The sequence below is a fragment of the Apteryx rowi genome, unplaced genomic scaffold (genome assembly GCF_003343035.1).
Source record: "Apteryx rowi isolate R43461 unplaced genomic scaffold, aptRow1 scaffold_34, whole genome shotgun sequence".
In the NCBI taxonomy this organism is placed as follows: Eukaryota; Metazoa; Chordata; class Aves; order Apterygiformes; family Apterygidae; genus Apteryx; species Apteryx rowi.
Window position 1 is genome coordinate 343,599 of NW_020449863.1, and position 109,764 is coordinate 453,362.

Sequence of the window (109,764 nt, forward strand, 5' to 3'; positions counted from 1 at the left end):
CGCCGCGGCCGCGCCGCCCGGGCCCCGCAGCCGCCGAGCCAGCGGCCGCGCAACTTGGCGGCGCGAGTAGAGTTGAGGGGAGAGGAGGGGAGGGGCGGAGCGGGGCAGCACCGACCCGCCAGGGGGGCAAGAAGAGCCCGGAGGAGCAGCCGCGGCTTAGATGACTGGCAGCGCCGAACAGCCAATGGGAAAAGGTGCTCGTGGACCCTCCCCCCGGGCCGGGGGGCGGGGAGAACGCGGGAGCGGGGACGAGCTCCGGGGGACGGAGTGATTGACAACACGCTTCCCCAACCGGATGGGGCCGAGAGGGGGTGGGCGGGTTTTTATCTTTGACGAGGTAAAAATGCGAGCGACAGCGGGAGGGAGGAGAAGTGAAGGTGCGGGGTGGGGTGGCCCAGCGGCAGGCGTTCGCGCCGCGGAGAGAGGGAAGCGGCCGAGGGAAGCCGTTGGGCGCGCGAGGCGCCTGCCACGCCACGCCCCGCCGCGCGCGCGTCTCCCCTTGCAGCCGTTACGGCGGCGCCCCGTTCGCGGCGGTGGAAGCCTTTCCCCGAGCCGGGGCCGCCTCGGTGTTGCCGCTGGGCTTCGGCGGCGCGGGGTCCGGCGGCGGCAGGGGGTTGAGGAGGCGCCGCCGCGACCAGCTTCCCCGGGCCGGAGCCCTTTGGGGCGCCTCGCCGGCGCCATGGCGCTGCGCCGGGCTCCTCGCCGCCTCCCGGGCGCTGAGCCCGGCGGTGGTGCGGAGGGTGCGCGGGAGGCGCTGGGGCTGCCGGCCTCAGCGTCCCCCGGGTGTCACGGGCCGGCCGGCAGGGCTGCGCTGCGCTGCAGTTACTAGCGCTGCTGGGAGGAGGGCAGTTAGGCTCGAGCCTGTCAGCAAGCCGTTAGCGGCCGCGTGCGGTAACGAAATGCTCCTCGCCGAGAAAACTTCAAAAGGCGTTTTTAACCCCGGACGGTGTGCGCTCAGAGTTGTACTGGAACGTGGATACGTTTTATGCGTGGGATGTTGCCCTTCGCTGGTCTTAGCTATTTTCTAAGTGCTTCTAATTTTTTTTTCCGCTTGTCCTGACACCTCACGTTTTTGTCTCCGCCGAGTTTGAGTTTTACAAATCTGTGTTACCATGGTGTTTACTCTCCCAGACTGAGTCACAGCCTCCTTTTGGGGGCTGCTGCAGCGCATGCAATTGTCTGAAGCAAGCACGGGCTTAACTTTCAGAGGGTGAATATCTGTTCTTTTTTTGTTGGTGGTTTAGGATAAGAATACTGAATCTTGTAGGCCCGTGGGTAGCAAGAGATGTTGCTTTACACCGGGGTATGAGTAAAATAGATGGAAGGATGGGGGAAAGAAATAGGAGAAATTTTATCTTTCTGCACAAAAGATGAAATACTGACCTGGGGGGCAGAATTTTGGTCTAGGGTCTTAATTACAAATGTGTTTCAAAGAGTAAAATTCCAGTACAACTTATAACTCCAGTTGAAATTCTGTCATGGAAAACAGGAATTGTAACTGCTACACCAAATGAAAAGCATGATGTTTGAGCATTCAGTATATGGCTGCATGAAAATCTGATTTTTACCTGGTCCCATTTCCATATCCAAACAGCCCCACTTTTGAATCATAAACGTATGGGATGCCTTAGCTTGTAGTCATTCAGGTAGAGATCGCAGACTAGTTTCATGCATATCAACACATTTCTTCTTAATGCATAGTTTTAGGTACCAATTCAGAAAATAAGTATTTGTGGTATTTTAAATACATGCTCAAATCTCAGTGTCTTTGGTAGGTTGTAAATACTGTGAGGTAACTATGTGTTTGTTGCATGATTTCATGAGTTGGAGTTTAAACTTCAGATGTATAATCAGTAAACCAAAAGTCAAGTGTGGGTTATGGCTTTATGCGAAGATAGAAAGCTAAGACTGTCAAAGCTTTTTCCTTAGGGACTGTTTCCTTTTATCATTCTTTCCTTTTTTTCTTTCCTATGTCAACACCATCTCTACTTACTTTTTAATGCATGACTACCTGTGTACCTTCATCTTTTTTTGCTTTTAATTAATCTTTAGTATTCAGAAAATGTGGAGAGTAGTCTAAGAATTTTTTTCTAGGTATTCTAGAGTATCCAATGTATCTATAAATTATTTTTCCCTAAGCAGAGGGACAATTGCAGTGTGCTGTTGTCTTTATTGTAGGTAGGTAGACTTTTCATTTCATTTATATTTTTATGAATATATATTTTACAGAATCCATTTTACAAACAAAATGGATACCTTTAGGCACTTGTTCTTTAAACTGCGAACTCATGTACTTGTTCTTGCGTTCCTTACCTGGTTAATTCATATCTCATTTCAAAGGCCATAGCTCCTGTTCTGAGAGGACTAAGGCCCAGTTGCTGTGTTGGCGTGTGCCTTTGTTCCTGCCTGCTTCCAACAGCTGTCATTTTCTGCTGCACCCATTTTTAGAAAGTGAYAGTCTGGTGTGTCCTATACAGTCTTTAATGGCAACTCAACTCTTGCTGCCTCTTTGCAGTGTAAAGGAATTTATCTTAAAGTTCCATCAATTTAATATTTTGAAAGCTGTTAGGGAAAAGCATTATATAAATGCTAAGTAACATAAGAGTATTTTCTGAGCTTTAAAATATTTTCTTCAAGGTTACTAGGCTTTGGAATGGCTGCCATGCTGATAAGACAGTGTTGTAAAAATCCATTGGCAGTTGAAATTCATGATGCAGAAGCCTATGTGAATAATAGCTGTAGTCTTGCAAAGATGGAATTTCCAATTGATTGCACCTGGAAATGTTTTCAGACCTTATCTTTATATATCACACATACAAGAAATATCGGTGAAATCTGAGTCAGCCAACAAAAAGAAACAGTGTTTTTCTTCTCTCAAATCTATTTTTAGCTGTTGAATTTTCTTTTGTTTTTTTAATATAACTCTTCTGTTTTGGAAAAGAATCAGCAGCAGCTCTGTGGACTAGCTATAATTTCACAAACTGAAATTGTAATGTTTGAATTAATGAGCATTTGGAGTCAGTGGAATTACGTGGCTGAATAAAGTCAGTTGAGCATACAGGTCTATGGGATTGGGATGTTAGGAGAAAAAATGAAACTGAGAGCTCTGACTGGCAATTTGAAGCAGCTACATTTGAGAAAGCTGAAGATTGCCCTTCTCTGCCTGCTGCACATGCTGCTTCCTACACAGCTGTCTGAGCTGCTTGTGAGTCAGCTTCTGAACCTCATGGTTTTTAGAGTGTATTTAAAGGCACACGGTGATGATGCCAGGTTATAAGCTGCTGGCTCCAAATCTAATTCATAAAAGTCTGAGATGTCCACAGAGAATTTTGTGAATGGTAATTTTATGCCAAGCTATTCCAACTCTTAAATCAGAGCCTTCAATATACGCTGAAGCATTGATCCTGCAAAACTTTGTGTGTATCTAACTGTACTTGGAAGAAAAGTCAAAGGGTTAGGAAGTAATGATCATTATCATTCAAAATCGAGAAGCAAAAATCTAGAACAGATTTAACTAAAAGTCACATTTGCAGTACTTTTCATTATATCATAGAGACTTATTTCCTGTGTCTTCCTAGCATCTTCTTTCCAGGAGTGAGACCTCTGAAAATACGAATGAGAACGTGATGTGTCATTAACTTTTAGAGTTCTAACAAACTTGTCTTGGAAGCGTGGGGCTTCATGGATCAGGTTGCTACAGAGGTCAGGGAATTGTCTCGTTGCCAGTAGATAAGGAGTTCTGCTAGTTCTGCTTTCCCATTCTTCTGTAAAGATGCTTAGAGGTCGAGCTGCAAGAAATCTAGTTCTCAGAGGCAGTGGGAGGAATATTTTAGTAAAGAGGATGCCATAAGTGGGTGAACCCTCAGCCAGGAAGGTTTGTGGAGAAAGAGGTTATGAAAACTTATTTCTATATCCTTCTCAAAGTGAAAAATTTAAAGGAAAATCCCTGTGGGTCACAACAGTGCTTATATTTACTACTGCACTATTCCATTGGTTTTTCAAGGTGTTTTTTCAACTAACTTAAAATACTTTCTGGGCTGAGGCTCTGCTCTTTCAAGCATGCATTGATTTAAGCACTTGGACTGTGCCACTAAAACCGAGTTAGTTATTCACATATTTCAGGTTAAAGTGTGCAAATGTCTGCATGTTCTCTGGTCTGCACTGGCTAGTCACTGTCTAGCGGAAGTGTTCCTAAATCTTTTGCTTGATAAATCCTTAAATAATATAGAATCAATTATCTCAGAGACCATCTGTTATCTTCCTCCTAGAGCAGGATTTGAAATCATGGGACTGGAAATCGGAGATTAGTTGGCAGGACCTTCTCTTCTGAGGGCTCTGAGTTAGATTTCCTTCAGGATACCTATGAATACATTGTTATGGCCTTTCCAGGCAAAGCTATGTGCTTGTGTATGTGCAGGCAGTGGATTGTTAAAACTAGATCTGATTCTTGTTGGTGTTTTAAAAAGTTTTTGATTAAATCTTCTCTTAGCTAATCCAACTTGATTGTGTTGCAAATATAAAATTTAAGAAGTGTGTACACACATGCACACACACACACAGAGATTATCATAATTGATAATCCAATGAAAATATATCCCAATTTAACTCCTTAATTCTGTTTGTATATTGAACTATCTTTTGGGGTGGAAACAGTGAGGTCTGAGACCTCAACAGGAGTCTATCTGGATCAGTAAGATGCAGAGCATCCCTTTGGGGCATACGTTTRCAACTAAGCTTTCAAAATTGTTTAGCATCTTTGCCAGAATGATATTCCCTTAGCAAAAATCTACAGAACATGAACATGTATATATATTAGTTTGTTCTTTGTGCTGAAGATTTGTTTGCATTTTATATTTGAAATGGGAAAGATTTTCAGCAGGAAGAGTGAATTCATGATATTTTTAAAGGTAACAAATGGCACCTGTATTTACTGAAATACAAAAAAAAAAAAAAAAAAAAAGTGCAGCCTTTCTACCACCACTTTCTAATGTTTCTGTCTGTGGCAAACCAGATCTTGGAAGATGCCAACTAGCACTGTCCTCAGCTTTACAGTCTCCTATAAAGATTGTTCAACACAACATTTAGAATATTAAAAGGAACTATTTCTGTTATGAAATGTTTGCATTTAAAAAGTGAACACCTGGAAGCTAGAGTTCTTTCAGAAATAATTCCTAATGCTCAGTGAAAGGAATTAAACAAACAGCAAGGTTTATTCTGTCAAGTTCTCAGCAGGCTAACAAGAATTACTGCATGCTAAGAATCAGCTGCTCTTGGAAACTTAATGAATGTGGCAGCCAGAAAAGTACAAAACATGGCCAAGAGATATATACGCTGTAACAAAGAGAAATGAAGAGAATGGCTAAATCTCAGTAAATCTAAGGGTGGAAAGAGTTCGCTAGACTGGTGTTTGGGAACGCTTTGACAGTGTAGAACGCTTCCTATAAGGAATTGGTTTTGCATCTCAAATTGTAATTCTCTTCCCATGTCAGAACTAGTAATTGCCTACTTGACAAATAATAACTGAAAATTATTTTTATGTTTTCCTCTGTCTCTACTGTGATTTAGCAACTGGAAACAAAGAGCCAAGTCTTGTGCACAGCCAGTTCTCCGCGGTCTGCGAGCAAGCGGCCTGACAACCATTGTTTGCAAACGGCTGCTCTGTATCCACACTCAGTTCCAAGCTGCAGCTTCTCGGTGACATTTTTTAGAAACTTTTTTTGCAAAAGCAGGATGAGTGCTACTAATCAGGAGGAGTCCTAAATACGGAATAATTATTATCAGTCTTTCCACTCCCCAGTTAATGAATGAAACCCAGTCATGCATACTTGTGGATTCCTTTTCTTTGTCATGTAGGTTACAAAGCTTTAGTGTGCATTTGTTTCATGTTTTCAGGCTTTTCTCAAATAATGTGAGAGCTGCAAAAGAGACTTAAAAGAGACAACAAAACACACAAAAAGAGATTGAAAGAGGGTAAACACACAAAAGAGATTGAAGCAAGCTTTTGAGGGATCTTGGTAATGTTTATAATAATTTAGTCATTTGTCTTTTTGCCTGTAACATCCATAAAAATTTCTTTTTGCCAGCAGATGAAATGAACTTACTCAGTCTTCCTAAGATTTCAGAAGTACATACATTCATGTTAGGACTTGCCTACCTGGGGGAAATTTACTGCCCTTACTACAGCAATACAGCCGTAAGTCATTGAATTATAGCAGCACAGTAATGCCAGTGAATCCTGCTTATGTAGATGTGCCCTTAGTCGTGGCATGGCGGTGAAGGAAGCCGTGCTCGTTTCTGCTGCAGCGCAATCTGACGTTATAGCCAAGCTGTCTCGCAGGTCACTGCCCAGGGCAGGGTCGCAGCATTTCGACCCCGTGGCTGGCGCAGGGAGCACCTTAGGTGACCTGGCGTGCTCTCCTCCCAGTGGATCCGCCACCACAGCCACTAAGCACAGACCGTGCAGCGAGCTTACTTAATCCTACCCACTGAACACATGAGCCGCAGTTTGTGTTTCAGTCTGTAAATTGTTCTTTTGTTTTGCAGGCTTTACTGAACACAGTTTTATTTCATGTGACTGTGCTATTTATGGAGGAGTAAATACTGCCGGGGGTCTATTTAAAAAGGCCAATGACCTGGATTTTTTTCCATTTGAATTATCTCCAAGAGTCAGACATGTTAAACAACTGATTTTTTCCCCTGTTGCTGTAGACTGCAATCGTTCCTAACATCTTAGATCAACACCAGCTAAAAAGATGAAGATTTTGAGAAAAATAAAACTTCATGTAATAAGAGAATAATTAGATGGTATGCAGCATATCCATTTCTGGAAGTGATGAATTCCATCCAGAACTACCAGTTATCATTATAACATGTTTTTACTCCTAAATATTAGCTTTTTAAAGTTTCATACTGCTGTAGTAATTTCAGTTCATAACTCTAGTTTGCTCCTTTAATTTTTATTCTGTTTTACAAAACCTAGTATCTAGTGTGTTTACACATATTATAAATAAATAAACAAACCATGTTTTCAGAAAGGGAAGATTTAAACAGAGTACATATTCTTCCTGCTGTCCTTGCAATCTAAATAGCAGTATTGCTTTATAATTTAAGAATCAGAAAATTAAACATTGCAGGAAAAATATTGCTATATTTTCACTTTCAAGAAAGAGCTTTGTGAAAGCAAACAGGTAGCCAAATGTCAGGAATATTAAACATGTTTGGGTATTCTTAAAAGATAAGCCAATCATATTTGTACAATACATGCCATTTCATTAGCAGTATAAAATTAGTTGATCAAAATCCCATTAAGTATAATGGACTCCAACTTGAAATTTTGCTGAAAATATACTGCTCTTTACCTAGTCATGTAAAAGCATGAAAAAGATATAATTTGTATACTGAACATCATTCAATATATGCTCTAAAGTTTGTAGGTTTTACCATGCAGTTACAAAGTACCCTGGCTTCAGTGCAAAGCCAGATTTGGAAGTTACAACTCTCCTCTCCTTTAGAGAGGTGGGAGTAAGTGGACAGGGATGGGTTTTCTCAAGCCAGCCTTACTGTCAAAACCATCACTGTATGTAACTGCATTTCTTCAAAATTTGGTCTTTACTGGAGAATGAGCATACTGGACAATGTTTAGATGATTCAACGCCTTTATGGAGTAAATGAAGGGCACATCTTTAATATTCTCCTAGCTTGGACCATGCTACAACACAAAGAAGCCTTGTTCAAGTTTCCTGTACATAGTCCCATCAGTCCTTTTCAGTCCTTCAGGAAAAGCCCAAGACACAGTGGCAGAACTTGTCACTCTGTTGATATCTTAGCACAGACAGTTAGTTCAAGGCATTTGGAAAAATATTCCACATTACTAATCAAACTATTAGAAACTTGCATTTACATTTCTTCAACCAGAACAAAACTGAATTCTTGCACATTTTCTAGGATAAAGATTTTTGTTCCTCACAAAGGAGAAAGCTTTTGAAGGTTTTTCCACTCAATCCCAGCACTTATTACTTCAACCTTCTCATTTTTTGTGTCCCTTTTCAAACATCTGAGTTTACCAGTAAGCTATTTCACACTTTTAAAAGATTGTAGTCTGCCTTGAGTCAAAATTGCTGCTGCACTAACATTTAACTGCTGTCAGTGACACCTACAGCCTCCATTAAGATTATTTGAACAAGTGCTGTTTCATTCTCAGCTGAGTAACATATGTTTTCAGTTCTCATTTGTATTACTAAACAAGAGTTTTCAGATTCTAACTTAAAGCATCTTTCAAAATTAAATTAGCTAAAGGCTTAATTAGCCAGCAACTGAGCAGAACAGATTGCAGTGACTACACATGCTACTCCATTCTCTCTCAGAAAGCTGCCAGCTTGTAAGGAAGGAAAAATTTCAGAGACTCTTTCTCTCTGCTTGTCCTAGAATAATAATGATTGAGAGGACTTTCTTAAGAAAAAAAACTGCTGTTATTTTTTCCATGGGATGCGTCATATTGTCACTGTGTGCACTGCCTGCTCATTACCCCACTGCTTGTGGAAGCTTACTGGGGAGTAACAGGGGTCTTCTGGGGAGCCACCACTGGGGTCACATCTTTGAGCTTATAAATACTGCACAGTAAAGCAACCAGGCAGCTTAGAAATTTGTGAAATAGCACAGTATTTCATGGTTGATAAATTCATGCACTCAGGGAAAAAACAGAATTGGTATTGGACACGGGTTACATTGTAGATGAAAGATATTTCACATGGGTGGCTCACAAAATAGCATCAGTGCACCAAAGCTGATACTTGATATGCAGTATCTGAAAAATAAGACAGAAAAAATATTAGGTTTTCTTTCAACATAAGCCTCGATAAAACAGGATCTTCACTGATCCCAAAATACTCTGCTGTTTTCAACAATATGACTTCCAAAAATAGACTTTGTTGCTTCTTTTAAGTCTAAGAAAGATTACTCTGACTTATGGATTTAATCCCTGTTAAGAAGCATCACTAGTAAGTTTACTGACTGAGAGCAGAGTTTTTATAAGTACTGTTGCCTTGCCCTGAATTTCTTGTGTAGTATTTTTTTCATTCTGTCCCGTTGATGGCTGTACTGGGCTGTGTGTCAGGTGTCATGCTGTGAAGTCTATGCCTGTTTTTCCATTGTGCAAGTTGAAAGTGTTCATAAAAAAGGGGGATGTAGTTCAAAGGTATCTTCCTGCTTAATCAAATACATACATACTTGACTACTTTTGTAGATTGCTCTGATGGGTAGAAGACAGGATCATTTCATCTGACAACTTCTGTTAATATTCACTGCGTATCCAAAATAACAAAGACAAATTGCTAAAATAACCTTATATATTTGATTTCTGTGATTGGAAGTAATCCATTCATACCTTTGAATGTATATTCTACATTATAAATTGCTTTCTGTCTTCAGCAATTTTTACCACAGAGGTATTTCAGAAGATGTATAAGTTCCTGACTTTTTAAAAAATGTCTTCATTGTAGTACTGTGTTGACTATACTGCTGTCTACACATATAACTGCTAAATGTTACCAAGCTATATTGTCATTTAAATGTCTTTAATATTTGTGTATCCAACAAGGCAGTGGGGATTTCAAACACTGATATTTGTTTTAGCAGTTTTATTATTACCGTTGACTACCTCTTCCTTAGAAAAAAAGGTGACATTTCAAAATCACTGTAACAAAAGCCTTACTTAAATATCTGAGCTAACTGACTTGGCCGGTTAGCTGTTGTTTAGGAGACTAAAGTGGGTTAAAACATAAGTCCTGCAGTCTGTTTTTGAAAAGGACTAAAACATTTTTTTAAACAACATTTAAACATGATCCCATGCATATAGGGTGGCCAATATGTTCTACATAGAGCTTATGAGTTTTGGACAATGTTGTTATGAATATGTTATATTTGTAATGTGGAACAGACCATTTGCTGCCTGGGTCTGTACCACATACTTGTCAGAGTAATGGACAGTCATTAACTTTAATGACTGTGCCAGATAAAGTGGAAATTTCTCAAACAGGAAAAAGGAACAGAAATCTAAAATATGGGGGTTTCAAAAGGACTCACAGAGGGAACAAAGAAGATTTATGAAATCAAAGAAAAGCTAATTTTAAAGCAGGAAGAAAGGGATCTTGTTTAATCATGAGACCCTGCAGTGTCAAAGAAAGGCACCTCGACTTTGAGGAGAAGTGGAATGCAGGAAGATCACTGTAGGTACACTAGAGGACACTGTGCTGAGAAGCCTGCTAGCCAAGGCTCCCTCCAGACCCAGCAGGGTGAGACAAGCACTCTACGGTGGGATGTCACATCTCAGCTGGGCTGAAGGGCCTCTGGAGCTGCCTGTCTCTCTACACTGCCTGTGGAGATAGCTTCCCAAGGCGGTCCCCCAGCACAGGTGCTGGATGTGATCTGCCCAGGCCTTCAACTTCTCAAGGCCAAAATACCCACAGGGCTGGAGCTAGGGGAAAGGATTGTGAAGATCAGTGTGAACCCGAGGCTATGCCTATACGAGTAAATTCAAAGGTGCAGGGACTGTTCCCAGGCACTGGCACCTCTGTGGTGATTTTGCTGTAGCAGTGCCTGGCCCCGGCCAGCCCTCCCAAACCTTCCTCAGATGCCGCTGGCCCAGGGACCCTTGCCAATGCAGAGCGCACATGTGGCACCCTGGTCATGAGGCTGAGGGAGCTCACTGGCATGAAGACAGCTTCTTCCGTGCTTGTTAGCCTCATTGCCAGGAACTGGTTTCAGAAATGTTTAATTTAACAGTACAGAAGTAACTTTAATGTGTGAAGCACTTGGAAATCAGTTCAGATTCATTTGCATTATATGTATATTACAGCCCACAGTTACCCCTCAGCCAAGCAGTCCCAAACTGCAGGATTTATATGTGTTTTGCTTCCTTTTGTCTGACTGTTACTCCTTTAGGAAGGAAAGCTTCCCAGGCTCTGGCTCTTCATTTGTCACACCTTAGAAATTGGGTACCACAGCTCACCAGCTTTAGGCCTTCAAGGAGTAGTGTTGTGGCTCTTAAGATACTTGGGAGTCTGTGCAGATTACAAGAGGAGACTGTCAGCAGCACTTGGAGGAGTGGGGGCGTTGAGCGTATAACCATAACCTTGTAATGCTCTGTCCACCTGAGTAATAATAAGCACACAGTTTAAAGTGTTGGTTTTTCACTAGATAATTCAAAGGGAAATTAGTTTTAATTTTTTTTCTTTTATTACCATCCTACTTTCTAATAATTGTTTGGGGCCATCTTTTTAGCTCTATTACATTACATAAGCCCCTTATTTTTACTGGAGATATACTAATTCACATATGTTGAAGATCTGGCAATATCTTCAGTCTTTTCTTAAAAAGCTTCTTTCTGTCCGCTCTCTCTCTAACCCATGTTTATTGTATTACATTTGCTGTTTTCACTGGCCACTGATCTCTTTTAACTGCAAACAGCCTGTCACTGTAGGAATTTATTGTTGCCGTTAGCTGTGCAGACTAGATCTGAAGCTCTTTGCCTTGCTTTGTCATATCATGCTGAGTGTCTTTAATCAGATTGCCTGCTGCTATCATTTTGCTGCGTCTAAGCATTAATTAGCCCTTCAGAGGAGTAAGTGTTAATAAGCTGGTAAGTATTTTTTAGAGAAGAAAACTAAGGAAAAATCATAAGCACAGTGTTCTGAGCTGAAAAGAGCATTTAGGAGTTCCTAGTTCTTTGTCCCAAGCTAGGACATTGTTCTCTAACTTGCTATATAGTTAAGTTTCATTGCTGATGTTGTCAGAAACATGAATTGAATGTGATTTTGCTGAGTGTTTATTGGGTTGGATAAAACCATTTTGAAAGTAGTCAGCGAGAAAACAGCTTGTTTATACTTAAGATAGGTGTAAGAACTGGGTTCTTTTCTGGACCACATAACAGGAACAGTAGTAACTTCAAAACACAGGCATACATGGGTAAAGAGGTTTTTTTGGGTGCTGTTTGGTAAAGGTTCATGGCTCTGTGAAGGAAGGGAGGAAAAAAAAGAGAAACCAAGATAGAGCAGTAAAAAAGCAATGGCCACAGCCACAGAAATACCAATAGTCTGGCAATGTGAAAAATAATATAATGAATTAGGACCTTTGGGCAGAATGCTAGCTACAAAGGTAATTGGATTTGTGAGCAAAATCTGTCTCTTCTGTGTTCAAGCAAACAGGTTGTTTTTCTTCTTTATAAATAGAATTGAACAAAGTAATAATTGTCACCAGTTTCCTTCTCAACAGAAAATAAATCATAGGTTCCCAAATTCTAGTTAGCAAATGGTTAAAATAAATCAGAATGCTATTCTTGTGGTTGCTATCCAGATTCTGAAACTTCCCATTTTACCCCTTCCTCAACAAGTCTCACAAGAACTGGTGATTCTGGTTTTTTCCAAGAGTACAGACCACATTTTCCTGTGGCTGGTACCCTAAGGTGTGCTGCTTTCCTCTTGATTAGAGTAGTTTTACACAGAGGAGGCTGGGGGGAGAGGGAGAAGGCAAGGAAATGCACAGTTTTATAATGCTCTCAAAAGTAGAAGGCATTGCTAACTGACTACAAACCATAGTGCTAGTATGTTCACCGTATTGCTCTTACTGTTCCCTTCAGTGCTAAGGATTAATGGCTTCATAAACTGCTTGTTCGTCCCTGTTTGGAGGCAGTAGCTTCCACTGGAGGAGCAGAGAAAACGACTGAAAACTCCTTATGCTCTCCAGTTGTCATTCATTGCCGCCTGTGAGTGAGAGGCGTTTAAGGTCGCGTTCAATGTAAAGCTCCCAGTAATGAGGCAGTGGGAATTTTGTCTGAGTGAGAGTTGCAGAATGCAAAAGCCACAGATTATGTGAACATCAGAAACTATTTTAGGATAGTATCAATATTGCCATACTGTAATGTCACAATGTGATGCATTGGAAACTATCAGACATTAAAATAGTGGCTTCTTGACAACACTTTCTTGCAAACTTGATTTCTGTTGTTGAGACTTTTAAAAAGGATCTTTCTTCTGCAGATTAATTTAAAGAAATGAACAATAAGTTGAGCAGCAGAGTTAATGGATCCTTGTTTCCTATGGCATGTGTCCTATATCCTACAGGACCTTACTTACCACGGACATCCCCTGCATGTCCTTATGACCTTCCCAGCACCATGGGGCCTGGCCCTGGGCGTGCAGGACCTGCCCATGCCTCCCCCTGGGTCAGGAGCGCCATGGGGGCTGGTGCTTCATAACATCCCATCTCTTGGGATGGCCCCAGACCGGCCCTTCTAGAGAACGCAATGACCCTGCACTCCAGAGCATGATCATTGCTATAAATTATTATTTTTTAAAATGAAAGGGAGTTAGCAATGATGGCTCATAATTTGGTCGCTTTGCTGTGTTCCTGGTCTGTGGAGAGAAGAAAGTGAACGTGGAGCTATAAACAATGCATGTTGWATGTGAAAACAAGTGTAATATCATTTGCAAAATAAATGAAGCCTGATGCTTTATTCACACAGTTAATTTAATTTATCAGAACAGATATCTTTTTCAAATTTGCCATTAAAGCTCTTTCACTCTTTATAAATTCCTATGACTCTTATGCATTGGGTAAAGTGTTCGATTTATAATGCAAATATTCTTTTTACCACTGAGATTTCTGCAGAAGATTTATGTAGCAACATTCGTTTTAATAGGGCTTTTTTTTCCCTCATGGTCCAAGAATTGTAAAAATATAATTGTACATACTTTGTGTTGTGATAAAGCTGCCAGCTAAATGGGATTTTACTTTATGCACAAGTCGAGGGACACAACCTCTCTGCAAACAAGACCTGCTTCACTTTCAAGGAATGTGTGCCTTAAACGGGACCTGCTAGTTATCTGAAACAAATCCAGCTAATTTAGTGTGATATATATGCTGGATACCCCAGATAACCCTGATTTATGGAGCTGCTTTATTTTCACCATTCAGCATTGCCAAATAGGTTGTGAGACTAGTAATACTTCGTGAAGTTTTTAGTTCTAAATTATGGAGTTGCATAGCTACATAAGAATCAAAGCTTAAAAATTTCTTTCAGGTTTTATGTTTACAGAGAAAAACATGAAAATGTGAGAAACACTGTTTCTACATTTCTCCATTTCATTTTCCCAACTTGACTCATGGATCTTAGATGTTTGAGTCTGGCTTTATGCATGACAGAAAACCTGAATTCTGTATTGCATGGAGTTGGTCCATGTGCCCCATGGAAGCACTTTCAAGACTAATCAGTCTTGTCTGCATAGTATTACGCAGCTACCTATTCAAAATTAGATTCAGTCACTTATTCATAATTTACAGTTTAGCTCTGAGTGATATTTTTACTAAGTCAGAGTAGATTTCCAGTATGCAATATTAGGACATCTTTTAGCTAAGCTGTAATGTGTAATATGTGGTAATTTTGATGTTAAAATACCCCCTTTATTCTTTTTCCTGATTTATCTCTGTGGCCAGTAAGAAGAAACAGCTTTTGCTATTTACTACTCCCAGTGCCATTCAGGACCAAACACAGCAGTAGTATTCCCACAGCCTTGTGCCAGGATCCAGAAGTTAGACTCTTGGAGAATATTTTTAAAGAGGAAAAACTGCAAGGTAATTAACTTTCCTGTTTCTACCATCACGTCTGGACCACACAGAAGTAAGAACTTTAGATAGCTCAGAGAAACTGTCTGTTTGAACACATATTCATGCCAATCAGTAAGAGCTTGTATCACATCTCTTTTGAAAGGAGAAGGCACTGGTATCTTCACAACTAACCATCACCTGCTATGAACTACTAGGATGGGCAGAAATGGGATTTCAGAAATAGGACTGAACTGTTTTTTCAGCTGTTAGGTCAGTTCATTCAAAGTCCAGAAAATTTAAATACAGATAGAAACTCACTATTTTTCATAGTGTGTGGCCAGCATTAGTTTCTCATGTTCTAACAAGGAACTGCAGTGTTTGATATTAGATCCACGTTCATAACAGAAGAACAAAGCAGCTGGACAATGGTCCTGTTATGTAGCGGGTTCCTTTGAATACTGCTGCCCTTGTCTGAGTACTTTGTGCACTGAAAGAGTGGTGTGAGCTCTCCTTGTATATCTTTTTGCCTGCTTTTTCTGATTGCTTATGTTATTACCTTGCACTATTTTCCTTCTGCTTTTTCCAGTGGCCCATTTTTCTTTGTCATTTACTTAGTTTTATGATATATCTCCTTTTGGAAAGCCGCTGAACTAGTTTTTATTCCCAGAGTGTTCCTTTAGCAGTTGAAAAGGAGTGTGATTTTCAAAAATTCATGGCTGCAAGCATATTTTAAACAAATAAAACAAAATCCTTGGGCTGTGCTCACTGGCTTAGTGTAGAGTAACTATACAGAAGAGAATCAGATGTGATTCCAGGACTCAGAATAAATACAGATAAAAGTACTACTCCTACCCATAGTGGTGAAAAACCCCTAATTTGGGGAATTGATATCTTCCCACTATTGATAACAGTCTGTAGAGAACACTCCTAACTGAGGGCTCACTTGCATGTTAACTCAGATAGGAGAATTCAAGATCTGAATTGGCCCCTTCTAACAACCAGCGAGTTTGTTTTTCATGAAGCCCGGATCCAGCCATGAGGTTCTGGGATGCAGAACGCAGAGGAGTCCGCAAAGGATCCTTTGCTGGGGCAGTTTTTCTGCAAAGGATTGAGAGACTGTGCTTCCACACCATATATACAACTCCTGTACATGCTTCTTTTTTTCTATATTCCAGTGTAGCTCCAGGTCCATTACCCTGGGTACTGAATAAACCTACAGAAATACTGTAATTACTCCAAATGAGATATAATATTTGACCCCCAAACTCATATGAATCAACACATATGATTGCCTGCATTTATGCAAACTAATTTTGGGCACATAACTAAGGTGCCTGATTTTGGGATCTATGCTCCCTCTACAGTCAGCGGAGAGAGACAGTTTACAAATGAGCTGCATTCTTGCAGTGCCTGTCTCTCTGTGAACAGGGGACAACTAGGTACTGATGTTTAAGAGTTTCAGTCAATGTTTGGAGTCAGATGGAGTTAAAGTTTCCACCTCTGAAATAAAGAGGGAGGGAGAAAGGTGAATGTGTCACCTTGGATGAAAGGTTATTGCACTTGCACTGAGCAGGGTGTGTATGCACAGTCATGCTAATGACAACTAGGAATTTCACAGGAATTTCACAGGAAAACCAGGCAAGAAGCAACACAGGTAGGATAAATGGGGACATGATTGTATAAGGGGCCTTCCAGAGTCGTGGCCTGAGCATGCAGGTCAGATGAAGGCAGAGGAAAAGATGATGTGCTAAACAAAAGCATTGTCTAGGTTGTTCAATAGACATTGGTTTTGAGCTAGAAATTTGCTGCTGCTGTTCCCTGAGCTTGACTGGTAATAACTGAAAAATGGGATGGCAGAAGCTGAGTAATAGGGATGGAAATAAAGCCTGTGGCAGGAGAAGAAGGACTTATGGGAGAGCCAGTTTGAGACAGTATAGAAAGACAAAAAATAGGTATTGCCAGAGGTATAGGATGTGAAGGCAGGAAGCYTCTCACTGCTGCCCGTGCTGGGGCTGCTGGGGAGTCTCAAGCTTGCTGTGCAGGCACCGCACCCCAGCCTGCCCGCGAGGCTGAGGGGCACAGGGGCAGCTCTCAAGCACTGGCGAGGCCAGCAGCACCTAGATGCGGCATCGCTTCTACTGCAACAATAGGCAAATACGTATAAGGCCTGTTTTGAATTACTAGAGTATCCACAGTGTTTGCAAAACTGTTGCTAATAACTGAATTAGCTCAAAATAGCACACTCTATAATAGCCAAAATTGTAGGTAGACCATATGTTTTGGTGGTGATTTTGGTATGATTTGTTATACTCAAATTTGAAACAATGCTATATTTAATAAACCCTTGAGAACAAATGAGTAATATATAAATGTAAGAATGAAGCAACTAATTCATAGATTTGGAAATTCTTTTCCTCTGCTCAGGTTTGTTATTGATTATTTATGGTATTAAATATTTCCTCTTTTTATCTGGGTTTCTCTGCCGTAGGTATTGAAGTCCCCTGTCAATGAGTGATATATGGGTTCCAATTGCTTGAGATCAGGGAACATCACTGAGCTTCCAGAAAGCTCAGCCTCTTCGGGCCTTTCACTGGGCCAGCCTTTATGAATAATGTAGACTAGCTCAATTTTTTGTATTCCTTAATTTGAAACTCTGCATAATGTTCCCTGGGTCTCATTTCTGAATGAAGTCRTTTATTCTGGTGATTTGGGACTACCAAGGACATTCTATCGGACATTCAAATTACMTTCAAATGAAGTAGTTTTTATATCTGCCTTAACATTTTATCTTTTACCCTCCTAAATCCAGACTGCAAATTGTCAAGGTGAAGTGAACCATTTCTGTATCATGTATTTACTCTTGTAATGAATTCTGTGGATACATCCAAGATAAAGCTTCCCTCCAGAATGCCAAGTTATTTAAAATATTCTAATAAAAATTCCCCTGTTCAGGGATGAATACAAACCCTGTAGCACTTATGTTCTACTTAGACCCTTGAAATTAGGTTTCTGTGCAACTGAAGGGATACTTAGGACTTGCAAAGGGTGGTGGAATTAGTTTTTGACTCCTTGAATTCCATTTATGAATCAACATGTCAACATGTTTGAAGAGAAAAGCAGGCTGGTGTCAGCAGTGGCTGGTAGAGTTCAGTATATTCTGTAGGAGAAGTTTGTTTCTGAAAAACATGTCTATCCTATACTTTTGAAGATAAATTGAGATTACTAGGGGTTAAGCAAAAATGTAATTTCCGATGAGCAAGCCCTGTCAGGCTTGAAACTACCATAGTGAAGCCTGGCTGCTTTCAGTAAAGTCTGTCTGTTCTAGATAGTCCTGTATCTGAGGAGGCCAGCCAGCACACTCTGATTCCAGCCCCTCTCCTAGTCACGTCAGCAGCCTACCTGGTGACTGAGCCTTGTTATCAATCTTGTCCCTTATTTGTTTGGGATTGGCTCCTGAGGGGTCTCCCAGAAGATGACCAGTGCTGGTTATATTGTCAATGTTCTCTCCAGGTTCCTAGAGTCATGTCTGGAGGATAAAATAATTCTTTCAAAGATTTCAGTTGTTCCATATTGGCTTACAGTTAAGAGAAAATCCCTGTCACTCTTTAACATGCCTGATATCTTCACTGTGAAACCATTTACTCCAGCATCTGAGAGACCTCATGTTATCATGATCCCTATGGGCCACAGATATCTTGGCCTGTTTCTTATGATTAATAAGAATTCTGTGTTTCTGGTTGCTTTTAGTGGCTCACTTCTGGCTGCAAGACAGTTAAATTCATATCTCAGCATGTACCTCCATCAATACATTGGAAGAATACCTGGTTTTGATGGTTACCTTGGAAGACCCCTTAATAACTTTCTCCCATCCCTGCTATGAAATGTCCAGCTCAAGTTCTGGCAACATCCATAGACCAATTTAACAAAAGCTGTATATTTAATATTGTATTACTAAAATCCTCAATGAATCTGATGCAAATAAACATCTGAGCATTTCAGCTAGGCCACCTTCAGACAGTAAGTTCTCTCATGAACATAAGCAGGAACTTCTATGTTTGTGGGTTCTTCTAATTCACACTCTATTTATTCATTAAAGCTTAACCTTCCTTGCAGCAGTGCAATTTTGTTTTAAAATCAATCCTGATCCCACTGACCATTATCAAAAACAACAACCCAAACTACAGGCAACCTGCAGCTGTGAGAGTAAGAAAGGCCCAGAAATACAGAGCCATGTGGTGCCAACAGCTCAGGAAGGTGTATTGCAGATTCCCTAGCCAGGCACTGTCATACCAAGACATAGTATGCCTGTAAATACCACAAAGTGCAGGATAAAAGGCATAAATGGCCTTAGGGAGGCACTGCCACAAGGCCCATTCACTGCAGACTTCTCTCTTCATGTAGAACAAAAAGAAAACGTGAAATTGCTGAAAGATAAAGTCTTTTGCTCTGTGACTTGCTAATTTAGGTTTCCAGACATCTCTGAATTAGGAAATGAGTCAGCTGGTTATTACTTACTCATCTACTCCACAGTTTCTGCTGTCTTAATCGTTTCGGTTATAGCTGAGAGTGTTACCTTCTTCAAAATAAAGACTGGAAAGATGAGAGAGTAATTGCAGTCTTTGCTACTTTGATTGCAAAACACCAATATGTTCAAGGCTGGCAGCCACAGAAATGTCTAGGATGATGTACTTTCCTGCAGTGTTCAGAGGGGATCCCCCAAGTATTAAGTCTGGAAGGAGAGCTGGAAGAGTTGCAGTTAGTAACCACCTTTCTACAGAGATTTTGTATTTGCCTGCAGCCGCTAGTCCTGTAATTTTTCCTTTGATAACGAGTGCTGTTGGTGCTTTGCTTGCTGTCTCTATCACTGTTGTGTAACTTTCCGAGATGTCACTTATCATTGGACTACTGCCATCTCTCTTTGCTTTTTTCAGGTAACCATTAGACTTTCTCTCTGCATATCCTTGTATTGTTGGCTTTTTACCTTCATTACAGCAGCAGCCAGTGGTCCCAGTGAAATATAGGAGCTGTAATTTGAATCCAGTGTGCAAATCCATAAGAAGAAGTTGTCCCTGCTCTAGTCGAACAGCTTACAGTGTAAATAAAAGATGAGTAACAGATAGGAGAAAGCTAAGCCATTTCTGTATAGTAGCATTTAGTGTCCCTCTCAGAATTGTTGACAGGATCAAGACCTTTTGAGAGGATAACTCTAGTTCCAGACAGGCTGGGAAAAAGGAGGAAAAATAAGTTCATTAGTTAGTCAAAGGAATTCTCTTTATTGCAAAATGTACAGAAACTGTAACTGAAGTATCCACCAATCTTAAGTCCTATCCACTCACCTACTTCATTACCTCAAGGATTAGGGTGCTTTTAATCTTTATGAGCTGGGTCATCACAGGGTCCTGGCTAAAGCTTGAATCAACACAACGCTCCTGTTCCCTGCCTCTGCCGCTGTGGGTTTTGCAGTCTGCCTGCTCTAACTCAAGCTGAGTAAAGTGGGAGGAAGACAAATTTTGAAGCTGGGCTTTTTTTCTTTAATAGTCATGTCAGTTTAGTTGGACTCTTTCCTTGGTTTGTTATTAGGTTATTTATATGACCAACACCAAGTAATCATGGATCAAAACCCCACAGTGTACTCAAYACTGCATGACTGTTTGCTTCCCCAGCTGCCAGAGATATAAGTTTGGAGGTGTTTTGAGCGAAAGCGAGTTTTCTTGGCTGGGGTTGTGGGTTGGTTCCCTGAGCCCTGTTGTGAGGCAACTGGGAAGGTACCCTGTCTGCAGGGAGGACACTGCTGAAGTGCTGGTAGTTCCCCCTCACTTCCGGTATGAAAAACAACCTGCTCCTGCAGCTGACACAACTGGCAGAGAAATAATTCTGAAGTTTACCAGTACCAAGAATTGGAGAAGATCTCCCCAGGGAGTGAGGCTGTAGTAACATAAGTAGGCAGTTCTGCCACATACTCATTTTTCATAAATTACGCTTCTTCAAGCTACTGGCGTCAACTGTGCCATGAGACATCCTCAGAGGTAGCCCAGTGGCAGACTTTGCTTTAGATCGATGACTTTGTCCCTTTTTGCCTCCAGCTTGTCTTCGCCTCAGAGAAGGACTTACTTGGTGTGCGTGCATGGGGGTGAGGGAGCGCCCATCTCCTTCAGGCAGCACAGAGGCGTTATACCAACAGTGATCTCCCAGGGTCCGGAGTAATCACGTCACTAATACTAGTAGGGAAGGTAGACGTACACACGTAGGTACCTTACTCAGTTTTGTGGGGTGGCTGTTAATTCCCTATTCAAATATCTGGTAAATCTAAATGTGCAAGAGCCTTAGAGAGGATTTGTGTGGGGAAAAATAGTCTATTCTTAGGGAAACCTCTTTGCAATGGAAAATAAGCTGGTGGGCAGTCTGATGCCAAGAATAAAAATTACACCTCCCTCAATTATATTCATTTTATATCTTTCAATATACAAAAGGCAGGAATAAGCAGGTAATAGTATTGCCTAAGACCCACCTGTCCTGCTGGAATAACTGGGCTTGTGTTGGCCTCCTACTGCAGCTGGTTTGTTAACCCATCTGATAGGAAAGAAGAGGAAGTGGCTGTTGGAAAGAAAACTGAAATTTAAATGGACTGGTTTGATCTGAAAGTGTTGCAAGAAAACTGGGAGGAGTCCAAGCTGGATTCAAACCTGGGAAGAGGTTCGGAAGCTGTGGAAGTGCACATGCAAGTGCAGCAGGGAGGGTAAAGGAGAGCCATGATAAGGAGATCCCCTGGGAGAACTGATAGAGAGTGAAATAATCAGGTTCAAGTAAGCGTGACTTTAGTTGGGATTTATACCTAGTCTACACTGAGACTTTATTGCCAGGGATATGATTCTTCTGTTGATATATATTGCCAGTAAAAACTGCACTCTGCATACAGAGCTATGAAATATTTTATGCCTGTATACCCTGTTTTGCTTTGTGTAACTGGACTAAGCCATACCAGTGTAACTGCAGCTATGCCAGAAAGGCTCGCTGCTCTGTGTTAGCATAATTAAGTAGCAGAACTTATAAGCACAGATGAATCCTTGACAACCTTGGAATCTTGTCTGGAGTCAGGCAGAGCTTCTGGTCTCGTTTGTTTTGTGCCACTTTTTAAAAATATTTTCTCTGTTACAGTTTTTATGCAGAAGTATTTTCCTATTGCAATATAATCCTTCTCATAGTACTGCATGTACTTAACTGTGTGTGCTAGTTTGGTTCTGAAAGGTTTCCTTTTAATGTGCAGGGCCGCTGAAGCTTTGAAGAGAAATCCTGCATCACTTTTTTAATGAGGTGTAGAAAGTGGACTGTGGGAATATATGGGCTTGGCTGGATTGTAACTTCCCTAGGTCTCCTGGGAGTTTTGAATGTCCAAGGGACACAAGAACCTGATGTTAAGAATATCCCAGAAACATGAAATTCCTGAAGGAAATGCTAATCATCATCACATACATCCTAAATCCTAGCAGCTCCTGAGATTCCAAGCATTTACGATGCATCTCTGACTTCAAAGGAAATATGCCTGAAAGTAGTAGTTAGATGATTCACAATAAAGTCCATAAATATCATAAGGCAGTAAAAATATGTTCTAAAACAATTAATAACACTAACATTAATAATGTATCTGAAATACTGTAACTTCAACAGAATGAATGGGGGAAGATTCTGCCCTCCTTCTTCTCTGGAGGAAGGCAGAAGTTACATCCTGCATACCAGGGGTAAGAATAACCAAGAACCGTCGTGCCCCAGCCCTTGGGAAAGATAAGCTAGATCCAAAAGTATGAGAGGCATTTCTACACATGTCAGCGCAGTGAGGGGACATAGTTTTCTCTGAGGCACTCGAAATATTTAATCTGTTTAGGAGGAGTTCTAGCAACAATAATCAATGAGTTATTAGCTAAGAGACTGGTGAAGTAATTGGGAGGATTTTAAACTGAGCAGAAAACCCCTGTAGGGGCTTGTGCTTATATGTACAACCATCTTCCCTTGAAGAGAATGAGAGATGCCTTTGTTCTGTGGTCCAGATCCTGCTAAAAGTGAAAGGACCTTCTCTTTGCTCCAGTGAGGAGGATCCTGCTTCTCTAAGCAAGAATATTCAAGTTCTGCCTGGAGGTGTGGTAAACCTTTGCATGCTCAGGGTGTGCTGAGAGCACAGCTGGATACCTGCGAAATGCTGGGTGACCACAGACTCATTTCAATATATAATACAGCATTCCTCTGGGAGGAGAGGCTCTTAATAGGTCTGTTCATAATGTAAGTGTAAGCAAGCAAGCTTTATTACCTGCCACTGCCAACTCACCAGGAAAGTATGCCATTCCTGCACTGATGGATATGTAGTTAGTGCTGTTTAATTATCATGTGCCTGTGCTGCTGGAAACACTGGTCCCCTCTGTGCTTTGGTTTTTCACTGATAGACATAAGCAGGAGCCCTTTGCTCCTCGAAGTTGGATGTTATTGCAGCCACTGTAGAAAGAGAAGTGAAGAAAAGTAAAGACTTAAGCTCTCTGCTTATAAAGAAAGCTTGGGAAGAACTGATTTTAATGCATATCACAGACATACAAAGTCTATGCCTGAAATCTTGTAGGCGATTTGAGATATCATCATTGTAAAAAAAAAAAAAAAGTCCATTATAATGATTTCAGTGCTCAGATTTAAACATGGAAGGTTTCTCTCAGCCTCTTCCCATGCTTGCAAACTAATGCTGTCGACTCTGGGCAGACCCATGGCATTGCCGTTTAAGTGCTGTGCAGAAGTCTGCTTACACAAACTGCTACAAGCCTGAGAGGTGCAAAAAAAAACAAAACAGCAAAAGAAGGTTGAAGGATTAAGAAGGGAAAAAGAGCACGAAACCCAGCCAAGCCAAAGCCACAGGAAATGGAGTTTGAATGTAAGAGCAGGATCTAGATAGAAAGGGATTTGGCAGGAACAAAACGGTTGCAAGGACTTCAAGGAGAAATATAAGGCCTAGTCCTGTAAAATTCAGGCTCGTGATGAGCCTTTATCCCTGCAAATAAGCCTATTTGCAAGACTCTAGTATGGTTTGTAGGTCCCGGATCTTAGAAAATATTTTCTGTTAAAAAAGGTTTCAAGCCGTCTTTGGCTGGGCAGAGAGCCTCATACACACACCACTAGGTAATGAATGATCTTTTACGAATGGATAGGGTGTTTGTTTGGGAAACAGTGCCTGGCGGTGACAAAAGGGTCCCTTCCACATGCGCCTGCTTGCCAGCTCTTCTGTCTCCATTGGGATTCTCTGTGTGATGACGGATTCTTTCCCAGCCTCCTGCAGGTTTTGGAAAGTCTCCTGTTCAACTGCCATGCAGAAGGCTTTGCACTTAAAATGGGAACAGCTGAAACACGCCCAGCGCTGGGGGGACCCTCGCCAGTCTCTCTCCATTTCTTTCCCCCCTCTTACAGCCACCGGGAAACTGGCTGATGTGATACTCAGCAGTGCTGCTGGTGAGGAAGAGCGAGCTTTATGGCACAAAGAAGGTGGAAACTTTTGAAAATGGAGGTTTGGATGTTAAATTAGAAGCTGGTGCCTGATTAGTATTTAGGATGGAATTTAATCTCTTTGTGGAAAGGAAAAAACTTGCCTATAGGAAGGATTTAGCTGTGGAGGTTGCTATGTAGAGACACCTGTCCCAGTGCCTTGAGGGAGCTTGTGGAAAGGCTGGAGGGAAACTTACCCCAGTACTGTGGAAAAACATCCTGTATGAACAGGTCACATGAAGATTTCTCCGTAAAAGCCATCAAACTGGATTCCCTTCAAGGAGCAGAGACACTGATTAAGAAAATGGCATCTATGCATCATCTCCCCTCTGATCATAAATGAGTCTTAAGACAGAAGAAAAAAATGTCTGCAAACTACTTAGCTAATAAGCATGTGCAATTAATTTAGCTGTGGTATATGGAAGGTAAACCTTACTCTTATCTCCATGTGAGCTGTGCACAGATAAATCTGGTTCATAAAACAAACATAACTTTGGGCAGTCACTTGGCAAGGCCCTATCCTGCTTCATCCCATCTGGGAGCTTAGTCATGGCACTTAGTTATCTGTCAATATGCCTAATGTTTGTATATAGGGGCCGAATTAAAAAGGGCAAAGAGATACCCTGAGATATGATTGGTGTTGCCCATGATATTCTTGATATGCCTAGCGCTGTGTTTACCTAAATACCCTAACAGACGTTTCAGGAGATGCCCTCCTCACTAGCAGCCACAGAAAGTTGTTGGTGAGATAGAGCAAGACAACCCGCTTTCTTCACTTCCTTCCTTCACTGTTGTGTAAAGCTGTGGTCACCAGCAAAAAAGAAAAAATAGCGCCTACATTTTTTTGGTCTTCTTTTTAAAGGCTTTTGCCAAGCTTGTTCCTTGATGCAACAGAGCTGTGCTTCGGTTACACCACTTCCCGGCTCCTGCCACGTGGGATAGTCCAGCAGCCTCGCGGAGGTGGCTGCCAGGCGGCAGCAACAGGKCAAAGCGCTGCGCCTCCCGCCAGGAGATACAGCCAGTCCCTTACCCACCTCTCACTGTTTTCCTCGGGATGGGGATTAGACTGACACATTTCAGTAGTGATGGAGAAAGAATCGCATGCCTGTAGAGGGATTTCCTGCAACTTCAGAAGTGACTGACAGGGTGTCTCACTAATGAGGGACTTGAGCCACATGGGAGATTTACATGTCACAGCGCTGAGCACTGCGTTGTTGATGGGTTTGGAGGATTTAAGACATCCAAGATAAGACATTTGTTCCCCGGATAAGAGAGTGCATGGGGGAGAGAGAGAGAGAGAGGTGTCTGAGTGTGCAGATGGTGTAATTTAAGAATTGTTCTTTTTACAAATTTACAAAAATAGAGCTACCCATCTCTTTTGTTCTCCTATGTATTTGAGAAAAAAAGTCTTTCAGTCTTTTTTAAAAGCCATCTCAGTTCTCCTGGGCAACAAAATGCCCTGTTGTTAAAATGCTAGACCTTGCACAGTGATAATGGGCTGATTTACTGACTGGAGGTACTGGCAGAGTGATAGTGCTTTCCCAAACTGCTGAAAAACATCAAAAATTTGATCTTTTAGAATGTATCATGTTTTCTAAAACAAAGCTAGCTTATGGAARTAGTCACTTATCAGTGTCCTTTCCCTCAGTAGTGTGGAAAAAAGAGTAGATTTTAGTCTAGTGAAATGTCTGTTTGTCCTCCCTGGTAGCACCCGTGCATCTTCTCTGAATATCTCAGTGAGGCAAGGGTACCATCTAGCTTGGCCAGTCCTGATGTTTTGTTCTGTTTGTGTCTCATTCATCCGTGTTCCTGAAAGCAKGTGCACCCGGGTGACATACAGCTGAGCTGACAAACACAAAGCGACCCAGCATCTTTATGGATCCAGCCGTTCCTGTGTTTCTGGAGGAGGCATCTCACTCCATATTCTTCAGAGGAGCCAGAAAATGCGTAGGAAGTTGTTCTACCTCACCCACCTAGAGAAAGTAAGTCTGCCATAGTGCAGAGATGCTAGAACAACTAGGGAACAGAGTATCAAACTCAACAAAGCGAAAAAATTCAGCAGATTATTCTGGGAATTTTTCCCTCTCTTGTGCTGGTCCCTTCTATTTATGTGGGTATACAGCATCCAGGAGAATAAAACTGTCCCCTGAAGAGATTTCTGAAAGGGAGGAGTAGGCAAGATAATTAACTATGAGCAGTCATTGACAGAAGTTGCAATGTAGTACTCTAGCTTACTGGTATTTATGTGTGTGGGCTGAGCCCTGATAATTATAAGGTGATCTTTCTGTTATACCAGACTAGGAACTGTTTGAGTTGGCTGCGTTGATTATGCTTTATATAAAGGTAGTACTATCACCTAATACGTCATGAGGGAGAAGGTGATTTATTGAAGTGAATGATGCAACATGAATATTTTCGTGGTATTATCCAATAAGGAGACCGAATTGTTGCTGCCTCTGGACAGATGTGTTAGAAGCACCCTTTGCTCTTCCAGCACATCTGCCCAGGAGAGAGCCGCTGCATCGTAGGCCTGATAACCTGTTCCCTTCTCAAAAACGGATATTGCTTCACTGAGGCAGAGAAATGTCAGTGGCCATATTCCCTAACTAGAGGAAATATCTGCTCTAAAGGAGAGGGTACTGTGAAAAGTACTCTGGGTGCAAAGTGTATCCCTGCTTTACCATGTGCTTGTCTGCTCCTGCTTTCTCCTGCTCTCTACAGGTGAGCCAGCCAGCATCACGGCAAGCGTCACTGCTGCTCGTTCACAGATGTCTCACACGAGGGGGTCCTGATATGAGGCTTTCTCTTAAAAACATGCATTAGTCATATGAGAGGTTTGAATAGTTGCACTGGAAAAACTGTGTAATTAAGGGTTTTTTAAAGCATGTATTATGTCCGTTTCAAACTATAGGGCTCTGTTTGGTGCTGTCAGAAGCAGCAATGAAAAGATCAGTGGGCAGTGATTTCTGAAATGATTTATTGTGTCAGTGACTACTTAGATACTTCATATCAATAGATTATTTTTTTCGGCCACAGGAAGAACATTTGTTTTTATCCAGGGCCAAAACCTGAAGTCATTATTAATTTTATTACTTAGGCAAAATTCTCATTAAAGACTTCAGAGTCTGGCTAAAGGCTCAGTCTTTTAAATGAGAACATATTTAGAACAGAAAATAGAAGAAGAAATTCTTTGTAAATGTCTGAATATCTCTTTATAAACTCATTATACAAACACATTAAGTCCACAGTGATGCAAACAGAGAAAATTAATTCACCATAATTCCCACCCTTCATCCATGCCAAGAGATGGATGTTTACTCCCCTTGAAGATAACTTTGTTTATGCTATCTGGTGATAACCTTAGCTCCTCTTGTCTTAGCGCTTTCATCAGAGGTGAACACTGCTAGCTTACTTCACAAGCTCTCTGTGATGCTTATCATCTTGGCGTCTAAAAAGATCTTGGAGAGTCTGTAAGTAAATACAACTATACTGATAGAACCTTCAAAGTGCACCATCAATGAACAAATGATGTGGTCACTAAGGGAGCCTGAGATGAAAATAAACAGCAAACAGATTTCAAATTGGCCTGAGGCCCCCCAAAGAGATATTGAAGGAATATAGCGCAAAGCTATCAGCAGGTATCCTTAATGTGCGTTGAACATACATATTCTTGCTCAGAGCAATTAGGTACCTGCTAATTCTGCAGGTATGTTTTAAAGTTTAACTGGATACCATTAAAATATGTAAGTGGCTTACCTAAAACGTATTATGCTTTCATCAGCCTTTACCTAGATTTGACAATTCCTTAGGGCAGGAAATATCTTTCTTTGTGGTGCACATATGGACGACAATTAAAAATTGAGTAGTGTATGTGACGAGAACTGGAAATGGATGTAATTTGCTTAATTTTTCTGAAGGATCTCAAAATTTGCTTCTGCAGGCTGAGACTACAGTAGCTCTAAATTTGCACAGTAGCGAACTATCAGATTTCAGAAGTCAGTTTTCAACGTTAGCGTTTCCTTGTGTAAATTATATCACCTTCCATTCTGAAGACAACTTCTTCCTTTTTATCCATGTATCACAGCAGGAGAATGACATTATTCTCTGAAAGGATTATTAGATAGTGAGTTTGAGAAATTTTGTGTTGTAGATCTCAAAAGCACCCAAATTACTCCAAAGAAAGAAGAAAGCCACCTACTCACTTATCTGCATATCAGCAGCCAAACTTAAGGGGTTTCCAAGTAGCACATGGCCTGGCGTATATAAATTCTACATTATTTTTGGAAAGCATATACGCACACTCTCACCTTTCATCTAAATTAAAGTGATGAACAGAGAATAATTTAGGAAGGAGCAACCTAAGTTTTGCTGAGTCCAGGCTTCTCTATAGCAAAGACAGAGAATGGGTTTTTTGAGGTATCTAAACCAGTATGAAGATGAAGCCACCTAATTCTCTTTCACCCAAACAGCTTTAAGACTTTGAACTCATATTTTCCAATATGATCTGTTGTCCAGCAATGCAGAAAGCTCTTTTATTATTTCAGTGTTCAAATGTTCTCTCTAGTCAAAACCTCATGACCTCAAATGACTCTTTCAGCTGTTGCACCAGAGATAAATGTGTGTGAGTACTAACTTAGCTTCAACTATAGGGCTAATCCTAGCAGATCTCAAACACTGGTGCGCAGAAGTGAGGCAGATTCATTGTTCAAATCAAATGTGTTTTTGTCGGGTAACTTCCTTCTCAGAACTGCATGAAGACTAGCAGCTCTGGGAAAAAGAGGTTTTTGCCTCTCCCTTTCCTTCACACCCATGTTCAGCAATGAGTTGCTATGCATGTGGACAGTTGATTTGCCCATAATTTACTAACGTGAACGACCCTGGCATATTTCAGGTATTCCAAAATAAGTCTTTTCTATATGATCTGGGAAAGATGTAGCAGAGCGAGATTAATGTTTCTTTAATATATGATTGCAGTATTGAACATACACACACGCAGAGAGTATTTAACGTTCTTTCACTCCCTTTTTTAAGTTGCAAAGGCAAGTGCTCAGTGCTGCTGAAATGCCAGATTTAAAAAACTGCCTATGATGCCTTAATTCTGTCTCTTCCACGCATGTATTAGCACAGTCTCTAATTGCTGTTTTTTGGCAAATGCTCAAACCTATTTGCAACTTCCAGATGCTTGAAACTGAATTTTCCTATTTGAGCCAAAGAGAAGCCTTTTGGCAGTTTTCCGCTTTCCGAAAGGGAATGTGCCGTGTGCTGCCAGGGCTGCACAGCTCCTGGGCAGCAGTGCTTACCCGCCGTCTCTGCTTTGGCTGGCGGAGCAGTGGCTGGAGTAAGCAGTAGATCTACGGACGTAGAAAAGTCAGCCAAGGCCAGGGGCTTGACACATTGGTTATATGCGTGCCACCACAAAGGGCAGCCTCCCTGCAGGCCCCAAGCACGCTGCGCCCTGTACTCTGCTTTCACCCACGCTGCTGCCCAAAGACAGGCCATGCACGGTGGCTGCAAGCATGCCTGGCTGGGAGCAAATGTGCCGGGCGTGCGAGGGCACTAGTTGTACTTGAGGTGCTTTTGCAAGCTTGCAAGAGAGATAGCAAGTGAATTTGGTTGCCAGGGCAGCTTCGAGGTCACCCATAATAGGTCACCCTTAGCAAACGGCGATGACATGGAGCTGGAAGGGCCGCGGGTGAATGAAACTTAGCTCGCTCCTATTTGAGCAATGGAATTTATTCCTGGCTCTGACCTTGTGCAAACTCTGTTGCCATATTTATGAAATGAAAAGACTGACTGTGCCGGCTGCCTGCCCGCAGCATGGGCATGGCACCCTGGCCTGCAGCCGCGTCTCCCAGCCCCGCTTGCATGCCCACAAGCCGAAACGCGCTTGGTGGCGCTGGGGGAAGAGGGATGTCCCTCGGTGCAGCCAGGGGGGCGCAAGGAGCAGCGGCCCCCCRCGCTGCTCTCCACCACAGTGCCGCCCAGGCTGAAGATTACGGGCCAGCCAGGCTGAATCTGCCTCTCGCCATCATGCTTCAGAGAAATAGCTGCCGCTTCAGGATGTGTTTTYGTGCAGAGAGAAGCTGTGTCCTCTCTGCCGGTTGCGCAGGAGGCCAGAAGGAGGGGGGACTTCTGCCTGGAGAGAAGCTTCCCTTCGAATCCCCTCCTGCCTTCTGCTCGCTGCAGCTATTTAGCTACTTGTGTGTAAACGGCCTGTTCTTGTGCTCCGGGCCCTCGTCTCTCATCCCCGCTTCTCCTGGGGATGTGCTTTGCTAGAAACAAAAACTGGCCTCCCTTAACGTGCAGCAAACGTCATATTAAGAAAAGAAGACAACCTGTGYGAACAGTGCCTTACTTCCCACAAGGTGTAATTTTCCTCCCTTTGTTACTTTAAAATGCCAATGTCTAGTCATAAAAAATATATAGGAGGTGAAAGAACAGGGGGAAGAGACTTTGAGACCTGTCTGCTTTGCATTTTGATATCCCAGACCTTGAGTGACATCGGTGCTAAAGGTTATTGCCAAGCAGTTCGAAGAAGAGGCTTACTCACATTCAAGGATTTTGTTAACCAGCTGTGACACACCTCGGCTCATTCACCTCTGGGGGCTTTTTTTGAAACAGGTCCAGGCTTTTCCAAGCTGCTGTGCTGCAGGAAGGAAACGTCCTGTTTTGGTCAACGCGTAAGTTCTCGTAATAGTCATAAGAATAAAAGCAAAACGGGAGAAGCTTGTGTAACTCGCAGGCGCCGCAGCCTGGGAAACGCTGTGCTGCAGAGGGGCAGGTGGGGCGCCTGTGGGGGCACGAGACCCACCACGCGGGAGCACCCCCCAAGCGTGGCGCCTAATGCCCCTTTAGCCCTGCGGGCTGGCTGGGCTCCTCGCCGGTGAAAGGCCTGGCGCTGCCGGAGGTGAGAGGACCATCTGAGCGTGATTTTCTTGCCTGCTTTCTCAGGTGACTTGCGGCAGCGCCCCAAGAACTTGCTGAGAGCGAGAGAACTTTTCTAGTGATTTGGCACCTGCTCGTTTGGACCTGATGACTTTTTTTCTGGGTAGCTTCAGCAAACCTGGATCACTGTAATAAAATGCTCACCATGGAGAAATGGTGCTGTAAAACACACTCCTTTTTACTGTCTTAAGATGCTGATGGCATGAAATATTATTTAAAAGCTCTGCCGCAGTGACCCTCGCCTGGGTTTCCCCTCAGCTCTCCCCCAGCAAAGTGGCAGAAAGGGTGAGAGTTACCCAGGAAGCATTTTCCAGCATCCCCAGCTCTGAGACAGGAAGCTTGTGGTTACGTTACCCCTTTGGATTTGGGGGCAATGTACTCTCTCTCTTTCCACCAGGGACCCTGGCCTCGTAATGCACATCTCCAGAGGATGCATGGCTTCTGTGGAGTGATTTTAAAGCATTTTGCAGGTGTCCGATTCCACCAGCATTAGGTTAAATAGAGAGGTATAGCCTCATTCTAAAGGAGGAGAAACAAGCACAAAAATGTCAAATAACCCRCAAAGGACCTTGCTATGTCCGCACTGTTGGCAGGAACGGTGCTCAACGGTGTTCAGGTCCTGTCCTGCAGACATTGGCAGGTGCGTGAGCACCCTGCTGCCCTTGCTCCTTGGGGTGTGCTGGCTGCGAGCTAGTATGCAGAGCATGATCTGGTTTATCTAATGATTCATCTGCAGGCTTGCTAAGCAAAAAACATATCTGTGGTAAGCCTGAACAAGGGCTGTAGCTTCCTGCTGTAACTGACAGAGGAATGTAATAGGCTGCTGAGAAATCACGAACACAGCAGAGGAGAACTTTTTGCATATTACGACCAAGGGAGCGTACCTCTTCTTCTTTGTGTGGGTGTTTCAGCCTTTGTATTTTGAGGTGGGGCTGTGTGCTACTGCACTTCCTGTTTGACTGCTTGCATCGTGATTACGTCAAAGCTGCACAGGGAAAGTAGGACTGCAGCCGACATGAGATACAGTTGAAAAAGATTAAATTGCTCTTCTTGTTTGCACTGTTTATCTCTTCCCTTGCCAGTGCACTTCCCCACCTTCCTCTGGTGCACTTTAGAACAAGTAAGCCTTTTGAAATGATTCTCCTAGCACACAGAGAAACCACCTCAGGCAGTCATCAAACCGCCAGGCTCAATTTAAGTGAGGCATACTGGCAAGAAAGAACACAGGTGAAGCTTTTTGCCTTGCAAAAGTGTGAATCCGGCTGTTGCAGTCATCTGCTGCAAAGGTGATTTTATTTAGAAGCACACACATACGATCATGTAAAGTACCATAGAAGATATTCAAACTCTACCGGCAGCAGATTGCTTTCTTGCTAATAATGTGGTACAAAACATTTGAGACTTAAATTGGACAAGAAAAAAAGAAGAAAATTTATCATCTGCTGCTTTTTCGCCTTTCCACTGGGTTCACACAGCACTGTCTTCATCACGCCTTTTGGCATTAGTCCCCCTCTCTGTGATGTGGGACTTCTACTTCCCCTGTGCTCTGGCTCTTTGCAATGCTTTCATAAGAAGTGCAGAAGGTCTGTCATACTTAAAGATGAATATTGATTGAAGAGGTATAAGAAATACATTGGTACTTACAGTTCAATTGGAAAAAGTGCATCTGAGGTATCATTATTTTGCTGTAATAGGATGCTGCAGAGACTTACACATTAATGTTTGATTTGCCACAGCATGACTTCAGTGATGGAAAATGAGCAAAGTGCAAGTGCATCAACACAGGGCACTGAGAGAACAGTGACTGTTTTCATGCGTTGTTCTCTCTGATGTTTAGATAAATCAGTAAGTTCTGCCTTTAAGATAATAGAGAAGAATATCAGAGGCTTCAATATGAAGATACCAGTCTTTTCTGTCCTGGGGCTGAACTGAATTGCGATTTTTTATTCTCATTAACTCACCCTTCATAGTTTCCTTCAGTGAAAAATTTTTCCAATTTGATGACAATGATGCCTGAGTTGGAGGTCTAGCCAGGAAGACAGATGACAGCAGTGGAAACCCAGCTTCAGTTACACTGGGAACCGCCATCAGGTGGTACTTGGGCTTACAAAACCCTACAGGGAGATGACAGTTCTCTTTGGAAATAAGAGTATGTAAAATAAACAGCTTTGGTCATGCTGGCTTTGGATAGGAATGCTTCCCTTTTCGACAGCTATTCAAATGCCAACCTATTTTTAGCATTCCAAATATTTTTACAGCACAGTTTTGGTATGTATTTTGATACCGCAGTTTGGAAGGACTACATTCAAGTTTTGCTTTTACTTTTTAAAGTGAAACCGGAGACATAACACAACTCTCTCTTCAAGCGACAGCCTGGTGATAGGTGAGATTTGCCTTGTAGGGAAATAGGGAGTAAATAGAAATTAGAATCTAAAACTTGTAACACAGTGGGCAGGACCTTCAGTTAGTGCAGACTCGCAGAGCTCCAGTGTCAGTAGAGATTTGCTGGTGCACGTCTGCTGGAGTCTGGCCTTCATCTGTATAATTCAGACCAACCATGGGTGGCAGCTCCCAAAACTGTCTCATTTTTTGCTCCTGAATAGAAAATTTCCCCTGGCTGCCTTGGGGGATTTGGTGGATGTGTCTCCCAAACCTGGAGCTAACCCACCAGCGAGTGCTTTCCTGTTGTGCGTGACCTTGATGTGAAAAATGCCCATTCATCACTTGTCTCCCCAGGGCTCCACAGGACCAGTTCCAGATTTTGGCCACCTACAATTACCCCCACTCTAGTCCATGGCTTAGGCCTTAACGTGGAAATGTTTGTCAGGGTCAAAGCTCCTTGAAAGACTCCTGCTTCCAAGTGTCATGTCGGCACTTGCCTGGCAGTCCCGGGGTGCAGGCTCCTAAATGACTGAGGCTTTCCTGAAAATGTCCCTCTGCGTAGGTGGGAACCCAGTGAACTGATCTCTGATCCCGTCGCTTCCTGCCCCCGCTGCAGCGGGTGAGGTTCCTCCGCTCTGTGCAGTGGAACCACCACCTTTTTTCTTGCTTTTGTGTCTCTTTCCTCACCAGGATACAGCCTGAAACAGTGCCAGTTTGGGCTGTGAGGCATCAGTTGGCTGCCGATCGGTCTCAAAGGATGTGTGGTGTCTTGGTCACTGGCAGCTAATATCACAGAACCACTTGTGGTGGCTTATTTACACTGTGTTGCAGTGCCTCAACTCCAGAAAGGAGACTGTACCAGTGTCACCAAGTCTGGGAAACCACAGGGATTTGATGCTAGCTCCTACACCTGGTCACTGTGAGACTGAATTATTCGCTCTGCTATAGCAATGGTTTGCAGCACCTGAGTGGTGCTGAGCAATAAAAAAGCTGGGACATATCATAGCAGAAAGGGGTTTTTCTACAAAGCATAAATCATTACCAGTGTTATAGCATATCTGGTAAACAGACTTGAAGCAAAGCTAAAATACCGCTATACAGATGGAGGTGTCACAGAAACCACTGTGTGCTCTAGCTCGGTATAATTAAATAGCTGTCCTGCTCCAGTCCAGAGGTGGTTAATCTTCAGCAGTAGATGAGYCACTTTATTTATGTAATAGGCAAAGGCAGGCTGCAAAGGGCTTTGCTTAGATGCAGATATCATACTGTCAACAAGAATAATATGGGATTACTAAGAGACAGAGTTGTGGCCAGGAACAACACAACTTCAAGTTTACGCCCTTATGATCAGAAGGATAAAATATTGATAATCCAGTTTTTAGGAAGAGCAACTGGAAAAACAGCCTGTGTGCAGCTGAGGCTGCGTTCTGCTGCGTGTGCTTGGTGAGAGGATGCGTTATCACTGTCCTCAGCACTTTGTTGTGGAGAGGAATACACAAAAATAGCCAGGAAAGTGGCAGGCTCTGTGCTGAATGGGTTGAAAAGTTGTGGGAACATGTTCTGGCACAGCCGCGCGCTGCAGGGAGACACACAACCGGGGGAAGGGCAGAGGCCATGTTGGCTGGCCCAGGCAAAAGGGAACATACTTGTGTTCCCATATAAACTGTCTTCTCTCTTTCTCTCTTTCATTTCGCATCATTTTGCTTCCTGAAGCAGAAATAATTTCCATTACTCATTTGGGGTAACACTTTTCTAATGTGGAAATTTCTCAGCTGCAAATCCTTGGTCCTGCTCAAACACTGGCAAAAGCTTTATTGTATTACACAATAAAGTATTTGTAAACACAGATGACTTGAATTTAGCAGGAACTTTGGTCAGGTGAAAAATAAACCAATACAGTATTACAGCATGAGGACAAATCAACCAGGCATTGAACCTGCCTGTGGTTCAAAACTACCACCATGGTGAGACAAACCCAAGCCCCATTGCTGGATCGGAGAGAAGAGTAGATACCCCAAGGAAATGGGGAAAAAGAGCCACTCGGTCGGCTACTTGTGATATATATTAAAACAAGCTCCATAAAACCCAGTCATTGTGCCACAGTTAATATCAAGTTAGCCGCCTTGCTGCCAGAGCAGCCAAGACATGAATACTAATGCTGCCCTCAGCTGCCACCGAAATTGTCTCTTTGCATAAGAGCAATGAAGGACTTTCGTCCTCAGCTCACTTGTGCTGGGACTAAGCAGGGAGTTACAGCTCCATCTGCGATCGAGCAAGCTCTGCTTAGCAGCATTAAGCTCACAATATTATTTTTAAACCTCACTCTTCTCTGCTTCCCAGGCAAAAAACATTATAAGGAGGCTACATACACCTTGTTCGGTAGGGGACACCGGCACCGGCTGAGCGAGCGCCCGGGGCCGGGCAAGTGGGAGCCGAAGGAGATACCCGCCGTGGGCCTGAGTGCGACGGGAAAGTGGAACACGACATCATGCATGCCTGGAAGCGAGCGAGCGAGTCCTGCTCGCTCAGCAGCGAGGCGAGGGCTTCGCCACGAGGCGCCAAGAGGAGGGCCTTAACCTTCCCGTGGCAGCAGCACGTTAACAGCCAAACCAGTGTGCTGCTGCTGCTGCTGCTGCTGTGCACCGCTTGAGCTGCTCGCCTTGCCACTGTTTTCCAGCTGACGCGGCTTGAGATGCCAGAACAAGAAAATTAGGGAATTGTCACACAGAAAAGTTTTCCTGCTGCCTTCTCGCTTGAAAATACGCACTGCTTTTATATAATACTGCTCACCTAACAGTCTTGCATCACTTTCTTTAAGGATCGCCTACGTACGGAGTTACAGAAGAACTGTTACTTCAGAATAACTGTTTCTGAATAACTCTGTGAAAAGACAGGCTTATGCTGAAACAAGGAAGCCTTATTCTGGTTCATCTTAATCCTTTGTCAAAACCGACTGCTTTCCGAAAGCAGATGAGGTTAAACCAGACCAGGCACTCCTTATTCTGGAATATGGGTGCCAGTATGCAAAAGGATCAGGAACTGCCTTTAAACTCATATTCTATCTTAATCTGAAAGAATGGGCAAGCATGGACAAGCACCCCATTTCACGGAGGAAAAAACTACAGGATCTAGACAGGAGGCTGACACAAAGGCAGCATGTGGGCCTCCCAAGTGCTACTCTTTCTTTTAAGCAAGTAACACGCGTGTGAAATTTAGTTTCTCCTGTTAATTGTATCTCTTATGCAATATACTTTGTTCTTTTAGTTTTATCCTTAGGTGGATTATTTTTTTTTCCTTGCCTACTTCTGCAAATGTCAGTTTTCTCTTTGTTACCCCAGTCTCACTTCTTAAAATTGCCTGTGTACAAGCAACCGGTTTCCTACAATGCTACACTTCTAACTTTCACTTACCACCTTGCTATCAGCTACCTACACCGAATCAAAGTCTACTCAAGCAAATCAGGGCTTGTTTGATTTATTTCTGTCACATGCTGCTTTAACGAATCCAATCAACTCTCTAATCTCACTGCATACACTCTCCTTTCCTCCCTCAGTAAATCCAAGAAAATTAGCAGAATAAAAATAATGGTGACACTGAATAATTCAGTAATACATTCTGCCAATATTTGCCAAAACTCTGGTCAACACAGGCCTACTTTGCTATCGCTGCAACATACGGTGTATCTGCCTTTACAGTCCTATGGAGCAGGGAGATCATCTGACTATTATTAGTCTATTTTTTAGATACTTAACACCTCCTGCGGGAACAAGAATAGAACAATAAACTGGGGTTTACCTCGCTCGGGGACACACACACACACACATATATGCACACTATGGATCCATCCAGCAACTGGCCTTGCACACACAGCGCATCCAGTAGCTGGTCCTGGATCCTTGCTCTTCCAGGTGCCTCAGCCCTAGAGATGCATGTGCATGCACATGCACGCGCACACACACACACACACAAGCAGGTCTCCAAGTGACAATTAGAAGGCAGACACTGAGGGCAGAGACATCTGCAGCAGCAGCGTCTGCATGGAAAACCCAGCAAGATGCATAAAGTGGCATCTACATATGCAGAGAGAGAGAGGGCTTGGGAACAATATCTCAAAAGGCTTCATTTGATTATAAAACATGAAGTAGAGTTTTTGGCAATCCTTTAGAAAATAGTTCAGAAATACAGCCTGCTGGCTCAGAACAAGAGGTACTTGAGGGCGTAAGTCCTGATGCTTAGTTCAGCAAGTATCTCAGGTAAAGACAGCACTTGCTATCTTAAACCACTTAATGTAGGATTCCTATCAGTGACTCTTTCTCTACGCTTCTGCGATCATGATTTTGTAAGACCAAGGTGCTTGGCCATAGGATATAAGTTTCAGTTTCTTTTTTAGACTCTCAGACAAGTTGAGTTCAGCTTAAGAGGAAAGAAGTTATGGCTGGTGGTCCATGAAACAGGCTGTTCCACTAAACAAATACCCTTTAAAAGAAGGAAGAGTCTCATAGTCCCATGCAAGATGATTAATCCAAGTGCTCACCCCTTAATGTTTATCACCATAGATGATCATTTACAAGATACAGAAGATAATGGTTTGCGTGTGGGACATATCTGGAGGAGGAAAATATTGCAAAAGATATGGAGGATCATGAAACCCTATTGCTTTCAAAATTGCTGACCAGACTCTCAGGTACTTCAAGAGCGTCCAGATCTCCTTACTCTGCAATCTGCTATTTACAAACTGGAATGGAAGAATCCTGCAGGGAAAACAGGCTGTAAGCAAAGCATTTTGAACCATACACAATTGCTCCGATTAATTACAATTAAGACAGAATTAAGTCCGTCTGAAAGTTGCTCTTGTTCCTATTCATACCTTAGCTCTGGCCAAAAGCTGCAATTTGATGACAACCACTTTTTTTAAAAACACACTATATACTTATTTTTGCTTTACAGCTGTAAGAGAGCTTTCACAAAAGCCAGTTTCTCCCATGTCATTTATTTCCTTGCAAAATACAGTCCACAAAATAAAATAAAATATAAAGCAAAATGTTTTCCTCTGATCCCTTTCAGGTACCATACTACTCAATGGCACTGAAGAATAGGTGTGAAATTTGCAGACAGAAAACATGAATTAGTTGGATTATATTCCCTTCAATTACCTCAATACTTTTGCAGTATGAAGACTTTATAGAGATTCAGAGATTGTTTTTTAAGAAGTTCATAGGAACCGTTATACCAGAAGCAAGACTAAATGCTCCAATCTAAGATGTGGATCTTCTATTAGCTACTCCTATGGAAACCAATGACTTAGGAGTTAGTATCATTAGCCAGCAGGACTGTGATCTCATTTAAGTTAGTGACCTTTTTCTATTAGCATCAATGATGACTTACAGATGGCAAAGCATTTATTATTAATATGTAAACTGGCAAGTGCTTTCTAAAATGTCAAGTGCCCCCCAAACTTACAAACTATTATTTTATAAATGCTGTTTATAAAAGTGTTATGAAATTATTCTATAGGCAGTTATTAGCACCTTTGCTACAGGCTGCATCTGTGAGAGGTCACTGAGCAACCATCTGTTATGGAATGCCCATTTGGGATGGATTAAACCAACCCTTTGTAACACACCTTGCCACTACTTTATTTCAAAGAGATGACAGGTTGACAGCCTTAACAGCTGTAGTGCTGATGGCCCAAAAGTCAGCTAAGCCTGTAAATACAGAAGTTTTCAGACTGAGAGGGAAGGGGATGGCAAGAGGAGTACAGGCATCACATACTTGACTGTACTTTGTCTCCTATAATCACCAGCTGTGCCATCAGATGGAGACAGATACGCAGGGCATTTAGAAGTCTTTTACGTTTACAGGAAGCCACATTTATAACTTTCCTGCCAAAATCAGAGTCATTGCTGTGCTAGAGGAACAGCTGTAGAAATACCACTCAGCACAAAGTGGCTCAGCTCAGGTCTACCCCCGGTAAGAGCTTCTCCACAGCCATTCTGACACATGCTCTTCAAGAGGGTGCACAGGCTTTCCGCAGGATTCTTAAGAGAGCATTTCAATAGCAGATTAGTAACACGAACTGACAAGCTGTACATGCCTGTCAACAATGCACAGCAAATATGCTCCTGCCTTTGGAATTCAGCAGTCGCCACATGAACAATACTCAGCTTTCTTTATAAAAGAGAAACTGTATTGAAAAATCCATCATCTGAACTCACTAAGAGACCATGAGTGTCCATAAGCATTGTGTAAGTGTTCCATGCTCAGCTGATTTCAAGTGTTAACAGGTTTAAAAAACAGGAGAATAAAAATCCATGTTTATAAAGGTCTGACAACAAGCTGAGTAATCCCAATGCATTGCTCTGTCAGTGTTGCTAAATCTGGTCTTGATACCACAGCGTCAACATCCACCAGGTACAACTGCTGCACCCTGCTTTAGTCATTCTGTGGCTTTCTGTGGAAGTATGTGCAGATCTTCCTCATGGAAACTGAAGTGGTTACAGCCTAGAAAAAACAATATGAAGAAACCTTTCAAGATTAACACTTCAAATGCTGCAGGAGTCTTAAAGTCTCCCCTCCATCATTGCTCCAGTTTGTTTAGTCCCTCAGATAAGACTCTAAATGAGAGGTTCTTTGCTATAATCTGTTTGTCTTACAGATAAGAAGCTTAGTAGCTACAGGAAACATTGGCTAAAACCTGGGGCTGCCTTACTGCCCTAGGAGAAGCACTCTTGCTGTGGTTTGAGCTTGTCTACAGCACACAATAGAGCTGCAGGTTTCCAAGATATAATAGATCAATGAGTCTTGGTGGCACTCTAAGCACCTTATCAGGCTTTGCATGCAACACTGGCCACGAGCATCCTGAGATTTGAGCTAAAGCATAGTGGGTGGAGAGAGAATTCTTCCATAGTAATCTCTCTCCAGGGCAAATCTTTTTTGTCTTCTGTTTAAACATGTACAGTATCAAGCACAAGCAGTTCTAGGTTTATTATTACCAAGATTTCTTGGTCCAACCACAATACTAAGAGCTCAAATCCTATGCATGACTTAAAGGTAAGGAGTGGTGGCTTGCCCACTTCACATCTGACAGAAGTGCTGAAAGAGATGAAATCAGGTAAAGCAGGAGATATTTTACCAAAATAACCCTTAGTCATGGCAACAACTTCTAGCATCAGATACTCAATTGCGAGAACAACTAAAATTTGATGATTGAAAATTTACATAAGATTTACTGAAATAAGAATCTAAGTTATAGACACTGTAGGATTTGGAGTCCAGTTTCACAGAACAGATGAGTTTGTTTTGAACACGTAATCATCATATCTCAGTTTGCAGGTTAAACCCTCAATCTCCCATGCCAACTTTTTAACTGCTTTATAAGCTTAACTTTCAGATCCTAGGATGAGCTTCTCATGCATCAAAAGTAGGATTATGTAGGTCACATCCTGCCCTCTGACTCTTCTGCAATGCCTTCATTTTCTATTAGTTTTCAACAGAAGGAATCGAAGGCAGAATTTAGCCCCACAGTTTTAACACGGATAACAAATTCTTTTGCTACGTGGACTAGAATAAAATTTAGCTCTTTCTTCCAATGCTGAAGTGACTTTGCAGGAACATAAATAGGCAGATATGATGGTGAACACATATAAACAGTACATCTGCCAGGAAAGGTGCTGTCATTATTACGCTTCTTGGAGCAAAGTTTTATTTCAGGTGATGGCTACATCCTTAGAACACCCAACTAGGGACTGCAAGGATTATCTTATATCCTATGTGCTTTAAGTCCCTTTCAAATGAGGGACCAAACGGTTCTGAAAATTCTCTTCCTGTATGGGGGGGATTAGTAGATGAAAGCATTAGTGTGTTTGTTAGACCAGTATTGGGGCTTATTTAGGCCAGAAATCATCTCTCTTTTTTTTTTTTTGTCATAATCAAATGGATCAGATAATTCTTGAAATGCCTGAGTAGGAGAGAACTAAACGTGCGCAACAAGGAGAGAGTGGTAACTAGCAATAACCTCTTTCATTACCACCATGACTAACTGTTCTACTTACAGCTTTCGGTGAAGTGGCCACTGCTGCCGCCTCTTGTCGTTTTGCACTGGGATTACAAGATGATGGGGGGCTGTTTGGTGCATTCCGGATGCCAGCTTTGCCAGTCCTTAGCTTCTCTCCCAGAGCAGACAGCCAGTTTTTTCTTTCAGGTGAACTATTTTCTTTATCTACTACGTCAGCCCCTTTCCTGCAAGGAGATCTGAAAAGAGGGGGAGTTTGAACTCCTGATGGATTAATAGGGCTTTCAGGAAAAGAAGGCTCTTTTGGGCTGTGGCTAGAGCCTTCACGGTCTTTATCCAACTCAGCAAGACTTAGAGAACTTTCATCACAAGCTTTTTGGCCTGCAGCCAAATGACATAAATTTAACTTGGATTTCTTAGCCACATGGTCCAGTTCAGTCACGCAGCTACAGGTCTGTAGACACTTCTGCCCCACATCATCTTCCTTGCTGCAATCAAGCCTTCTTTTGGCACGCTTTTCAAACCGCGAGTGCGCTGCTTTAGGAGTGCAAGCTGTCTCCAAGAGACCTTGTGTGACTTCTGCCAGGGCTTTCCTAGGAGAAGGAGCCTTTTTCTCCACGTCTGGAGAAGAAGAGCCCGGAGTCCTAATAACCCAATGTTTAATGGACATTTTGGAGGAAGGTATCAGTTTGGGAGAAGTGCATGGGCTGGCTCTGCTCTGCTTTGCTGGTGTACAGGTTGTGGCCATTTGGGTTTTGAGAGAGCCTGTTGGAGTGTTTGTAGAAAGAGGAAGGTCTCCAGAATAACTGGGAGCACAGGCAGCTGGACGTGGCGAGGAAATACATGGGTTGCCCACTGTGAAGACCTTGGCAGGAGTACTCTGCGGGCTGGTTGGCAGACCTGCGAGAGGAGAAATAGGTAGTCTAACGAGGAACACAGAACAGCAGACTAAAGACAGCCCTTTTATAAATACTCCTTCCAGGTAGGAGATTCTGAATTTAGCACTGACCCCACTTCTCAGACATACCCTTTTGAGTTACAAATTGCATAAATCCTTTTAATTTCAGTTAAACTAACACAAGTCCTATTTAAAATACTGTATCATATTGGTAAGTATAAAACAGAATGCTTACTTGATGTCTGACTTCTATCCCTCCTGTAACTAGCACTRCTTACATGAACTACAGCCAAGGGACTTATGGATAGACAAAATAGGTCTTGAATCTTCTAAGTTTATCTAGCCCTGCTGGAAGCTTTGCAATGGCTTAGTCCAGATAGCTCTTTTGAGAAGCTGCCTGAGGACAAGATTAGGTTCCTAACTGTACTAAAATCTTTTAGTGGTTTCATAACTGAGTTGAGGGACAAAGGTATTGTAAGCAGGTCCCATAGCTAATTGTACACTGAGGAAGCCTTATACGAGAATGCCCTACTATATGAATAATGCTCCTAGTCAGGTGTTAACAGTTGTATATTTTAAGATAAAAAGAACAGGAAAGGACATGCTTTCATCCTATTGCCCTTTTGCTAGAGAATTTTCTGCAATGCTGTATTAGTACAAAGATATTAGCCAGTTATTTACCACACCTAGACAAATGTGAGAAATTCTTCACCTCCTGCACAAGGACTTAAATTCTAAAGAAAATAAAATCTTTCACTGTGCTAAGTTATTTCTCTAAAACAAATGATTCCAAGACAAATATGTCACAATGGCTTTAGAGCTCACTAGCTACTGTGTAAAAGCCCTTGCTTTTAAAACAGGAGCTGAGCCTCTTAAAACATGAAACAAAGTAGTCATAGGTAGGTTTGCAAGTGGGGCAGTAGGACCTCGACAGTAACACTGGGAATCATGGGTAGCAAACATCTTGGTCCTCAGCAATATTAGAGGGGTTTTAATCCCTATCACCCTCCAGCAGAGAATACATTAGTGGGTCTGTTTAATGCCTGCTTTCTATTCACCTAACTTGAGGTGATGCAGTTGAACAGGATAGCACATTAGCTACCTTACACATTTCTACTGCTGAGCACAAGGGCTCTAAACGTTTTCTGTATAGCAGGGGCTTAATCAGAACTCCTAATTCTCAGCATTAGCTGTTATACTGTAAAGTGCCTCATAAGGACAGTGAGAAGCATAGTGGGAATGCCCTGCCATTTCTCTGGAATGCCAGACTCTCTCAAGTAACCTGTTGAGTGACCACCTACACGACCCTGATTACATACCACACTAATCTCCTTTCAGTCCTTCCTTTTACTACAATAATATATACATACATATTAGTACTGGTGCATCACAGCAAACTGAGTAGGATCCCACATTAATGGATCCCACTACAAATCACTTTGAAGCCCAGAGTAGAGTTAAAGGCCCCTTTCCTGAAGAAATGTGCTATTTCATAACAACTTGCTTCAATCTGGTTGCAGAGAACGTCACTGCCAAGATTGGTTCTCCTAATCTTTACTTTAATGAGCACTTACAAGACAATATCTCAGCTGGAGAATTAGTTGCACTTAAAAATTTAAGCTCTTAGAGGCAGAAGAAAGCTAGCAAGCTCAGCAGCTCTCAATCCCTAATGACCATCTGCAAATTCATACAGCAGAAATATGGCATGAGTAGCTGGACGGGAGCATTCTCAATCCTGCCACAGTCTGAAAGTTGCACTGTGGAGTCACCAGATAACGGGCGGGCAGGGGAGGAAAAAAGCTGTCTTGGAGGGTTGGATGGATGCCATGATGAAAAGCAAACCAACTGCACCCTGAAGCCTGGGAAACAGAACATAAAGATCAGACTTTTCTGTAAGATTGCATGCATTGTTCAGGCTTCTGCTAAGCTAGATCCAAGCAGTTTTGACATATGTTGCCATTCCATTTAGGATGCACAAGCATCTTTGCAATGAATACTGTAAATACCTGTAGTCCACCTACATAACACCAAAGCAGGTATTTCAGATGTTTCCTGCCTTCTCTCCCTTCTGCTGTAAGTTTTCTAGAGTGACATTATGAACCTCCAGATTTAAGAGTCATGAATTTTTCTCATACAGGCCAGCTCCAGAAATTTGGTTACACAAAAATATAGAGAAAGTAGTGCAACTTAGTGAAACCACAAAAGCAGTTTCCAAAGAAAAGGAAACTGTGCTTGCCACACTTCATGATATAGGTCAACAGTCAATACACAGCCTCAGTCTCACAATTTGTGCCATATAAATGGGTGGGAAACTACCTAGATCTCATTCCAGCAGGTCTGAAATAGTACTCAGCTTGCCAGCTCTGAATCAGTCTCTGCAGATAACTTGTACATTCTAACAGCACGTGCTTTGTGTTCAAGAGCCAAGGTCAGCAGGAAGCCTGCCGTTGCGTTTGCAAGGTCTGTGTACTTCCTCTTCCCTCCTGTGTTGCTCTAATGCAGCAAGAACAAGGAGAAAAAAGATATTTTTCTAGTATAATTGCTAAGGCTGGCTTGTAAAGTTCAGTGTACAAACTACTTTAGGTTTTGGGCTTCTAGACTAGATTTAGGCTTACTTCTCTTTTGCTGAAAATAGTACACAGTGATTTCTCAGGCTTCTCTGAAGCAGAGCGTATGCACACACACAATTTCCCAGCTATGGAGCAGACCTGGCACTCTCCCTCCTATTGTCCTGCAAGCTTCCTGCAAGAATGTTACTCACCAGCAAAAGGTTAGATGCAATGTTATCCCATTAGTGGGACTGGGAGACCTTCAGCCTGTATTTGTGTTAGCCAAGGTGAAATTCATTTGGAGAGTGGCTTGAAAAGATAGGTGGAACACAGGAAGTCACATCAACAGCTGCTGCAGAGCTATTGTATACTTAGTATACTTAGTTTCAGAGCTACTATACAGAGAAGCTCATCTTATCTCACTTTTGGGGATTCCATTCACCTGCACTAACATAACACAATGCAAGTTTCAGACAAGTTAAAAATAATGCTGTGATGCAAGGCTCCTTTCTTTTGGTTTGCACTACTGTCCAGAGGCTACCTTCTCTTCTGCAGAGGAGCAGCAGTTCAGAACTGAGGCAACACTATATATCCTGAACAGATTTTTCCTGCTGGGAAATCTTTATATGTATATATCAGAATGATCTAGACCAAACTTAGATATTCTTGAGAGTGATAGAGCCCACATCTACTAGTTTTGGAAGTATGCTGCATAGTTCATCTGATCTCCTGGGCTTTCTGGAAGTGTATGGTATTTATTAACTAGTTTTAACAGGTGAATGGATGAATGTTATTGATTACTTTTGGAACATATTATACACATGGTGATTGGCTATGGGCATTTTTTAAGTCTTTTCCCTGAGTGCCATTGGTACAGCACAGTCAGTACCTCTGACCGTATGAAGCTAAGAAAGAAATGTGACACTCAATAGCAGTAGCAAAGAATACTGTGGAGAATTCATCTGCTGGGCAGGAGGAAACAATTCAAAGTTCCAGGGCTGTATATGTGCCTTTACTAGGTAAAACATCAAATTCAAAGAAGCATATGACCTTCCTGCTCTCAGCTACTATGTGATAAAAAATAAAAAAAAAAAGTGTTGCTAATAGTTAATAACCAAATCCTTTTTATTTGGAGTTGCAAGGACTCAGTTCTGAAGCCTGTGATTCTGTGTTCCAGCTCTGCCAGTTAAAGAAGTCCATGCAGGCACGACATCTGCTTTGCCTGATCAATTATCAATTACCCTGCTGGTGCCCAGTGAAGATCTGGCTGCCCAATAAGCTGTGTTAATAAATATTTGCCATGCAGTCTGGTCATGGAGACTTCAGCATAGCTGTAAGATATTTCAGCTAGCTCCTCTAGTTGGTGGTAGAAGTACTTACCAGTAGAAGTATCTGGCTGGTTATACAAATTATTCACTAATATGAAAAAAATTGAAGACTAAGACAGGCAGAAGGCTTCTGCTGGTACAAAGAACACCCAAAATTTAGAGCAAGATACCCCAGGGTCCATACCTACTCCACCTTGTTCTTCTGGTTGCTTCTGAGTGACCCAGCCTACCAAGTTGACTTTGCTGAATGCTGCCTTCTCCTCCTCAGCACAACGTCGTAAGCGCCAAATCCTCACAGTGTTGTCATCAGAGCACGTTGCAATCTACAGTATAAATTAGTTTGTTGAAGCAACCAGGCCACATCCAGTGGTTCACAGGCCAACTGAACTAGAACAGCTACACTTGACACACCGTGCCAATATGAATGCAGGGTGAAACCCTGGATGAGGGGGTACAGGATTTGCCCATAAAACAAACAAAACAACACAACCCTATTTCTTTAGTGTATCAGAGTGTACTGATTTTAAAGGAGCAAGGCTGCCTCACAGGCAAAAAGCCTTTACGTTTTCCTGCTAGAAAAGWTTCAGCCACTAGTAACCATTTGCGTTAGCATAGCTCTGTGACAGATGACAGTCTGCTCAGGGAGGGCCAATGCGTATTTTGAAATTTCAACCATTCAGGCAAAAAAGCCATCCAGTCATGCCCCACTGTACATGTTCCAAGAAACTGAAAACAACTTGGGACATTTCTGCACCTGCATCTAGGGCTGCGTCTGTCATTCAGGACCTTTTCTGCTTGGGGACAAACGTTTGCAACACACTGAAAAGGTGACATTGGAAGGCTGTTGCACTAGCCTTGAGCACTACCTCTACAGACTCTGATGTTAGCAGTATCTGGCAGAGAAAAATCAACTCTGCTAGAAACATTAGTCTAGATTCCAGCCTTGGTTTCTTGCATTCCAAAATGATCTACGCCATCTATTTCAGAGAAGCAACAGAACCTGTCCATCCCACACTTTTATGGCTCTCTTTGGACCAATTGTCTAGTGACTCACTTGGGAATCAGCAGCAACAAAAAAGAAATGCTGTGGCCAAAGTTCATAGTAATCTGGATGGGAAAATGTCTCTACTCTGACCCCATGACACCGATATTGTTCCTACAGAAAGCAACTTTGCCTCTCAAATCACTCCAAGTAGATCCCCATCTTTTCTTAACATTATCATTTTCACTTGTCTCCATGCTTCAGAATTTGTACGATAGCTAACTGTTTCTTACCTGTGTTGACAAAGATTTCAAAGGCTATGTTGGTCTGCATTTCCAAGCCATCATGATCAGGATGCTGGGCTACACATACCACAGATTTAATCTAAAAATGATAGTTCACAGATTCTTGCACACCCTTACAACTAGAACAATTCTTCCTACATTTGTCTGCAAGACTCCTGTCTCCTGCACTGCAAAGCTATTCTGAAGCCCTGGTGCTATAATGAAAGTTAGGGAAAGTGGCTGAATTGCTTAATGCTGTTGGGTGAAAGAAACTCTAGCTATGGTTAGGACACTATGGTTTTTCAGGGTTATTTCTCATTCTGAGCTAGGCTGACCATGTTACCCAGCTCCCTACCACAATTCTCTTCCTTTTAGTGATACTTAGTGGATAATTACTGACACAATTCCACCATGGGTTTTTGGGTGTACACACAAACATTTGTCATAGGAACAGTTCAGCTTTAGTAAAAAAATAACAATTTAAGAACCCACATGTGTTCTTGAAAGGAGATTTGAAACTGCTTACCACTCTGTACAAATCTGACGCATGTATCAATGGTCAGCTAGGTAAGGAAGACATAAACATGGAACCACAAAACAAGCCGTTGGCTTATGAAAGCCCTGAAGAAATAGCTAAACAGTTTTGTCTCCTGGAGTTAGTGTAACACGCTCTCATCAGGAGACATCTTTGTTCATTTACAATTTGCTAGATCTTATCAAATAGTCCAAATTATTTGAAAATAATAAAAAAGTTTTGATATATTGTATTCATATGACGAGTTTGGTTTACTGCCCCCAAAACTGAACATTTTGGGAAGTTATTAACTAAGAACATCCTTCCAAATAAACACCACTTAAATTTTGAAAAGCAGATGTTGTCACGTCACAAATATTGTTTCACAGGAAAGACAATTTTCTAGAAAACAAACCTTAGTGAAGTCTGAAGGACACCAAGCAACAGAGGTAACTTCTTGAGAGTGACCAAGTAGTATCCATGGAAGAAGGCTGGGCTCAGAAACCTTAAAAATTCCATAGGAAAAAAAAGTATAAAATCAGAAGACATGCAGCCTAATACACATTAGTAAAAAAGGACTGCACAGTCCGCCTGTGAAGCATATGAATACTTTCTGTCTTTTCTATATGAGATAGATAAGCCAAATGCTTTCAGCCTGTCATCATATTCCATTACAGCTGAGAGGAGAACTCAGCTGTAAATCCCTGTTCCTTTACTCACAGAACTTCTTTTCAGCACAAGATATCTTGGGAGGTGTCACACTCCCAAAAATCACCACAGCTTCTGTACTCTTTGCAGTTGTGGAAAAACAATGTTCTCTGTAGGATTTAATGTCTTAAAGCAAGGTAGGAATTAATTTCATAGGGATGACATTAGTAAGGGTAGCTACTCCATGACAGGTGTTCAGTAGTCCATATAGTACAAGTCCATGGTTTCATTTCAGTACTTCGTGGACTGTCAGAAGTATCTGAATACTCTTCCTCACCCATAAAGTGTCCTCACAACAAGGACTATGGGCAATCTTTTCTGATTTTCTGAGGTGATGACTGACTGAGCTCTAAGAATCAGTTTGTGTTTCATTTCTAGAGGTGAAGCAGCTGGTCAGCACTGAGATGTACTGACTTGCCTGAAAGCACTTGTTTAATTCCTGCTGCACACAGGACTTCGGCCTCGAGAGTTGTCAACCCAACACACTATGCGAGCATATTATTGCACTAAGTAACCCTGTCTGTTCTAGGTAAGATGCTTAAAAGTTTGGGAAACTCCTACTTTGAATTAGAACAGGCAAATATATTCTGCTGCTATTTTACAAATGTCTCAATGATTTATTAAAAATAAATAAATAAATAAAATCCAATAGATGAATCTTCACTGGCTTTAGAATTGGTATTTGTGTAGCTGCCAAGTGGCAGCACCTCTTCCAGCCAATCTACTGGAGCAGAGAGCCTCTTAAGAGATCATAAAAACCTCCCTAAAGCACACATGTTCATTAAACTGATCTCCATTTCTCTTATACCCTTCATAAAAAGCTTTCTCCTATTCTACAGTATTATTATTAATCTTCAGTTGCAGCTCACATAAGTGAGAGATACAGCTGAAGCTAGCATTAGGTGGCCTGAGGAAGAAACACACACACACACACACACACACACACACACACACACACACACAAATGCACACAAACAGATTACATCCAAGTTTTGCATGCTTTCAGCAGGCAAAGCTTTCTGGAGCTATGAGTCACCATTACTGATGTGACATTATGAGGAGGATTTGCATACATGACTAAGTGAATGAACAGATTCTTTACTGTGTGGGAAAAGGAATATAGATTTCAAAGGAAGATGCAAGACAACAGGGAAGGCTTTGGGTTTCCGCACAAGTTTCTCTTGTGGATCCCCTCCTGTAACAGCCTGCAAAGCTAAAACTGAATACCCAGCTTCCGAATCTTGAAGTTGTTCTGATATAAACAGGTTTATCATAACAGGCCACTTTTTCCTGGCATAGCAGAGGCAATCACTTGACTAAATATCTACTAAATGCCTTGTTCAGAGTATTCCCTTCTCTGCCAAAACATGCAATACCATGGAAACTAAATCCCTATTTAGGGAATAAACTGCAGAAGAGCTTGGTGCAGAGAACACCTTCATTTACATTTAATAGCAGTCTTGCTATACACACATAACATAGACACAATAGCAGTCTAGTGGCCATTGATTGTTGATAGGAAAGCAAAGGAAGAGAATTACACTTGCTGGGCCAGATTCTACACTCATGCTGGTTTTACAGTACACTAGTGTCAATTAAACCAATTACACCTAATTTATACTATTGTGCACAAAAGGAGGATGCAGTCATTGGAATTTGAAGGAGAAAGAGGCCAGACTACATTGTCAATAAAATGCGTCTTTCTCCCTCAGTGCTAGAAAAAACAGAATTACAAGACTTCTAGGTCTGCATTTCCTTATGTCACCGGAATGCTAGAGTCCAGAAACTCTCAGTTTTAGCCTTGCTTCTTAAGAAAGCGAGGCTTTCTACAATGAGGGGACCCATCCACCTACTTCAACTTTTGGCTGAAATTGGCCAGCAGGTCCACACCTGAAAGACGGCAGTGATCTCGAAACAGCTCCATGCTTACAAGAGAGGCTGTGAAGACAATGTTCCCATGGAGTAAGGTGGGCATAATTACAGCAGCATCCATTCTGTTTGGCCAAAGACAGTTGGCCAGTCTGCACACGTCAGGATTAGCCTCAGCTCATGCTCCTTTTTGCCTGATTTGACAGGGTATTGATGGGAGGTTAGGGCTATTAATAAATGAGAAACTGTAGAAAAACCTAGGAAATAAGGCTTTATCAGGTGCCCTACTCATTGAAACAGCTGTTGTATCCATCTTCAAGATTCAGGATGAAATGGTGCACGTAGTTTTATGCATCAGATGATACAGAAGCAAAAAAACTCAACACTGGGACAGACCAAAGGGTTACTTAATACAGTCACCTTGGAGTAGCTCATACCAGAGGATYCAAAGGCCAATGGAACTATGGAAGCACATATCTATAAGGGATATTTTCTACTTTCAGGGAGTCAGAGGATGCCAGCTATGTACCATTTTGGTAGAGAGAAACTTCTCTGCCCACTGGTTTTTATAAACTTAGGGTTGTTCAAGAGTCAGTTCATTAATCAGACTAGTAATAAAAAAAATAATAAAAAAAAAACCAAGGCAAAGTGAATGTTCATTGCCTGAAAGTGATGTTGTATGTGGAACAGACTGAAACAGCACTCCTGTCCATTCAGGATTTTCCTTGGGAAGTATTGACCCAAACGCAACTTAGCACTGCTGCCAAATTTCCTCAAAGAAATAATCAGGTGGACAACATTTTTGCTCTGCCTTCCATTCCTCTCTAAATATGGAGAGCTAGCACTTTTCATTAAGCTCTTTCCGACATTACCTGTTAACTGCTCATGAAATATCTAACCACATATTTTCACAGCATAGTAAGTGCTCATCTCTGGAAGAGATGCACACATTTCAGTCTCAGTAAAAGCTGCCTACATTTAAACAAGTTAAGGAGTCTATGGATAAGACAGATCTGAAATGAGATCGAGTTCCACTGAAAGTCCCACTTTCTAACATGACTATGGGATTAAAATAAAGATGATCATTGGATGATTTATTTAATAAATATGCAACAACATCTGTCACCCACATGCGATAGCAAGTCTGTGTTCCAGGAAAATATCAAAACGTGAATGCAAGATGCACAACCCAAGTTTTCACAGGTATTTTTGCTGAACAAGCTCAGAACATTAGGAAGGCTAAAATTACACCACCTGTTTTAACACAGGACTAGCCATGCTGCTATACTCATACTACTTCTGAGTAAGCAATCTAGCTGCTTACAAGAACAGTGAGCTCAGAATCAAAGAGACTATGTGCTCAAACCACAACCACAGGAGGGTGGCCCTCTGCTCCGAGGTTTGTATTTTACTTTCAAACTCATCATGAAAGGCGTAAGCAAGTCAGCATTCCCTAAAAATTGTAAAACATCTCAGTCACCTATGTTTCTACCTATTTTTCTTCAGATATAAAGTCCACTCTGTTCCCATACGGCTGTAAATTATGGAGAACAGAACTCAAAGCATGTTTCAATCTGAGGTCTCTGCTATTAACTTTGTGACATTTGCATTTCCTACACCCCAGTGCAAGATGCCAAGATGCCAAGTGACTAAGCCTCTCAGCTGTCAGACAGTGCTTTGGAATTTTGCTGAAGGCTCTGACTGAGCCCTTGCTGTAATACAAAGGGTTTAACTACTGTAAATTAAGCATGAGAAAAAGCTATGTCTGAAGCAAGAGCTGGAAAAAAGGGGAGGAAAAAAAAAAAGAGTGCCCTTTAAGACAATTAAACTGTTAGGTTTTTGCTAGTGCGCTCCACTGCTAAATATGAACCAAAAACTGTCTACTTGTCATAGCTGGCTGAATCAACAGGATTGAAAGAGAATTTTAATGCCCGTTAAAACCAGATTAAGATCAGCAACTTGCAATAAGCAGCAGTGATGAGAGACATATTGATGGCAGGAGGTTAGCTCTGTTTTACATTAAATAGTTACATCGAGCTTTGACAGCAACACACTCTGGGCACAACATGCCAGGAGCTAACCCCATGCTGCGATAAGTAGGAGTGGGAGGCAGGGAGTGTCCTGTGCGAACATGAAAAGCAAACGAAATGAAAGAACAGAGCAGTTGTGGGCAGCCAGCCTGGGGCTGCAAACGTGGGTTTCTCCCAAGCATCTCACCTTCCAGATGTACGCGTTGCAGTCACTGGAGCCACTAACCAGGAACTGGTCATCTGGGCTAACACTGGATTTGATGTAAAAGGTAGAATTCTGGTGTCCACTGAAAACTGCCACTGCGAGACAAAAAAAGAAAATAAAAGCACCCCTTAATGTACAGCTGTGGAGTTGGTTACATAAGCAGGGCTGATCTTACAGGCTTTTCCTGCCTGGCCACATATCCTCTAGAAAAAGTGGTTATGCTGCTCCCTTGCTCTAGGGCTTGAAGCTCCAGCCACCAAGAAGTAATATTCAGTAGGAGCCCTTGTAGCTTCTGCTACAAAGCAGGTTTCCCGGAACAGTTCTCTCCATAGCACTAGTAATCAGGGGCCATTTTATTAAAGTTTTCGTTCATTCGTATCAGGACCAGGCCAAGACATCATCTGGGCTACCCCAGCACACTAGTTAAGATTTCTTGTCTCTTCTTCCCATAGCCACAATCCTGCCAAATTAACCACTCCTGCTAAATTAACAGGGATAGCCACGCAGAAGACATAGCTAGGGCCTCCTTCCACTGAAGCAACAAAGGCATTTGCTACTGCTTTTTCCTGCTGCCAGCACCTTTATTTCGTTAACAAAACATATACTATGTCAGCTACGCTTGTCTATTGCCTATTTTTAAAGTCTCAGTGATGCTTCGGCTGATCTGTTAAAGCCTTGAAACCATCACCCTGAATAGCTGCCATTCTTCCTATTGCAAGAACCGGAAGCACCAACAGCCAACACAGGAGCTGAACGTGGATCTAGAGCACTTGGCCGCACTACATCCAGGCTTCTTATCAGGGTAGAAAGGGCAAGTTTCCCAATTTAGCACCACGTGTGACTGACTTTCCCGTCTACCAGCCCTGGCATAAGAAGCTTGGAAGTGTTGACACCACAAACATTGCAGGATCCAAGACACTGCAGCAAGAAAGCAGCAGTTTAGTARATGGTTGGAGGGTTTCCAATCCCTTTTCCGTAGTGTTTTTGGCAAGGAAGGTGACTTTCAGAGCAGAGACCACACGGTTGCCTTTGGCATTTTTTGAAAAGTTGCCAGACTCCAAAAGACCCTTTGATTTTTACCTGCAGCTCTTTCAATGCAGTAGTTACAGAGCAGTGAGTATCCTCCTAAGAGAGGCCTACAGGCAAATCCTATTACAGAATGATTTCCTCACATTCTCCTTCAAACTAAAGCTGTCTCAATATTAGACAAGAGTAGCTGCGATTGAGGAAAGAGGCCCAGCATGTTCCCCAGCCACTCACACCCAACCCAAAGGTTGGTGCTGCCCTCTGTGGGAGGAACAGCACACCGTTCCCACAACCATTCTGAAAATTCACACATTTTTAATCCGGCTGGGTGAATCAGGATTTCTCTCCAGATTTTATCCGTTACATACAAGGCAAAAACTAAGGCAAGAGGGAGATGGCTGAGTGTCCTGTGCTTTGGAGAGAACCCATTCTTCTAGGGGCACAGCCCAGTGAGAATACTTCCACAGCTCAGCAGTGACACCCAGGGTTAAAACCAACAATTGATCTATTAATATTTAACATTTGCACCACTTCTCAGCTTTGGAAGCATTCCCACCGGACTGTCTTCCTGAAGAGCATACAGAAGGGTGCATTGTTCATTTAATTTCAATTAACTGAAAGACTAAGAAAAGGCAGTGGAAACTAAATCATATGTCTGTCTGACTGGAATGCATCTAATAAGATTTGCTGCTTTCTGAGAAGCATCCATTGGCCCATGACAAAGAAGCTTAGTCCATCAAAGTTTGCGACCCATCTTGTCAATGTAAAGGTCACAGATGCAAAACTGAAGGAATCTAAAAAGCTGAAGATGCCACAATATGCTGAAGATGCTTTTTCCCAGAAATCTGCTATAGAAGCTAAATTGAAGAGGRCGATATCTTAAAATATATGAATACAACATACCAGCTGACAACTTTACATGAATTCACACCTAATAGAGCTTGAAAAATCAGAGACTGTCAGTAAGGGGATGATTCAAACTCGGTTCAGATTTAAAACAGCTGGATGCTAACCATTCCTAACAAGATAACTGGAAGCAATACGCAAACTATTGTTAGCCTCAATCTAGGTGAACCAGTATCTGCACTTATATGTGTTCTTATGCTATTACTTTTACTTGTGTGGCTTACTGCTAAATATGAACAGCTCTTGTAACAGATGCCTTTTCTCCCAGATAGTTTTAGACTCATGAGAATGGAATAGGTTTCTTATGTCTTCAAGCTGTCCCTGCAAGCCACTGCAAAGGAGAAAGTTGTCTTGTTACTCTCCATGATGTGTTTGTTAGCACTGCCAATTATCAGTCTATAAGGTGATGACAGTCCTCGTCTTTGGCCTGCCTAAGAGAACTGCTAATCAGGCTTCCAAGAAGTGGCAATTACAATGCTGGTTTGCACGATATGAGCGCTCAAGGCTGAGACTAAGCTCTTTATACCTATACCAACAAATCACCTGCAGTTCATAAAATGTTTTTTTCATTACTGATCAAGATCAGATTTGAAGCAGAGGTCTGTATCCATGCAACACTATTCGAGGCTCCCTGCCGCTAGATTTTATAGATGCCTGGTTTTGTGGATGAGTTTAGTAACCTTGCTGTATGTGGCACTCTTTTTTTGCAGTTATTTCCACAGATATCATTCTTACCTGGAGTGGTCCTTAAACTTGTCATATTGAACATGTAGATACTGTCATCTGTGCAGTTAGCAAACAGATTAGCGCCAGTGGAATCCAAAACCAGACTAGAATATCCTAAAGACAAAGTCAGAAGTTCTTTATAAGAAATAACTCCATAAAAAACATTTTGGGAAACATTCAAAGGAATCCTTAGAGAGGGAAATTTGGAAAGAATTTCTATCACATAAGAGAGATTGTCATTGGGAGCGTTTGTTTGTTTGACAGAGCTGTTGCTGGAGAAGGAAAGTTTCTAGATCAATATCTACATTTTCTTATGGCAATTCAGGCTGAGGTTTGGAGAGAATTTTCACCTTGACAGCAGGCAAGCAGTTATTTGATAGTTACAAATGCATAACAGGAATATCCAATTGTAGAAACAGATTAAAATAAATAGAAACCCTCATACTTCAGTAAAATAAGCCATTCTCTAATTTTTTAGTGATTTAGGATTTAGAAGAATCTTTCCCTGCCAGTAAGTTATTTCATAGCCAGCTCCTAGAGGATTTCCCTCATCTTCCTGAGTGTGATACCAATCATTACATCAAGATAGTTGATTAGACAAGACATCTGGAATTACTGTAGTTGATCACAGCATTGTAAGGAGTTAAGATACAAAGAAGTATAGAGCAGCACAAACAAGAACACTATGGTTTATGGTAACAAACAGCTTTAAGTATTACTCAGCTTTCAAAGACTACACTGATAAAACCCAGCCCATTCTGTTCTCTTTGCAAAGGAGTTCAGTCTGATTTCAACTCATGCACCAAAACCATTAGTTAAATGCTACCTACAGAGCTCTATTATTCCCTCAGCTCCATTTCTGAAAATATACTGTTGAAGCCTATAGAAGTTTTTTTTTTAATCATTGCTACAATGATGCAGAAATGGAACACTTGCAGTATTCAACTTGAAAATTTGGTACTGGCAATGAAAAAATCCTGCTGAATCTGTCAATCTGATATACAATTGGCTATAAATATAAGAGATAGGGTTCTCAGTAATTCTCGGATTCAAGTTGCACTTTGGCAAATGCATCATCCAATAACTTACCAAGTTTGCGAGTACTGGTCCCAGGGTAGCAAAAAGACTTGAATGGCACTGGATCCTGACGATAAGTGGCGTAGTTCCTGCGCAAGTCCCATACTTTGATCACACTGAAATATAAAAGTACAAGTGTCTTCAGCTTCTAAATCTGCTTTGCAATGGTGGTAGAGCCTTCTAAAAAAATACAGAAAGACAGATTGCTCATTGCTGAGAAGTGTCCAGTGATAAGGAGCACAAGTGAGCAAAACTAGACCAGAGACATGCTGAAAGCAAAACAATTGCTCTGCTGGGAATGAATAAGGAGGCAGCATTGTCTTTTGTAACTAACATAAGATACAACATAACCCTGCAAGTCAACTTTTCTCAGGTAAAAAAGGAAATGGCAAAGATGCCTTTGTACTCCTGACAATTGCTTCAATGTTTTTCTTGCCCTCCAGGAGCGAGCCTCCATCATGAGTTGTAGGCAGAGAAGTCATAATCATATTGGCCTCAGAAAGGCTTTGACCACATGGAGCCTGCTGAAGAATCAAGACCTGAGTGGATAATCTCCATGTTAATCAGTGATGCAGTTTGCTTGAGCTCCAAGATGCTACAACAGATCTGGCACCTAAAAGAATGCATCCTTTGTGACTCAAGACAACGTTTTTCCAAGCACACCTACACATATCCAGGCACCAACCATCCACTAATGTCCCAAAACAGCTCACTAACAATAGTTTGTTTACTTGTTGTCCAATAGACCTATAAGAATAGACAGAGATGATAAGAACTGTTCTCCTTCTGCCCCATAGCTAAGACACTCAAATGAACTTCTACCACATAAGCACAATTTGTCCCAGTGCTGCAAGCTCCAGTAAGAAAGAAAAGCAGCATTCAGCTAAGGTAATGCAAGCTGGCAGCATAGCTCTGCTGATTCTACATAGGTACCTCATAGCAACTGTAGCTTTGTGGGTCACTGTGTGATCTTAGAAAAAATCTCCTAACTTCTTTGTGCCATTGCTTCCCCGTACCTTGGGGACCCATCTATTTCTAAGCTGTACAACTTTTTCTGTCTATTCTAGAAAAGAGCTTACCTAGAAGCAATGTTATCATCGGTACTGTTAAAATTCTTTTTAATTGTCAGATAGAGCTGACTTTCCTGCAAAAAAAGTCACAGAGGGCATCTCATGTACCTGTACACCAGAGTATCAGGGCCTAAGTATGGCTTTTAGGGGCTCTGGGATTTGAATTGAGCAGTCAATGTCACCTGCAATGCTTAAAAGCAACGTATTGCAAACCAGAAATACCCAGAAGACTAATTTGAGCCAGAGGACTGTGTTCCCAATTGCTACAAAGAACATGCAGAACAGCACAGAAAAGCATGCATTCTCCCTCCTTACCCATCAACAGCTCCTGCAGAAATAAGAGTGTGTTCATCCTGAAGCAGCACCACAGTTACACTCTGCTGGAAGTCCTTAAAGGAAAAGAAAGAGCTGTTTGTTTTCTTTCAAGGTCAGCAAGATCTTGCTGCTTAGTTCAAGGCCAAGTGAATACTGAGGAAACCTCCTCTCAGCCAGAGACAATCTACACTCCTCTTGGCCATAGGCCAGCTTGAGTTTTGCTTTAGAACCAGCTTAATCCTCTTGGTTTTTCTCTACTGTCAGAATAAGTTTCACGTTCTCCAGCAAGCTGGTCACTACGGGCAGGAGAAGCTGGAATATCAGATGCCATTCATGACACACCAGTCCTTCAAACCTCTCCACCAGTGAAATTGCCACTGAATGGCAAGTGTTTGAATAGAACCTTAGGATTATACCCTTCAGTTGCTGACAATAACCAGAGCTGCCAATTATTATCCAGAGCTGCCTTCATCACAAAGCTTAATAGATTAAATAAACCCAGATCTTACTCCAATGAGGCAGACATTTGTACGGTCAAAATGAAAGAAAAAATTAGAACACTCCCTCCCCCCCAAAAAGGAATGCTGGCCATCCCTCTTCTCTGGAAAAAAGGGTGTATTTTCATATGGCATTCGCACAGTGATGGCTTTCAATTATGGGGGTTGTTAGACAATTAAACAGTGTCTAAAGTTAGCTATAACAGGTGACCATGACACAAAAATATGCCTCTACAAAGATAAATTGAAGCATTTACCATATTTAAGTTAGATGTTTCTTGCAACTTCTTAGGAAGACTAGTATGCATAACATTGTCCTCCAAACAGAGGCCAACATTTTATTTGTCTCCTAGATACCTACCACTAAGGGAGCAAGTCCTCTCAGGTTCTGTCTCTTCTTCTTTGTTTTTGAAGGAGTCTGCTTGTCAATCACATTGTGTGCTCCACCAATTTGATTCACCTGTCTATAAAATCCATCTGAAAGAAATCAATAACTTCCATGCCAACATGATCTTACCATCATTTTATTAAACAGACAGCAGCTTGGAAAACTTCCTAAGAAATGGTTGAGACTGACCTTTAAATATCATTAATGCATTCTGAAAACAAAAATTGTTAGTTACATATGATACTGATGAGATGAACACAATATAAAACAGGAGCATATGCTACAGAAATTTGCAGCAGTCAGTGTAACTTGGCCACTGAAGCTAAAACTGGTACAGCCAAACTGCCTTTGGAAATCACTGCCCTGCAGTCTTCAGCATGCATCCTGATTAGGAGCATTCAGCAGATTTCATCCAGAGCAGAACTGTACTCACAGGAAGGTTTCCAGTGTTTTTCCACTCTATTTCCTCATTTTCTATGAGGAAATTTTTCTTTTTCTTTTGTCCTGTACTCCTCACTTTATAAAACTCTGAATGCTTTACAAGCTTTGTCATAGAAGATAGTGAATTTTCTTTTTTTCCCCTGTACCTTCCACTTCCACCAGGTGCAGCCTCCCTTTTCCCTCACTTGCTGGGTCAAGAGCTAGAGAACCCAAGAGAGATGAAACTGCGAGACATATTCTGGCAGCACATGCCAGGAAACTGCTGGAGACAGACCAGGGAACCAAGAAGAAATTTAAGGGCATGACCTGGGAAGGAAAAGAAAGACCTTCTCCAGGAAACAGAAAGCGGAGCAGAAGGAGCCCTCCAGCTCACCCTGCGCTCAGCAGGTATTCCCACAATACATTCGATTGCTCCCAGGAGTCACAAGCTCCTCTGCTCCTGTGCTTTCTGCCCTCCTTCCTGCTCTGGCTAAAGACTTCCCAACTTCACTTCATCCCTCCAGATGGCTCTGCACTAATCACTATCACCCATCCAATCTATCTCAGTGATGTCCTACCCAAGGATATATTTTGTGCTCCTCACATCTCCTTACTGATATACAGTGTATTCTAAGGACACCATGCATGCGGCAAATCTGAAACTGTTACAAAGTGGCAAAAGCTTCAATCCAACAAGTACATTTGAGTATTACTTCTTACACAAGATACTAAGCCCTTCCAGTACATATCTGAAAGTTCAGTTACCTTTCTTGCTGCATCTGATATCCCAAACCATGATGTTTCCATCTCTGCCTCCAGTACAGAAGACAGCTGAGAGAGAAGGAGAGAGCTATTAGCATCCAAAAGCGTTAATTTAATTAACTGAATCCAATACAATGCCACATATGTGCCTCTGGCTCTTCTGCCCCCAAACTTGGGATGCCAATCCCAGGTATGCAGAATCAAGGTCTGATTTCTGTAACACTTTTTGACTGCTTTCCTTACTCTGCCTAGTCTTTCCTTACTACTACTGCAGAAAGAACTGCCTGTGAAAAGAGTATTTACATGCTAATGTATGTAAATAAGGACTAAATGATTCCAATATCATGTCTTAAACTTGTCCAAGATCAGAAATGTGCAGATATTAGCATCAGATCACCTGCTAGCATCTGACACCTAAGATCCTAATTTTACTGTAACTCTAACTTCCTCAAAGCCAAGACAAATTGTAAAAATACAGTATTATATAAATATATGCAAAAATATAATATCATAATATATTTTCCCCAGAAAACAGCAAAGCTTAACAGTGAACATGCCTTCTATCCCTAAAAGAAGTTCCAGCAAGTTAGTTTCACTTCATTGACTAGGTCACTGCTCAGAGTCTGCCGGTGCTATTTGTGACCATCGCTTTCTAAAGCTCTTTTTTTACTCTCATAAGTATTGATGTGTTAGGGAAAAAGAAGAGGGAAAAACAGAGGAGCAGGAAATATCAACATTTACCTTTCTCAAACTTAGAAAAAGCAACTGACTTGAGGCTACACTGGTGACCTTTGCATATGCCAAGAAGCTCCCCAGCTCTCACATCCCACACCTTGGCTGTTTGGTCTCCTGAAGCAGTGACCTTCRAAGGAAAGAATAAAAAGCTTTAGTCATTCTCTGCAGCAAGTTGCTAAAGTGATAAAAATAAAGTTAGATGGCAAAAGACTTCTTACAATCCTGTGTTCCTCTGGTACCCAGGCAAGGTCAAAGACAGCATTTGAGTGAGCCTGCCATTCTGACAAGAAAAAGAAAAGCCAAGATGAGGTCAGTGCATTGCACTGTGAAGATATTTTGCAGAATGCAAAAGAGCATCAGACACTGAAATCAGAAAATTTGTTACTTGTCAACAGCTTGCCTTAGGCATGAAAAACAGCACAGAACAATTCACTTAGTACTGCTTATCTAAGAACACGTTCACACCGCTGTAAACAACACTCATGAAAGGATATGAAAGGATGTCAGTACGGTCCATATTTATGTTTAAACAACTTAGGAGAAGCTTTCTCTTATTCCAGTACATCATGTACTTGTCATATCAAATGAAGATCATATTTTATATAATATTTACCCTTAAAGATTAGTTTGCTGCTAGATTGAGCTTCAGTATCATACAGTCTAACAAATCCTTCTTCATTTGCAACTGCCAGTACATGCTCCAAATTCGGGGCTGAAAGAAATTGAAATTTATTTGTGTATGAAGTAGATAATTCATGGCCATCCCTCCACCCTTGATCAAGGGCTGCAAACACTTTTAACAGAACAAATAGATTGAGGAGGAAATAAACAATATTTACACATTAGTTCACATTTTCAAAATGCAGAGATATTGTCAAACAACGTTTCTAGACATCCCATTCAGGAATTACTATATATGGGAGATCCAATGGCTCAAAGACTAGATTCTGAGAAAACAGCCTCTTTTGGTAGCTATGATAGTTCCCGTTTTACATCATTACTACCCGACTTCTACAACCCCCAGTGCTTTCTATGGGTCTGAGTTGGAAAAGCAGGAAGCAGCCTCGGAGAAAGGGATAAGCTCACACCAGTACTAGACTAGTTCTGCAAATGAAAGAGTTTTGACCTAAAGGCCAAAGACCTAAGTTTCCATGCTTACTTCATTCATCACATATTTATCATGGGGAAATACTACATGGACATCTATCATGGGGAAGCACTAATGGACATCTAGTGGCATACATCCTGCTCCTGGACTGCCACTCACTATCCTTCATCCTACTCTGGCTTTTATGTATTTTGCACAAAGCCTCGTTTTTCAAATCTTTAGCCTAGTACTGTCATAGCTCTATATCAAGAGGACAAACCTTGACATGGACAAAGAAATAGAAAGCCATTAAAATAAATGCTTTGTAGTTAGTCCTTTAGCTGAATGCTTTCTATTAGGATATATAGGAATTCCATGGCCCGATTTATATCACATCTACATGCAATTGCACTGTTATCAGCTCACTTCAATGGAAAAACACTTCATCTCATGAATTTCTGAAAAAAATTACAAGGTGTTTTGGCCTAGAAGTTTGTCTGTTATAACTGACCGCGTAATTAGTTTTGTCCTGGATGTAAGAAAGCACGTGTGAATGAATGAGGTAACAAGAAACCATGAAACCAAGTCATGAGAACTTTGGAAAAAAATGCTTACAGCACACGTGTGCGCCGTATCCCCAGCCCGGACCCTAAAAGGGCCTTTCGGAAGCAGCTTTACCTGCAGAAAAGGCGCAGCCGAAGGGAGGAACGGGCACCCCCACTTCCCCGTGGGACAGGTGGTCATCTTCCCGCCGGCACTGGTAGCTGTCCAGGAGGTGCTGCAGGGGGTACGGCGCGGCCTGACCTGCAGCGAGACAAAGARGCTGTAACTGTAACGGCACCGGCCTGGCCGCCGCGCAGGACGGGGCGGGTGCGGAGCGGGTGCGGGACTCACGGGGCGGCGCGGCCCAGGCGCGGCGGAGCAGCGAGCGGCACAGCATGGCCAACGCTCGGCGCGCGCCCCGTGGCGCCAACTCCCGCCACCCAACCGACCCGCCAAACGCGCCTCGCCCCCTCATTGGGCAGCCGGCGCCCGCCGCGCCCCGCCCGCCGCTCCTCATTGGGCGACGTGGAGGGGCGGCGCCGCGAGGCCGCTCCCACCCCTCCCCTCCGGCGGCTCACGGGGACGAAGCCGCCCGCCGGAGCCGCGGCTTGCGCAGCGCGGAGGTTGGGGCGCGCACGCGCAGTGGCGCGTCCGCAGCGCCGCGCGCTCCGTGTGGCGCCTGCGCCTGCTCACAAGTCGTGCGGCCATTGCTTTAGGCGCCTCCGGGCTGCGGCGGCGGGAGGGTGAGTGCGCATGCGCGGTGGCAGGGGCGGCTTGGGTACCTCGCGCTCCTGGCGGCCGGCTGGGGAGGCTGCGGGGGGGTCGCTATGGCTGCCAGCGCCAAGTCCTTCCTGGCCGATGCGGGCTACGGGGAGCAGGAGCTGGACGCTAACTCTGCCCTCATGGAGCTGGACAAAGGTACGGCCGGGGGTGGGGGGGGGTCGCCTTCTGGGAGCCGGCCCCGCCCAGCGGCGGGGGGCGGGGCGAGGACTGCGCGCGGGGCGGGGCTGCCTGCCGCGTGACGCCCGGCATGTGCGGCGGCCGTTGGGGCCGTTGGCGCCCGCCGGGCGGTCTCCTTCCTCCCCCCTGCGTTCGCTCCTCATTTCCTCTGGCCCCCCTCGAGGGCGAATCCTGGGAGCTTTCTTTTGTACCGCTTTACCTCCGGCGGGGGTGCGGGAATGACCCAGCGGGGGTGGAGGCGCTTCGGTGTCMGCAGTAATTACTGTTGTCTCACGCAGGCCTCAGATCTGGCAAACTCGGGGAGCAGTGCGAAGCTGTCGTTCGTTTTCCCAGGCTCTTCCAGAAATATCCCTTCCCTATTCTCATTAATTCTGCTTTCCTAAAGCTAGCTGATGTTTTCAGAGTTGGGTAAGTAGTATCAGTCAGTTCGTAATGCTTCAAATCTCTGGCCTGTAGTAATGTATTGTATCCTGGGGTCTTGCTGCATTGGAGTCTGGGCAGCTTTGGCGTTTCCCTGCTTGCTTGATAACAGCACAGTGATAGTTAGTCTCTAGAGGACTGGGCGCTCTTCGTTGAAGCTTACCTGCTCCATCCTTAGTGGCTTAAGTGGCTGTGAGTGATCAGAGACACTTATTTTTTCCTGCCACTTGTCCTGAACTGAGGATTCACCTCTTCACTTGCTAACTCTTAAGTTTAGTGATGCAAATCCTTCCCTATAGGCACCTTCCAAATCAGAAATAATAAATAAATGAACATTCAAGTCTGCAAATTGCTTTGTTATGATGTGAATAGCAAAGACCAATGTGTAGCTTTTTCAGGTGCCTGATGCCTAAATGATGCATGTGGCAAAAAATACATTTTTGCTATTTTAGAAAGTTTATTTTTAAATCATTTAATAAGGATTTATAAGGTGAAACCAAGAGGAAGGAAAAGGAATTCACTCACACCTATCAAAGGTGGTTAGACTTCATGTCTTAATCTTTGATGCACTTTTCTAGCAGAATTACATCTGTAAGCATGTACAACACAGTATCTGCGTCAGTGCATTTTCATTGGTGTCAACAGGTTAATTTCCCTGGAAGAGAGTTGGGCCTAAATTTGATGTTAACTGTACTGTAAAACAGAAGTAGTGTATTAATAGTCTCTTTTTAACTATATCAGCCTGATGAAAAATACTGTCTCTAAAGTTAGAGATATTGCCTTGTTTTAATTAACTCAAATATCTTTACTAATCATTTTGCTTACTTAAAGTGTGTTTTTTTTATTTTTGGGGTGGGTTTTTTTGGAATTTCTATTATAATACAGTCTAATAAAGATAAGCATGTGTTTTTTAATAGAAACAACTTCCTGAGGCTATGTGTGCTCAAAGTTACTCAGCAGAGTGAGAAGCACTTAGAGAAGATCCTAAATGTGGATGAGTTTGTGAAAAGAATTTTCTCAGTAATTCATAGCAATGATCCAGTTGCTCGGGCCATTACACTCCGGTATGTATTTATAACAGAGATTTCAAGTAAGCCAGGTTCATCTAGCTAGTTATCCTAGTCTAGAATAACTTAAATCTGCAATTACCATGAATGAAATGTAGGAGGTGTTTTCCACATTGAGCATAAAGATAAATGCAGCGACAACCATCTTAAAGGGAGTAAAAATAAATAAATAAAATAAGAATCTGTGACCAGAAGAACAAGATTATTAACAATTGATGATGGTGAGAATTGTGTGGATGGCTCCAGGCAAAACTGAATTCGCAACACTGAAGTTTTATATACTCAAAAAACGGAAGTGTTGTATGCATGAGATATCAGCTATATGCAACATACATTTGCATATGATGGAATTAGACAAGGATGAAAAGCAAAGTGCTTCATTATGTGTCAAAATAATTTTTGTTAACTTGTAAACAAAATTTATTTATGTGTACCTTGTTGCACTTGCACCTATTTTTCATGATCATTGTTCTGGATGTTTCCCGTTTGACAATTTCTGATCAAAAACTTCTAAGGAAGTGCCAATGTATTATCCGTTGCTTTGGCCTTCCTAGATTCAAATGAAAAATCTTCTTTTAAGCTCTCTCTAATGTCAATGACCTGTTGCCTTGGTGTCTGTCTTTGTAACACTGACCAACTTTATCATCTTAACTGCCTCTTGCAGCTCCCATGCAAGTGAATTCGAATGTGGAGAAAGCACTCTTCTCTCTCCCTTGCTTATTCTTTTCTTCTATCCATTCAGAACTGTTACTGATTTCAGTATTGAAAGATGGGAGGCACTAACAGAGGAGGGTTTTTTTGTTAGCTTGTACATACATTTCTTTCTTCTTTTGACATAATTATTTGAGTTTATGTTTTGATGTTCTACTGTCTCAGAAATACATGAGTCTAGTATATCTATAGCTTTTCTTAGTTTCCCTTCTGTATTCCAAGATAAAATTGTGCTTGCTGACTGGTGTGAAGGGCCACCTTGACAAACTGCCAGAAGCCTCAGGAATTTGCTCAGTTTGCAAATACGCTTGAATTGTTCATCAATTCACAAGATACATCAAGTGAAACACAGGTTAAAATAGTTGTTGGTTCAGCAGTATGAAAATCTTCAGTTGATCAGTTTTGTCCTCCTTGAGTAGTGTCAGTAAGGAGCATGTGAAAAGAAAAGTTGGCTAAAACAAAACTTTGTGTCTGGGTAGGAATTTTATTTCTAGATAGCTGTATATAAACATATAAGTCTTGGCTAAAATTGCCATCAGTTCAAATCCTGTATTCATTCTGATTTTAATTGGATTATACTTGACTCTACGTGCTTGAAAGATACTTCTGAGATATTCTTAATAAAAGTATAGGTGCTTTGATTTGTTCCTTTTTTTAGCAGTTACACAAAAGGGATTACACCATTACTAATATCTCGGATCAGCAAATTATCTTACAAACAAATGATGAAAGCTTGATATTTGTTTACTTGGTTATGGTAACACTCTGGAAACATTGCTTTCTTATAGTGGTTAACATTTCTGACCTTCTAGATGCTTGTCAGTTATTTACTTCTGCAGTCTTAGTGGGAAGAGGGATAGAAAGGTTGGAAACAGTTCTCTTAATGCTCTTTTATCCCCTAAAACTACCCAATTTATGATCTTAAATCCCATAACGTATACTTCATGTGTTTATGAAAACAGCCATTAATGCATTCTAGCATTAAATCTGTCATGCTGATATCAAAGCTTGAACTTAAAAGCATCTTAAAAATACTCAGTGTTCCCAGCACCATATTGCACTCTTAATTCTATAAGAATGCTTGGTGAGAAAACTTTTTCACTGTGCCCATTCAAGCTACAAAGTTATTGTACTAAAATATAATTGGTTTTATTAGACCACTAACAGAAGCCACATGCCAGTATTTGTTAATTTTAATTACATGCCTATTATTATCATTCACTTGTCTCTGTAATAGACATGAAAGAGCATTTATTTATATATGAACAGAGTCTTTTAACCAGTCCTTTTACATCCTTGGTTTCATCTTGCATTTCTTCATAGTCATTGTGCTTCCTGATTCTGCTGTGATTTATTTCTGTAGGATGTTAGGCAGCATGGCATCTATAATTCCAGAAAGGAAGAATGCACATCACAGTATTCGTCAGAGTTTGGATTCCCATGATAATGTGGAAGTTGAAGCTGCTATATTTGCCGCTGCTAACTTTTCCGCGCAATCAAAGTAAGATGTAAATTCTTCAGTTTTTCATATTACAGAGAATGGAAACTCCATGGATACTATCACTCATGAAACCCAGTATTTTCTTCTGTGGTGTTAGTGATGTCATTTGTAGCAAAGCATTTAATTATGTACAATAATAGTATTGTAGGAAATCTGAATTCAAATTTAATAGATTTTTTTTTTTTTAATCTGAAGTACTATTGAAAAGTTCACAAATACAGGAAGGGCAAGTGGAAGAGCAGACTTTAAGAATATCAAGGATTATTTTACAGAAATTATGTATTAGGCAATTAAATATATTGCTGTTTGTCATGTTGACGCATTTGAAAAAGCTCCCATTGTATCGCTTGATCGTGCCCACGTCCTGCGTTTCTAAAATACTTTAAGTCTTGGCAAATGYTCTTTGTAAAATTTTTTATTATTATTAAAAAGTAACATTTGGTCCATTTGATTTTCATTTCACTTGGTACTTTGTCTTTTCTCTGCAGGGATTTTGCCGCAGGAATATGTAATAAGATCAGTGAGATGATTCAAGGTATATATGTATGTTGAATGATAAAGGGAAAAGCTTTAATTTCTTTGAAAATTCTTCATTATCCATGTGTGGATATTACCAGAATACCTTGCCCTTATCCTCAAATGATTCCAGTTTTGAAATTAAATGAGCTATAACAAATAATCCAATGTCTGGTTCTTATATATGTCCTCTTTAAAATGTAATTTTTCAAAATACCTGGTTGGGAAAGAGTCAAAACATATCTATAGTATGGTGAATGAGCTTCTGTAAGTTCTCAGGTGGCTTCAGATGAGTTAATATGGATATTACCTGCAGTGTAGCAAAGAGCTGCCTTCCCAGGGAACTCTGAAAGCACTTGATACTGCTGTGGTTATGCTGCTAGCCAGCGTTAAGGTGTTATTTGAAACTAATTCAGGAGTCTGCACAATTTGCAGTCAACAATGATAGCAACACATATGTATGGTGTGTCTCAGTAACTGCCGAAAGCCAACACAAAGGGCTAACACTTTGGCTACATCTTCCTTCCATGTTACAGGTTTAGCCACACCTGTGGACTTGAAATTGAAGTTGATCCCTATTCTACAGCACATGCATCATGACGCTAGCCTGGCCTCCAGCTCCCGGCAGCTGCTTCAGCAGCTGGTAACATCATATCCTTCTACCAAGATGGTCATTGTTACTCTGCATACATTTACGCTGCTTGCTGCTTCCTCTTTAGTTGATATTCCTAAACAGGTAATTCTTCTTAAATGCATTCCTTCAACTTAAAGTACAAAACAAGTTTAAAAAAACATATCCTAGCTGATCTTGAAAATAAATCAAGATGGATGCGCTGGGCTGGTCACCCCTATATGTTATAGAGAAAGAGTACTCTAAAAACTGCTGCGTTCATATTTTGCTCTCTCTGATCTCATTTCCAGATAATCCCCTCAAACATCTGAAGGTTCCTTTATACCTTATAACCTGTCTTTCTTGGAAATCGGCTAGCATTTAGGAAAGGAAACACCCCTACTTCTTATGAAGACTTTTCATCTTGCCTGAAAAACCCAGGCTTCTTACTGCTGTGTACTCTCTTGGGCGGTGGGAGTGCCTTTCACCTTCCTTGCATGCAGGCAGATGAATATTTCAACAGTGTAGAGTGCGTTTAAAAATGTATTTCTTAAAGAACTCAGAGAAATTTGAATCTATTGCCTATAATTTAGGACTATAAATCAAGTTTTGAGAAAGTAGCAATGGAAAAATATAATGCTTTTATGTTTTGAATATGTGCTTCGTGGGCATGATTTATACGGTAAATCAGGACACTATTACACTTGTGATTCATCTAACTCATTCTTGTAAAGTAGTCAGGAAAATCTGTTGGCCTTTCTTCAGCCTTCCATAGTTCTACGAGATCGGTGTCTGTTACTGTTAGACTAATAGGATTGATCTGTCTGAAGCTTCTTCTTGGTATGAGCGATTTCTTTATTTCAAAGGGTGCTTTTGTTAGTATTGAACCTAAGCCAACTGAAACAACATTGAAATTCTTGATGTGCCTTTTTTTTTTTTTTTAATGGCAGTAAGCATTGTGCTTTAGGTTGTATTTGTGCAGCAGCCTATGCTGCTTTTAAGTGATGTAGTCAGAGTGGAGATGGAGAACAAAACCAAAGCTAACGTGTTCCTGATCTCTCATGTGTGCTTGCTGTTCCATCTCTGTAAATCTGCAGGAAATGAACACGGTAAAGGAGATGTTGTTAAGTATTATTTTAATCAAGATAAATTGTTCGTGTTGTTTTTGGCAGCTACTGAGGCATATACAATATGTCTGAGTTGCTATCAGTGTTGACTGCAGATTGTGTGAGCACCTAAGTTAGTTTCAAATGCCCTGAATACTTGCTAGTAGCATAATCAGGGCAGTATAAACTGTTTACACAGCTTCTTGGGAATGTTTTGTAGTGTATCTGTTAGTTAAAAGAGCTGAAACAGCTCTCAAGGTCTTTTAGGTACTGAGGGTGATACAGAGAAGAGTGCATGAACAAGAAGGAGAGTAGAATGATGACAATCAGCTGTTGGACTGTTTTCACTTGCCATGGAATAACAGCCTGAGTAGAGGCTTTGCCAGGTAGCAAGCAGTCTGACAGATCAAGCGTGGTAGTTTTGGCTGAGTATGCTCAAAATTCCTTCATGAGTGCTTCTGAAAAGACTTCGTTTTAGTAGCATCTCCTCCTCTTAAACAATGAATTTACCTTGTTATAGGTCCAGCTTTTGTTGCAGTACTTGAAGAATGACCCCAGGAAGGCTGTGAAGAGGCTTGCAATCCAGGACTTAAAGTTATTGGCCAATAAGACACCGCATACATGGAGTAGAGAAAATATTCAGGTTTATACATTTTTAAGCTAAATTTTAATGTAAAAATTTACAATGAGTTGTGGAATTCTTTTCTAAAAGAAGAACAGGTTGGGGAGGTTAAGGAGGGAACAATATGCATCTCCATATCCTTAAGTTACTCTGTCAAGCAGAGTAGCCAGATATTACTGAACATTTGAGAAATATTATAACTGAAAAAAGGCACATCTAATGTAGTAGGCATGTTTACAGTAAGAAAATAATTTTTCTATCTGACAAGCTCATCTAAGATAGTAGGCATCAGAGCTGAATATTCTCATTCATTTTACAATATTGAGCATGTGTTAATGCTCTCTTGCAACACTGAGAGTGTCTGTAAGGGATTTGCAAAGTTATGTCATCTGGAAAGCTGTACTGAAAAGGACAAATGTAATTTTGACTTTGTCTCTGAGAACTATTTTCTCATATTCAGTAGTATCTTTGTGACTCTGTGGGACCACAGAAGATAGGGCAGGATACTCAATAGGCCTTTAGTAGACTGGAGAACTGTCTTAAAAGCTTTTGCAACATTTGATCAATGAGACCTGATCTCTTTTTTTTCTTTTTTTTTTTTTCTTTTTTTGACATTATTTTTAATCAATAAATAACTTACTGGGTATTTGCTAGCGTACAAGACCCACTGTCACTTTTCTGCAAGCCATGTCTTCAGTCTACTAAAACTGATGCTTCAAGTAATGATTTTTAACTTATTCATTCAGTACTGTATAGTATTTTCTGTGGCAAGAATTTGATTCTCAAAACTTCTCATGGGCAAATGCAACTAAACCTTTATATAGAGATAGCTTTTGGGGCCTCCTTCCCTCCATATCTTCTCCCTTCTTCTGATCTTTAGGCACTCTGTGAATCTGCTCTTCACACTCCTTATGACAGCTTGAAACTGGGCATGCTGTCTGTTCTTTCCACATTATCAGGGACCATTGCCATTAAACAGTACTTCAGCAGTGCTCCAGGTAAGAAAACTATATGAAGTTATTACCTTTAGCATTTTTTTCTGATGGTTTGGCTACCTGCTAATAATTTAATTTAAACACTTTATGACTTTTTACTTATGTCATAAAGTATTTTTGAATTCAAGAACACTAGCTGAGAGTTGGACCATGTTCATTGTGAACCAGCTTGAAATGGTATTATGTATACTGAAGAATAGTCATGGTCTCAGATTCTGTTCCTGATTTTTTGGGGAGGGTGGAGGGAGGTAATTTGCTATGTGAAAGTTTTGTTTACCTTTGAGTTTTCAGCTTTTGTTTATGAAATGAGGAAATTTAATGCCTCTCAAATGGCAAACGTGTATTTCTACTTAAGGTGCTTTGAAACCATGGATGTGCATGATTTTTTTTAGTATGAATAAATGGAGCAATGTAGCATGGAGGCTTTACGGTATGAGAGTGGGCTGCTGTGTTACCCTGGCACAGTGAAGCTGTGTGACACTTTTGTGGGAATGACCTGCCTCAGTGCCAGGTGAACCTTCTGCCTTGTGACTGTATTCTGGAGAAGTAAAGTAGACRTTTTGAAATCCTTCTTCTTACGTTCTTAAGATGGTGATAAAACTGTTTTTTGTTTTTGTTTTGGGTTTTTTGTTTGTTTGGAAAGCCAGACTGCCTTAATGAGTATGATGAGCCCAACTATATGGGCTGCAGAAATGAAGAAAACTAGTACATTCTCTTCAGTCATTCTGGCACGTCTTAATAATTAATATGTTCACTAGCTTTATTTAATCAGATATAATCCTTCTTAAGACCTCCAAGTCCCAGAAATATTGGCCTTTAGACTTGAATATGCTTTCTCATGTCTACCTTGTATAGAGTTGGCTGCTCAGGAAAGGAGGGAAAGCCTTCATATATGTAGAAGATAAGCATGCGTGTGTGTGGCTGTGTGTGTGTTAGAGGATAGGATGAAGATATAGGAAATAAAAAAACTAAACCAAGTTGGTGTAGATTTTGTGCAGAATTGTGCTTGAAAAGATTTTGTGCTATTATTGACTGTGCTGTTTCCTGTCCTGTTTGTCTTGTCCTTATTTAGGAACAGCTGCTACAACTGCAAGATCATTTGATTTAGTAAAACTAGCACAAGAGTGCTGTTACCATAATAACCGTGGCATTGCAGCTCATGGAGTGAGAATTTTGACCAATATATCAGCCTCTTGTCAGGAAAAAGGTAACTAAAAGCAAAAACAGTGGAATGTGGTCATTACGGTCAGGCTTATGCACTTACCACATATTAACTAGTCTTACACGCAAACTCATCCTGTGCTAGCATGATCCTTCCATAGAATAGGGGGAATGGGGACTGTAGTCTACTAGAAAATGTTCTCTAGGATTTCATGAATGATTGTGAAGATTCCATCATCTTCTAATTTAGAGAAAATTAATGGGCATAGTAGAACTCTGCTAAATAAATGCTTGTCTTACCTTTGCTGTAGACTAGTGCCTTGCCTTTGAGAACTTTTGGCACAAAATCTGTTGAAGAGTAATGTGTCATTTAGAAGTCTCAGCCCAGGGTTTTATGCACACCCTAAAAATGTCACAGTTGGCATGACGGCAGAATAGTTGTGAGAGATGGAATGTCAGAATTGATTCTAAACAAAATAAGGTAAACTAGAAGTGCTAGGAAGTGTCTGTCATCACTGCAGCACCAGTGCAAGCATTACATCGAGTAAGATTAGAAACTATAAAAATGAGCTTACTTGATCTGTTTCTTTTCATTAGATCTCCTGCCTTTGGAGCAAGATGCAGTTTTTGGATTAGAGTCTCTTCTTGTTCTTTGTAGTCAAGATGACAGTCCAGGAGCTCAAGCAACCTTAAAGGTGACAGTAATGCTGTCTTTCATTGGCACAGCTTGAAGTTAAAGTAACAGCTTATATAGCAGAAAGAACACTACACCAACTCCTCTTTGGTGGAAGCATAGTGTACTGTCACGAGAGAAATCAAGATTAAGATTATTCTGTTCTCTGCTAGTAATATGAGTTCAGAGTGGCAGAGGAACTGAGCACAGCTGTAATACAACTCCGCTCAGGAGTTGTAGAGTAAGTTGATTGTTGTAGGAAGAAAAGAGAGAATGCTTCCAGTTAGAAAAACAGTTGTAGTAAAACATGGACTTGAAAATGAGATGGAGCTGGTTTTGGAAGCCTAAGAGAATCTTGGGAAGAACCTCATTTTTGCAGATGGGGACACAATGTACATGAATACAATGCTTTTAAGAACTGTTATTGTTTCATTTTACTCCATAAGCTGTTAACAGTAATGTTATCTGGTTATTTACATGTAAAGGCTAATATGAGAAAGAAGAGTATTGTCTCCTGAGTTGGTGATATGTTCTTGTGCTGTGAGCTCAGAGACAGGGGCCTGAGCTCTTAGAAGATCTCATCTTTTGTACAGTACATGGTTCTGAAAATACCATCTCCTGTATATTTCTGTAATCGTACTTTCGGTTAGGTGTCTCTGGGTTTTTTGTTTTGTTTTAAGTAGACCTTATGTTTATTGTATCTGTTGGTGTATGTGAATTACAGATTACATTAACTTGTATGGTGAAGTTGGTCAAGTGCCGTCCCCACCTGAGCCAGTCAGTGGTTGAATCCCTGTTGACCCAGTTGCACAGTGCCCAGGATGCTGCTAGGATTCTCATGTGCCACTGTTTAGCAGCTATTGCCATGCAGCTGCCTGTCTTAGCAGATGGGATGCTGGGAGACCTAATGGACCTCTACAAAGTCATTGGACGATCTGCCACAGATAAAAAACAGGAACTCTTGGTAAGACCTCCTTGTTCTGTCGAATTGCCCTTAAAGGATAAAGTCCGTGGAAACTACTGTACATGCCTCTTATTTAAAAAGGCAGTTAAGCTGTTTGTGTGCGTGTTGATGTGTCAGACTATAGCCTTATTTTCAGCCTTGCTTTAACTTTTAATTATGTATGCTAATGTTCAACATCAAAATCTCATAGCTCATATAGATGAACTATGCAATATATTCCATCAGATTTTCCAGCAGATGGCACTGTTTAGACAAACCTAACTATTGAAATTTTTGGGGTATTCTGAAGAAATAATCCTTCTAGAAAACCAAAATGGCAGTTAACTATCTCAATTTATGTATAGTCCCCCATGACTTTTAATATAGTGTAATAAATATGCTCTTATGTCTATTTGAGAATGAATTTGAATTTTAAGAAAGAAATGATAAGTTTATTGTTAATTCAGTTTGGAACGTTCAGAAATACCAGTTAAGGGCAGCAGTAAAGATTCTTTAAATGAAAGTCAGACTTTAATCTACAAGAAATACTTGAGTTGCCATAAATATTTAAAAGATATGATTAAGAAAACTTTTTTCAGTTAAAATATACATTTAGTCTTCTATAAAGTTTTAAGACCAAAATCAAGCAGATTATTTTTGATAGTTTAGGAAACAGGTATTTTTTTTCCTTCTTGAATTACAACCTTCTTCCTTACCCCTCCGCTCTTCATTAGGTCTCTCTTGCCACAGTGATATTTGTTTCCAGTCAGAAAGCTTTATCTTCAGAAATCAAAACTGTTATCAAACAGCAGCTTGAGAATGCTTCTAATGGATGGACAGCCTACAGGATAGCCAGGCAGGCTTCCAGAATGGTAAGTGAAAGTACCTGGTGCACAGCGGTTTGGTGTGGTGAAAGGAAGCCTAGTGATTTCTTTGAACTGAAAGAAGTAAGAAAAATGGCAAGGCTCAGAGGGAGGAAACCAATGGGGAAAGAAATATATCATTTTCTGTCTTAATTCCTTGGAGTGCTGATTTAGATAAATGCCATTCAGGGCAGTCATCCCATTAGGGTGGCTTCTCTAGCCATTTGTCTTTTTGAAATATTTGAGAAGGAAGAAAGTAATGACCCATACTTTTTTTGAACGTGTGCCTAATCTGTTTTGACTGACTGCTCTTTGGGAGGTGATACAGGCCCTCCTGCTATGAGCTTCTCTTTCTTCAATGTGAAGAAAGGAAGTAAAAGATACTGTTCTTCTTTTCCCTCCAGTAAAGTTGCAGCTGGTGTTGGAATTATGTAGGTATTATAGCACAGGATGCTGGGGTAGTTTTAGACAGAGAAAGTACACGTTGCAGAGGGGAGATCAGAGCATAGCACTATGTTGGTAACTCCAACAGAGCTCCTGCTTTTAAGCTCTGGGCTGATTTAATAGTTTCCAACCCAATGTTACTGTGAAGATGCTTTCATCTATGTCCTGTGTTTTCAGCAAAAATAAATGCAGACTTCTAGATTTGTTTTTCACCTTGTTGGCCTGTGTTGTGTACATAATTATACAGGCTGCTATGTCTACRGCATAAGCCTCTGTGCTTTTACTTATTTCTAGGGCTGCTGCTGTCAAATGATTGGAAGAAGTTTTACTGTTTCTATTTTTAAAGTGAAGAGTAGTTCTGGAGGTGTTACTGTTCTCTTATTTGTATGCGTTACTTATAAACCCACAGCCTTCTTTCTTGTCCCATTTCCCAAACCTTCATGTCATTACAGGGCAACCACGACATGGCCAGAGAACTGTATCAAAGCCTGCTGACTCAGGTGGCTTCAGAACACTTTTACTTCTGGCTGAACAGTTTGAAGGAGTTCTCCCATGCAGAGCAGTGTTTGACAGGTTTGCAAGAGGACAACTATAGTTCAGCACTTTCTTGCATTGCTGAAGCTTTAAAATCCTATCACAAGGGAATAGCATCACTGACGGTTAGCATAGATCTTCTACTTTGATTCTGTATACTGTAGCAGAGCTGTTCAGTTTCTGTTCTTAAAACTCTCAAAAACTTTTGAAGTTTGTCTGGCATCTGCTGGACTTCTTGAAAGGATTACAGGGAAAAGCTGGTTGTAACCCACAGCATCTTCAGAAAGAAGATCCTGTAGCTAAGATACTTAAGTGTGACTTGCTAGATCTTTTTGGGGTTTTTTTTGAATTTTCCCCTCACTTCTTTCATTATTCAAATCACGTCTGGTATTTGCCAGAATTTTTTTTTTTTTTAATTACATTACTTAAATTTTTCCACCCATTGTCTTGGCTGGGTAAGTGTTGTTGTAATCACTAGATTTTGTCTAAACAAAATTTTGGAAATTTGTCTAAACTGCCTGCTAGTTTCTTGAGATGTGGAGAAGGATTGACTTGTACTCCCTCCTCCTACTGAATTGGCATTGCCTTATATTTGACAATATGATCCTAAGGAATCCTAACCAATATAAGGCAATGCCAATTCAGTAGGAGGAGGGAGGACAAGTCAGTCTCTTCAAGTCAGCAGATTTCAGATGGTACCTTCTTTAAGCAAATGGTTTCTCCTTATCTAAAGTTGTGAAAATAGCTAGAGGGTTTGGGGAGGGGGGTGTGTCTTTTGAATGAAGCTGCTTACTTTTTTTTGCCATTACCAGCACTGTCATTGTCAAGACAGTTCAGATATTAGTGTTTGTTATTAAACTGCCCTGAATCATCAGGAAGGACATGAACTTCATGCCTTTGTCCTTTGAGAGAAAACTCCATCATTCCTGAAGTATTTGTCTTTAATTTGTTGGCTGAGTGAATAAGGCTTTTAATTCACCATTTCAGGATTTCCCTAACATCTAAAAGACTGGGGGGAGGGGAAACCCGTCTAATTAAGTGTTAATATTTAATACAGGCAGAAAAAATAATTTGCTTAAATAGGTCATTCTGTGATTCAGTAATTTAATTAGCCTTTTCCTAGACTTTTTTTTTTTCTCCTGTTGAAGTATTACTGTCCTCATCTCCTATGCTGACTTCACATCCTGTGCATTGCATAGGTATTGCCCCCAGAAAAGCACTTCCCTATGGGCTGTTATGGTCTAGAGAAGTAAGTACAGATTTCAAGGGCCAGAGAAGACAAAACCGGGTTTTACTGCAGACTGTTGCTGACTCGTTGCATCACTCTGGATAAATTCCTAACGTTGTTTGTCTTGGCTGTAAAAGGAGACACGCTTGCATCTACAGAACTCGACATTTCAAAGAGAAGCAAGGTGTCTTAAGGGGTGCGTGATAACGCTTAAAGGCTTCTGCCTTCTCCCCTTTCACCGTCAGCTTTCCTGGTGCTGTTTCACTGTAGAGCATGACTCAGCACTGTAGGTACTGCAGAGCCCAGCCTGCACTGCAGACTCTTAGCACATGTGACAAAGCCTATGTAGTTACCCACTCTGAAGCTGGAAATACTGCGCAATACTGGTAATCTGCAGCTGTTCATTCAGCCCAGCTTAGCAGTGATGAAATATGCAGACAGTATCTCATCTGGTCAAAGTCACTCAGTTTCTTTTTGGTATACATCCTTCTTGCATTGCTTTATGCAAAGTTCTCTTTTGTGTGAGTTACGCCACTTGAAAAAAGTTGCATTACTTTACAGAAGAGAGGTTGGATGTGGGGGGAGGGGAGGTGTGTTGTAAAGTGTATCAGCCACAGTTTCCATCTGTCTCACTGAGTGCTTCTTTGTGTAGTTATCAAAGGTTTTGAGATAGGGCCTACTCTTTTCTGGCCCAGAACTTGCATCTCACTGGAAGTTTTATGCTTATTTTTCACTATAGGTAATCTAGAGAAGACACAGAACTTGAACAGAGCATTAAGTAGCACTCACTCTAAATATGCTGATAACAGTGGTGTTACTTAAAGAACTTAATTAAGCTGAAGAACTTTTTCTGTGGTTTTCACAAAAAGTACAGTAGTTCATTTATTGTCCATGGCTGTATAGGTAGAAGATAATGTAAACTGCAGTATTAATGAAGCAAACTTGTATTTCTATTTACAAGAATTCATTCCAATTTGTGCTACTAAAAATGTCTGGATTTTCTGATCGAAAGTACTGGTTCTTTATTCTCTATAAAAGCATGCAGTCTCTGCAGAGCAATTACAGTACAATGAGGTCCATTCCACAGAGGATTTTTGAAAGCACCCTTCCAGAATAAACTCTTGAACAATTTCCATTTAAAATGTTGTGGGTATTTTTTTTATTATTATTTTTTTAATGCCCTCGGAGAATGGAAAGCAAAGTGATAAGAGGGGCTGAATGGCTCAAGTGATGAAATAGTCTCATTTCTTAGGTTGAAATCTAGCTCAGTAGTTTAATTAAAATGGTTGTAGTTGGCTGATGTTTCCTCACTTTAGTCAATAGCAGGGTAGTTCTCAGATGACATGTGAAGTTTTGAGATACACTTGTTTGCTTTCCTGCCAGTAAAAAACTGGCTCTTGATAAGGTTTTGGAGAGGGATCATAACTTCTTGCCTCCAGAAGTGGCCTTTCCTGATGAGGAATGAGAATCATGTGCATAAGTATATCGTGCATAAGTATATCATGCATCCATTCTGTGAGTAAGAGAAGGTCCCAGTAGGGTTGGCTTTTCTGGGAGGAGGGAGGGAGGTTTTCAAAATGTGTCAGTATATGAAAAATAAGTAATTAATTTTGGCTTGACTAGTGTTTGCCCCCTCCTGGCTGTCTTAAGCTGTCACAGATGCTTATGCAAGTCAGATAAGCTCTTAGGGAACACAGTTATTTAGAAATTACAGTTCTGTAAAATAGCAGCATGTCTTCCCTCTTGGCATTCCGTTATTTAATATTCTCAGTTGTCACTGACCTGTCTCTGCCATCATTAAACGCAAGGTTCATTGCCTTTGTAATGTTCCTGTCTACTTCACAGTTCCAGGAAAATCAAAGGTTTTCATTCCTTATACTTGATGCAGGTTACTTCAGCCAATTCTTTCTCTTCCGGCTGATAGAGAGAATCACTTCTTCAGTCCTTGTATTTCTGTCTGTCCAGCGATTCAGTATGCTCTTTCATGCTAAGGAATGTCTGGACTACTGTCATTTGAAGCCTGATGACTTGGCCTTGGAAAAAGAGGAAATAGGTGCCCTAATTGTATTGTAGCAACTTGAGCGACATTTGTTTTAAGGCTGATGCACTTGAAATACAGTTTAGTAATTACCCAAACTTCTGTGTCCTTTGTATTGAGTATGATTTTAATGGAGCAAATCTGCTAGCTGTTTTTTTGGTTTTTGTTTTTTTGTTTTAAAAAGGCTTTTAGAATTAAAGAATTCTGTTGTTTGATGAGACGGTTCAGTGATGTTGCAAAATTATTTTGCCATGTTTGCTTTTGACCTCTGTTACAGACATTCCTATTACTGTGTTTCAGGCTGCCAGTACACCACTTAATCCTTTGAGCTTTCAGTGTGGGTTTGTGAAACTCAGGATTGACCTCCTGCAAGCTTTTTCTCAACTCATTTGTACCTGCAACAGCCTAAAAACAAGTCCACCACCAGCTATTGCCACAACAATTGCTATGACATCAGGAAATGATCTCCAAAGGTGTGGGCGCATCTCTAACCAGGCATGTATTCATTGTTCCACTTTCTTGTGCAGTTTTGTTTTGACTCTGACATACCTGCTGAGAAGCAAAATTCATCTCTGACAAAAGAAGTGAAAAGTGGCAGTAAAGTGTTTTGCTAAATAGTAGGCCTTGTTTTTTCCATTGTGGCTATAAAAATACCTATCTGCAGCAGACCTTGTTTTGAGGTTGTGTGTATGGGCGTGTTTTTCCACGTATTCATGCACACACAGTTTCTAAGGATATGCATGTAGCAACCTGCTTAGAACACTCAGACTTGTAGCAAAACCTTTCCATCTTGCTTTGGAACACCTCAGGTACTGAAGAAAATGCACTTAAAGATCATGCTGCAATATTTTTTTGGTGAGTGTTGACAGCTGACTTGGTACAGTATGGAATACCAAGGCAGTCTGCTCCTGAAATGCATGTAACCTGCAAGAAGGAATCRCAGGCAGTCTTTGAAAGACAGAGCAGTTAGATTCACTGGGGGCAGGGTGAGGAGGAAGGAGTGAGTTAAACCCCCAAAGGGTGTATTTGTGTTTTGATATAGGAAAAATATCTGTTTAGAGCATGTATAATTCTGTGTCACTCTGCACTTTGTGTGAAGAGGTAGGAATTATAGATATTCTGCCACAATATATTGTCTTACTCCCCCAGTGTGGTATGTTATAGCATAGTTGGGGGCAGGGGGAAAAGGTGGCTTATTTGTTTCTTGACTAGTAACGTTGTCTCTGTAGATGAAACTCTCAATGGAGGAATTCCGAAACTTGGCTACACGTTATGGAGATCTGTATCAGTCATCTTTTGACGCAGACTCAGCAACTCTAAGGAATGTAGAATTGTATCCTTTTAAAAGCTCAGAATTTGCCTACTTCCCTCTTCCTTCTTGTGCAGGCCAAATGAAGCTTAACCATCCTGTTTTCTATGAAGGCAGACACAAAGTAATACTGAAGCAATTAATAACGTAAAAATCAGATACGAACTGCTTAAAACATATTTGAAAATAAGTATTGCTGTGCTATTATTTCAAATTACTTTCTGAACAAGTTAGGACTCAAAACTTCCAATAGCATAAAGTTTGGGATTCTTGTAGTTCTTGTCCTATACTTACTAAAGGAATAGTGATTGTAGGATTACTTCATGAAAACTAGAGAACCAAAGAAAACTATCAGTAATGAAATATGATATCTCCTGTTTTAGGTACCAAGTTTGTAAGTCTTTTAAATCTTTAATATTAATATCAGACAACAGCAGAGCTGCCTGTTGATTTCACATGCGATAGAAGCCCTGATCTTGGATCCAGAATCTGCAAGGTAGGTTTGGTACTTAACTTTCTGCTCCTTTGCTTTTTATTCATTCCCAAATCCTTGGGGCTTCAAGCCTGGGAATTCAGAAAATGTCTCAAGGGACCCTTGCGATTCTACTCTGGGCAGGCTTGAGCACCTGTGCTGAGGCTGGCAGGGTAGGGACTGTCTTTTAGGTTCTGCTCTTTATACTCATTGTGCTCTTGGGAGAGATATAGTGGACTTGTCTTAAATACAGATTTGCATCAAAATAAAAAGCAACTATCTAATCTCCTCTATTAAGAGATTAGAAAATTTTATTTATTACTATTTATTTATCTGTTGCTATTTTAATTTGTGTCATTCTGTGTTAACTGTCATATGCACTGTTTGGCACTCTCGAGTGCACATTGGTTTCCTTCAGAGTCCTGGGAATTTCTCTCTTAGATTAATTTAAACTTCTAATATAAATCCATCCCCTTTAGTTACAATAACTTATGCCCCCTAACAAAAATTGCTTTGAAGCAACTGAGTTGAATCAGTCTCTGAAACTTCCAGGTTGAGATTAAATGGAAGATAATGTGGCTAAACATCTCTTTAAATGTCCAGTTATGTAACTGTGAATAAAAGTGGACATCCCAAGAGACTCTGCCCTACTCGTTATGAATTAAGAATCATCTAGAAGGTGTATTAACCACTGCTGTAAAAAGTATGAAGCTGTGGATCTTCAAAAAGTTGGGTGTCTAGGAGGTGAATTTTTTTCAAAGCACCTGATTGTGAGCCAGGAAATCTGAATTTTATTGCTGCCTCTAACTGGTATTCTCATATTTCCTTGAGTTATGAGACTTTTTAAAGCATTATAAACACTTCAGACTTAAATAAAAGCTAGGGCAATTGAGCATGCTCAATCTCAGTCCTGTAACTGCTTCAAGTGCAAGAGAGCAGGACAGAAAGTGGTGAATAAGCTATAGTAAAGAAGGGTTTAAATGTAAAGAGCAAGTCTTGTAGTGGAAAAATAGAGAAACAGAGTAAACGGTTTAAAAAGCAGAGTTATTTCTTAGTGGAACTAAAGTTGTAATAGAGGATGGTCGTCTTGGGCATGTTTGAGAGTGAACATCTCTGACTAGGTTGAGGGGAGTATGCTGGGCACAATACATTTATTTTATTTTCTAGTTTCCAAGAATATAGTTCAAATGGAACAGCGCATGTTGAGAGTGAATATGAAAGAAGAATGATGTCTGTATTTAACCATGTACTGGAAGAAGTGGAATCCCTCAACAGGAAATATGCTCCTGTGTCTTACTTGGCAAGTAACAGCTTTTAAATGTGTAAATGAAGGTTCCCCATACTGACCACCTCCATATATCCATTGTGGTCAAGAAACCAAAGACCACATTTCAGTTAATTGACATAACCTGTTAATAGCACAAGTGATCTCTAAGGAGACTTTAATAGTTATTAAAAAAAAAAATGCTACAAAATCTGTAACCTTACTGGTCTGATGAAAAGTAATGTTTTAGAAATCCTGACACTAAGAATATAGCAAATGCTGATAGAGGTCAAAATACCTGAAAGTAATATCAAGCCTCTGTCAGATCTCTCACCACACTCGCATTCAATAGCTGTGAAGCATATTCTGTTAGTTTKTGCTGTTGTTACAGAGGAGTTCTACCCCTGCAACATACAGTGCTGGAGAGTCCAGCACTAGACTAGCTTCAGTTTCTGAGCTGTTGACAGTGTGGTGTTCTGTGAGTATAGTATTTCTCTTATCAATACAGGTCATCAGACAACACAATGTAAAGTGTACTGAATGCAAACAGTAAGCTGATAATGTTCTCCTTTTACAATGCTAGTATGATGTCTTCTTTTACTGTCAGTGAACATCATAAAGCTGAAGACCATGCTGATGGAAACAGGGTAGTTCATATGTCATGGGTAGCATCTATTTGCCCTATTTCTAAATTCAGCAGTCCTTACCAATTTCAAATTGTGTAGAAAAATGAGTTAAGTAAAATGTAGCTAAGGTAAACCCTATAAATTTAGCGTCACAGGTTCCGTACCAGTGCAGCTCCTTGACTTCAATAGTGTTGACTTTGTTCACCTGAGCAAGGAGGGTATGCTGCAGTAGGGGAAGGAAGAGTAGACAAAAGGCTAAAAATTAAATTATTGTAAGCTGTGGTAGATGCCAGTCTTGTTCACTGTTTTTTTTGTTTGTTTGTTTGGGGTTTTGGGGGGTTTTTGTTTGTTTGATTTTGGTGTGGGTGTTTTTTGTGGTTTGTGGGGGGAGAATAATGTGGGAGGGCCTAGCAATACTGTGCTGGTGACTTCAACAACATACTAGACTAAAGCAGGAATGATTTGGGCTTTTCTTTTCCATCACCTCCTTGTTCTTTGCAGAGCGGAATACTTTTTTTCTTAAAGGGTAGAAAATAAACAGAGAGGCTTAATGTAGTCTCTCTCATCATAGTGGCTGTTATCCTTTGACTATGTATTTCCAGTCTTTCAGTGGAAATTACTGCAGTTTTAGTACTTTAAGAGCATGTCTTTTCTTTGTGCTATAAAAGATTTCTCATTTGGTTTGGCTCCATTTATTACAGCATACAGCTTGTCTATGCAGTGCTGTCATTGCCTTGTTGAAGGTACCCCTTTCATTTCAAAGGTACTTTTTTCAAAAACTGCAGTCTACAAGCATTAAGGTAAGTACTGCTCAAATGTGGTTTAAAAATTCCATTCATAGAATCTTTACTTCATAAGGAAAGGTTGATATAGCCTTACTAAAGGCACAGAGATTCGGCATTTTTAGTAAAGGCACTTAACTGCAAATAGCACTTGGGTTTGCCTGTTTGGATCAGCTAGAATAATATGTACATAAGATTATTAAGAACTATTAGTCTGTGACTTGGACAAGCAAATAGGATTCAGTTTGACTGCAGAGCTTTAAAGGTAAAAAACTGACTGTGGAACTTCCCTTGATTCTGAGTCTGCAAAGGTAGATAATGTTCTAGTCTTGGGAAAGCAACTTTTCTCAGCTTGTATTGTTTTTCCTTTTCCTTTAAAAAATGGCATTTACTATCTTGGAAGAGAACTGTAATATTTGTCAGTTGGCAGGGTAAGAATGGCTATATGCAACCTTCATCATGAGCAGGGGGGAAAAAAAGAGGGGACTTTTCCTTGAACTCAGGTGCTCCCTTTTTCTGGGAAAAATGAGTCTTAAGTTTTTAAATGTTTACTTACTGCGTTTTACTGCTTTGTTCAGCTTAATATGTTTGGAGCTTACCTGTGCATATTTTGTAGAAGACTGTTCACTCCTTTCAAAAGTGTATAACTAATAAAACAGATGTAAAGACCTTGTCTGGTACTGCTGATGTGCTTATTAATTGTGATAGTAATGAGTCTCAGCTTTAAGTTCTGTGTTTCCATCTGCTATTTTCCATACCAAACCCCTCCTTGAAGTTTAAGAACTGTTTCCTTTCATGTATGAATTGCCTTTGCTTTTCAGAAGGCATAAGATTACATTTTTGTCTGGTTTTCTGTATTACAGCTTGCTCTATCCCCATCGCCAAGGAACCCTGCAGAGCCTATTGCAGTACAGAACAATCAGCAACTGGCCTTAAAGGTGGAAGGAGTGGTTCAGCATGGCTCTAAACCAGGCCTCTTCCGTAAAATCCAGTCCGTCTGTCTAAACGTATCTTCAGTGCTGCAGAGCAAATCTGGACAAGACTATAAGGTATGGGTAATATAGAGCCAGACAGTATCCTAAGCTTTCTTGCTGTATTCTCCTGCTGTTTTGTTTGGCTTTGTAGTTTAGCAGAATTCTCAGGTTGAAATGAAGGGGTTCTTCTGTAATCCTCTCACTCTTGAGAGTTGACATTCAGGCACTGGTGGGAGCTAGGCATAGGCCCTGGAAGCAATCTGGGATTTTGATGCCTGCTGTATGCCGATATCTTTTCAGCAACAACTTTTATTCCAAACAAAAGAGATTTTTATGATAAGAACAAGTCATTAGGAATCTGCTTGAGATCAGAAAAATTTGACCTAGTATGCAGCAAAGAAACTCCCAAGAAAAAAGGTGAGAGTAGGTTATTCTCTACTGCCTAGCCCCCAGAACTTCTTAATCCTCGTGTTGAGTTTTTTTGTTTGTTTATGGAAGTCAGGAGGACAGGCTGTCCAAATTAAATAGCACCTGAGGAAATACATAGTAAATTCAAATGAACAGTTTTATCAAAGATGGCATGTCTGAAGTTCAGGTTTTGCTAACATGATATCTAGTGAAAGGCCCATTTGTTTTTTTTGGTTTTTTTTTTATTGTGTGTGTTTCTTTTGTTTTAAAAACTCAGTTGCTTCTAAAGGAATAACATGACTAGGAAGTGTCTAACGTTAGTCTGACTTAGATTACTCAATAAAAAAAAAAAAAGAACCTTGGGACAAAAAAGACTTGGTGCTAGCTATCTTGCTTCTGTTGGTAGATGCACAAATCACATTCATCAATGAAAAATATGTCAAGATTGGCTCAAACATACATGTGCATTAGTTTAGGAAAATTGAGGATAACAATCTTTCTCTTCTTCGACTGGAGAGCAGATGATCCCTTTTAATGGGTTATATAAAATGACATTTTAACCCTCCATGTGTTCTCAGATTCCTATTGACAACATGACCAATGAAATGGAACAGAGGGTGGAACCACACAACGACTACTTCAGCACTCAGTTTCTGTTAAACTTTGTGATACTTGGCACCCATAACATCACAGTGGAGTCCTCTGTAATAGATTCAAATGGTATTGTTTGGAAGACTGGGCCTAAAACAACTATTTTTGTTAAATCTCTTGAGGATCCATACTCCCAGCAAGTTCGTCTCCAGCAACAACAAGGACAGCCACCATCACAGCAGCAACAGCAAAGAACGGCATACTCACGGTTTTAATTCCTAGAAGTGACTCTATCTCTCAAGAGTCGAGGGGATCGCAGTTTTTCTTGGATGCAAGTTTTTTTCTTCCCCAAGGCTTACACTTTTAATGTTCTCTTAAGAAAGTCTCAGATACCACTTTGTTACTTTTTTAATTGGTTAAGCTGAGGTAAATTTGGGCTTGAATTAGCAGAAGCAACTCTGTTCAAATTTGGAGTTACACTTTTACTATTCAGACCTCTATTTGATCTGTTCACTTCTGTTTACAAACCAGTTGCAGCAGGCTCCACAAACTTAGCTAGCAGGGGAGACCAAAGAACTGTGTGACTAGTACTTTCTGTACTTTGTTTTTCTGAAGCATGTGGGTTCTAATGTTAGGCTCGCAGGACATCTGTTAACGTGCTGGCTAGCTAATGCAGAACTGAGTGTAATACCAAGTCTGTATCTCTTAATGTGAAAGAACTGGCAGGAATATCCAGAGATTTTTCTGACATATTTTAGTAGCAAGTTCTAGTATTTGCCTGGTGTATCTGTATTTTTACAGTTCATCAGCACTGTTTGGTATGTTAATGTGAAAGGAACAAAATGAAAGCATGCTTTTCATATGCAGTTGTAAAGAGAAGACAGGCTGGAGGGGTGTCAGGAGAGTCTTACAAGAAGCAGAATTTTGCTAGTGGGAGCAATAACTTTCTTGGATGGTATAGAAAAGATTACTCTCGTTTTGAATCTTCTTCATTTATCTGTGTTTCAGAAGGTTCTTTTTAAGAGGAAAGTTAATTTGCAAGTTGTCATTCAGTTTTTACTACTTTGTATTTAAAGGAATTTATTAAATGCCAAAGCTTTGTAATCTTGTGTACTCTTTTACCAAATTAGTAATTCTAATTGGCACTTTTACAGGATAACTTTAAGGAGAATTTTGCCATGAATAGCAGTACTAGAAATTGATTCAGAATCAATTTGGAAATATGCTTCTTCATACATAGCTTTCACGCTACTTTGGAAGCGCAAAGGGCTGAACTTTGTCTGGATTCTCATGCAATAGATCACATAACATGTCCCTCACCTGGTCCTAATAAATAATCTCACTTCATCACTCTGCATGCAAGTAAGAGCTACTTGAATGGAGAGGAGGAAAGATGGCACTTCTTACAGACTTAACAGTTTGTAAATGGTTTAATCCCTATCATTGGAGCAGAAATTTTCATTGTCATTTTATCAGTAAATTTCTAATTAGCTGCTGTTTATTCAAGTGGATTCACTGCAGTAGCTGACTAGAGTTTGCAAACCCTGCTTTTTTTATATGTAGAAAATATGATAATGAATTGTTATAAGCCTAAGTTTCTTCAGCATAGCTGGCTGAAGAATTGGTTTCATTGTGTTTTCCCCCAATGGTTGCTTAAGAAGTCAACTTTCTTCTTCTTGGCTTGACACTCTGACAGAAAAAAATTGGAAGTGATCATAATAGATTTCATAATCTCTTGGTCAGATTTTCTCCCTAAACAGAAGAGATGATTGGACTGCAGGAAGGAAGTGAGAAGACTCACAAAATTATTTTTAAAAATTCACCAACATCCTTCTTAAATTGGATCTTTATTTTGTACAGGGGGCAAAAATTACCACTTTCCTTTGATCTAGCTATGGAAAGTGGTGTTTCCTGTCCCCACTTTAATGGTTATAGTTAGTTAGATTTAAATGTATGTGTGTGTGTGTATATATATATAGTGAATCATCTCTTTCTGGACCTTTGTAACATAATGTTGCATATGCAGTCTGTCATATTTGAGAACTTTTTTGGAGTTTTTTTGTTTTTGTTTTTAATTAAGGTCCCAGACCAAAGTCTTAACCACAAAACCATCTTTATTGTAACGCGAAAAAAGAAAGCAAAAAGCTCCAGACTAAAAGGTCAGTTTTTTCTATCTGGCCTAATGAGTGTTTGTTTCTTGCTCTGTTATTGACTAATACGTTGCTGGAAACCTGTGATGGCAGCCTTCCGAAACAGCTCAGAAATGAAATGAAATTCCCACGTTGCAGAGCAGGCTTCTCCTATAAGTCATGAAAAGTTCATGAAAAGTTCACAGTGCATAGCTTAAACTTGTGAGAAGGCTAGTAGAAAAAAACTTATCCAGGGAAAGCCCTGGCCTAAGACTTAGTTGGCTGTAAGGCAGTAAGATTGAACCAGTTTTGCTGTAGGAATCGGTTCAGAAAACTGTTCCTTCCCAAAGGACAGGTTGTTCATCTGATCTGACAGGGCCCTAGAACTCTTGGAACTTGGATCAGGCAAATAATGACTGAAAGTTAAATCCAAATTCTGGGTACAGCTCATCCCCCTGTTGTGTGCCCCCCTTCCTCCCTTCCCCTCTTCTTGCCCCCCAGTTATGTTTTGTAGAAAGCATATATAGGATTATGCTTTCCTCTAGACTATATACTAGACCTAATTCAGTCATATTAGAATTACAGCACTGAGCAAGGTATATAGATCTCCCATATTCCGTCAGCAGTGGTCAAATATTACAGTGAGTGTTACACTATGTCGTCTTTATAAGAGCAATTTGACCATTGGTCAGCCATGCTGCAAGGACTTCAGATTATGGGTTTACCAGTCTATCAAGGAATATACAAGATGCTTCTTATACAAGAAGGCTTCTTAGCTGGATGAAACTTTTATTCCATGGGAACTTTCCAGTCTTGTGGAAAATACAAAGTCATATTTATTGGAAATTAACCTGTATAGGAAGGTGGCTTGCTGTGCAAGTACCTGAATTTCTAACGAATTATGAAGAATTTCTCATGCTGGCTTATTTGCAGGTTATAATTACGTGTTGATCAGGAAAGACTGGACCTTCTACTAAATTGCCCATTTAAATGAGCACAGTGTTATAGGTTATGTGGGTTTTGTGGTGGGGTTATTCTTTGGGGTTGTCATGTATTTTTAATCCTAATACAGGGCAACATGTATTTGGGAAACAAGAACCAAGATTTTTTCATAAAAATCAAAGACTCAAAGTACCCAGAGAGAAGTGAGAAAGGGTGTTATAGATAACTATTTCAACAGAAGCTTTCTGTGCATTGCTGTAGCAAATGGGTGCTAATCTGATCCTTGATGTATTAAAAGCTGACTATTCAACAGAAGTAGGGCAGCCATCTCAAATCCTGCATTTTGTTTCTGGTGCCAACACTTGAAGCTGTGAAACTAAGGATCTAGAAAGTACTTCTATGATGAGGGCCTGAGTTAAATCTCTTAAACATTTCTCAATAAACAAAGCAGTACCTTGATCACTATGCCTATTTACACTCTGATAATGGAAAACAGATATCTTTTTCACATAGTGGCAAAAGATTAAAAAAAAAAAAAAACTCACCCGGACATCAGTCTTGAGCCTGTTGCTAAGAATTCAATCAAACAATGGAAAAGCTTATGCAGGTAGATGGTGGCTACATCATCATTTTGTCTTAATGATTAAGACACACTTTCATCTAGGTTCTTTGATAAATTCTCTGCCTGCAGAAGGGGGGAGCTGATGATCAAATGTAGATGATTTGGGAGACATTCGTAATACTTGCAGTTCTGCATTAAGCCAATGGTAATCAGTGCATAGGCTTTAGAATTTAACCTGACCTCCCCATGCACCATGTAGCTAGGTATTCCTGAAGTGAAGACAGTTTCCTAAAGGTGGGGAGAGCACATTCATGAGAACCTGTACTCGCATCAGAAAGTGTCATGTCTAGATGTCTAGCTGATCTCTTGCTTGAGGCAACATGGATCCTCAATAAAAGGGGTAAGGAAGGAATTTCCCCTGTGAGATTCTGCCTTTCTCTGGACTTTGAAGTGTAATCTCCTGCTAAGATCATCTTAGTGTTTCATAAGTGATTCCGTGCAGTTGCCGTCATCACATATATTGCTGGTATCTTAGATGTTCCTTTTCTGTCTCTTTAGATATGCACTTATTTCACCTGAGGATTGAAATGCCTTAATTTAGCTAGGATTTTCAGATTTGATAGTGGATAAAAGTGTATCCTGGTCTTAAATACTGAGAAACTGTACAGGAGTTGAACAAATCTAGAAACAAGTCCGATCCTTTATATATACACATAAAAACAATTTTTTGTTTTTAATTTCTCTATTGATATCACAGTTCTAATAAAACTCAACTTAAATATTTTGAAGGAATTAGTAGGATTTGAGTGAATTATACTGCATTCCTAAAATCTATTTTACTTTTAACCCAGAAGATATTCATAAATACTAAAAGGACAGTAGCTCTAAAACTATATACTGCGTGCTCCAGTGAGGAGTATTAAAAAGGGAGTGTTCCACAGACAAAAGTCTTATAACTAGATTGTCTTCATTTAAAGACTAAAATGTCATTCTCGACTTGTATTCATATGCCTGGCTGCCATGACTGTTAATCGTCTCTTCACTAGAAATCTGTGGACAGCTAAGGTGTATGTATTAGATCTCTCATTCTGAATTAGGAGTTGGGAGTAGGTATATGTGAAATACAAACAAGAGGATGTAGTAGTAATCTTTAGGCTGGCAAAATTCCCTTTGGCTTTCAAGCTAGAATTGCTTGATTGGGCCTGGAGGATTAGTATAATACCTGGAATGAATAATGGAAAATAACTAATCCTTTTGGGGACCAAAAGGTATCTTTTTTTTCTCCTCTGAATTAGAAGAATTCTCAAGAGGAGAATAACCTAAAGTCTAGGTGACCTTTTTTTATTATTATTTTATTTATTTATTTTTATTTGCTTACCTGTGCTTATTGGGCAAATTTTTCTCCTGCTTGACAAATTTGTTTCAGCAGTAGTCTTGCAATTTAGCAGCTTCTTAAAGGCATGTGATTGTCTTGTATATTTTGAAATGAAAATCCACATGTGCGTGTATGTATATACATATGTATGTGTGTATATATATACATGCACGCATATTGCCCGTTGGAACTGACAGACATAAGTCGTATAGAAGCCTGGGGATCTTGTCTYGTACTCATCATGCAAAAATAACTTTCTATAATACAGACTAACTCTATTGATAGCTGTTCTTTTCTTGTTGGGGAAGGCTAAATTTTTAACGCTTTCTCTGCTACGTGCAGGGTAAACATGGTGAAAAATGCTGTTGTCTAGACTTCACTTTTACTGCAATACAGAAGTGTTTTCTGCTTATTCTTCATTTGGAAATTCTGATCTGGTTATAAGCAGTCTCTCTACAAAACTATCTTCTACCATTTCTTAAGCCTGCTGGAGCAGGGGTTTTGGGTTCTTTTTGTTTGTTTGCTTTTTAAATACGCGGCAGTAAGTGACGTTGTCCATCACAGTAAGCAGTATACAGAGAGTAAAGTTCCTTAAAACTCTTCGTATGCCACTAAGCTAAAGTAGATGTCTGTTTCTTTTCTGAAGTTGTTTTACATGAACTTGAGGACTTTTGGGGAGTGGGTGGAATAAACTGGACTGTTAATGAGCAACCAGCTCTGTTGGTGTCTCAGATTTATTTTGTAGAAATGAGTTGTGGTTTGAGATCTCCTACAACGCAGACAGTATGGAAAATTCTTGCCTTCGAAGTAGCTATATCTTTTTGGCTGTCATCTTTCTGCTGGCCTACAGTGCTTTGTTGTCTCCTTGGTCAGCATATTTACAAATGTGCCCTTTCTAATTCTTCAGCAGCACCTTCTCAAGACACTGTTCCTTTTACAGGAATGCAGGTGTAGTCAGGTATCTGCATTTTGCCCAAAACAAGAGGAAGAAGTATAGAAAAACGTGTTTAAAAAAAAAAAAAAAAGGAGAGGGGGAGGGATGGGAAGGAGCTAGGAGCTCTGCCAACTTGCAGAGCAGTTCTGAGTTCAGTAGGGCCCGAGACCTGGTAGTTCTTTCTGCTTGGCTGCTGTAATCCAGCATCTAGAGCCATTGGGGCTACTCTCACTTCATCCACATAGATGTGTACAAGGACACCAGCTTGGATGCTGTGCCAGAAGAGTCATATCTACAACCTTGGCCTATTAACCTCCAAAGCAGAGAGAGTGACAGAGATCAACGCACTTCTTGAAAGCAAGTGAAGAACAAGTGTTATGTTGCTTTTCTTAAAAGATGTATAATGCCATGTTGCAGTTACCTTTTGCCTGTGTGAATTTTTAAGCCATGTGCTGTGTTCTGTTACCAGGAAATGATTCTTTCTCGGTAGTGACCCTAGATAGCTTATGGTTTCTTTGTACTCCAAGGGACACCTCTCTGACAAACAGCAGCTGTAGGGCTGTGCTTGAGGCGTTTAGTTCAAACTCGCTATTGAAATCACAGATTATATGTATTTCAGTGAACTGTCTCCAGTGAGCCTTGATCTCTGTTTCTGTGCTGTATATTTCTGAAAGGTTGCTCTACTCAGCTGATCATCAGCATAGTGCTGAGAAATGGACATATCTTCCTGGTGTGCCCATTTGCTTTTAGGATAGATTCTTTATCTATGTCTTGCCCAGCTCAAGGTAATACTATCCAAATTAAGGACAGCTTGGCTGTATGTGCATGGAGTTTCCAATTACCCTCCCTGCCTCCTGATCCAAGGATCTTATACAAGGTAGGAAGAAAGTTCACTGAATTTCAGGGCAATAACTTTCTCAGGCTAGAAAGAGCCCATAGCAATGGCTTAAACTTTCCAGTCAACTGGATACTTAGCTGTGGTGAAAAGCTGCTCTTTTCTTTTGTCAGTATTGAACCAGAGAGCCAGTCTAGTCTAGGAGATGCTGCATTGCTTCCATTGCATAGAAATAAGACTGAGACCCTAGCTACTTCAGTCTTAAACGTCATCATATTTTTTTAATGGATAGGGAGTGTTATTTTCACATTCTCTCAGATTTGTGATTGGCTGGAGTTTCAAGAGGTCCTTTAAAAATCTGACTAATGAAAGTAATTGTTGGAGTTATTTATGGATATCAGTGGTGATTACATAGCTCCAAACAAGATAAAATGAAGACTTTTGTGGATTGGATGATTTAAAATTCATTTGCTCGGCAGTTTAGGTATGTGACTTGCTGACAGTTCATCTATATGTCTCTTCCCTGCTTCCTAGAAGTAATTAATTTCAAATGAATCCTATTCCTAAATTAAGAGGTGTCTGTGCTTAACACACAACCTCTAACTACAGGGCAGAAACAATGAATAACAATTGAATTAGAGGAGACTGACTGTGATAAATATAAACAGAATGGCATGTGGATGGCTGGACATTGCCAGAGATGATGGGATAAATCTTCAGGGTACAGTTTCATGCTTTACTTAAGCCACTCTGTGTGTTATGGCTGAAAGGGGCTATCTCTGTGCCTATCCCTGCCTCCATCCTTGCCCTTCACATTAGATCAGGGGTTTGTCCAGTTAAAACTGTTCCATTCTGGTAGGGTGGTTTTTCAGCTGGGTCAGCAGGTTGATCTTGGCTGACTGCACAGTCACTTGATCATCAGAGTCAGCACAAGAAAAGTGCTGTGGAAGAAATAGGATGCATCCTAGAAGTAAACAACTGTTGGACTGACTGACCATGCATACGTGGTATACTTCTGTATTTAACACAAGTCTGCAGGGCATGATCTGTTAGATACATCTGAACTGTGGCATTTTTGTGTGACTAATTTGGGAGGGCAAAGATCCTTTCACTGCCGTAGTTACCATCCAGCTGTCTGGCCTTCCCATCTGCTGTGAGTTAGCACTCATAAGTGAAGCAGTAGAAGGGAAGAAGTGCCCTTGGGAAGCTGTGGGTGAGGCCAAGTCTACAGTGAGTTGTCAGTTTTTGCTCTGGAGTGGGTGACTTATGGAGGTATGTTCTGGTTTGCCAGCAGTGCATATAGGCAGTATCTAACAATTGTGAGCACTGTCTGACTTGCATCATTTAACAAATCCTAAATTGTGCAGATGTTAAGGTTCTGATTTCACATTATTTTTTAGTTATGTTGGTGCTGTTCCTACATGAACACTTCTTAAATTTTGGTTAAAACCAGGTTTTTGTCACTTAATTTTAAATCCACTGGAATTAGTTTCTTGGGTTCCTGTTTGGAGAAAGCAGTCTGTGTGCAAATGGCAATGTTCAAACCAAAACATTGTCTAGTCAGTAAGGAGGAAAAACAACATAGATTGTGACCTATCATGGCTAGTCACCCAACTCAAGAAATAAATAGGAAATTCTAGGGGTTGTAATAATTCACAAAAAATGTTGTCTGACCTCTTCAGAAGGTATCTTGCTTTCAGTTATTTCATGAGGGAGGAACAAATGCTATTTTAATTATACTAATTGTTGTAATTCATTCAGTGAAGCCACCACTCTGGCACATGGTTTTCTTAAGCAGTGTGAATTGATTTTTATATATGATATACAAATTCTGATACAGTTTATTTTCATTGTCCCTATCTTTCTGGATATTGCCAATAAAAGATTGATATGTGTTTCCATCCTTAAAGATGGAGAGATTTAATTGATGGCCTTCTGTCTCCAGTGAGAGAGATGCAGAACCTTTCCTTCTTTACCTCTTGTTAGGGCTTACATGCAGGTGTAGACACAGTCTTTGAGCTGGGTAGAAGTTTCTGAGAGAGAATTAATTCTGAGTGTGTCTAGGTAGTTCAGCTCACATAATGGATCCCTTAGATTTGAGTTTCTGTAAGTATGTGCATGTTAGGTTAATATTCACAGAGTGTATTTTTATTTTTTTTCCCCATAACAGGTGAAATATAAGGCTAGCTTGAAGGCTGTACATTTGGTTGTCTTCCTGATAGTTCTGTCTAACCATAAGTAAAGGAACTAACTATTATGTGTTGGTTTTCTCGCTTACAAAAACTAGAATATTGAACTTATTCTATATGCTTCATTGTTCAGAGTTTTGGAGATTCACAGGTCTTATGGAAGTGCAAAATACTCTACTGTTGTTCTGTGGTAGAGATGTTCTTTCCTTTTTGTATAGCATTATGAGGTCCCAACCCATGACAACTAATTGCATTGCAATTTCCATTTTACTTTGTTATTTCCACACAGACTGGTTTCTGCAAATACATCCCCACAAGTTGGTGAAATAACAAAACCAGTGCAAAACTTAGATGGGAATAATGCTTTTGAGAGAAGGTATTTTTTAAATGCAGTGCTTATGAATCTCTTCTATATTATTTTTATGAAATCATTTCTCAGCTAAAACTAGTGCTGCAGACCAGGGACTCGTGTCCTGAGCTGTATCCTTTCATGTTGTGAATGTACTAAATGGTAGGTGGGAATGTTGGTGATTCACTGAATACATTTATGCATATATGTAAACACTACCTCACCAGAAAGCAGCTTACCAAGGTGAATATGGTAACTTAAAATTTGTTTATAATGAAGCCCATTCTGGAGAATAAACACAGTGAGCATCTTGCTGTAGTAAGACAGATGGGAGAGCTCTCTGTGACGTCTACTTAATCACCTGAAATGTGCCTTTCTGCTTTGCTTGGGCTTTGTGCTTTCTTTGGACAGTCCCCTTATTATTGTTTAAGGGCTAATAATCTACTGTCTTATCACATTACATCACAGGTAAACTGTGGCTGAATCTTTTCTGATGCATGAGTTCTCTCCTATGTCCTACCACTTCTTATTTTCTCCTGGCAGAGATGAGAATGTTCTTTGATCTAAAAAGCTGCTGGAAGCCTGAAGCCCACTTCCTGCTGTAAAATTTAGACTGATTCCAGCACCTTAAAGGTGCTTTCCAAGGCAGCCCAGGGAGAAGCTGACACTGGCAATCTCAAATACTCTGCTATACAATCTGAATAAATAAATAAAAAGCCACTTTTAATCTCTTGGGCTTTTACCTTTAGGTACTTCTCTGCAACCATGAAGGCCAGAAGCTATTTGCATAATCTTTGTCCTCCTTTTTAATTTTAGCACTTCAGGAAATGTGGCTTTTAAAAAACACCAAGTACCAAATGTACAGTAAAATCTCTCTCTCTGACAATGCTGTGTCAATTCAATTAGCTTTGATTTGGCCTTCAATGTGTAGCCTTCCTGGGCTGTGCCTGATATATTTGGCCATTTGAGGAGTAAAGGAACAGCAGAATATCAAAAGAAGCTGTAGAAGTCAAGTTTCTTCCACTCATACCTGTAGAGAAGGAAGTTCATTGGGGAGAAAACTTGTTTGAGACTTGCAAATTGACAAAAGGAATGAGATCAGAAACAAGTTAGCAATTTAGACAGGCATCATTGTAATTATCACCTGTTCTTTCTTATCTCCACCTTTTGGAAAGGTGGAGCATCCTCTGATCCTGAGTTACCTTGCCTCTATCTGCTCTTGGGAACAATTGCAGCTAATAAAGTTACATGCTCACTAAGCTGGAGTTTTCAAATATTGAGATCGCTGGGAATAAAAACAACTCATTTTCCCTTTTTCTTCAGAAAAGACTTTGACCAGTTTTCTAAAGCTGCAGAGCCAGGGTTAGTCATAGCAGTTAAACTAGTTGAGCACTGATTCATTTATACCAGTTTCTAGTACCAGTTGTTGGTAATGAAAAATTGATGGCTGAAGTTACACAAGGACAAAGATGAAAAGGAGCTGGTCCAACTGGAGAGCAGCAGTTCAGATGCGCTGCCTGATACATAACTTGTTGGCTGCTGATTTACAAACTTGGCAGTTGAGACAGTTCAGAGGAAATGGATGGGAGTCAAATTTCAAAGTAGAATATAGATGAAAGTTTCCTTGAATGTAGGACAAATCCTGTTAATGCTGTAGTAGGGTTCACACAGGGCACAAACTCCTTGCTGTATTTCCTTACTGGGCTTCTGTTCCATTGTAATGCTAAAGCAGGGTACGTAATTTATGCTCAGCAGAGGGGGTCAAGACTATGACTCATTTGTGCCACTCTAAAATATTAAAACTTCCAGGCCACTTCAATTACAACCTTGGCAAACATACAAACCTGATACAGTGAAATACCTGTGTTACTGAGGCAATATTTCATTGCAAAGAGTGCTTCTTGTGATTAATGATGTAATTACTTTAACTTTTTATTATTATTATTATTATTATTTTTTTTTTACTACCTAGGAGTAGTCATTTCCTCTTTTAAAATGTGTTGGAGATGCATGAAAACTTTGTGCCTTTTTTTTAAGACCTTAAATCTTAGAAGTGTTTTTGTGTGTACAAGCAACTGCTACTCCGATGGAGGGGGTTATGTGGGGGATAAAAGAGAAGCCGGACAAATTTATATTTCTATAGTATCAAAGATTAAAGATGAATTCCAAAAGAGAATTTGAAAGGATCTCAAGGCTGAGTTACTGGGGGGGATTAGTTATTAACAGTGCATTTAATATATACACTCAAGTAGTGTATTTATTAAGTAATGAAACTCTCATATTGGTTGATCACCAAATAGACTTAAATTAATTTTTAAGTCTAATGCTACAAAAATTAGAACCAGGAATAAAATACAAAATTGTTGATCGAGTTCCCTCCCTTTGCTCTTAGGAACAAAATATGTTCAATAAATACAAAGCAAATGTCAGGCCGACAATGGAATACGTTTAATGTGGCTTGGAAAGACCATTAACTGTATTAGGAAGACACACTGGGTAGAGTATCCAGAATGTCCTTTAATAGTAGAATTTGATTTGGAGAGACAGAGAAATGTGCGTGTTTTTGTTGTTGTTGTTTTTTTAATAGCACTTCTGAACTGCTAAAACTGGAATCATGTTTACAGGCATCCTTTTCAATGCACCTGGTGGTAGCAATAGCTGGAATTTACATGGTCCTGCCCTTTTTTCTTTTTTTTTTTTTAATGACTGATCCAACAGCTTTGTGTTACAAGCTCAAAATCTGATCTTTGCGTTTATGTAGGCAGCTCTGTTGATCTATTTTTGCATGCAACAAATTTGCCTAGGAATGGACTCAGTCCAGACCTGAATGTATGCAAATGTCTGTGTAAGTGAGACTATAGACTGGACTGAAAAAATCTGGCTGTCCCAGCTCTTGTTTCCTTACATAATGAAGTCACTAACTGGTTGGGATCAGATTATATAAAGGTCGTCTTCTGGTTTGTATATACTTAGGTTAGCATGAACTCTTATTTTTAATCAGTAATTCATACTGTTTACCTTGCATGATGAAAACATATAAATGACTGTTGATTTCTATATGTTGTGATGACCTTTGTAAAAACCCTAAAAGATTTTTATAACTATTTAACTGAAATTAAATATGAACCAGATCAAGTGCTACAGGCTTGGTAGGATCACAGCAGCTCAGCTCACAGGATGAAGAGCTCTGTGATAATACTTGAAAAATGCAGGCTTTCTAGTAAAATAGAAAATATATAGGTTTTCCTATGATACTTAACACTTTCCTATCAGAGCAGAATATTAATCCATTGCATTTTGTAAGGATATTTCATTTGTCCTCTGTTTTAAAGACAGTGATCAAAGACTTTATGAGGTTTTGGCAGCTGCTGTTCTCTGGACTGCAGGATTGCAAGACTCAAATTGGAAGTGAATGCTTTTACCTTTTTGTTTTTATCGCAAAGTCAAGTAGTGGTATCTTCTAAAGACTCTGGTAAAAACTGGTGCAAAATGACTGCTTCTGGGAATATGATTAGAACAGTGATTTGCAAATCTTCCTGATTTATGGAATAGTTTGGGCTTCTTCAGGGTATATCATACAGCAATTTGACCAATYTTACATAAACATATCATTAACTTTTTTCCTTAAAACCTATTGCATTCATTCCTTATTACATTTCATAATATCTACTTGGATTTCTACTCACTTTAACCTTTTTATTCATCTCCTCAGGACACAATCCGTAGCTTCTAGCAGATCATTCTGTGCAACACTGCACACAGTCATTCCAAATATACATAGCGATTCTTTCAGTGATTCCCTTAAATTATCTTTGCAAAAGCTGTGGTACTTAAGACTTTGTCAGGGAGAAGGAAGAGCAGAGGGAGCTAGGAAATAGTGGGGGGAGGAAGAGAGGCATAACAGTAGGGATCACCCGTGCTGCTTTACAGTGAACAAGGACCTCTAGCAGTGTTACTGCTGCTCCCTCTCCTATTCACTCTTCAGTGGGGAATCTGAGTGGCCACAAGCAAGTGTTGAGGTGGTTGGGAGCATAATAAACAGCAGAGGAGACGTAACAGTGCCTTCCTCACCTAGAACGTGAGCCTTTGCCATGCGTTGGGACGTGTATACCCTAGGCTTGCTTGCAGCCCTAGCTACTGCCTCTGCTGTCTGTCAGAGTGGAGCCTGGGGATGTTTTTATGGCCTCAGCTAATAGTGTTTGGTTGGTTGTTTTTTCCCCCTCTCACACCCCCTTCCTGTTCCATCCTTAGGGAAGAAATGATCAGTATCTAAGGTATGCAGCAGCTCCTATACTACTTCCACTTGGAGAGGAGTGACTACAGTAAGAGCGTGTGTAATAGGGAGTGGAAAGTGCAGTAGAGTTTGCATATGCCAAATTACTGTCCCCCCCAACCACACCTGGCTTGAGAGAGCAATAGCTGATGTGAGACTACAAACCCTCGAGTCCCATCTTCCACTCCTCCCTGCCTTCAGGAGAAGAAACAATTTATAACCTGGCACAGCCAGATCATCCTGCACATTCCCCTCTCCAAAAGAGGGCTGTAGCTGGGTTTGCTTCTTACTAGTTACACTGTCAACTGTTGATCTCCCACAGCCCAGCAGGCACAGAGTTAGTCTGGGTTTAAAGTGCCACCCTGCAGTGTGTCCTACTTCTTTGCCACTCAAGCTTGCGAACCCTTATTAGCAAGCTGTAACAAATCCAATATAATTTGCTCTTCAACTGTTAAATTTTTTTTTTGTGTTTATCTTCAGTAGCTTTGCTTTAATAAGGGTCTAATCCAGTGATCACAGAGCATTCACATTGGGAAAGGGGATTGCAGGTTGGTGTCTGGAGGCAAGAATCCCCTGGAATACATGAGGGCAGAGAAAGCAATGTTGAATAGTAGATTAAACACCCAAGCCCCCAGTCTGCTCTATCTAGCTATTCCTCCAGCATATTGGTTCTTTCTTTCAGTTTGCCAGTCAAGACACATTTTTAGACAAGATGTCTTTACTTACTTTTTTTCACATTCTTGCTGACTGGAACTTGCTGCTTCTCTCAAGTTCTTGGCCTAAAAGGTTTGATGGGTTAATATGGTCTCTTTAGACAGATGGTGCCATTTAGAAATGTTATCTGAAAGACATGCAATTAAATCTTGACCTCAATTAAGTCAGTACAAAGTTCTCACAGCTTGGCATGATAAGCAGTTACGGTTCTATGATACAGAATTTGCAGTGACGTATCATTTTGCCACTCAGCATTAACACAAGGCACATCTTGCTTGATATTACTTAAGAATCTCAACACATTAGCCTGTTTCCTGTTCCCCTTCCCTGCAAAATCTAATTATAGTGGCTTTCATTGCTGTTTGTCAGTCTTGACAATTATTAGAAGAAGCGAGTGGAAAGACCTGAGTTATACCAATAACCAGACTTTTCATTTATCCGTCTCACAACTTGATTTAATTATTATTTTTTTCCCCTCAAAGATGGGGATGCATCCCCATCTGAGCTACCTTGTGAGTGTCCTGGGGTAAGTATGCTGGAGATACTGTGTCCTGCTCAAATACTTGCTCAGACCAGGTCATGCTCTTCTGCCTCCTCCATCTCTGGGCTCTTTTGGCCCCAGCTTCCACTTGAATTCTTGGGACTATGGAGTGCCAAGAGATGAAAGCTGGAGCCTTAGTGAAACTGGTGCATTTGAGACAGTAGGCATAAAACATTGGTAGGTTAGACTGGCCAGAGCATGGGCAAAGTGGGGTGGACAAGGATATATGTGTGTCCGAAGGAGCTCAGTGAAGCAGGAGGTATGAAGTATGAGAGGGCAGTGTGTTCATATGTGGGAAGAAGGCATAACTGTTTGGTAAATGTTTGAAAGGGTTTTTTATTTTCTCCTTATATTGCTTCTGCATAGTAAAGGAAGTCTTTTATTTTGAATTTTTATTGTTTTTTTTATGTTCTGTAATAATTTTTTCCTAAAGATGTGGGTAGATGAATAAATCTAAGCAAGAGTGGCATTACTGCTATGTCTTGTTCATTCTGAAATCTTGTATTTGTTTCCCTTTCCCTTTTGTTGTGAGGGTTAGGTTGATCAGATCAAGCTATGTAATCTCTCGTGGCCTGGCTGGATTCATCCATGCCATTAGGGTTGCTTTTCTTAGCCACATTTAACAATGGTATAATGGCTTTTATAACATTTTATTAGGTTGAAACACATCAATAGGACTGATGATAAACAATTGTGGTATTTTAGGAAGAACAATTTCCAGCAGTTACTGTACATGCCAACCTGCAGACCTTTTGGGCAGAGTTTGGCTATATAGCATGAAAAGATGAAGTTTCTGGTATTTGTCTGTTATGAACATATGTTTGTTCTGTGGCACAGACTTGGGGAAACCGCTCTTGGATGTCCGTACTAAGAAGTATGTAAAAGCATATATTTTATCACTCTAGACTAAAATTGTTCTTTGACTGATGATGACTGTTGCTTAGGTCTTCTCTGCTGCTGGCTAGTCTAAATTGGGATAAATTGCCCTAGCTTGGATTTAATGTGGGGAAGATGCGAAGGGACCTTCTTGTTGATGCCACTCGTGATGTGACAGTTGTAACAACTTCCTCCCTTTGTCTCCCTCCAGTTCACATTGGGTCTCTCCCTGGCTTAGTACAATAAACTTCCTGTGAAAGTACAGCTAAGATGCATAAGGATTTTCTGGAATTAAACCTTCTTCTACATCTTTTACCCTGAGGAAAAGAGCAGGCTACCTTTTAATGCCTAACTAATAGCATTATCTAACTTAATGATTACTGATTAACCACTGCCAACAGCAGCTTTAACTGAACTTTTCCCAAGGAAATGATTAATTGCTGTTAACAACAGACAACAGTATTCTACCAAATTCAGCAGAGAGCCAGCAATACTGTTTTTCCACCATTGAACAGTCAGGTGGCAAGAATGCAGAGGAGTGAGTGAATGTAGCTTAAATGCAAATTATCATGAGACTTCTCCTTTTATGTTTCCCAGTGTTGGCTTATTTCTTCAGCGAGCTTCAGCTTGTTGTGCAAAAACTGCATTACTAGCTTGCAGCATGGACATGTGGATCATTGCCCTCATTTGGTAATCAGGCTAAACAAAGCTTTGAGGAAGCTGGGCAAAAGGGTTGCACAGTTACTTATGGCATCCAAGGCAAGGGGTTTGCCTGCTGTCTAAATGGTACTAAATCAGGGGAGGGAAGAAAGAGTTTTCTAGAGACCTCAGTCCCAATAATTGCCATCACTGATGGTATTTATTCTAAAATACCTGCTTCCTAGAAATGCTCAGTGGACCTTGGATCAGACCTGATTAGTTTGTCCCCAATTCGCCAGTCAGCTCAACCTGGATGGATCTTTGCACTTTGCACAGAGTTGTTTGAAGTTGCTAGAATTCAGCACAGGGACAAATATATTCCCACTGCGAAAGTGGCTGTCTTTGTTACATTGGACTCTCTACTTTCGTTTTCAACTTGGAAAAAAAAACTTTCTGAAATGCCAATATTAATTTTAGATTGTAATGATACATAATCCAACAAACATAAGAAGGATAAAGTAGGAATATCTGTTTTATAACAACATATTGTTTAGGATGTTAAGTGTGAGAATCATCTTTCTTAATAACAGCAGTAAGTATTTATTTAGTGCTCTTGTATTTGAAGTTTGATCTACAAACATTGACTGGATGATGATAAGTGTTTACCAAAAAAAGTCAGCCAGTTTGGTAAATGTTGACTTGAAATGAACTTGGAATACTTGAACTAGCTTGAAGAAAATAGGAGCTTCATCTGACGCTTGACCTCACGGCATGTGATTTTTATGATCAGAACCATGCTGTGAAATGGATAATTTTCCAGTGGAGATAGAAACATTAGAGATTAATTCAGTGTAAAGTCCCCATTTTTCACTGCACTTATTTTTAAAATGGCTAATCACAAAGTAGTAGGATAATAAGTAGTAAATGTTAGGAGTTCCATAGGCCTAAAGACAGGCTGGCATCATCTTCCTATTTGTACTATGCCTGTATAAGCAAACATTGTGGGCTTATTTAAAAAAAAAAAAAAAATCTTGCAAAGTGCAAGTTTATATATAATCAGCATACCATAATTGCTTGAAGTGATGTGATTATGTAAATATGATTGAACTAAATAAATTTGTCATGGATAAAAGATTTCATAATCAAACTAACACAAGGTTAAAGATTCAACAAATAGCTGGAGTGCAACTTTAGAGCTACTTTCTTCCAAAAACAAACAAACAAAATAGCTCAGACTTACCTTGGTGACAGTAGTGTCAATGGGGGAAAAACGCGTGCTCATGTAACTGAAATGAGAACCTGGCTTTGGTGTGCTCTACTTAAGCCACCCCATTGATTGACAAACGCAGTATGCTATAAACACATTGCATGCAGGAACAAAGTGAAGTGTTGCTCGCTGACCATCTGGTTGCATTGTGGTGTATCCATTTTTAATAAGTAGTCTCTATCAAAGTCTTCAGTTTTAATGAGAAATTAAATACCTCAAAACATCTGAATAATTCAACTCGCGGTTACAAGTGTTGGCCTGTGAAAACTTAGTATTGTATGAAATGACTTTGTGACAGCATGAATAACAGTTTTTTTCCTGGGTGTATATTAGCTACTTCAATGTTAAGAGTTGCATCGAAATGTGTATTTTGTTAAAACAACCCAAAAACCGCATACCTGAGACTCAAGGCATTGTCTCTGTATGGTTAATACTAAGTTCTTGCTCATCTTATGCCATTAAGAAAATTGTAGCTAGAAAAAGAGAATGATAAAGTTGTACATCTTTAAGAAGATTGAAATATCTTTTTAGTGATGAAGGTGTTCGGAACCTAACTTTTTTTTTTTATGAGAGCAAAACTCTCTTTTTGAAGGTTATGTTAGTTTGGACAACTGTGCAACTTGTTACAAGTCATCTTATCAGTATGCACCTGAGTTACAGAACATGCAGTTGCAATAAGAGACTCTATTCCTGATACACCAGACCAAAATCAACCAAAAAGCTTCTGAAGCTGATATGTGTATTTTGTGTAAAGCAGGTTGAGATGGAAGATCGAAGGGAGGCTTTGTTGCAAAGGCTTACAAGCTCTTCCTAAGTGGAAGATTATGAAATTTGTGTGTAGCCGATAGAAGAAAGGTGAAAGAGGAATTACATCTGCTTCACCTTCTACTAGTATTAATTACTTGGCAGACTGTTGAAATGTGGTGTATTGTTTCTTCACCTTTCTTTCAAATGGTGAGGACATGAACAAAGATGGATGTGCTGCTCTGATCCAGCTCTGACCTTCCTTGACAGTGTGTGGGTTTTATCTTGCCATGCTGCAGAAGCAATGAGTACATTCAGATATGAATCTACACAGACTCTTGTGGAAGATCGGGGAGCCTTGGTTCAAATGTTGTATGGCTTGGGCCCTCTCTGTAGCTGATTCTTAGAGTCTCTCTAGATTCTTTCTACTGAAAAAAAGCACAGATACTGCTTATCACACTTTTCTGTGCTACAAAGAGAACAAATGTGTCCAAAAATAATTAAAAATAAAACCTTGACAAAACATAAATAATTGAGTGCTTCTACATTTTAGAACATAATCTCTACCTGAAAAAGTTTACAAACTATCACTTTTTGTGTGTGAGTATCCAACAAATCTATTTTGATACTGGCTTGGCCTCAGGAAACTATTGGAAAACACATGATAAATAAGAATTAACTATCAAGTGAGATAAAAATACATTCTCATAGAGAGTGCCCAGCTGTGGTGTGATTAATAGAATACCATTTGATGTTTCAATACTATGTTGGCTGGTTAAACTGAGCAGCAGCGATCCAACAGATCAGTTCGATCTGAAGTGCAGGGTAGGGAGAGTGCAGCCTCCATGTTCTTGAGATTTTTTCACAGTATAAGAAAGATTCCTTTTACTGTAGGACTTACAAGACAGAATGATGAGACTGTAGCTAGAGCCAGCATTAAATATGAATGGTCTTCCCTTTTCCCTGCTGACACACTTGATAATTTGTACTTGCACTGATTTAGCATAGTTGTCTTCCATGTCATATGGTCCCTAGGCTGTTGCCCTGTTTGTTCTCCCCAGAAGCTGTGTATAGCATTTTATTTTTTACTTAGTCAGAACTTTATGTATTATACTTCAGTGGAATGTGAAAGGACATTTCCTCACTGGATCTAGAAGTTGTTCTTCTATCCATGTCTAACTATTTAAAATTCTGTAAAGCAAAAGTATAGATGCAACACAGTTATAAAATGTTTACTTGGTTTCATATAGGTTTACAAAAACTTTGGAATAAAATATTAACTCCAAGAGTTATGGAAAGATCAGATTTGCATAATTCTTACTGACTCCTAATTAAAAAAAAACAGATTTGGGGTCAACCAACATGACACTGCTACTTCAACACTATTTAATTCATTCAGAAGAAATACCTTCTGTTTGTATAGTCTCTTTTATCCTAGCAATAACTTTTTGGTTTCTTTGGCCAGTTGTATGTTTATACAGATTGTTTAAAAACAGGAAATCTTCTTTGCCACCTTCTCCAAGAAAAGATGCCCCCCAAACAACTCAAAGCTTTAACTTGGCACCCTGCAGTCTTGTTAGAACTTGCACTGTCTGTAAACCTCAAGATCACAGAGGGGGGGGGAAAAAAAAAAAAAGGCATGCATTTAGCATGAGCTTGAAATTTTTGGTTACACTTGTGACGTATTTTCTCTGAGGCCTATAATTTTTTTAATGCAAAAATACTAGGCTCTTATCCAAGAGCTTAAAATACAAGAGAAACAAGCAAAAATGACAACGCCGTATGATAGAACTGTAGTAACTGGCAAGGCTGACTTGCCTATAGTTGGCTGATCTTGGTGAGGGATGATACCACATGTAGGGTCTGGAGGGGTGGGCTCCACGTCAGGTAAGTTAGGACCTCTTTACATAGACATGACGAAGTACCAAGCGTTAAAGTCAATGCAATAATTTACTTCTGTTTCAGTGGCTGCTTTATGATACCCTAAAGTGTCCTTAGGAGAACTGAGAAGATGACCTTTCAGTCAAAGATGCTTTTACTTGCAAATAGACTGATACCATTTACTTCCTGTGGAAAAATCAGACAATGAAAATGCTTGTTTTTTGAGTATTGTGTGTGATAAATGTAGTAGTAGGATGTGAGTCTTTGAAAGGAGTTCATGTGTCTAAAAGATGATTTCAAGTAGAGCTTTTAAAAGGAGTGGTCTACCATTCAATGATAAGAGAAAAGTAGTAAGGACAACTTGCCACTCAAGATCAAGGGAATTTAACAAGCATATTTTCTCCATTCCTTTTGAGGCACAGCTGGTGGAGATGGAGTGACTGATAACATTATCCTTTAAAGTTAAGAATTTACTTGGAGAATAAAGGTGGTTTTACCTCTTGTATAGAAGATAAAATGGAAACCAGTGTTGGAGAAAATTAGTGAGGGATTAACTATTACTGTTGTGAAAATGAATAAAAACCTTGATGTTCTGAGGACAGTAATGCAAAAATCCTTCAAACCCATAGTATTTTACACCCTCAGTTTCATGAATAAGTGGCTCAGAATAGAAGGCAGCAGGTTTTTCTTTCTCTCTTTTTAAGGGCCCACAAATTCCCCCCCCCTTTTTTTTTTAAAACCACTTCCTTTTCCTTCTTTCTTTATTGCAGCCTAAGGAAAATGTAGTTGCAAATTTTTTCTTGGTGTTTCTTTAAACTTTTACTTTTCTAAATCCAACACTAACTGCTTAATTCACTTGAGCTGCTCTCTAGAATTATCCTGCCTTGAGTAATATGCCCTATCTCGTGTTACCTGCCTTCCAGCAGTCTGCACTCTGCATATGCTCCTGTTCTTGTAGTTCCCTGTGTCAGTGTTGTCCACTCTCCTCTTTTCTCTCATGCTGTTTTTTTTACAAAATTCTATGCAATTTTCCAAGTTGTTTGTTCTTAGAGGTTGGATTCTGCTCTGCAGAATCTCTGAAATTTTGGAGGCTGTTTTCTTGTCTTTGCTCTCTGCAAGACAGACCTTTGTGATTTTTAAAGGCAATTTTGATTTTAATGCCATCAGCACACAAGTACATTCTCCTAATTTTTTTCTGTCAGACCATATAGTATTTGTGACTTCAGTTTGCTATAAGAAAAGCAAATAGGGAGAACTGCCTGCATCTGGTCAAGACAAATGACCAGCTTTTTGTTCCACAGTCTTTGACCCAGACAGAGGTTCAAAAGCATTCCCAAACTTACTGTTTCTGAATTTCAGAAACAAGTCTTCTAGCTGGTTTGGTATTTATTGCCTTGAACCTGGATTTCATTATGGTAATCCATGCCTCTGACTTGTGGACTACTTGAATGTCTGCAATGCATTCTCTCCTTGCAGCTAGGCTTGCGGTCAACTCTAATGTTACTGCAAAGTCCAAATGCAAATATGTACTATTGAATGGTGGTGTGTGAGAATTCAGGCCTTCAATGACTAATAACTTCTTGAAATGTACCCAGAAACAAAAAATGTTATCTTCTTCAAAAATCTCCCATGATTTTATCACTAAAAACTGACTTAAATTTTGTAGCCAGATACAATGATCAAATCTAGTCTGTGTGAACTAAGAAACTTCCAGATCATGCAGTTCACTTGCAGTGATTTATATGCTGTTTACAATAACTTTTTAAAGTAATTATCCAAATGTAACAGATGAATTTATTTATTTTTTACTTTAAAATGACCCCCACTTCAGTAAGAACATGTTTTCCCTATTTTTCCCTTAGAGGCATTAATAAGTCTAACCTTCTTTTTATGTGCTTTTGGTTTGTGGGTTTGGGGAGCCAAGATGGAAGAGAACTCCAATATTTAATTATCTGCTCCAGCAATCCTTGACATCAGTTAATCACCTCATAGTCCTGATGTTAGTATCTGTATCTATCTAACAGCTAATAAGGACATTTAAAATGTATTTTTACAATGATCAGTAGTGACATCACTGTCAATACTGTCCGCAAGCATGGAAAAGACATAGTTACAGGGGGAATATTCAGTCAAAAAATGTTAACTTTAGAGAAATAGTTTAAAAGGCCACAAATCGAGAGTTGTTTAATACTTTTTTCTTTTTGCCTTTGTAATAACTAAAATGACAGACTGTATGTTATGAAAGCTCTCAATTTCTCAGAGTTTTCTGCCTCTAGAAATCAGAATAAAATATATATATATAGTGAAACTGCTGAGCTTCAGCATTAACAGTTATTGACCAAATGAAAAAGTCCACTATTACTGTTTATTTGCAGTAATAGCAAGATATGTACATGTATGTGTTACTTTATACTAAAACGGATTCTTCAGAGCTACAGATTGAATGACAGACAGCAGGCTTCCGTAAGAGGTATTTCATTGTGTGTGCTTCCTAGGACGTAGGTTGCCCACATGAGGGCCAGGAAATGAGGAATAGGGGTGGGTCTTTGCTATTAGCTCATTCAGCAAAATGTTTAACCACAGCTTCCTAAGCTTTAAGGCAGTCACTCTGACAAAGAATGCTTTGTCTGTCTGCTTCCCCACGTGCAATTCTTTTCGGCAGTATAAATTACCTAATTCGTTAGATGTCTAACATAATTTCTGCAGAATCCCTCATTTTGATGCATCATGTTTGAGAACATTATTCCAAATTGTGCAGTGTGAGTACAATGATTAATAGCCTCTAAATTAATATAAAAATAAATCACAATCCATGTTTTTCATCTTAAAATAATGTCTTCTTTTGCTGTTGGGATCTAAAAATGAAAATGTAACATTAATTTTTTCCTAATGGTTGTCCTTTTTCTTCCTGAGGATTTCAGAGCAAAATTTTATTGAGAATTAGTTCAAGTGTATGCCCCGAGTTGTTCACACAAGAGGATTAAAAAAAAATAGTTGTACTGAAGCTGGTAACACTTCAGAACAGCTACAGCTGACGCCATAATGATTACTGAATGCAACTGTCAGATTTAACCTAGTAATAAAAATAACAGACAGAAAAACACCCAGACTTGGAAACACTTATGCAAAACTTGTCCTATTTGTCAAGAAGGTCAGCGATTTTTGTTTTGTTTTGCTCAACTAGAACATGATGGCATTATTTGGTTGTTTGTTTTCTGAAACGAAACCTATCTGCAACAACAGCTTTGCTTCCTGGAGTGGAGGTTTGGATTTAATTCTGTTGATCATACAGTCATCCCTGAAGACTCATTATCTAGAAGCAGTGCACTTGCTTTATACATGGCGTGGTTTGTATGTGAAAGCAATATATTTTTCAGTCTAAGTAATATGGTTTGAAAATTTCCTTTTTCAGCACAAAAGACCTTCTGGTTTTGTGCACACCTCATTCTTGAGGCATATTTGGTTTTCCCCATCAGCTGCCACTCCATAAGAACCTAAACCAAATTCAAATCACTTGCACAAGCAGTTCTGCTTAGTTTATGAATAATATGAACAAAGCTGAGGAAATGGGACTTGTTCTAGCAGGAGAAGGCCTAAGGCCTGTACAGGGCTCCTAGGGAAGACAGGACTAGACTTCCGTCGGACGTGTGCAATGAAAGGACTAAAGGCAACRGTCCTGTGTTGCAACAAGGTCTAGTCCAGTTAGAGAGCACGTAAAAAGTCTCCTCCCCCCGGAGCGGCTCTTGCATGGGAGCGGGTTGCACGGAGAGGGCTGTGAAATCTCCAGGTGCGGCAGCTTTGGGGCCCGGACGGGGTAGGGCCGGCGTGGCCTGCCTTGACGGGGAGCAGAGAGGTGGGCCAAGGCACCCCGAGGCCCCTTCCACCCTCAGTTGTCTACGACTTTTCCTTGTTAATGCAACAGCGATCTCAAAGCTCTGCAGAATAYTTCCAGGACTAGAGGAACGCAGTGTTCAAGGCTGGGGGCGGGGAGGAAGGAATGGGTGAAAAAGCTGGAAAAGTTGATATAAAAGAGTGGACAAGAGACCCTATGGCCACAGAGAAGAGAGACCAAGACATGCTGTCACTGTCCCTCGCAGGAGGGCAGGAAGGTCTTTACCATGGCGTTGACCCCTGTGAAACGGCAGAGGGGAGAAGGACCCATGGCCAGCCGCTGCCCCGGGAGCCTGCTCCGTCCCCCGTCCCCGTGCTCCTGATGATCCAGTGGGCTGGGAAGGGGGATCAGAGCGGGGGGCGGAAACGACGGCGGGGAAAGCTGTGAGTGCGAGTGCGTGTGCGCGCAGCGGCCCGCCGGGGGCGGCGCTCGCCGCAGC

General features: G+C 40.6%; 2 protein-coding genes and 1 long non-coding RNA gene across 5 annotated transcripts; 2 read left to right on the top strand and 1 right to left on the bottom strand.

Moving 5' to 3' along the window:
• The first annotated feature begins 25,801 nt into the window (after positions 1-25,801).
• Positions 25,802-31,217, top strand: LOC112969208. Its single transcript, XR_003254612.1, has 3 exons — positions 25,802-26,090; positions 30,730-30,788; positions 31,060-31,217. It is a non-coding gene; the product is annotated as an uncharacterized LOC112969208 (long non-coding RNA).
• A 4,435-nt stretch (positions 31,218-35,652) lies between these two features.
• DTL (denticleless E3 ubiquitin protein ligase homolog) lies at positions 35,653-63,228 on the bottom strand. 3 transcript variants are annotated; one of them, XM_026072276.1, is made up of 14 exons: positions 62,501-62,620; positions 61,349-61,447; positions 60,954-61,015; positions 60,742-60,862; positions 60,004-60,069; positions 58,792-58,907; positions 57,934-58,007; positions 56,561-56,664; positions 55,481-55,585; positions 52,796-52,908; positions 48,417-48,506; positions 46,406-46,544; positions 41,487-42,346; positions 35,653-39,936 (listed from the first exon to the last, which is right to left on the bottom strand). In XM_026072276.1, the coding sequence occupies exons 5-14, from the start codon at positions 60,032-60,034 to the stop codon at positions 39,868-39,870; spliced, it is 1,701 nt and encodes a 566-aa protein (XP_025928061.1). In that variant the 5' UTR covers positions 60,035-60,069; positions 60,742-60,862; positions 60,954-61,015; positions 61,349-61,447; positions 62,501-62,620; the 3' UTR covers positions 35,653-39,867. The 3 variants fall into 3 exon arrangements, with proteins under 3 accessions (XP_025928061.1, XP_025928060.1, XP_025928062.1); XM_026072275.1 differs by lacking the exons at positions 60,954-61,015; positions 61,349-61,447 and adding an exon at positions 63,148-63,228 and having other exon boundaries at positions 62,501-62,626; XM_026072277.1 differs by lacking the exons at positions 60,954-61,015; positions 62,501-62,620 and having other exon boundaries at positions 61,349-61,422.
• INTS7 (integrator complex subunit 7) lies at positions 63,149-87,356 on the top strand. Its single transcript, XM_026072273.1, has 20 exons — positions 63,149-63,283; positions 63,604-63,733; positions 64,663-64,809; positions 66,887-67,024; positions 67,513-67,559; positions 68,077-68,276; positions 69,777-69,899; positions 70,759-70,876; positions 71,946-72,080; positions 72,632-72,729; positions 73,432-73,671; positions 74,385-74,522; positions 75,410-75,616; positions 79,058-79,252; positions 79,987-80,090; positions 80,494-80,562; positions 81,706-81,838; positions 83,130-83,228; positions 84,074-84,259; positions 85,171-87,356. The coding sequence occupies exons 1-20, from the start codon at positions 63,193-63,195 to the stop codon at positions 85,456-85,458; spliced, it is 2,886 nt and encodes a 961-aa protein (XP_025928058.1). The 5' UTR covers positions 63,149-63,192; the 3' UTR covers positions 85,459-87,356.
• Positions 87,357-109,764: the final 22,408 nt, after the last annotated feature.

Coding starts and splice junctions, on each gene's coding strand:
- DTL (XM_026072275.1), bottom strand. CDS start 62,566: ATGACCACCTGTCCCACGGGGAAGTGGGGGTGCCCGTTCCTCCCTTCG. Junction 60,070..60,741: donor TTTTTCTAAGTTTGAGAAAG/GTAAATGTTGAT, acceptor CTTCTCTCTCAG/CTGTCTTCTGTACTGGAGGC. Junction 55,586..56,560: donor GACCAGTACTCGCAAACTTG/GTAAGTTATTGG, acceptor CTTTGTCTTTAG/GATATTCTAGTCTGGTTTTG.
- INTS7 (XM_026072273.1), top strand. CDS start 63,193: ATGGCTGCCAGCGCCAAGTCCTTCCTGGCCGATGCGGGCTACGGGGAG. Junction 75,617..79,057: donor AGGGAATAGCATCACTGACG/GTTAGCATAGAT, acceptor ACTGTGTTTCAG/GCTGCCAGTACACCACTTAA. Junction 83,229..84,073: donor TGCAGTCTACAAGCATTAAG/GTAAGTACTGCT, acceptor TCTGTATTACAG/CTTGCTCTATCCCCATCGCC.